At 49.4% G+C, this 137,788-nt stretch overlaps 18 protein-coding genes across 20 annotated transcripts in view; 8 read left to right on the top strand and 10 right to left on the bottom strand.

The window, feature by feature from the left end:
- Positions 1–2,731, bottom strand: part of dnajc3b (DnaJ (Hsp40) homolog, subfamily C, member 3b) — an 8,210-nt gene extending 5,479 nt beyond the window's left edge. Inside the window, exons 1-5 of the mRNA XM_079758407.1 lie at positions 2,287–2,731; positions 1,713–1,823; positions 979–1,103; positions 796–870; positions 380–523 (exon numbers count right to left, since the gene is read on the bottom strand). Of these exons, the coding sequence (XP_079614533.1) occupies positions 380–523; positions 796–870; positions 979–1,103; positions 1,713–1,823; positions 2,287–2,371 (540 nt within the window). The 5' untranslated portion in view covers positions 2,372–2,731. The remainder of the gene's footprint in view (positions 1–379; positions 524–795; positions 871–978; positions 1,104–1,712; positions 1,824–2,286) is intronic.
- An 813-nt stretch (positions 2,732–3,544) lies between these two features.
- cldn15a (claudin 15a) lies at positions 3,545–6,781 on the bottom strand (the record flags this gene model as incomplete). Its single annotated transcript, XM_079758438.1, has 5 exons — positions 3,545–3,641; positions 3,842–3,949; positions 4,220–4,301; positions 4,606–4,770; positions 6,565–6,781. The coding sequence occupies 5 exons, from the start codon at positions 6,779–6,781 to the stop codon at positions 3,545–3,547; spliced, it is 669 nt and encodes a 222-aa protein (XP_079614564.1).
- A 4,667-nt stretch (positions 6,782–11,448) lies between these two features.
- On the bottom strand, positions 11,449–15,798 carry fis1 (fission, mitochondrial 1). The gene is made up of 5 exons (XM_079758439.1): positions 15,739–15,798; positions 15,138–15,270; positions 13,540–13,616; positions 13,020–13,125; positions 11,449–12,418 (listed from the first exon to the last, which is right to left on the bottom strand). The coding sequence occupies exons 1-5, from the start codon at positions 15,781–15,783 to the stop codon at positions 12,318–12,320; spliced, it is 462 nt and encodes a 153-aa protein (XP_079614565.1). The 5' UTR covers positions 15,784–15,798; the 3' UTR covers positions 11,449–12,317.
- A 610-nt stretch (positions 15,799–16,408) lies between these two features.
- On the bottom strand, positions 16,409–17,703 carry LOC307090990 (cytidine deaminase; the record flags this gene model as incomplete). Its single annotated transcript, XM_079757810.1, has 5 exons — positions 17,661–17,703; positions 17,276–17,398; positions 17,075–17,186; positions 16,804–16,861; positions 16,409–16,522 (listed from the first exon to the last, which is right to left on the bottom strand). The coding sequence occupies exons 1-5, from the start codon at positions 17,677–17,679 to the stop codon at positions 16,409–16,411; spliced, it is 426 nt and encodes a 141-aa protein (XP_079613936.1). The 5' UTR covers positions 17,680–17,703.
- A 2,151-nt stretch (positions 17,704–19,854) lies between these two features.
- On the top strand, positions 19,855–24,205 carry tm4sf5 (transmembrane 4 L six family member 5; the record flags this gene model as incomplete). The annotated part of the gene is made up of 5 exons (XM_079757689.1): positions 19,855–20,028; positions 21,312–21,392; positions 21,748–21,890; positions 23,088–23,274; positions 24,188–24,205. 5 exons carry the CDS (start codon positions 19,855–19,857, stop codon positions 24,203–24,205), a joined length of 603 nt encoding a protein of 200 aa, XP_079613815.1.
- Positions 24,206–32,121: 7,916 nt separating this feature from the next.
- Positions 32,122–38,609, top strand: LOC307091227 (uncharacterized protein C17orf114-like). The gene is made up of 3 exons (XM_079758155.1): positions 32,122–32,361; positions 36,548–36,653; positions 37,440–38,609. Exons 2-3 carry the CDS (start codon positions 36,569–36,571, stop codon positions 37,607–37,609), a joined length of 255 nt encoding a protein of 84 aa, XP_079614281.1. The 5' UTR covers positions 32,122–32,361; positions 36,548–36,568; the 3' UTR covers positions 37,610–38,609.
- Positions 38,610–38,745: 136 nt separating this feature from the next.
- Positions 38,746–45,183, bottom strand: mettl3 (methyltransferase like 3). Its single transcript, XM_079758154.1, has 11 exons — positions 44,997–45,183; positions 44,225–44,415; positions 43,066–43,536; positions 42,509–42,684; positions 41,529–41,742; positions 40,876–41,063; positions 40,517–40,555; positions 40,210–40,318; positions 39,874–39,939; positions 39,263–39,375; positions 38,746–39,046 (listed from the first exon to the last, which is right to left on the bottom strand). Exons 1-11 carry the CDS (start codon positions 45,103–45,105, stop codon positions 38,932–38,934), a joined length of 1,791 nt encoding a protein of 596 aa, XP_079614280.1. The 5' UTR covers positions 45,106–45,183; the 3' UTR covers positions 38,746–38,931.
- A 280-nt stretch (positions 45,184–45,463) lies between these two features.
- ttc5 (tetratricopeptide repeat domain 5) lies at positions 45,464–51,196 on the top strand. Its single transcript, XM_079757558.1, has 9 exons — positions 45,464–45,723; positions 46,090–46,222; positions 46,748–46,959; positions 47,322–47,472; positions 47,598–47,689; positions 48,543–48,746; positions 49,364–49,578; positions 49,912–50,056; positions 50,741–51,196. Exons 1-9 carry the CDS (start codon positions 45,679–45,681, stop codon positions 50,858–50,860), a joined length of 1,317 nt encoding a protein of 438 aa, XP_079613684.1. The 5' UTR covers positions 45,464–45,678; the 3' UTR covers positions 50,861–51,196.
- A 721-nt stretch (positions 51,197–51,917) lies between these two features.
- ccnb1ip1 (cyclin B1 interacting protein 1) lies at positions 51,918–54,969 on the bottom strand (the record flags this gene model as incomplete). The annotated part of the gene is made up of 4 exons (XM_079757596.1): positions 51,918–52,099; positions 53,251–53,419; positions 54,005–54,151; positions 54,667–54,969. 4 exons carry the CDS (start codon positions 54,967–54,969, stop codon positions 51,918–51,920), a joined length of 801 nt encoding a protein of 266 aa, XP_079613722.1.
- Positions 54,970–57,058: 2,089 nt separating this feature from the next.
- On the top strand, positions 57,059–61,777 carry LOC307090889 (sal-like protein 2; the record flags this gene model as incomplete). The annotated part of the gene is made up of 2 exons (XM_079757688.1): positions 57,059–57,153; positions 59,007–61,777. Exons 1-2 carry the CDS (start codon positions 57,078–57,080, stop codon positions 61,775–61,777), a joined length of 2,847 nt encoding a protein of 948 aa, XP_079613814.1. The 5' UTR covers positions 57,059–57,077.
- Positions 61,778–65,941: 4,164 nt separating this feature from the next.
- slc7a7 (solute carrier family 7 member 7) lies at positions 65,942–76,254 on the top strand. Its single transcript, XM_079758044.1, has 10 exons — positions 65,942–66,158; positions 68,038–68,711; positions 71,770–71,895; positions 72,326–72,470; positions 73,396–73,519; positions 74,292–74,395; positions 74,652–74,748; positions 74,873–75,022; positions 75,458–75,641; positions 76,116–76,254. Exons 2-10 carry the CDS (start codon positions 68,213–68,215, stop codon positions 76,187–76,189), a joined length of 1,503 nt encoding a protein of 500 aa, XP_079614170.1. The 5' UTR covers positions 65,942–66,158; positions 68,038–68,212; the 3' UTR covers positions 76,190–76,254.
- A 690-nt stretch (positions 76,255–76,944) lies between these two features.
- Positions 76,945–83,415, bottom strand: oxa1l (OXA1L mitochondrial inner membrane protein). The gene is made up of 11 exons (XM_079758043.1): positions 82,901–83,415; positions 82,254–82,388; positions 82,009–82,137; positions 81,587–81,887; positions 80,835–80,978; positions 80,509–80,594; positions 79,974–80,138; positions 78,969–79,073; positions 78,239–78,401; positions 77,795–77,875; positions 76,945–77,195 (listed from the first exon to the last, which is right to left on the bottom strand). The coding sequence occupies exons 1-11, from the start codon at positions 83,024–83,026 to the stop codon at positions 77,074–77,076; spliced, it is 1,557 nt and encodes a 518-aa protein (XP_079614169.1). The 5' UTR covers positions 83,027–83,415; the 3' UTR covers positions 76,945–77,073.
- Positions 83,416–83,552: 137 nt separating this feature from the next.
- On the bottom strand, positions 83,553–89,031 carry LOC307091142 (uncharacterized protein). 2 transcript variants are annotated; one of them, XM_079758042.1, is made up of 12 exons: positions 88,918–89,031; positions 88,645–88,687; positions 88,407–88,509; positions 87,807–87,919; positions 87,653–87,723; positions 87,027–87,149; positions 86,774–86,869; positions 86,548–86,679; positions 85,575–85,715; positions 85,443–85,465; positions 85,283–85,323; positions 83,553–85,175 (listed from the first exon to the last, which is right to left on the bottom strand). In XM_079758042.1, exons 2-12 carry the CDS (start codon positions 88,676–88,678, stop codon positions 83,773–83,775), a joined length of 2,280 nt encoding a protein of 759 aa, XP_079614168.1. In that variant the 5' UTR covers positions 88,679–88,687; positions 88,918–89,031; the 3' UTR covers positions 83,553–83,772. The 2 variants fall into 2 exon arrangements, with proteins under 2 accessions (XP_079614168.1, XP_079614167.1); XM_079758041.1 differs by lacking the exons at positions 88,645–88,687; positions 88,918–89,031 and having other exon boundaries at positions 88,407–88,638.
- Positions 89,032–89,605: 574 nt separating this feature from the next.
- LOC307091504 (uncharacterized protein) lies at positions 89,606–90,235 on the bottom strand. Its single transcript, XM_079758503.1, has 2 exons — positions 90,035–90,235; positions 89,606–89,903 (listed from the first exon to the last, which is right to left on the bottom strand). The coding sequence occupies exons 1-2, from the start codon at positions 90,177–90,179 to the stop codon at positions 89,764–89,766; spliced, it is 285 nt and encodes a 94-aa protein (XP_079614629.1). The 5' UTR covers positions 90,180–90,235; the 3' UTR covers positions 89,606–89,763.
- A 630-nt stretch (positions 90,236–90,865) lies between these two features.
- On the top strand, positions 90,866–92,528 carry LOC307091400 (uncharacterized protein). Its single transcript, XM_079758366.1, has 4 exons — positions 90,866–91,045; positions 91,192–91,292; positions 91,729–91,899; positions 91,991–92,528. Exons 1-4 carry the CDS (start codon positions 90,955–90,957, stop codon positions 92,444–92,446), a joined length of 819 nt encoding a protein of 272 aa, XP_079614492.1. The 5' UTR covers positions 90,866–90,954; the 3' UTR covers positions 92,447–92,528.
- Positions 92,529–108,317: 15,789 nt separating this feature from the next.
- On the top strand, positions 108,318–114,348 carry serpine1 (serpin peptidase inhibitor, clade E (nexin, plasminogen activator inhibitor type 1), member 1). The gene is made up of 9 exons (XM_079757569.1): positions 108,318–109,336; positions 110,243–110,490; positions 111,108–111,332; positions 111,702–111,896; positions 112,627–112,825; positions 113,358–113,458; positions 113,607–113,693; positions 113,806–113,889; positions 114,064–114,348. The coding sequence occupies exons 2-9, from the start codon at positions 110,244–110,246 to the stop codon at positions 114,108–114,110; spliced, it is 1,185 nt and encodes a 394-aa protein (XP_079613695.1). The 5' UTR covers positions 108,318–109,336; position 110,243; the 3' UTR covers positions 114,111–114,348.
- A 742-nt stretch (positions 114,349–115,090) lies between these two features.
- On the top strand, positions 115,091–125,526 carry ap1s1 (adaptor related protein complex 1 subunit sigma 1). 2 transcript variants are annotated; one of them, XM_079758046.1, is made up of 5 exons: positions 115,091–115,298; positions 118,962–119,140; positions 123,395–123,503; positions 124,457–124,594; positions 125,256–125,526. In XM_079758046.1, the coding sequence occupies exons 1-5, from the start codon at positions 115,296–115,298 to the stop codon at positions 125,301–125,303; spliced, it is 477 nt and encodes a 158-aa protein (XP_079614172.1). In that variant the 5' UTR covers positions 115,091–115,295; the 3' UTR covers positions 125,304–125,526. The 2 variants fall into 2 exon arrangements, with proteins under 2 accessions (XP_079614172.1, XP_079614173.1); XM_079758047.1 differs by lacking the exon at positions 115,091–115,298 and adding an exon at positions 115,595–116,000.
- Positions 125,527–134,556: 9,030 nt separating this feature from the next.
- On the bottom strand, positions 134,557–136,821 carry vgf (VGF nerve growth factor inducible; the record flags this gene model as incomplete). The annotated part of the gene is made up of 1 exon (XM_079757687.1): positions 134,557–136,821. The coding sequence occupies one exon, from the start codon at positions 136,819–136,821 to the stop codon at positions 134,557–134,559; it is 2,265 nt and encodes a 754-aa protein (XP_079613813.1).
- Positions 136,822–137,788: the final 967 nt, after the last annotated feature.

Below are 137,788 nucleotides of genomic sequence, written 5' to 3'. Positions count from 1 at the left end.
AGGTAGGGGTTAGACAGTACAGAGACAGGTCATAAAGGAGCAGGTAGGGGTTAGACAGTACAGAGACAGGTCATTAAGGAGCAGGTAGGGGTTAGACAGTACAGAGACAGGTCATTAAGGAGCAGGTAGGGGTTAGACAGTACAGAGACAGGTCATTAAGGAGCAGGTAGGGGTTAGACAGTACAGAGACAGGTCATTAAGGAGCAGGTAGGGGTTAGACAGTACAGAGACAGGTCATTAAGGAGCAGGTAGGGGTTAGACAGTACAGAGACAGGTCATTAAGGAGCAGGTCGAGAGGTCAGGGGTCATCTTGCTCTAGGATGCCTACAGCTCAGCCTGCGGGCGTCGGGGATCGAACCCGCGACCTCTCAGGGGTTACCTCGATGACGCGCTCCAGCACGCTGATGCTGCTGCCGTAGTCCCCGCCGTGGTGGGCGGCGTGCGCCTCCTCCTGCAGCTCCTCCAGCTCGTTGGTCCGCATCAGCTGCTCCCGCGCCTCCTGCTGGTCCGGGGAGCGCTCCAGCTGAGGAGGAGGGGGGGGGAGGAGCAGGAGGAGGAGGAGGAGGTGAGAGAGAAAGAAGTTATTAAGATAGACATACAAACCCACTTTTAGTTCCTGTATGCATCTTTGCTATGAGGAACAGAAAGCTGTTCTAGTTCATCTGCGTGGGCCAGAGGAACGGTTCTAGATCGATAGACGACTGTTCTGCTTATGTACGCATCCAAGTCAGGCGAGAACAACGCTAAAGCCAACTAGGGAAGAACCAGGGTACTTCAGGGTATCAGGGTACTCACCACGGCCTCAAAGTCCTCCCGCGCCTCCAGGCAGCTGCCCTGCTTCAGCAGGATGTTCCCTCTCTGCAGCCGGGCCTGGAGACCAGACAGAAAAGAGAGAGACAGGTTGGGAAGGGCATGGATATGGGAGACACATGGAAAAGTATCAACCGGGAAGGCCAACCCGGACTAGCAGGGACTTACAGCCAGGAAGTCTGGTTTGAGCAGGATGGCCTTGGTGAGGTCGGGCAGGGCGGACTTGGACTTGCCCATGGCCAGGAACACGGCGGCCCGCTTGTAGTAGGTCAGGTAGTTCTTGGGGTCGCCCTCTGGAAGAGGTCAGAACAACACCCTCAGCCCACAGCATCCTGAACAACCAACGAAGAAGAGAACCCACGAGGGCCGTACTCCTCTCTGGGCCGCGTAGCGCGTTGGGCGGAGGCGGCAGGTTGTTAGAAGATAACGTCACATGACCAAACAGAGGCGCAGCCATGTGTACATGACACACACAGGAAGTATGTTTCATAAGGAACCGTAATCAGTGTGCACCAGCGTCACCCATAGAATGCATTGGTGAACGTCAGGTCGTTTGTGTTTTTTATATGTCTGTAATCCCGACCCGAGCACGGGGGGTCTAGAGTCACAAACATAGAAGTTGGCTAGACGTAATAAAGCCATCGCTCATGTGTCCTGTTTGCGTATGCGTCTCTGTTTGCGTATTTGTGCAGGCTTGCTGACGTGTCCAAGTGTCTCTGTGTGCCTCTCCCCATGTGTGTGTGCGTCTGTGTGTGTCTCTGTATGCCTTTCTCCTTGTGTGTGTGTGTCTCTGTGTGCCTCTGTGTGTGTGTGTGTGTGTGTGTGTGTGCCTCTCTCCATGTGTGTGTCTGTGTCTCTCTCTGTCAGTGTGTCAGTGTGTGTGTGCGTGTGTGTAACCTTACCCACAGCCGAGTGGTAGTGAGACAAAGCTTCCGCCAGCTGACCGGCTGCCAGCAGCTTCCGACCCATTTCCAAGTGCTGCTCGATGTCCACAGCCGTGGCTCCCAGGACGCCTGTAACACAACACCAGAGAGCTGCTTCACATACCGGGGCGGCCGGGGCCAGGCGGCGAGCTGCTGTCTGTGTTACAGCGTCACCACTTTAGTCGTGGTTTAAATAGAAAACATCCTAAGACTAAGTGTGCAGTGGCAGATTTGCAATCACTGCCAAACAAAAACACTTTTATTTTCAAATTTACAGATCCATCTCAGCAGGGGACAGGAGGGTTGAGATGGCCCCACTACCCCTCCTCTACAGACCACCTATACTGCAGCAGCTGAAGTTTTGAGGAGGAGACACTGGGACAGTTCTCCAGAGAGGGTTTAACACCTGTGTGCTTCAACTGAGAAGCAGAAGCCGGTCATTGTGAACCCTGATCCCATGCCATCAGATGCAGAACCCAGGACAGGTCTTACCGTCCGGCTGGATGTCTAGGAGGACACCGAACAGGGACAGAGACACCAGGACAGGTCTTACCGTCCAGCTGGATGTCCAGGAGCACACCGAACAGGGACAGAGACACCAGGACCCCGCTCAGGCTGCTCCGCCGACCCGCTTCCATGTCCGCCTCTCAACTCTTGTGTCTTATGGAGGATAATGATATTATTAATATTCCTTTGCAGATGCCAATGCGTGTCATTGGACCCCGGATGGTCCTCTTGTACTTCTCATCGTTTCCCCTGCAAAAGGAGCGACACAACACAGTGTATTTACGGTCCGGCGCTCAAAGCCCTCCGTGTGGAAAACCCAGAGCGCAGAAAAAGCGCTAACTAGTTCCCTCCAACACCAGTCTAATCGAAACTAAATCGGGTTCTTATTGTCGTTTTAATCCGGTTGCACTGAAGACTTTAGAGACTTCAGATGCGACGTTCAACAGCTGACGGCTGCGTTTTAACACCGGACTGAACTTGTTGTCGGGCCGGCCGGGTGGACGCCCCCTCTCTGCCCCAATCCCCGCTGGTTGGTCCACGCAGCGCACCGCGGTCCTGGCTGGAGACGTGGGCCGCTCTGATTGGACCAAGGTTTAGTCCCGCCTCAGCAGGACGCCTGTCAGAAAACACCATTTTTGTAAAGGGGCGCGTCCTTCCCTCCGACGGGTCACGCCCCTTTCCAATTATGGTGATATCTGATTTCTGTCAGGCGTCTGGATTATTCTGCGTTATATGTATTCAATAATAATAATAATAATAGTTATTATCATGGTTCAATTATGTGACCAGAAATGAAAAGCAAAATAAATGTCTGTACAACATGTTGTATGTATTTTTTTTTATTGCATTGCCGTTGTAAAAAATATACAGAAAATAAAATGCACTACAATTGATCTTTTATAAAACTGTACAAAACATTTTTTTTTCAGAAACTATTTTCTTTGTATGTATATTTACATGCCAACATATCACTAAAGAATTAATTTGAAAAGATTGTCGAAATATTCCAGTTGTCAAAACGAAAGTGTTTGGTATTGCTCTCATGGTGGGAAACACATTCATATATAAACACATTAAAAGCCTACAATAGACAATAGAAAAATGTATACCTAATTCAATTATTTTGGTACATTTTGTGACGAAGTCATTATTTACAAGTGTCAATATTTTCGCGTTACAAAACAGATAGCTCAAATTAAAAATAATTCAAATTCCTACAGTGATCGCCCCAAAACCCGAACAACACCGACACACAGCGATCTGTTCAACATCTAGCAGTAGACGGTAGAAGGTGACGTCCCACGTCAGACGTACGCGTTACGTCCGTACGTGCTGGCGGCCACGCTCCGAGTCGGTGCGACGCCGGAGTACATGGTGCCTCTGGGCTGGTAGGGCAGCGGGCTGGGCGGGGGGTGATAGGGGGGTGATGGAGGAATAGGGTAGGATTTTTTATTTTGTTTTTACAAATACATTACAATATATATATTATACATTATTATTACAAATAGATTAAAATAGCAAGTAATAGAAGCAAGTAAAATCAGGAAAAAAAACAACCCAATAAAAAAATAATCCACACAGAGGAAAGCCTCGTTACTCACAATTTCTCCTCGGTGCCCATCTTGCAGGAGCAGGTTAGACACGAGCCGCCGGCAATGGCGAGGACAGCCGAGCACCAGCCGATGTAGAGTCCCTCTCCGATCTCAAACCTGGAACCACCAGCAGGGGGCAGTCACGAACCACCCTCATCTCTATCAACCGGCCCTCATCTCTATCAACCGGCCCTCATCTCTATCAACCGGCCCTCATCTCTATCACAGAGGTGTAACAGCTGATGCCAGGACAGTTGCAGCACATGAAGCTATAATGAAGTCACCTACCCACGCCCCTCTTACACACTTATTGTATGTTGGACGTCCTTAAAAATAGTACTTAGCATTATGTAGCATCCACTCAGTGCCCTGTGTGTATTCACTTACTTAGTCCCCGGGTAGATGGGATTGAAGAAGTCCTGGGTGATGTTGAAGGCGTACCACGACACGGAGATCATGGTGCACAGACCTGGGGAGGAAGAGGGAGAGAGGGAGAGAGAGAGAGAGAGAGAGAGAGAGAGAGAGAGAGAGAGAGAGAGAGAGAGAGAGAGAGAGAGAAAGAGAGAGAGAGAGGGAGAGAGACAAACAATTGAACATTCAATATCCAGTCGGATGGCCAGAGATGCACCACTCTCATCATCTCATCATCCCTATCTTATCCCCCTAACCCCCTCACCCCCTCACCCTCTCATCCCCTCACAACCCTCACCCCTTCTCACCCCCTCCCCCCCTCACCCCCTCCCCCCCTCCTCACCCCTCCTCACCCCCCTCACCTTGGAGGAGGAACATGACCCCGGCCGTCCCAGCGATGCGGCCCTTCAGGACGTAGTTCTCTCCGGCCGCCTTGGAGCACTGGATCCCCACCAGCGCCGCCACGATGCCGAAGGCCCCCAGCACGATGGAGGCTACCATCAGGGCCCGCGACGCCTGGATGTAGCCTGGAGAGCACCGCACAGAGCGCACAACATTACACAATACACACAGCACCGCACAGAGCGCACAACGTTACACAACATTACTCAATACACACAGCACCGCACAGAGCGCACAACGTTACACAACATTACTCAATATACACAGCACCGCACAGAGCGCACAACGTCACACAACATTACTCAATGCACACAGCACCGCACAGAGCGCACAACGTTACACAACATTACACAATACACACAGCACCACACAGAGCGCACAACGTTACACAACGTTACACAATACACACAGCACCACACAGAGCGTACAACGTTACACAACATTACACAATACACACAGCACCACACAGCACACAATGTCACACAACAGCGCATAATACATGACGTCACACAGCACCACACAGCGCATACAACGTCACACAACAACACACAACGTCACACAACATTGCACAATACACACAGCACCACACACCGTCACACAACTCATCACTTAGATGGCCTGCACACAACACCACGCAACATCACACAACACACAACCCCACACAACATCACACAACACACAACCCCACACAACACATAACCCCACACAACGCACCACTGAGAAGGCCTGCACACAACACCGCACAGCACCACATCACTGAGAGGGACTGTTCGAGGACACACACGCATACACACACAAGTACATGCACACGCACAAACATACACGCACAACACATACACGTACACAAAGGCACACACACGTACACAGGCACACCAGCACACACACACACACACGTACACTTGCAGGCGTACACACGCATACACGGACACACACATGCAAACCATTAGACACACAAACATTCCCCTCGATGTGCACTCACTCATTATGCAAAAACATGTATAATATATTTAGATATTATTTTAGAGAAGGTAAGTTGCTTTTGAAGTCCACACCTTCTGAGGGAAAACACTCAGTAATAGTCATAATTAGCAGTAGTGATTTCCAAGTAAAAAGTTATGTTAGTTAACATTTACCCAGTATGTGAAAGAAAAAGAAACCGGAAAAGAAACTATCATCCCTATTGTTAAACATTAATGTAGAATTCAACCAGCGTGGGTGTTTAGATCGACAATGGGTATGGATGGAGATGATGTATGGAGAAATACATCACCACTCTGGAGAGACACATCCCAAACCGCTCTAGTTAAATAGTAACCACTAAAGGTGTTCAGTTTCAGGAAATTCAGTGTACAAAGTGTACTAGAGACTAAAGAGCACTAATGTAGTTGTAGATACAAGGAGAGGCTGGCTAGTGGTGGATTCAGTGGTTCATGTTCCCATGATATTAATCCAGTGTTGACTCCACAATATCTGATTGGAGAATTCGAAAGCAATGTACATCTGAAGAGAAAAATTGTGACGTCATATTTTTTTTGTCCTGCAGTTCTGGTGCTCAAACATTTGATGACATTATCATAAACTTTTGAATGCTATGGTGGCTGTAAAACTAATCATTGGGAATCCTCTTATTAATACTGGAGAAGACACTATAACTACTACTTCTATACTACTATATAGTAGTATATTTATAGAAGTATACTACTATATAGTAGTATAGTACAATTACTATTTAATTCCATCACTATTCCCTCATCGCGCGGACACTTGAACCCAGACTGAATCATTTTGTAAAACACACATGTTCCACCTCATAGGTTAATCAGCGCTTCACCACCGAGCTCTGCGTCCGTCTGTCCTACCGTCGGTCCGTCAGTCCTACCGTCGGTCCGTCAGTCCTACCGTCGGTCCATCAGTCCTACCGTTGAGCGCCAGCAGCGAGGGAAACTCCCGGCAGTCGTGCACGCCGGTGGAGTCGGTGGCGCAGGACATCCACAGGTTCTCGTAGATGGTGGAGGTGGTAATGACGTTGCCGTTGACCGTGGAGGTCTTCCAGTAGCGGTTGGGCAGCGCAATGCCCACCATGACCCATCCCAGGAAGCCCAGCAGCAGGGCCACGACCTCCACGATGGGGTCCATGGCGATCAGGAGCCGGTCGACCCTGGTTTCACCAGGCGTGAAGGCTGTCTTATCTGAAGACCTTCAGCCAAAGATCTCAGAACACGTCGGAGGAGATGGTTCAGCTCCTGGTGATTTGGATGGAATGTTCCTCTTTCTAAAACCAGCTCTCCCAGTACGGTGGAGACTAGGGAATGTAGGATATGGTCGGTAGAAGTCAACGCAAGCCCGGGTATGTAATTGGTTCTATGATTTACACCCCCTGCTGTCCCTCTCTATGTCTCTTTATGTCTCTCTATGTGACACTCCTTCTCTCCTCTCTCTATGTGTGTGTCTTTCCCACACTCTCTCCTCCCACGAGCGCTAGTCTCTCTATCCTCTTGGACACCCCCAGAAACTTCCCAGGTGTTTATCGGCTGAGGGTCCAATGGTCACGGCTCTGGTGTTTACTCCGTTAACATTCTCTTCTGAGTTGAATCGTGTGCCTGGCGTCAAACCTGCATCCCTAAAGTTGGAATCAGCATGACCCTATCTAATCCCTGAATAGGCTCAGGAATAGAACGTCAAAACTTCCATGAGTATTGTTAAACTTATTTCTGGACATAAAACTGTTTCATAAAGCGGTGATACCAGATAGTGTTTCACCATTCAGCAGCTATTCTCCACAATCAGGTTCCATCCAAAGTGTGAGCGACTGTATAACTCTGCTGGCCGTAGTCCTGAACTATAACAGTCCCTGGGAAACTTTGGAGGGACGCCATCTGTTCCGTCAGCGTTACCGTCTCCATGGTGACCATCTCAAGGCCGCTCTCTCTCTCTCTCTCTCTCTCATGATCACCATGCCTTATAAAGCCAGCTCAAACTGTCTGCCAGAGGAAGTGATCATGCCAACACATGTCTTGTATCTTAAATATTTCTTAGTGTGTCATGTGCCTCATACCACCTCGAAAATTGATTCTCTGTGATTGTTTATTTTTTTCCACTATTATTTAAAATTAACTTTACTCCTTGTCTTGTGTTGTTTCCCCGTTAAGCAATTTATATCTGGTTGATTTACTGTATATTGGGTGGATTTACATAAGGTTGATTTGTCTGGTTTATTGATAGTTCAAACCCACGCATGTCATAACGACTCCTCTCTCTCTTGAACCCCTATCTTCAGAGACAGATTAGATAATATATCCAAACATGGGGCTTAGAAAACACGCATATTGGGGTCAGGAGATTCAACATAATCAGTTGTGTGTAAAAGGTTAAGCTGAGCAGCCCCGATACGGGCCAGCATGCCTCACGTCCTCGTTAATGACTAGCAGTCACTCCGTTCATCCTCCCCTCCTCTTTCCTATCTTAAGGGATTTTAACAAGCAAATGAAAAAGTATTGTCTTTTCTATTGGCATTCTGCTAGACTCTTTCTCGCTAAAACCTAGGAAATTATGACCTAGGCAGTTTTTTATTTTTTTATTTCCCAACCAGCCTCTGGACGTACTATAACTTTCTCTTTACTATCCAAGTCTATAGCTTTATCGCCTGCTTTCCAAAAACACTGTAACTTTAATGGTATTCCCACAAGGCAGCACGATCATTAAATGGTCCTTGTTTTTTAAATAGACTATAAAGGTTTTTTTTGCTGATGAAAGATTTGTAGACACACTCAAAGTTAGATAAACACAAACATAACAAACTAGAAAATGCTGAAAATGTATTAAACAAACGAAACGCCGCCCTCAGACCAGCCTCTATCTGAGAATACGTGACTTAAAAAGGGAAATGAGAGGTTTTTAACATTCTCGGTGTTTGTTTTAGTCAAGAGTGTACGTTAGCCAATGGAAACCTTTATATAATACGTTTGCTCTCTGGTCATTCTTCCGCAGTCGTTCCAGAACTCATGGGATCCTGTACTTCAAATGGATCTGATATATCACATTCACATAAATGTGTTTTTCACGAGATAGCAATGGAGAAGATTGTTTTATTTGAGAAGGCCCCCTCCCCCCAGAATGATGTTCCACTTTAAGTTTGTTCTTTGCGTTTGCATAAATTAAGGGTCTTGTTCATCTGTAGGGAAACACAACTGGAGACTAGTGCTTACAAACAGCCTGCTGACAGATTCAACTGTTCTGCATTTCTACGTCCAGGCCTGAACTTCTCCAACAACTGGGCCAGAAGAATATTCAGTCACAAAGTCATCACCTTGACGGCCAGAAGTCTCCGGTCAGAAGATCAGCCTAAAGCTCACAGAGTAAAAGCCTTGATTAGATCGAATGCATATTAACAGCACAGAATATAAAACAGATATCACACATCTCAATGTGGGAACTGAACTGACAGCTGTTGAAAGGTTGTAGGTTCAAATCCCAGTGACCGCAGCAAACCTGTAGGCATCATTGAGATACCTACACCTGACATGTTAAAATAAGAACTACCACATACATGACATGCACTCTTCCAATCGCAATAATGATTCAAAGTTAATGTTTGACTTCAAAAAGGCAATCCGAGTGGCTTTAAATGTACCATCCGGGTAAATATTTGAACCATTCTTCAATGATTACCATGCATAAGATGACCATGTCAAGACGCCCCTTCACACCAGCTCTTCCTTCTCCACTATCCCCTATCAGCTGTAATCTCTGCTCGTTTTAATCTTGCGTCTGCAGGGTAAAGGGGACATGGTTGTCGGTTTGACTCCCAGCAGAAACAGGTCAACTTTATTGACCCCTGTAGTGACTGTGCAGAGGCACAGTCTACCCACAGGGGTCAATAAAGTAGGTCCTCATCAGGAACTATTCCCGTTGGACCATCCTAGACCGATAGGTGAAGTGGGCTGGAACACAGAGTAGGGCCCGGGAATCCACTCCAGTTATTAGTGCCCTTGCCCATGGGCAGGGCAGAAGGGTGAGCTTGGTATAGGCGAATAATAATCCAAACTACAGATCGAGATATCGTTTGAACCATTTTGGCATTGTCACAGACCAATTCAGGATTGGCCTTTGAGTTTTCATTCTGCACACCAGAACGTTCCAGGATGTGTTTTGGTTTGATTTTCCACAAGGGTCAAGAGATAGGATGTACCCATCACTCCCTGCCCACAAGGGTCAAGAGATAAGATGTACCCATCACTCCCTGCCCACAAGGGTCAAGAGATAAGATGTACCCATCACTCCCTGCCCACAAGGGTCAAGAGATAAGATGTACCCATCACTCCCTGCCCACAAGGGTCAAGATATAAGATGTACCCATCACTTCCTGCCATGTCACTTCGTGATCCGACAACTCCAACCCAAAGCGGTCAGGATGACTTGTAGGAGGCGGCTGTGATGTGAATACATAACCGGGAAACACTATTCTGAACACTGCCGGGTGTCAGAGTCACCCCGGTGATGAGGCAGGGCGGAGATAACTGAAACGATAAGCTTGAAATGATGGCTAATGTTCCTGATAGACGACAGATAGACGTCTATCTTCAGGTATAATAAAGGCCTTCAGTCTCGTTGATAATGCTGCTCCATATCAACAAGACAGAACGGATGTCTCTTATTACAAACTAACAACACAAACACTGAATTGAGAATATTTATTCTACATATATTCGGAATCTCTGCTTTGAGAAATTTATTTGAAAGAAATACGGAGACCGAGAGATTTTTAAACAGAGACTCGAGTTGTTCACAATAATGGTTGATTAATAAGTCTAGTACATTTAGTTCTGATTGAAGTTGATAACAGCGATCACGCCACTCCTGACCCCAACATGGTAACAAATACTGAAACACACATTGACCTCTTATTACCACCTAATAAATTTTATAACACTGAAACCGATCAGATAACGTACAGAGTGTGACCAACCACATTGTTCCAAACCAACCCGTGTTGCTCTGGTTATTTTCCTGTAAATATTAACTTCCATGTTGAAGTGGCTGCCTTGGGATTTGTCGGTGTTCCCAGCCGTCCGTCACTCGCCCACACAGGGTCTCATCGCCTCGTCTCTGGGGATTTCCGGCCGTGTCAGTCTGGGGTTAATGTGTAACACACGTAGATAACCCCGCCAGACCGCCTCCACAGCCTTCCTGTTGTGATGCACAAAACTTTATACCTTTCGAGGTGAAGTTGTACGGCTCTTTTATCGCCCCGGCAACTGGGCACGTTTTTAGCTGACAGGACCTATCGGGCAGAATCGACGATAGTCGTGATGAGATCTGGCGAAATGTGTGAAAATATTTCGTCACGGCGATGACCGAAGCAGGAAGCGGGAATGGAGTCAGAGACAAACCACTGATGATTAAAAGGCAATATGTGAATTATAAACTGGACTTGGACCAGTGGCCAGTGAGTTCGTACTGGGACGGTGTGGGGAAAGGGAACCTCTGCACCCGTCACCCACGGTTACCAGGTGGAACATCATGTGTTTTGATTCCCGGTTCGCCCACGCGGGTCAGAACCAACGCTGCCGTTAGTTAACCGTTAAAAGTCTGAACGACGCTACCGGAAAAGGCCCACAGCCTCACCGGGCCGGTGACAGGCGGGCATCGAACCGCGTTCCCTTCTACCTTCACGCTCAGTAGTATGGATCTCTATCCTGCAAAAATAAACAAAAAAAGTTGAAACGTTCAACAGTTTCCTCACTTTATCGGTTCGTAGAGTCGCTTCGAACTCCGACAGCAGAAGAGGCCACAGCCCAAGACCCTTTTTGTTTTAATGAATGACTTTATTAACTGAACAGTTGTGCTCCATTTAAATAGATGATAAACAAATCGGTAACTATCAACATATCTTATGGTTAGACATTTAATTACAAAGAACATAACATAAAATATAAGTTGGATGTGTGTGTCTCGTACTTGACCTTGCCCACCGGACAGACAGACAGACAGAGACAGACAGACCTGTCTTATACACAACATACATATCTGCCCTGACACACACGGCCCTCCAAGAAAACTATTAATTACTTTTGGCATATTGATCGAACTTTAGCGTGTTGACCCTCCTCCCTGAGCAAAGTCGTTACCCTCTTAACATAGTTTCTATAGTTACCATGTTCCCCATCAATGCCCTCTTAATATAGTTACCATGTTCCCCGCACAGTTAAGAAGACTAAGACACCAAAACAAATGAATTGCACCTGCGAGGTGTTCTACCAACATCCTGTTTACATCTTAAAGGTTGTTCTCTTCTGATCAGTAAACCAGATTCCACCCCCTGAAATTATTTACACTGTCAATCAGATGATGAGCAGCTGCATATCGAGGCTTTTGAAACATACAAAAGTGGGTCATGAATATGGGACGGCCATATTTAAATGTCTTCATGCGGCTATTACAAATGCACTCCATATTTCACATCAACGTGATTCAAATCGTAGTATATTAGGACTCCTCCCCCGATTTAGTAAACACCAATCACAACGCAGATTGAGTTAAACAAAGAAACTCTTTCAGCTATTCCCCAACAGATGGAAGCCATGAATGTTTAATTATGGTAATAACAGAGAGGAACCTTCTGGGTGCTTCTCTATGGAAAAAGGAAAACAAAAACAGAGACCCATCTTATCTTCTACGATTTGGCTCCTTTTGCGACGGCCAATCCGATGAGCCCTGCCAACCCGGCCACGCCCAGACCGATCCCGCTGCAGATCGCGATGCCAACCAGTCCATCTGGGGATGAAAAAGAGAACAGACGCCAATCGTTAGAATTCATGAGTCAATCCACGTCCAATAGCAGCCCAGTCTCTGCATGCAAATGCTAGTCTAGCAGTCAGGCTCTCATTTACGTAGCTGGAACCATTTAGCACTTATCTGGCCATGAGCTGGATAACAGCCTAACCACACAACAATGCTAAAAAGCATGCCCCTTTAGCCCTGCATGCTATGCCTCAAACTTTTGACGGCCCCTAGAGTTTGAAGGTCCATAGATTTTTACGGCCCCTAGAGTTTGCCTGTCCCTAGAGTTTGACGGCACCTAGAGATTGACGTCACTAGAGTTTGATGGTCCGTAGAGTTTCCCAGTCACTCTACAATCCTCTACATCCATGTGAAACATAGGGGAGGCACAAACTATCAGAAGCTGTAGATGTTTTATCTAATACCTGTACTATTCTTTTCCAATGTTATTTCTGCATTGCACGTCGTCTTGACATACAGCCCTTAGTTTATGTTGCGTTTAATCTACGTTGTATTGTATGTACTGCTGCCTGTCTGGGCCAGATCTCCTGAAGGATAAACGTTTCTTCAGCCTAGATGTTGAGCGTGGACGGACCCTTCTTCAGGGCCTTCTCGATGAGCTTCTGCAGCTCCAGAGCCTGGGTGTTCCCTGGCTCGTTCCTCAGCAGCGTGCGGATGTACTTCAGGGCCTTCTCATAGTCCTACAGCCGGGGGACGGTGGGGAAAGAGGGACAAAATCAAAACACAACTTTATTAAAGATATATGATTCAAATGAACAGCGGAAATGACGCCGACTCCAAGCAGAGAGGAGCCGAGTGAGTCCACATTAATGTTCCTCCTCCTAGTCTCCGACTCCATCACCCCAGCCCACCTCTTTAATACATAACCCCAAATATCCATTAATGGCGTGTAATCCATCCCTACACTACAGGGTTCAGTGGACACAATCACCACGTTTACACCGAGAAATTATCACATCTTAACCGTGTCTGTCGTTAATAGTCAACGGTCAATTGTTTACGAAACATATTGGCTAAGAGAATACGAGGGAATCATAAAGCCGGCCTAACTCGGCCAGGTATAAAGTCTAGTGCTGCATTAACAGCCCTCACACCTTGAGCCGGTAGTTGGCCACCGCCAGGTAGAAAAGGAAGTCGCGGGAGTCGTCCTTGCTCGCTTTCAGCACCAGCTCTGGAAATAAAAAGGTTGTAAAAGTAAAACACTGTACAGTAGACATGTGAGAGAAGGCGGTTGATTGGGCTTCAAGGTTTGGCCACGTCACTGTAACCATGGATACAAGATAGGCTGACCAGAGAGTCAAGGTTTATTGTGGCATGATGACTGCTCTGTCCATTTCTACATTAAGACCGATCATAAAAAGGCAATCCATACAATACTGTAATGTCAATACAATCAATACAATACAACCATTCACTGGTCAGACCTACTCTGGATGGTTTAAAACTTAAAGGAGAAATCCGGTGTAAAATGGATCTTGGATATGTTTGGTATGACAACGAGTTGGAATGTTCGTTTGGAGGCAAAAAAGCGCATATAGACTCATTCTTAAGTTGGCTCTTTTTAGCCGATTCTACCAAAACGCTATAAACTTGGAAAGATAGGGGCATGTCTCATGGTAAAAACTAAATCCATCTTGTCTTTAAGACTCAATAGGTGGATTGGCGAACACAGAGCTTGTGACATCCGTCAGCAACACGCAAGCTCTGTGTTCTCCAATCTACCCATCGAGTCTTGAAGACAAGATGGTGTCGACGGGTGAACTACTGATGGTATTGTATGCATAAAATGTCCTTTTTAACAAACAATCTGTACACTTACAAAGTTATAAAAGCTTAGTTTTGACCCTTATTATACTACCAAAGAAGTGTCTGGCTATTTCTAGCCTTGTAAGTGGTTTGAAATAGCGATTTCGTTTTTACCATGAGACAACGCCAATCGTTCCAAGTTTATAGCGTTTTGGTAGAATCTGTAAAACAACAAACTTAAGAATGCGTCTATATGCGCTTTTTTGCTCCCAAACGAACATTCCAACTCGTTATCATACCAAACATATCCCAGATCCATTTTACACAGGATTTCTCCTTTAAACACATCATAGTAAACGGTTGGGCATGTGCTGCCCAATATTTTACTGACGTTACAGTACAACATTAACCATGATAGTAATTATTTAAATGTAAATATAGCTATTTTTAGTCATTTCAGAAATCGTATATATATTTATGTATATACATTATATATTGAAAGCAAAACTAAAGAAGTCCCAGTCTTTCTTTCAGAAATCTGGTCTCCTTATAAAAAGATAAACATAACAGAAACACTATAATTGACATCTACACGTTTAATACGAAGATAACTTTATATTATAATTTATATTGTATGTTAATGATAGTAATATATAGATTACACATATTATTCTGGCACTTAATGTACACACTTATTGTATGTTGTACGTTCTGGCACTTAAAAATAGTTCTTAGCATCGTATCCTAGCTATCTTTGTTGTATACGGGGAAAGGGTTAACCTAGTGATAGATAATGCTTGGCACTTGGTTCTATGAACATCCTTACTGTACCGACAGAGATATATTGTTGTTTCTCTTTCTTCTGACCAATGTACTTATTGTAAGTCGCTCTGGATAGAAGCGTCTGCTTAACGTGAACGTATTCTCCACCACCACCACCACCCACCATCCAGGAGCACCACCCCCTTCTTGATGTCTCCGGTGTATTTGCTCCTGATCAGACACCAGGCGTACTCGAACTTGGTGTCTTTGGACACGGAGCCCTTCTGCTCCTCTGCTTTATACTTCTTCTCAAACTTCTGGAACCACAATACACAAACAATGGCTTTTACTTTGGTAGTTAAACACAAACAAAGGCTTTTACTTAGGTGGTTGAACACGATGCACGCATTTACCCTTTAGAAGTAATCGATATAATTAGTAGTTAGTCAACAATGATGACTCGCACAAGAGTAGGACTTAAACGAGTTTAACTGTATGTGAAAACCAACTGGAACTAGTGAGAAGAGGAGAGATGTATAGATTACTTGTTATGTTTTAAGGTCACTTATATTAGTGTTGAGTTATTAATTATTAAAGTGCGCAGATGAAGGGAATAGTTACGTCATCGTGACTGGTTTCGGGACAACCACGGAGCCTTTAGAAACCTCCTAATCCCGGGCGATATCCGCCTTAATCCCGACCATATGTCTTCATAACTGGATCATATAACTATTTAATTTGATAAAAGGCTCGAATGTAAAGATGGAACGCGGTTAAAGACTTACTATAAGGTCTTCCGGAGCCACAACATCACTCACGACAGCCTCCATGTTTCCGGAAACTGATTCACACCACGCCCACTTAAACCACGTGTCACTTGTTTTGACGTTTTACGGTTCTATTTATTTATTTTTATATTTTTTAGAGAATATATTATGTTATATTGTATATTTTAATTAAAATAGGCGCACTGCTAAATTTAATTAAAATGTACAACATATTTTTTATTTTCGGTGGTCAAATCATATTTTATTAAACAGTGCACAAACAGTTAAAGAGGCCATTCATCATCAAGATAACAATTGATGCTTTAAAAATTCTACTTGTAACGAAAAATAAAACAAAAACAGACAAACATTTTTAATGAATTATTTCTTCAACAGACACACAACTATAATAACATAACATAATAACATAACACAACCTTTGCTTTTGATTGATTATGCAACAAATGATCATTGACACCCTATCGTTAACTATTCAAGAGAGCACAGACAGACAGACAGACGGACGGACAGACAGACAGACAGACGGACGGACGGACGGACGGACGGACAGACAGACAGACAGACAGACAGACAGACAGACAGACAGACAGACAGACAGACAGACAGACAGACAGACAGACAGACAGACAGACGGACGGACAGACAGACAGACAGACAGACAGACGGGTCAGTCCTTCCCCAGGTGGCGGGGGGAGAAGGGGAGGGGCAGCAGCTCTGCCAGGCTGGTCTCTCTGTACGACCCGTCGGGCTTGGTGAGGTAGACCACCAACTGGCCCCCGAACTAGACCGGGGGGGGGGAAACAGAGATGGGGGGGGGTGGAAGGTGATGGATATAAAACATCTGCTCTATTATAGATAATGTATGTTAATGTGGCGGATGCATTTAATTTTGACTGCGTCTATTGATGTATTTTGTCGTATTTATTTGCATACTTAACAAAAATATCATAATCTCTTTTAAATTGTCATTGCGTCTTCTACTAAAGTGTCTGATATAGAGTTTATTTACGTTCCTGTTAGGATTAGTGAAGCCCTCCCCCCCCCCTCTGTGTCCCCCCTCACCTCCATGAGAACCTGGCGACACGCCCCGCACGGACCCACGAAGTGGTCCTTAATGTCGCTGTAAAGGGGGAGGGAGGGGGGGAGAGGGGAGGAGGAGAGAGGGAGGGAGGGGAGGGGAGGGAGAGGGAGAGAGGGGGATAAGGGGACGAAGAGGGGAGGGCGGGATGGAGGACAGAGGGAGGGAGGAGGGGAGGAAGAGAAAGGAGAAAGACAATGAATAATCATCCTCAAACTCAACGGTTTTAAACTCAGGTGACGCCCAGCACCTCACCATGTGACAGCGATGGCCGTGAACGACCGGTGTCCCTCCACCACCGCCCTCTGAATGGCGGTCCGCTCAGCACACACCGTCAGCCCGTAGGAGGCGTTCTCCACGTTACAACCTGGAAAAACACACCCAACACACGCTTGGTTTCGCTATTTAGTTTGGGATTACATTGAGTTACAGGCATGTCTTGGGGCCCCACGTTACCTGTGATTATGGCGCCATCTGCTGTCAGGATGGCGGCACCGACGGGGAACTGGCTGTACGGACAGTAAGCCATTTTCCGCGCCTCCAAACACTTTGCAACGAGTTCCTTCACTCTGATCAGATCTAAAGTCGGAGGACGCAGAATGCGCATGAGTGCAAAACAATAAACACCTGGTTTTCTAGTACACGTAAAGGCTACACGTTTCACAAATGGGGAACATGATGGAAAGTTGAGGGTGTTCGGTTAGTTTTAATGTATGCACAGTGCCCGGATTAAAACAACACCGCATAGTAGATGGATTAGGAGACAGGCCCCGTCCTGCCCAGACCGAGTGAGACAGACGGACATAAACATAAACCAGAACGACAATCAAAGTAACAATACCTATGGCCTGAGCTGCCATGCCCGTGGTCTTCCTGTGGTAGGATAGCCGTGCTGCGGGGTAGTATGGGGGTTAAAGTGAGGTTAATCATTCCGTGAGATGTCCCACATTCTGCCTCCGGACGAGGCGCTGCCAGGCACGTTGCGTTGTTGGTTCAACGCCCAGCGGCTTGGAGGCGGTGGTGGAGGCTCGGTTTGGGATTGGGACCGGCCACCTTGATCGAATCAGTTTGTATCATTGAAATCAATCAAATAAAGAAAGTTTAATTGAACTTGAATCGGATTGAAAACACACATTCGTACAAGTAGAGTTGCCTTATAATCCAAACTATATTTGTTTGATAGGTCACAATATAAAAAGGACATTGAAAAACATCAACATAAAATCATGTAAATTCTAGCAAGATGTCGGTTAGGCCCATTGGGAGAGGAGGGTGGTCAACCAGGGAATTGGTTAAGAAAAAAACGTTTATTTTTGGTGGATGTTGAAAAGCAGGAATGTGGGACGGGGAGCAGCCATCGGCGCACATCCTGAGAGGGAGAACTCCTGCATGGCCTCTCGGGGCACCAGCCCAGTTCATTATCTGAACACCTGACAATAAACACTCTTCAACCCCACCGCCACCACTCTGCGTCCTCATCTGGAGGATTCAGGAGACGTCACCTCGGTGGACGGAAACATCGTTCAACGCTACACCTCTCTCTCTCCGAGTTTGTGTGGTGATGGTTGGGTTAACCTGTTGCATATTGATTACCTCAACGCACCCCAGGTGTACAGCATCACCCAGCCTCACCCAGCCTCACCCAGCCCCAGAGTCAGTCAGCCTCGGCCAGGTGAGGCTGCTTCAACCAGCCATCATCCACACACTCTCACAAAGATTTATATATATATATATATATATATATATATATATATATATATATATATATATATATATATATATATATATATCTTATAACATAATATTATTTAAAATACATTAACCTTCACTAAAAAAGTTTATTAATAGCAGTCCATTATTAACTAACTATCATTACATCACTCCTTATATTCTTAACTATTAAATACTGATATTTATATGTATATATATATATATATATATATATATATATATATATATATATATATATATATATATATATAGGCCTATAGCTATATCTATATATCTAAATCTATTTATATAGATATATCTATATGTATAGTTCTATAAAGGCAAGGTTCCCATCTCTCTTCATTAAGGCCGTGCCCCATCTGTCCGATAAGAGGAAGGACTTCTCGGTCAAAGCCAAAGGTTAATCCCAGTCTAGGGCCTAGCCCTTAAATCTGTTAGTATTAGGTGATAAATCAACCTATTGATCGATGGTCGCGGCCAGGAACCAAAGAGCGATCTGCAGAGCCCCGCCCCTTCTCCGCTCAGTCCAGACCGGAGAGGTTCATAAATATAACGTTTCAAATACCAAACATGTGTAATTGTTTGGTATTATATTTTAGCGCCATATTGTCGCCATATTTCCAAGACGTTAATAAAAGTGGCGGCGATGACGGAGGTGATGATTGGACAACACGGCTCTTCATCGTGTTGGCCTTTGGTCCCCCCCCGTCCCCCCACCCCAAACACACACACCCAGGCAGGCTGCTCCCCGTGTTTGACTTTCGATGCGTGGGTGTGTGTGTGTGTGTGTGTGTGTGTGTGTGTGTGTGTGTGTGTGTGTGTGAGCATTTGTGACTTAGTGTTTGCGTTGGGGACAGTGGCGCGCTCGGAACTCAATCTGCTACACCCCTCCCCACCCTCACCCTACCCACACCCGACACTCAGACACACTCGCGGTGCTACGGCCGCGTCTCCTCGTCTCCTCGTCTCCTCGTCTCCTCGTCTCCTCGTCTCCTCGGCTCCTCCTTCTTGTTTTGGTTCTCCTCTACTTCCGGATTTCTCTCTCTGCTGTCGGAGGAGAAGTGGTGAGCGGTCGGCATTCAGGGGGCCTCCGGCGGAGACACACAGACTGACACACAGACACTCTCGCAGACACACAGACCCACACTCAGACACAGACCCACACACACAGACACGCAGACACACACTCAGACCCACAGGCAGACACAGACCCAAAGACACACAGACACAGACGCAGACACACAGACACGCACACAGACACACAGACACACAGACACACAGACACAGGCGCGCCGGCTGAGGAGATGTGCTGTACGGGGAAGTGTGCGCGGTTGGTGGGGCTCATCTTGCTGCCCACCGCGCTGATCTGCATGGTGGCCAACCTGCTGCTGTTCTTCCCGAACGCCAAGCCGCGGGAAAACAACGAGATCTCCCTGCAGGTCTGGCTCATGGGGGGGCTGATCGGAGGGGGGCTCTTCGTAAGTACACTTCACCCCCACCATCACCAATACCACCATCACCATCATCACCCCCACACTCACCACCACCATAACTACCATCACCAACACCACCACCACCATCACTACCATCACCACCACCAGCACTACCACTACCATCACCAACACCACCGCCACCATCACTACCACTACTTCACTACCGCGGCCATGTTTACGTGTTTCTTTAATTGGTGTAAATATGGGTGTTAGGGGTCACAGTATGTTATCGTGTGTGCGTGAGTGTGGTGGTGGGGGGGAATACCTTCTGTTTATGTACCAAAGTGGATAATAGAGTATACAGATCATATGTAAAAGAGAGTGAAACATCAGACTTGTTTGTGTGAAGTTAGTACACAAAGTTATACGTACGTAAGTTAGAAGTACAGCTTGGATTTATCTTTTCATCTTTAAATGTACCTTTTGTTGCCATATAGACAAAACAGGTAATATGGTTGTTGATATTTTGCACTTTGTGTACTTGATACCATCGATTCCCTCAAACCATGTGGCGAAGGCGATCTCAGAGGGGTATAAGTTGGAACGCAATATGACTGTATTGCTGCTATCCTGCTGCTTAGCATCAGGACCGTGTTTGAAGAAAGGCTGTTGAGATATCATATAGTAGCAGCTACTATATGATATCTCAACAGACGTTCAAAAATCTCTCTTGCTATTCCCGCCCCTATCGCTCGCTCCATCTTTCTCTCGTGATCTGTCCGCAAACACACACAGTTTAAAGGTTGATTAGGGGCCTGTAAAATAACATATTTGCAAGACCCAAATATGAGTTATTTATGGAGCCAGAGTGCGTCTATATGTCCTGCAGTGTAGAGCAGCAGGCCGGTGAACAGAGAGATAGTTCTTCTTTATGACGGCCCTACCTTCTCTCTGAGTATCATAACCTGCCTAATGATTAACACCCAGAGATAAGACCACATGCAGGCCCACACACACACACACACACACACACAAACACACAGGCACACTCTCTTACACAAACACACACACACAGATACACACTCTATTACACACACTAACAGACACACATACACACACAGTTACAGTCTCTTACACACACACACACACACACACGTACACTTTTATACACACATACAAACACACAAAACATACATACAAAGTTTGTTTTGTTCCTCTCTCCATCTGAGGTTTCAGAACTAAGTTCCCGTACAGGGAGATGGGCTATTCTGTTTATTAGATTGATATGAATATTATTAATTCATTCATATTCGTGTTCATCTCCTCAGATACTGTGCCCCACTTGTTCTGCTATCAGGGCTGGGGGCAAGGGTTGCTGTGGAAACGGTTGCTGCGGTAACCGCTGCCGGGTAAGTAAGCCTACAGTTATTAAACCATTGAATCAGTATCGCCCAGGTAACCGTGTGGTGACGTCAGCATGCATCACCTGTCCTTATCACCCAGACGGAACATTCCAATCAATTAATTGATTGTTCCAGCAGCGCAATAAACTGTAACAGATATCAAATACAGGGAAGGGTTTTTAGTATCACAAACATGGAATTTTCTCAGTGGAATTTTCCATAACAAGAACAGCAAGTTGATGTTGTGTAGGGAGGAGGGAGGGAGGAGAGGTTGGCCTTCAGTTGCTGGAATCAGTTAAATCGTCCGATACGTTCAAACACAATCTCATGAACGTTGCTTGTTTCCTCCCCCGTGTGGCAGATGCTGAACTCCGTGTTCTCGTCTTGCTTCGGACTGCTTGGCGCCCTCTACTGCACCAGCGTGGCCAGTGCAGGCCTGGCCGTCGGGCCAAAGTGTCAGGTGGCTGGCGGCAAGTGGGAATACCCGTTCGATACCCCTGAAACGTGAGTCAGCGGAGCAAACTGCTCGGCAACGAACCAAATAATAAATTCAGTTTACATTCTGATGTGAAGAAGAAGACACATTCTGAACTCTTCGTCCTGTGTGGGTGAGCACAATGCTTTTCCACTAATGCACCGACTACCCCAGCCGAGAATTGAACCAGCAACCAACACCCTACCTGTGTGTGACGATGATTAGCCAATCATAAGCCCTTTCAGAAGTTAATTAGCCCAAGTGACCTCTGATGTAGGAGTGTCCCAAGAAGCCTGTAGGTGTCAGTGTGTGTGTGCGTGTGAGTGTGCGTGTGTGTATGTGTGTGTGTGAGGGTTCACGTTCACCTGTAGGTGTCAGTGTGTGTGTGTGTTTACACCTGTAGGTGTCAGTGTGTGTGTGTGTTTACACCTGTAGGGGTCAGTGTGTGTGTCTGTGTGTGTTTACGCCTGTAGGCGTCAGTGTGTGTGTGTGTGTTTACACCTGTAGGTGTTAGTGTGTGTGTGTGTGTCTACACCTGTGGGCGTCAGTGTGTGTGTCTGTGTGTGTGTTTACGCCTGTAGGGGTCAGTGTGTGTGTGTGTTTACACCTGTAGGGGTCAGTGTGTGTGTGTGTTTACACCTGTAGGCGTCATTGTGTGTGTCTGTGTGTGTGTTTACGCCTGTAGGCGTCAGTGTGTGTGTGTGTGTGTTTACACCTGTAGGTGTCAGTGTGTGTGTGTGTTTACGCCTGTAGGCGTCAGTGTGTGTGTCTGTGTGTGTGTTTACACCTGTAGGTGTCTGTGTGTGTGTGTGTTTACACCTGTAGGTGTCAGTGTGTGTGTGTTTACACCTGTAGGTGTCAGTGTGTGTGTGTGTGTTTACACCTGTAGGGGTCAGTGTGTGTGTGTTTACGCCTGTAGGCGGCAGTGTGTGTGTGCTCCTGTACCTACTCTGTTAACTCGTGTACTGGTGTATCTGTGTGCGTTTCTCTGAGGGCGCACTCACACTGGGCCATCTGTACCGTGCCCAAGTCAATATCTGAACCCTTTCCTCACTCTCTATGTCCCGTCATGCCCTGCTCTCTCTCTCTCTCTCTCTCTCTCTCTCTCTCTCTCTCTCTCTCTCTCTCTCTCTCTCTCTCTCTCTCTCTCTCTCTCTCTCTCTCTCTCTCTCTCTCTCTCTCTCTCTCTCTCCATCCCTCTCTCCCTCTCCCCCTCCCTCCCCCAGGTCCGGGTACCTGGGTAACCAGACGCTGTGGACCATGTGTACGTTCCCTCCGAATGCGGTGGAGTGGCACGTGGGCCTGTTCTTCATCATTCTGGCCATGGGCACGCTGCAGACCGTGCTCCTGGGCATCCAGGTGGTCAACGGCTGCATCGGCTGCATCTGCGGGGACTGCCGCAAGAGGCCGGAGGTAGGGGGCGCGCGCCGCAGTTAGCTGGCATGCTAACGGTGAAAAGACCATGTAATGAGGTGCGCTGTAAGCTGGCCTTCCTCGATAGCGACATGCTAGGGCTAACCAGCAAGCTATACCATGCTGTGTTCTACGGTTAGCTGGTGAGCCATACCAAGAGGTCTTACCGCCAGACAAGGCTGTACGCCGTTAGCGAGTGCGTCTGTTCAGTGTTTGGACATCTCGACGAATCTGCTCCGTGGTCGATCATAGATTTGGTGACGGAAGCGTTTTGTCTCATATTGATGACATCACAGCGTGGACAGCCAATGGATCGATAGCTGGTCGTTGTGGCTGTGTTGTTGGCTTCAACTGAGCCAAACTATGAGTTATTCCACGCATGTGAATAAGTTGCTTGGCGGGTACGGCGATTAGATATTAACGGCTGACACGGCTGAATGTTTCTCCAGCGAAATTACTTATCCGAAACAATCCAGGTTAAAGATTAAGGAGAGATTTGGGCGATTGCTTTAATATCCGATTGGCCTACATTCTTTTTGACCTTTTTGTTTTTTTCCCCGGTGTAACTCGTGCGTTGCACAACGACAAACACTGCAGACTCCAACCTGAGGCAACACACACACACACACACACACACACACATCCCTCGACCTCCTCAGTCACGTTGAGGAAGGGGTCTCGCGGTCTGTGGACAACACACACACACACACACACACACACACACACACACACACACACACACACACACACACACACACACACACACACACACACACACACACCCCTTGACCTCCTCAGTCGTGGTGAGGAGGGGGTCTAGCGGTTGTAGCACACCAGGCAGGGCGTAGATGTTCATTATCGAGATTGTTTCCAGATCACCCACGGGCGCTGCCTCTGTGTGCTCTGTTGTCAGGAGGACGGGGGCCTGTGAGAGGGTGAGGAGGATCACCCACTCTGATCCGGATGGTTCTGTGACATCATTACGACCACACAGATGCTGATGATGAATATAATATATAATAGATTAATGTATAATATCATAATTTAAGACATTTTCTTCAAATAACCAGGCTTCCTTCCTAACGGGTCGATTGATCCGAATGCCACTCCCTCTGTCATGTCCCATTTTATATGATGTGAACTGAACTGCAGATGAATATGGGTGATAATTCAAATAAAACTTTTTATGGTTTCGATTTAGATCTGATTATCTAGTATTTTGCATGAAGTGACTTCACTGAAAAATGTACTCATGGTATTTAGAATCTTAATAAATAACCACAGCTTTTTTCACAATAAAAGTTTATAATATCAATCATGATGGCGGCATCACTCAAAGGTGACTTTGTCTACTGCTTCTCCCAAGCTAACCCAATATAACATGAATCCTCCATCCTCCCACGCTGTTATAATTAATATGCTTCCTAATTATACAGTTGAACAACTTCAGCTGCCCTCGGCAGAATCACAGGGGCTCTTCCTGTCAATGAACGAACACATTTAATGAGCTGTCCGCTCTACTGTTCCTGTGGACCGGACCAAACAGCGTCAACCGCACTCTGCCGCCCCCTCTGGCCAATCGACGTACTGCAGCCGTACAACGCGACTTGCCAAGTGAATGCCTGTAACCACGGTTAATCCTCTAATCTTTTGTTGTCATTGAACTGTTTCTTGGTAGTAGTTACCTAACTTGCTTTCACTGACAGCCCTTGCTATTACGCACAGAGAGCGTCAGACAGAGCGCACTAGGCTGCTTAACCAGGGTCAGGTTACACCTGGTGGTCAGAGCACATTGTTAGACAGATATACCACAGGGTACATCTCCACGGTCCACCGCGTTAACGGCCTCGGCTCTGAAGATCATTAACACTGTCGAGTCGCCCGTTTTAAAGTGAGACGAGGCCGTTTCCGCTGACCTGTGACCCTGCGGCAGCAAGGGCCACAGACCACAACGCCCCCGTTTACGTGATCCCCCTTTACATCTTTAATAAGAATAGCAGCTCTAACCAGGCTGGAGAACGGCTCCATCAGAGAGCAGGAACAGGAAGGAAATGGGTCTACAGTAGCATACATTAGCACCGAGGTAGCTTTACATTCATTGTACTGATTTACCTAATCAGGTCATCCGCTTTACATTGAGTATAGATTAGCTTCACATTAGCTTTAAATTAGCATTAATTAGCTTTGCACTAGCTCTGCTTTAGCTCTCAATAATTATTGTGTTTGCGTTGATTTGCGCTACGGGCGACGGTACAGCGAGCAGCACTCCCCCTGGGCCAGCCCACCGATTGGCTGGGCTGAAGGAGCAGGCTTGCGCAACACTGGAGTAGAAAGTGAAGAAATGGACCAAAGAAATAGAGGAGGAGAGACTGGAAAGAGAAGGAAATCATAGAGGAGGAGGAGGAAGAAGAGGGGGAGGAGGAGGAAGAGGAGGGGATGAGGAGGAGGAAGACGAGGAGGAGGAGGAGGAGGAGAGGCCGCTTGTCATGTAAATCCTGAGCGAGACTCAAAGGAATGAAGACTAATCCTGAATGCTGAAACCACACACGTACGCACTCAATCACAGTGTGTTCTCGTCTGAATGGGATTTGTGGGTTTGTGTGTGTATGAGGGTTGTGTGTGTATGTTTGTTGTGTGTGTGTGCATGTGTGTGTGTGTGCGGTAGACAAGTGGAGCGTGTGTAAACAGGTGATCAGTGTAAGTAGTGGAGGTGCTCCTGAGCGTTCCTGACCGCTGGAGTCAGGAGGCCAGGGCGGCTCTGCCCTCCAGGCCTGATGACATCACCAGGAGGCCTGATGACATCACTGGGAGAGGAGGGACCGCTCCACACATATCTCAATGAAGGGTTTGCATGTGTGTGTGAGTGTGGGTGTCACCAGACGTGAGTGTCTGAGAGTGTGTATGTCTATGTGGGTGCATGTCTGCCAGCACGTACTTGAGTTTGTGTGTCTGGGTCTGTGTGTGCACGTGTGTGTGCATGTGTGAATGCGAGTGTCTGGGTGATTGTCGATATGGGCGTCCGTATGTGTGCATGCTAATGTGTGTGGTGCGTGCTTGCATCCGTTGTATGCGTGTGGGTGTGTGTGTGTGTGTGTGCGTGCATGCGTGTTTGTACGTGTGTGTGTGTGTGTGTGTGTGCCAATGTGTGTGGTGTGTGTGTACGTGCATGCATGTGTGTGTGTGTGGCATGTGTACACGTGCATGCATGTGTGTGTGTGTATGTGTGTGTGCGTGAACGCCTGGCTGAATAGGCGAGGGCAGACAGACGGTCATTAGTCAATGCGGCCAAATCTTGTTTTTCTACCCTGTGCACACATTTTGACCCCCACCCCGACACCCCCCTGCCCCCCCCACCCTCTCTCCTCACCCTGTCTCGAAAACAACCCCTCAGGCCCCGCCCCCTGGCCTGGCTTCTGACTGGACTGAGCAAACAAACAGAGCTTTATGAGACCACAGCCGGCAGAACCAGCCCTGACGTCACCACGGGAACAGGAACCGAGACGCAGTCATCCGGAAAACAACCGTCTCTCTCTCGTCATCTGAGAGGACCGGAGAGAGCCTGAGATCTGGAGGACGTCCCTTCCTCCGGATTTTAAACCCACGGTCCGAGCTGATACTGGGCAGCGTTTAAAACATATAATTACTTCCACATGGGGTCTGTGTTTCTAATAGGCTGAACTACGTCAGAGAGCCCAGTAATACCACATCAGCCCCACCTCCAGGTAGGGACCCTGGCAGGACACAGAGATCTCACCGTGACAGCCTCCTGGGACAACCTTCTTCTGGTTAGATGAATGACTGTCAAGCTAATGTCATGAACCATCCCTAGGAAACCAATATGAAGGAGAAACAGAGAGGGGGGAAAACAGATGTGATCATTTATAAATAAATTCATTCTTAATAAAAAAATAATGAAAATTATAAACAATGATATGAATTGAACAGCCACTGTAATCGTATTGTAATCTAATGAATACAAAAAGCTTCAAAGGAAACAGCAGGATAATCAGACTGGGGTCAGAGCAGAGATCAATGAAAGAGCCAAAGTCAAAATAATCCTTCAAACCTGTCAATGAAATATACAAGTTTAGAAGCGGACACACTTTTTACGTTTAGATAGAAGCACAAACTGGTCCAGCTACAACCTACATACATGAGTAAGCTCTCCCCTGTTGACATAGTATACAGTACATACTAGTACAGCTACTACCTGTACCCATGAGTAGCCCCCCAGTGTTTACAAAGTATACAGTACATACTAGTACAGCTACTACCTGTACCCATGAGTAGCCCCCCAGTGTTTACATAGTATACAGTACATACTAGTACAGCTACTGCCTGTGTACTGTACATGAACAGGTCCCCCAACGCCTATCACCATGGCTATGGGACTGTAATCCCCTCGGAGCCGACTGAGTGTAAACGCCGACCAGGCGTGATTCTGCGTGAGCGGGCCGTTAGTGACAGACATCACATCATAGTAAATGACAAGGTGAGCCTCGTCTGCTGAGAGCCGCCGGCTTTGTGCTGAGCAGCTGATTCACAGTGCGGTGTGGGGTACGGCCAAGGATAGTCCCGGTCCTCACGCACAACAACAACAGACACACAAAGGAACAGGTGTGCTGTTGTCGGGTTAAATGTGTCTTAATAAACCCTCTCATAGAAACCCAAATGAAAATGAAGAAACAGGGACATTATAACCTGCCATTGAATCATTAAAAGAAATATACATATTTTGTATCCTGATACGTTTGGAACTCACTAGATGAATACCTGATTAGAATGAACAGAACTGCACCTTAAACCTCATCTTTCCTATTCTTCTCTCCTCTTCAATGTTTGTCTTGCTGAGACTCACAGCACTCCTAACAGGACTGTACGTCCCAGAACATAAGAGACGGGAAGGAGGGAGGAGGAACCAGAGAGGGAAGAGGAGAGGAGAGGGGAAGGAGGAAGAGGTGGAGGAAGAGGAGGAGGATGAGGAGGAGGAGGAAGGGGAGGAAGAGGAGGAGGAAAAAGGGTGGGCAGAGGTAGAAGAGGAAGGGGGGTGGAGCAGGAGGAAGGCTCCTTGTCCACAGTCCACTGAGGAGAGGGGGGAGAACCAGCCAGGTTCGCCCCAGCTGAGGAGGAGTAACTCAGGCCAGCATCAACAGGAAGACTGGCTGTACTGGGAACACACTGGGAGGAATGGGAAGTGAGAGAGGGGGGGGGGGGGGAGACAGAGGGAGGGACAGAGAGAGGGGATCGGGAGGGAGAGAGAGAGAGAGAGAGAGAGAGAGAGAGAGAGAGAGAGAGAGAAGGCAGGAGTGACAGAGGCAGTGAAGTGTTACCGTCATTACGCACACTGAGAGAAATAGAAGAATACTGAGGAACTGGCTCAATCTGGTCTGTGCTGACTGAACCTGTTAAAGTGACTGAAGTGAAGTTGATGATGTTTGCGACGTGGTGATGGTGTTCTTGATGGTGGAGGTGATGGCTGTGTTGACGGTGGCGTGGTGGTGACGGTAGTGGTGGTGTACCTGATAGTGCAGAGAGGTTGCAGCTCTAGATACCAGCAGTAGGTCACACAGCAGAAGGGTCTCATGGCCTCCAGAGCCCAGTGAGCCCCCCTGACCCGCAGTCCTCCCCTACAAGGACATAGGGGAGACCTGACGGCCGGTGGAAACACAGCTGCCAGCGACAAGGTGACACAGAGAGGGTGCCAGGATACCACCGCCTGGCTGGCCTGACAAAGAATGAAGCATCTCTACGAGGGCCTGCATCCCAATGAATGAATCATGTTTATGACGCCTGCATCCCAATGAATGAATCATGTTTATAAAGCCTGCATCCCAATGAATGAAGCATGTTTCAGGTGCTTTCATTCTAAATAAAGCTGACAATTGACTCCATGGAAAACATAAAACAGGACGTGTGTTAGGCACCCTGTTAATGTTGTGCTTCTCTGAGTTAGAGAGATCGAGTACACAAAGTTCAAAGTGTAACACATTAAGATGTTCCTTGTAACATATTCACCAGTTGTGTAACTGGAAAGGTCCCAGGCTGAAGTGTGCGTGTGCAACGTTCCGTGTGTGTGTGTGGTAGCAGTCTCAGCAGTCCTAGCATTGGTTTGTGTGCGCTCACCGAAGTCACTGAACCTCTGCACTGACTAAATCACGGCCCACTCAGACATGAGACGTGAGTGTCAGGTTGTGACAGATGTTCACCTTCGGTGTCCTTCACCAGAATTACAACTATGTGTGCTTGTTGGTGTATGTACGCATGTGTGTGTGCGTGTGCGTGTGTTTGCGTGTGTGTTATGTTTGGCTATCAATCAAAATTTTAAGAATGTGGATATGCTTGTTACATGAGAGCTGACACGGCGGTTGGAGGCTCTCTCTCTCTCTCTGTCTCTCTCTCTCTCTCTCTCTCTCTCTCTCTCTCTCTCTATCACAGTAGTGAACCAAGCCTTCTGCTCATTTTATGACGGTCTCAGCAGGTGAATTCACAGACTCTTTAATATTGACTTAGCGGCTCGTTAACGCGGCGACAAGGCTAACCCTACTCAATAACAAGATGTAATCAGACTAATGACATCTTTATCTTAATAGACATTTGAGCTAAGTTGAAGCTGTGTTGAAGTTGTGTTGAAGCTGTGTTGAAGTTGTGTTGAAGCTGTGTTGAAGCTGTGTTGAAGCTGTGTTGAAGCTGTGTTGAAGTTGTGTTTTAGCTGTGTTGAAGCTGTGTTGAAGTTGTGTTGAAGCTGTGTTGAAGCTGTGTTGAAGTTGTGTTGAAGTTGTGTTGAAGTTAAGTTGTGCGCTTCAACACAACCGACTTAAGGCGGTTTACTTTAGCACTTGAAATCAGAGTCTGATTAAGACTTTCTGTGATGTTGGATGGAGAAGTGTTTCACAACAGACCCCCCCCCCCCCCCGCTGAATACTGCAGCAGATCAACAGGGAGACGTGCTGGGCTGCACCTCCGGCACCAGCACACACACACACACACACGCACACACACACACACAGGCTATACATAGACAAACACATACAAATACACAAAGGCCACAAAACCACATACCCAGGTCACACACACACACACACACACACACACACACACACATACACACACACAGACACAGGCTACACACACACACACACACACACACACACACACACACACAAAGGCTATACATAGACAAACACACAAATACACACACAGGCTAGACACACATACACACACACACACAGCACACATGTTCTTTCTAATTCCATATTGAAATTATGAATTATTTGTATAATTTACAAACAAAGACACACATCATTGATGAAAGGTTGACTATTTAGAGTATTAACAAAGGACCCTCTAAATCCATGATAAGGAAATAAATAGCTTACATTTATACAGTAGCATTTACCGTTAGCCCTGACCCCTTAATAAAGTTTATCCGCAATCTTTAATGAATAGTTTATACAAGCACACACACATCCACACGCGCACACTTCCACACCACACACACACACACACACACACAAACACACACACACTCAGACGCCATGGGCATGTGTGAAGCATTCAGGGTAACATGTGATATTCCCACCTCATCACTAGCAGGTCTCGTCTTGATCAAGTGCGTTGCCCGGGGAACCGACAGCCGCCAGCCCTACTGTGGTCAGGTGATTGATATTGATATATTGATATATTTATGTATTTATATTATATTAGAGTATATCAGCAGCAGGTGTTTCTGTGTTCTGCTCTAGGTTGCGTTGTAGCTATGTTGGGGTTAACGACGCGCTGAACAATCTGAAGGCCACTCTTGCTGTGTTATGGAAGATTCCAGATTAGAAGGCGGTCATCACTACAAAATGAGCATTGGTTTTAATGTAGCGGTTTGTGCGTTATCATCGCTCTGTTATGTGTGTGTTGCATCTCCTCTTCTACACATGTCCAGTATTGAACCAGGAACAAACTGCATCTTTATCCATCACTGGTATATTACTGGAATATAACTGGACTATAACGGGTATATTACTGGTAGACAACTGGACTATAACGGGTATATTACTGGTATATATCTGGATTTAGTCCAGTTATATTCCAGTAATATACCCGGTATAGTCCAGTGGACTATAACGATTATTACTGGAATATAACAGGAATACAACGGGTATATCACTGGTACATAACTGGTATATAACGGGTATATCACTGGTATATAACAGATATATTACTGGTATATAACTGGTATGTAGTAGGCTCGGAGGAGAGAGGGTCCCTTGCATTGGCGACACGTACAAAAAACCGAAAGGATCCAGCCCGATCCTCCCCCCCCACGGCGCCCTGTTGATCCAGATGTGCTCTGAGCACCTCCAGGACGGAGGCGCCAGCGGCTTCAGGTCTGAACCACTGGAGTTACGCAGGGAGGGGTGACTCAGGTCAGCTCAGGAAAACAGAGGCTGTCTTCTCCCTTAACCAAATAAAGTATGTTTTAGGAGTTCTATTAAGCGATGGATCCATAGAGGAATACATAAAATATATATATATATCATGTCAGACAAACTAATGCTAGCCTCTGAGCATGAAATCATTAACTGTTGAGATGAAGCTCTACATAAACTATAAAGTTCATAAGACTACAAAGACTACAAATAGTTTGGCCAGTTTGTCTCTCGTAGATACAGAAAAATGAATCCTGTTGATTGGGGGAAATGTCGATGATTTGAGAGGATTTGAGTGATAGAGATGAGAGAGAGAGAGAGAGAGAGAGAGAGAGAGAGAGAGAAAAGTCAGTGCGGAAGGAGGGGTGAGAAAGCAGGCGTGTCTGCGCCAATGCTCCTGGGATCAGCTATTTAAAGTACAGTCGCTCCACTCAGAGAAAACATTTCCACTTTGCGTCGCGGGACCAGAGGCGACGGAACCGACACACGTTAAAACCTGAGAATAAAAACCTGACGGAGCTACACGTTTACGCGTCAGAAAGCGACGCGCGTTGACCGCCCGCGTGGACACAGACGCGCAGTCGCGCGGACGGAAGATTCAGACGCTTCACGTCTCTGATCATATTCCATACATCTCAACCGCGACACATCTTGCAGGCTGCACCAGGTATGTAACGTCATCAGAGAGACCCGCAATCAAATGATATGCGTCGGGTCAACACATCCCCCAGGGGTTTATGTGGGATTTGTTCTGATTAAGAGAACTTCCTGGAATGGGTTGGACCGTTATTTTAAATAGAGTGGATGTTATCGTGCGTCTGATTTGTGGATCAACAACAGCCTGCCTGTGGAGGCTCGTGTTTAACATCGGGCCACGGGGTTGTTTACGTGGAGGGGTGGAGGGAGGGAGGGGGTGGAGGGGGGTATGCGTGTGCGCGCATGTGTGTTGGAAGGTGGGTGTGTGTGTGGTGGAGGAAGGGGTGGGTTGGTGAGGTGGAGGGTGTGGTGGAGGGTGGATGTGCGTGTGCACATGTGCGCGTGCGTGTGTGTTGGAAGGTGGGTGGGTGTGGTGAAGGGAGGGTGGGTGTGTGTGTGTCGGTAGCAGAGTTTCCGCAGCTCCTCGAGGAACTCGCGGGCGCGGCTGATCTTGGATTAAGTCTCATCTTCGTTTCGTTTGATTAAGCAGTAGCCTATTATGTATATCATGTTCAACTTAATGTCATTAATTAAACGCAACGAAATGGCTCTCAGAAACCGTAGGCTATGTGTGTGAGTGCGTGCGTGCGTGTGCATGTCAGAGGGAGCATCTATAAAGATGAGTCCAGATTAGTCTGTCGTCTCGCACAATGACTACATTATCCAAGTGTCCCTCCCATAAGTCTCTAAAGCATGTTGAGAATGCAGGAAAAACATGTTGAAAAACGTTGTTTTTCTTGACATTCTGAAGTGTTCAATCATTTAAATTTTTAATTTAAATACAATTTGTAATTTAAATTGTATTTAAATCACTGGGTGAAAGAAATGTAGAGATATGTATTAGGTCGATTGAACAGATGGAAACCTGTCAATTGCTGTCATTGCCATGTTTGACAACTGGATGAGACATGCCGGCAGTGTGTAGGTCATCATCTCTATTACCACACACACTGTGCCGACGTGCTGTCACACACGCACACACACACACACGAAGCGCAGAAGCAATGCGCAAGAGAGCAAGACAGAGGGACACACAACCCAGCTCAGAAGCCTTGAGAGAGAGAGAGACTCACACTTCCTGCACTACTGCACTTTAAAATCCCCCCCGTTAGAGGGTCTCACACCCCCTCAGTCCCTGATTGTTGATGTACGACGCTGATTCGTTCAGTGGGCTCTGGATGTGACTCATTGTCTCATTCTCTCTCTTTCTGTCACTCTCTCTGTCTGTCTCACTCTTGGTCAGCACGCAGTGTTCCACTCTTGTGTTTTTGTGCATTCTTCGTGATACATTTGTGTGCATGTATGCGTGTGTGTTTGTTGTTTTTTGCCAGAGCCACTCTGCCAATGAAGACTGAGTTCAAAAATTCCCCACCTCTGACCAACCAGGGTGTGTGTGTGTGTGTGTGTGTGTGTGTGTGTGTGTGTGTGTGTGTGTGTGTGTGTGTGTGTGTCGGTCAATGACCAGATTACGGTTATCACAACCTCTTAACCCACAGGAAGGCCTCTGGTCTATTCCAGGGCATCATTCACACTTTCCTCCCATTAACAACTCACTGAAGGCTGGTTGGTTTAACCCATTCTGTCCCTGGTGGACCAGTCTGGGCCTGTTTCGAGGCGCACTGTGGGATTCTGGGTAAGAAGAAAGTGTTTTGCTATATCGAGTTGGAATAGGAGGCAGCGATAGCGAAGATGCATTTGACTATAAAGTGATTTTGGCCTGTTTTCTAAAACATTTGTATATATTTGGATATTGTCATTTTCTTACAGCTGTTGAAAAAAAGGCTGTTACTTCAGATATGATAACTTTAAGGACACCTGGAAATACCTAAAAATAACCTAGTTTTTCAACTGATTCAGCTCAAACCAAGTGACCCAATAAGATAAGTTGATTACACCAACAGTGGTGTTCTCGTCATTTGTAACGAAAGGTAAATTCACCGCTGTGGATAATAGGTCTATAGGGTAATCTTATCAGACAGACAACAATGCCAGAGTGATTAATAACCGTTTGAGTGACGGCTGAGTTTCCCAACTGCCACACTCCTAAATACGAGGGAACAGATTAGATCAGAGGAATCAGGACCAATCAGATCATCAAACACGTCCACCGCTTACTTTCAAAAACACAAGGTGAGGCTCTCTAACCAGAGAGTTAAGCAAGTGTGTGTGTGTGTGTGTTAATACATAAGATTGTGTGTTTGTGTGTGTGTGTGTTAATGTGTGTCTGTGCGTTAATACAGAAGTGTGTGCGTGTGTGTTTGTGTGTGTCTGTGCGTTAATTTAGAAGTGTGTCTGTGAATGTGAGTATGGGTTTATATGTGTCCGTTCATGTGTGTGTTTGTGTGCGTGTGTATGCTTGATGGTACCGGTTTCTGTAGCGCCTGAAGCTACTGAAGAACCAGTAGCTTGCAGAGAGCAGGAGGAGATGTTGAATAAGACCAGAGGAAGGCAGGAGTGTTGGAACAGAGCCGACTCTCAGCACCACCGCAGCCAAACGCCCCGAGCTTTGTATCAACAGTAATCTTTTGTAAGAGTTGCGTGTGTTTTGCATCAGGTGTGTGCAAGTGTGTACATTTGGGGTGTGTGTGCATTTTGGTATATTGGTGGGTGTTTGTGTGTATATGTATGTTTTGAGTACATCAGATTGTGCTTGTATGTGTGTATATTTAGTTTTCTGTACATGTGTGACTACATGTGTGTATGCATTGATGTGTGCGTGTATGTGTATTGTGTGTGTGTGTGTGTGTGTCTGTAGTCATTCACATTTTACATTTTGCAGACGCATTTATCCAAAGCAACTTACAATAAGTAAATTTGTCAGAAGAAAGAGAAACAATATATCACTCTTGGTACAGTAAGGATGTTCATAGAACCAAGTGCAAAGCACTAACATTCACAAGGTTAACCCATTCCCCGTAGACAACAAAAATAGTTCGGATAAGTATAGGTTAAATGTGTGTTTTTTCATGTGAGTGTGTTTATGTGTGCTTGTTTATGTGTGTGCGTGTGTTTATGTTTGTGTCTGTTCATGTGACTGTACGTGTTTATGTGTGCATGTGTGTATGTGCGTGTTTATGTTTGTGTGTCTGTTCATGTGACTGTGTGTGTTTGTGTGCGTGAGTGTTATTGTGAGTGTGTCTGTGTTTATTCATGTGTGTGTTTGATCGTGTGTGTGTGTGTGTGTGTTTATGTGTGTGTGGTTATTTGTGTGTGTCTTTGTCCATGCGTGTGTGCGTGTGAGGTGTGTGAGGTGTGCTCTGTTATCCCCCCCCCGACCACATGCCCGATTGACGTGTTCCAGGATTAGCCGCCTCAGCGCCCGGCGATGATTGGCTCCAGGGTTTCCCTTTCAGCCGTCCCACCCAGGGAGGGGCAGTAGATTAGAGTCTGGTCGGAATTCAATCAGGAGCGTGTCTGAGGAGGAGCTGTCAGGGGGATCACGGAGAAGAGGACAGAGGGATAAGACAGCTGGTCCGTCCGTCTGTCCACAGACCGACAGAACATCATGGAGAAGAGGACAGAGGGATAAGACAGCTGGTCCGTCCGTCTGTCCAGACTGACAGAACATCACGGAGAAGAGGACAGAGGGATAAGACAGCTGGTCCGTTCGTCTGTCCACAGACCGACAGAACATCACGGAGAAGAGGACAGAGGGATAAGACAGCTGGTCCGTCCGTCTGTCCAGACTGACAGAACATCACGGCGAAGAGGACAGAGGGATAAGACACAGGCTGGACCGCAGACAACTGGTCCGTCCGTCTGTCCACAGACTGACAGAACATCACGGCGAAGAGGACAGAGGGATAAGACACAGGTTGGACCGCAGACAGCTGGTCCGTCCGTCTGTCTGCACAGACAAACATCAGCAGGGGAGGGTGTTGATTATTGGGTCTGCAGCCGGAAGGTTCTAGGTTCAAAGCCGATGTCCACAGCGTCACCGGTGGGCTTCCTTCAGCAAGATGCCCTGACCCCGGAGAGAGTTGTTACAAAGGCCTTCATGAGGGCCAACTCCGAGGCCCGCTGTTATTTACTCACTTAGAGTGAAAAACCCAAAACAACCAAAATACTCTGTGGTAAAATAAAGCAAATCTTATCGGTGGAATTTATTTGTCAAGAGAAACCCTATTAATAGGTTTCCTCTCTCCGTCTGATTTAAGCGGTCTCTTGGATCATCGGCCATGGGCGTCAAAGTGCTGCAGTGCTTCCCGTTCTACCGCCGCTGTAAAGAGCGCTGCAAGGGCCGCAAGTGCCCCCCAGAGGCAGGTGAGGGTAACTACACCCACAGAAACAATCATCTCATCACAGTCCACGGTCCGACTCGGGGAAAGGGGAGACACGCAGTTTCCATTTGGACATCAGACCTCACCACATCATTTAATTGTGTTAATAGTAAAGATATCAAAGTATTAAAGTACTAACTAATAAATGGGCCAGACGCACAAATATGTCACAACAGGGGTCAAGGGACGTCCACAAAATATAAAATATCAATGCTATGTCTAGGAAAGAATAGTAAAATACTTTTCTGATGAATATTCAGAGTAACATTTACCTTTACATTCAGGACATTTAACAGACTTTTATCCAAAGCGACTTACAATAAGTCATTTTTCAGAAGAAAGAGTAACAATATATCTGTCGGTACAGTAAGGATGTTCATAGAACCAAGGGCCAAGCACTAACTATCACTAGGTTAACCCATTCCCTGTATACAACACAGACAGCTGGGATAAGATGCTAAACCATGCAAAGTTATATTTTTAAGTGCCAGGACGTACAACATACAATAAGTGTGTGCATTAAGTACCATGACAGACACAATAAGTGTATCATAGGTGTGTGCAGGGAGAGGTGAACTCTGAACTGAGTAAGGTTATGCATCTCACTTGTTCATTGTTAAAAGTGAAATGAGAATGTTTTACATTTTAAACTTTTTTCCTCCCCCCCCCCTCTCCTCTCTCACTCCTCCTCCCCCTCCTCTCCTCTCCCCTCCTCCTTCTCTCCTCTCCCCTCCTCCTCCCCCTCCTCTCCTCTCCCCCCCTCCCCCAGCACCCGATGAGGACATGAAGCCCCGCCTCTGCTCCACCACGTCCTGTGGCAGCGAGGGCTCCGCCCCCGGCTCCGCCCACGGCCCCCAGGTCTACTTCTCCACCAAGGCCCGCCTCTCCTTCCGCCACCAGCTGGACAGCAACGTCAACGCCGTCGACGCCACCTACTGACCGCCGCCGGGAACTGCAGCTTCAGGATTCGTTTTGACTCTGGGAGGCGACCACGGTGGAGACGGACAGAACCATCGTCCAATCACACGGGCTGACGGTGTCGTGCGTTTGGAGGCTTTAACTCTGTTTGGGGGGAGGCCCGCCCCCCAAAGTATGAACTCTATCATGGATAGAAGCGTCTTAACTCTGCTCTCTGGCCGTTGGACGTCGCACTGCGCTGGTTCTCGAGCGATTTAACACCAGAGAGTACTGAACATCATGATAGGTTGTCCTGGCGAGAGAGAGAGCGAGAGAGAGAGAGTGATAGAGTGAGAGAGAGAGGTCTTCTCTGGCTCATTTGATGCTGAGAGGAGGCGGAGGGATCTACCCTTCAGATGGGACTGGAGGAGCGCTGCGTCGCGGAGCCCAGACGAAGCGGATCTTTGTTTACAGAGTTCTCGCCCACCAAGTGCTTTACTTCTTACTTCTTCTGATTGTTTTACATCCAAGTGCTTGACTTTTTCCCCCTCTTTTCTTTGTTGTTATGCAAAACCAACGTATTATAAAGAAAGCGTTCACCAGATGACCAGAGCAGCAACACTAACAAAATGAGCTCGTAATGTTAACACCCCCCGATAAAGCAGAGACCTCATGGTAGGACCACCTCAGGTAACGCTCGTTACACTAACGAGGGCTCTGCTCGTTACACTAACGAGGGCTCTGCTCGTTACACTAACGAGGGCTCTGCTCATTACACTAACGATGGCTCTGCTCCTGGGAGCAGGGCAGCAGCACTAGCCCTCCTGTTCGCTGGTACCCAATACGATGAGGCCTGTGTGGGTCTGCTGGTCATCACAAGACCAGACCTGAGGGGGGGGGTAACGTTTACTAGGAGGCTGAAGACACTCCATGGCCATGTTACGTAATTATAGTTTCAGCTATCTTTATCATTTTGTGCCGATGGCTTCGGCACAAATCTGTAACTAACAACGTATTTTGATGAGTTTCTTCACTAACTAACATAATTCCATATAAAGAAACTATTCTAACAACCTGTGTTGTGTTTTCCCCACCACTGTGCATGTTACAACATCTAGAAGTAAACGATGTACAGAAATATGATTAATTAATATTCCTCAAAACAAACCAATCCCAAGCATCTTTCCACTTCCATTTATTTAAAAAATAGGATGTCATTGTATAAAAACAACAAAAAGAATCAAGAGACAAAATGAAAAAATACAAAAAAAAAAGGACGCGTGCTTGTGTTATGGTCCGATGGTTGCCATGGGCAACCGAGTGCACACTACCTCCGGTTGATTGACAGGCGCAGGGGCGGGACATCACAGCATGTTCTTGGGCTTGGAGATAACGCCGTCGGGGTAGCGCTTCTTGAAGCGGGCGACCACGTCGGGGTCCAGCAGGTGGATACCGTCCAGCTGGTTGCCGAGGGTAACCCTAGGAGACGGAGAAAAGGATGGGGGGGAGACGGAAAGAAAGAAAGAAAGAAAAAAAAGAACATTGAGGATTAAAAATGATGAACTCATCAGAAGTAACAGATTGAAACAGAATAAACAAAGTGCACTAGGTAACAGAAGCCGTTAGTTCTGAATCTACAGCCTGATTAAAGGGGTTTAGGTCCTAATCGTCCTATAGTTCCAGGGTTCCCCGTACCAGTTGGGCTGCACGTTGTGGGGCCGGCCGAACAGCTCGATCTTGCGGGTCCCCGGGGACAGCCTCTCGATCATCCCGTAGATCTCATCTGGCTTGTGGCTGGTGGAGCGTACCTGGCAGGGGGAGGGTGGAGCACAGAGCAGAGAGCAGAGAGCACAGAGCAAAGATCACAGACCGGAGAGCAGAGAGCAGAGAGCAGAGAGGACAGGGCAAAGATCACAGACCGGAGAGCAGAGAGCAGAGAGCAGAGAGCAGAGAGCAGAAAGCAGAGAGCAGAAAGCAGAGAGGACAGAGCAAAGATCACAGACCGGAGAGCAGAGAGCAGAGAGCAGAGATCAGAGAGGACAGAGCAAAGATCACAGACCGGAGAGCAGAGAGCAGAGAGCAGAGAGCAGAGAGCAGAGAGGACAGGGCAAAGATCACAGACCGGAGAGCAGAGAGCAGAGAGCAGAGAGCAGAGAGCAGAGAACAGAGACCAGAGACCAGAGACCAGAGATCAGAGATCAGAGAGGACAGAGCAAAGATCACAGACCGGAGATCAGAGAGCACAGATCAGAGATCAGCCCACAGATCAGAGCTAAATGGATGAACAGTCAAGAAGTGAGGAGTACCTCGGCCACGATGACATCACAGTCCAGCCCTCGGTTGAAGCCCTGGGGGCTCCCCTTCACGCCCACCTGGAACACACACACACACACACACTAAAGTTTATCTTTGTATTTCTCTCTTGACTCCAGTGCTGGCCAGAGTGTGTGTGAAGGTGTATGTGAGACGTGTGAGTGAGTGAGTGAGTGAGTGAGTGAGTGAGTGAGTGAGTGAGTGAGTGAGTGAGTGAGTGAGTGAGTGAGTGAGTGAGTGAGTGAGTGAGTGAGTGAGTCTGTGTGAGGGTGTGTCTGTTTGTGTGTATGTGTGTCTGTGTGAGTGAGTGAGTGTGTATGTGAGCGTACCAGACAGTGCTCCTTGCCGTGGTTCAGCCAATGGCCGGTCCTCCCTGTTCTGATGATCCTCTGCAGCTGATTGGTCTTCACCCAGATGATCTCATCCACGCGGTCGTAGCTGAGGAGACAAACAAACAAAGACAGGAATAAACACACAGAGTAAACACAGCCACGCAGTGGAGTAAACAACTGAACGCCCAACATCAACATTATTTAGCTGGAAGTCTTCTAAGCTCATCTTAGTAACATAGTCCTGACACAGGGACAGAGAGACATAGACAGAGACAGAGACAGAGACAGACAGACAGAGACTTACCCCCAGAGGCTGAGACACTCCCGGCCTAGCTCCATCGCCCTGTCAATCAAGAAAACAAAAGCTCTTTAAAACCAACAGAAGCACACTCTCCCTAAACAGCCCCTCATAAACCACCTATCAAACATATAGTGTTACAAACCTAACTATTTCACTCATTCGTGCCTGTGACACTATGCCTAGTAATCTGACAAATAAAGCTAGAAGACCAAAAAATATAGATAAGAAAAAAGTAAATCTCCAAACATGGAACAACAAGATAAAACTCCAAAGATGGAACAACAAGATAAAACTACAAAGATGGAACAACAAGATAAAACTCCAAAGATGGAGCCTCCACAAGGGACTCCAAACATGGCTACCTGCCGGTGACCCAGAGGAAGAGGAAGCCGTCGTCCTGCAGCAGGGGGATGTGCAGCTTCCTCATCTCGTCGTCGGTCAGCGTGCCGTAGGGCAGCTCCATGTGGATGTCCCAGGGGGGGTCCGCCATCACCACCGCAAACTTACCCAGGATGGACACGTCCAGGTAGCGGATGTCACAGCAGATCCACTGTGGAGCGGGAGGGAGACACACCTGACTGAGTGAGGGGTACGAGGTCTGGGTGAGGGGTACGAGGTCTGGGTGGGGGGTACGAGGTCTGGGTGGGGGGTACGAGGTCTGGGTGGGGGGTACGAGGTCTGGGTGAGGGGTCTGGGTGTATGAGGTCACAGTCTCCGTTTCTAAATGTGATTTATCTCATTCACCCAGACACATTTCCTACACACTCTGCTCAGGCTGAACAAGATCCAATATTAAATGGTGAATGGACTGCCTTTATACAGAGCTTTTAACCGGTGGCCACTTAAAGGGCTTTACAATATCGCCAATATAGTCAGGGTGGGGCGTCTCGCTCAGGGACACCTCGACACTCCGCTAAGAGGAGCCGGGGATCGAACCAGCGACCTTCCGGTCACCAGCCGACCCGCTCTCGTTATTCAACCCTTCAGTTGTTGACATCCACAGCGCCGCGGTCACCTGCGAGGGGAACAGCTTGCCCACGTTGCTGTCGGCGTCGTCGGGGTGCAGGCCCAGCTCGGCGGCCCCACCCTGGGGGCCCAGCAGGCCGCCCTCCGCCTCGGGGGGGCTGTCGATCTCGTAGTGGACGTACTTGCAGGTGTCCATGTGGAAGCAGGTGTTGAGGAAGGAGCAGTCGCCCAGACTCTCGTCAGTGTGCTTGTTGATGATGCGCCTGATGGGAGGAGACAAGGAGAGGAGAGGAGAGAGAAGAGGGAAGGAAAGGAGAGGGAAGGAGAGGAGAAGGGGAGAGGAGAGGAGAGGATGGGGAGAGGGAAGGAGAGGAGAGGGAAGGAGAGGAGAGGAGATGAGGAGAGGAGAGGAGAGAGGAGAGGGAAGGAGAGGAGAGGGAAGGAGAGGAGAAGGGGAGAGGAGAGGGAAGGAGAGGAGAGGAGGAGAGAGGAGAGGAGGGGGAGAGGAGAGGAGGAGAAGGGGAGAGGAGGAGAGAGGAGGAGAGGAGAGAGGAGGAGAGGAGAGGGGAGGGGAGGGGAGGAGGAGAGAGGAGGAGGAGAAGGGGAGAGGGGAGGAGAAAGAGGAGAGGAGAGGAGAGGAGGAGAAGGGGAGAGGAGAGGAGAGAATAGGAGGAGAGGAAAGGAAGAGGGGGGGAATAGAGGGGAAGAGGTGAGGAGAAGAGAAGAGGAGAGGAGAGGAGGAGAGATGAGGAGCGGAGAGGATCGACCGCCACCGTTGAATTCACCGTAGAATGTCCTTCCTGAGTCTGGAATACTGTCAGGATAGTCTAGAGGCTGAGGGGTTCCCCTCCCAGCCACCAGGAGGCACCGTGTTCTGTGAGATGAGCAAGAAACTCCTCCCTGCTCCTTAATGAACACTGAATTCAACCCAATCAAGCGCTGCATAGTGAGCTCCATCGACGGACGGACAGACGAGGGACAGACAGACTGAGAGGGGGGGGGGGGGGGGGGGGTGGGGGGGACACTGACCGGAAGTGCAGCTTGGTGCAGGGCTGGGGGGCGTAGCCGGAGCGCATGCACTCCTCCTTGGTCCCGAAGTCGCAGAACTCCTGGACCTGGGCGCGGCCGCGGGACCGGAACTTCTCCACGATGGACTGCTCCTTGGCCGTGCTGGTGTTCAGCAGCTCCAGGATCTCCCTGCTTACCTACACACACACACACACACACACACACACACACACACACACACACACACACACACACACACACACACACACACACACACACACAGACTTTAAAATGCTTTCCATGTTTCCTTCACCCCACGTTGTTTTGGCTGTTGTTCCACAGATGAGCATAAAACTAACTAACGAGTGCAAAAAAAGAAGACCCTAAATAGCAGAAGTTAAAGTGTTGAATGGATCCTTGATGTTTCAGTCAGCATCTTTCTAATGCAAACGTTAGAAATGAAAGGTTAAGCTGAATTTAAATGAAGCCATTATCGACAGTAGGGGTGAAAACGTATTGACCGTATAGACAGAGCTTTAGTGACCATCATCATCATCATCATCACCCCCCCCCCCCACCTTCTTGCTCTGCTGCTCCTTGGTGGACTGCTGGTTCAGCAGGCTCTCGATCTCCATGTCCAGGTGGGACGACGCCCCCTTCCCCGCCCGGCTCTTCTTGTCCGCCCCGCCCCCCGAGGACCCGCCCGCCATCTGCAGCGAGGAGGGGGCGGGGGCCAGGGAGATGGAGGAGGTGGGCGGCGGCGAGGGCGGAGCCGGGAGCGCCGGCGAGGAGCCGGGGGGGCGCTTGTGGTGCGCCGGGTCCTCGGCCTTCCTCTTCACGCCGCCGGCGCGCTGGGCGGCGCCAGCCGGGCCCGTCATGGCCCAGAGCTTGGTGTGGTCCACCGAGATGACCAGCGTGGAGGAGGAGGAGGAGGAGGAGGAGGAGGAGGAGGAGGAGGCCAGGGGGGGCTGCCGCACCTCGATCAGCTCCTGGGCGGAGAACTTGAGGAGCAGGCTCTGGATGCAGCTGTGGGAGACCGGGGCGTCGGCCTGTCCACGTGTGAAACAAACGCACCATGAGGAAGGACTGGGACACAACACCAGAACACAACACACCATGGGGAAGGACTGGGACACAACACACCATGGGGAAGGACTGGGACACAACACCAGAACACAACACACCATGGGGAAGGACTGGGACACAACACCAGAACACAACACACCATGGGGAAGGACTGGGACACAACACCAGAACACAACACACCATGGGGAAGGACTGGGACACAACACCATGAGGAAGGACTGGGACACAACACCATGAGGAGGGACTGGGACACAACACCATGAGGAGGGACTGGGACACAACACCATGAGGAGGGACTGGGACACAACACCATGAGGAGGGACTGGGACACAACACCATGAGGAGGGACTGGGACACAACACCATGAGGAGGGACTGGGACACAACACCATGAGGAGGGACTGGGACACAACACCATGAGGAGGGACTGGGACACAACACCATGAGGAGGGACTGGGACACAACACCATGAGGAGGGACTGGGACACAACACCATGAGGAGGGACTGGGACACAACACCATGAGGAGGGACTGGGACACAACACCATGAGGAGGGACTGGGACACAACACCATGAGGAGGGACTGGGACACTACACCAGAACATCGAAGCCGATCCCAGATCTCAACATGCGGTTTAGATCACACTCTTACACTACTGAGGTCGGCGGTGATGGACAGGGACTCCGTGGGCAGGGACAGGCTGAGGTCCGACAGGTATCCCAGGAGCCTCTTCTCCAGCTCGGGGTCCGGCGGCCGCTGCCCCCCCCCCCCCGGGGGGCAGGGCGCGGCGGGCGCGGGACTGTCGCTGCGGGCCGCCGCGCCCTCAGCGCTCGCTCCGGCCTCTGACACACATGTCACATGAATTACACGTTACATTTAACCCTGGGACATAATGAGAGTGAGAAAGTGATTTATTAATAAAAGCGCTGTTATTGATCAGTAAACAGCAGTTTACATATCCAGTATGAACTTCTCCCTTCTGATTCAGTATTCTGTCTGTTCTAGCGTCTTGCGGTGACTGCGACTGGATGCCTGGACTCTCATGGTTAAGGAGCACCCATCCAGCACCCATCACCGATTTAAAATGATTTGCCTGTATGTATGAATGCAATTACATCTTTAACTAATTTACAAGGGTTTGGTAGCGCTTATTCCATATGGGTTACATATGTATGCCAATAACGGCCCCCACTGCACTCCAGATCATCCCTGGAAGGGAGCGCTGAGGGACCCCCCTCTCTGCGTTCCTCCTCAAGATCTCCTCAAGGTGTGTGTGTGTTTTTCTTGCCCTCTTGGAGGTTAGGCTAGGGTGGGTCAGGGGGGTGTCATAAACACACGACCTGTTAAGCCATTTGAGACTGTAGCTGTGATTAAGGGCTATACTAACAACCTTAATCGAATTGAATTATCCGGTTGTCCTTACCGCCTCCTGCGCCGAGCTGCCCCGGGTCCTTCCGCCGCCTCTGCACCCTCTCCCGCAGGGAGTCCAGCTGCTTCTTGTGCGCCTGGATGTTGCTCCATGTGTCCGACATACCAACCGGGCATTAAGGTCGACTTTAATAACAGTACTAGCCTGTAGGTTTGCAAGCCGCAACCCGCCCGAGGAAGAATGGATGTGCGGTGCGACCGTCAAACAAGGCCTACCAGAAACTAGAACTAAGGTTCCTACATTATCCTTTTTTCCCCCGTCCCCCTTGAACACACCTGGATGCATTATATTGTTATTTATATTATATTATATTATATACCACGTAAATCCTTCACACTGGGTTTTTCATGATAAGAAGGAACATTATGAAGCCAGATGGAGTGGTTTGTAAAGCGGAACATAATAACGAGCGGAACTATTTAGCGGAGGTACACATATGCAGACTTCCGCTTAAGCCCATCGATCGGACGACAGATCACCATCCAGCCGTCAGACATCCAACTCTCACTCCTCCGGTGTTTACAGAGCTGTTGGAGGGCGATGGGTTCATATGAACCTCTGTAGGACGTCACGCTGTGCGGGAGATGAACGCATGACCCGCGGCGTAGTGCTTTAGTCTCCTTTTGTTCCTGCAGGTGAACTGGTCCAGTCCTCCTCCTCTCCCAGGAGCAGAAACATGGCGGAACCCACCCCAGAGCAGGAGGAGCTGGTCTCGCTGAAGGTGATACTCCCCTCTTTCCCCGATATAAGATGTGTGGTTCATGTGCAGACTGGTCTGTTTTATGTTGGATGATGCAACGTCGGATTTGTTGTGTGATGCTGCATCGTTACTATAACAACCGCATCACACCGGTCCGTCCTTCAGACGTGTTGTCATTGTTTTACTCACTTGAGGCCTGACCCCAAATTGTCGTTTATTTGTTTGTGTCACCTAGACCGGTTTGTATCCCCGTGTCCATCAGTGTCATCTCAACGTCTTCCCTCTCATTGAGACCCCACCCATCCTCTCCGAGCCCACCCCTTCGTTCACCTTTCTTAAGCTGGTGTCCTCTCTTTCTCTGAACAACGCATTACTTCTCCCCCACAGGAGCTTGTGGACGAGGTTTATAAATTCCGAGATTGTTATTTCGAGACTCACAGTGAGAGCGAGGCCGGGAAGAAGCAGGGCGAGGTGGCTCAGAGGATGAGACAGGCCCTCCAGACTCTAGAGGAGAAGGAAGGTAATGCAGCATCCGCAGCACCATCAAACACAACATTAACCACTTGGATCATAGATGGCTGAGTTTCAGACCAGATAATAAGGGCGGCATGTGGCTCAGGAGGTAGAGCGGGTTGGCTGGTAACCGTAAGGTTGCTAGTTCGATCCCTGGCTCCTCCTAGCAGAGTGTCGAGGTGTCTCGGAGCAAGACACCTCACCCTAACTGCTCCTTATGAGCTGGCTGTCACCTTGCATGGTTGACCCCGCCGGTGTGTAAATCTGTGAATGAATGGATGAATGTGGGGAAATATTGTAAAGCACTCTGAGTGGCCACTGGTTAGAAAAGCGCTGCAGTCGGTTTACCATTTATAACGCCGATATTTTCATGTAGGTGATATCTCGTGTCACCTGTCCCAGACCAAGTTTGATTCCGACTTTCCTTGTTCTTCTTTGCTGTCCCGGCCATAAATACACAAAATAAAGGGCCACAAATGTAATATAAATGTATATTAACAACCCACCGGGTTCGTGTGGATCTCTCCCCCAGAGCGCTTCAAGCACAAGGCGGAATTCCTGCTGCAGAAGGGGCGGTGTCTGAACGTTGCCCCGGAGTTCAGCGGCCCCGCCGAGGAGAGCCTGTCCCGGGCCGTGAAGCTGGAGCCGGGCCTGGTGGAGGGCTGGAACACGCTGGGGGAGCAGTACTGGAAGAAGGCCGACCTGGCGGCCGCCAGGAACTGCTTCACCGGGGCGCTGCAGCAGGTGGGGGTCACATGACGCTCACACAGGTCATGTGACGCTCACACAGGTCATATTACGCTCACACAAGTCACGTGACGCTCACACAGGCCACGTGACACTCACACAGGAAGAAAAACGATGCGACTTAAAAAATATTTTTTTCCAAAATGAAGGGACATATATATCACATCCCCCCCCAGTTAGGACAAGGTCTCTCTCTCGCTCTCTCCCCCCCAGAGTATGAACAAGGTGTCTCCGTCTCTCTGCCCCTTTCTCTCCCTCTCTCTCTCTCTCTCTCTCCCCCCGTAGAGTAAGAACAAGGTGTCTCTCCCCCCCCTGTAGAGTAAGAACAAGGTGTCTCTCTCTCCCCCCCCCCCCCGTAGAGTAAGAACAAGGTGTCTCTGAGGAACCTGTCCATGGTGCTGAGGCAGCTGCCCCCGTCGGCCGGCGAGGAGCAGGGCAAGCGGGTGATGGAGAGCGTGGATATGGCGCGGCAGGCCGTGCAGATGGACGTCACCGACGGGACCTCCTGGTGTGAGTAGCCCTGGCCAGGCCGGCTGATTCACTCACCGAGACTCTGCATAGCCTCCCCCTCGCAGAACCCATACACATCTTCCAGTGAGCTTCAGTGACGCTTCATTCCTGGTTTCCTTTAACAGACATCCTGGGGAACGCCTATGTGTCGCTGTTCTTCACCTGTGGACAGAACCCACAGATGTCCCAGCAAGCACTGAGTGCCTACGCACAGTCTGTAAGTACCAAGCACTGAGTGACTGCTCACAGTCTGTAAGTACCAAGCACTGAGTGACTGCTCACAGTCTGTAAGTACCAAGCACTGAGTAACTACACAGTCTATAAGTACCAAGCACTGAGTAACTACACAGTCTGTAAGTACCAAGCACTGAGTAACTACACAGTCTATAAGTACCAAGCACTGAGTAACTACACAGTCTATAAGTACCAAGCACTGAGTAACTACACAGCCTGTAAGTACCAAGCACTGAGTAACTACACAGCCTGTAAGTACCAAGCACTGAGTGACAGTCTATAAGTACTCACAGGCTGCGGCGTACAGGGAATGGGTTAAAGGTCCCATGACATGCCACCAGGTGTGGTGTGATTAGCCGCCACAAGCCGTTTTGGAAATCTGCCCCTTATGACATCACAGGTGGGCGTGTCCACCTAGATGTGTGCTGGATAGATCAGTCCACCAGCCTGCCCAGTGGACTGTAGCAGACGTTGCTCATCAATCCGCCACACATCTAGGTAGACACGCCCACCTGTGATGTCATAAGGGGCAGATTTCCAAAACGGCTTGTAGCGGCTAATCAACCCACACCTGGTGGCATGTCATGGGACCTTTAACCTAGTGGTAGTTCGTGCTTGGCCCTTGGTTCTGCGAACATCCTCACTGTACCGACAGCGATATATTGTTGTTTCTCTTTCTTCTGACAAATGTACTTATGGTAAGACGCTTTTCGATAAAAGCTTCCGTTAAATGCCCGAAATGTAAACGTAAAAGGTCCCTGAGTCAGCGGCCATGTGACGAACACAATCCGACCCATGACCTCCTGACCTTTGACCTCCTGACCCCTGGGTCGCAGGAGAAGGTGGACCGCATGGCCTCCTCCTACCCCGAGCTGCACTTCAACCGCGCCACGCTCTTCCAGTACGAGGAGATGTTCGGCTCGGCGCTGGGGGGATACGGCCGGGCCGCGGCGCTGGACCCCGGCTGGGCGGAGCCTCCGGAGCGGGAACGCCAGCTTCTGGAGTACCTGGGGAAGGTCACGGAGCTCATGGAGAACAAGGTGAGGCTGACCCCCCACACACACACACACACACACACACACACACACACACACACACACACACACACACACACACACACACACGGTCACCAGGTGAGCACAAATGTTCTCTCGAATGCCCGAGACAAATTTCTCATCAGGGAGACCATAAAGGCTTATATAATCTCATCTTATCTTCATGGCAGTGTCGTTAGTGCGGCCATTAGTGAAAAAACATCTAGTCGGTTAGAGCGTAAACGCCAACCTCCCGGTTGGCGTTTACGCTCTAACCGACTAGATGTTTTATTGTTGTAGCAGTCAAAGGCCAAGGAACACCTGATCACTCTGGGGGTGTAAAGGTTTGAACGGTGCTCCTAAAGAATTGCATTTCTCTGCCATCAACATTTGCTATATTATCAGCCAACTACTTTTTGTGTTTGTATATTTTCTACTTCATATAACTAATAATTAATTCATTATTATTTCGATTATCTTGAGCTGAGCAATGGTAACAGAAAAATAATCGTATAACGTGATCTGTATCAGCGCAACGTCGCTAGGGCTTGCACCGCCACCCGCGGCCGCTAGGGGGCAGCAGAGCGCCGTGCTTGAATGCGTCCCCGCTCTTACCTCCGCAGGGGAAGGTGAAGGCGCGGCGGCTGCGGACCATGCTGGCCAGCCTCAGCACCTCCTCCCTGGGGCCCTGCTCCTCCCCTCAGTTCCGGTCGCCCGCGGGCCGCGTGGGGAGCCTGGAGCCCCGCACGCTGGCCTCCCTCGTACACGGCCCCAACGCGGGGGCGGCCGCGCTGGGGAAGGTGGTCTTCAGCCTGGCGCCGGACGACCGCATGGCCTTGTGGGTAGTGGGACTCGGGTACCGCGGTGCCGGAGTGTCTTCTGTTGGTCGCTCCCTCTGGTCTCTCTCCCCATCTCTTTCTCACTCTGGTCTCTCTCTGGTCTCTCTCCCCGGTCGCTCCCTCTGGTCTCTCTCCCCGGTCGCTCCCTCTGGTCTCTCTCCCCGGTCGCTCCCTCTGGTCTCTCTCCCCATCTCTTTCTCACTCTGGTCTCTCTCTGGTCTCTCTCCCCGGTCGCTCCCTCAGGTCTCTCTCCCCGGTCGCTCCCTCTGGTCTCTCTCCCCATCTCTTTCTCACACTGGTCTCTCTCTGGTCTCTCCCTCTCTGGCCTCCAGTACGTTCGGCATGGTGGACGGCGAGGAGACGTGCATCGTGGTGATGGTCTACAACACGGCCGACAGCTGGGGCGTCCTGATCGGAGACACCGTGGTCGTCCCAGAGCCGCAGGTCAAACGGCAGAGCGTCACCCACAAGGGCCAGGTAGGGTCACCGTGGTTACAGGACCAACAAACCACAACATGGGCTTCTGTGCTGGCACTATGGAGGGCTGTTCCCCCGCCCTGCCGATGAGGTGTTGGGGAGACACCTGTCCTCCGCTGATCGGGGCAGACCCGCAGGGACGTTTACAGGTCATTCGGCAGGACGACCGTCAAAGGGATTTAAAAGGCGGAGCCCGGCCTGTGAACCATATCAACCAATAAGAACTTCCGCATGCACTCGCATGTGTTCAGGCTAGATTCAAATGTTTTGGGGTCCTACAATGAAACCGCGGCGAGAGCACCCTCTCTGGTGAAACACGGTCACTGCCGTTGCTTCTTGCCCAACACACCTCATCCTCTGATGGGCCGTGATCCTGCACTGTAGCTGTCAGCTCTGCTAGTGTATGGGCTTACTAGTCGCCCTATTGAGTCACAGCTGACAATTTAGCCATCAACCGAGTGTGTTTCTCTGGATCATATTACGGAGTTCGCACGGTGATGCACCTATGTTCAACCCTACCATGAAACCTCTGGGTTGAAGTCCATCGATTAATAATAATTCATATATTTTATTCTTCCAAATAGTTGATGGGTTAGAAACCAACCGCATTTAGAAAGTGCCATATCAATAAAAACCTCAACAGACAGGATCTGTGTCCCCTGCTGACTGTGAACCCCCCCGCAGTCCTTTGACTTCAGGAGCGTGCGAGTGGACACGCCCCTGCTGCTCATCGTCAACGGCAAGCGGCAGAACGCCCAGAGCCAGATCGCAGCCCGGGTCAGCTACAAGCCGCAGAGCGAGTGAACGCCGCCGCCGCCGCGAGGAGCAGAACGCCGCGAGGAGCGGAGCGGCGCGCGGGCGACGGGAACCGAGGAGTCGGGATTTGGTTTTTGGGAGTTTGAACGACATACTGTGATCTGAACCCCTGAGATATGTAGCATGGAGTTCCAGTTTTGATATTTTCTTCCTTGTTTTGTAAATAGGAGTTGTGACCCGTTACCTGTTATTGAGGAACACTTTTGTATATATTTATTCATACCCTTGCCTTTTTACATTGTTGATGTCAGGAAGTGGAGTTATGTTAAAATTATGTGTGTGTTAAACCTTTTGAGTTGTAAAATAAACTTGGTTTAAGATGGACGGCCTGATTACTGGACCCACTTTGGTTGGACACTATGTTTTATTGAATTGACTTGTAGAAGTTTAGTGTGAAAACCCAAATTTGCTAAATTACTTAACGCAACTAGAGAACTATACTCTATATAACTATAACCATTAGCTTAACTAAACACGTGGGTTCCACATCAAGGTGAATGAACACCTTTTGAGTTGCATAACCTATTAGAAGTGTAAAGCAAAAACATTAGATAACAAAATAAAGTGCACTTATCTCAAACACAAACATACATAGCGTCCACTAAACCTCCAGCCGACGACTGAACGACCAGAACCACCTGCCTAGGGGGTCAGTGGTCCTGGGGCTCAGTGGTCCTGGGGGCTCAGTGGTCCTGGGGGGTCAGTGGTCCTGGGGGGCTCTGGTCCTGGGGGCTCAGTGGTCCTGGGGGCTCAGTGGTCCTGGGGGCTCAGTGGTCCTGGGGGCTCAGTGGCCCTGGGGGGTCAGTGGTCCTGGGGGCTCAGTGGTCCTGGGGGCTCTGGTCCTGGGGGCTCAGTGGTCCTGGGGGTCAGTGGTCCTGGGGGGCTCTGGTCCTGGGGGCTCAGTGGTCCTGGGGGTCAGTGGTCCTGGGGGGCTCTGGTCCTGGGGGCTCAGTGGTCCTGGGGGCTCAGTGGTCCTGGGGCTCAGTGGTCCAGGACTCAGTGGCTTTGGGGGTCAGTGGTCCTGGGGGGCTCTGGTCCTGGGGGCTCAGTGGTTCTGGGGGAAGGGGCGGCCTCTCTCCATGGCCGGCGTCCTGAGCTGGAAGAAGGCGCTGGGTCGGTCCAGCTCCAGGCCGGTGAACAGGCTGCCCTCCCCCTCGGGGCCCATGCCCCGGAACGGGGGGCTGGGCCTGGGGGAACACGGCTGTCTGAAGCCCCCGGCCAGGCCCGCTGGGGGGCACAGGGGAGGCCGTCAGGTTCCCCTCATGGAAAAAGTCATTTTTTGGTCTTATTTCTCTTTTGGCTTTTAATTTAATATATCATTTTCATTTCATTAAGGGCCTTTAACAGACGACTTTACCCAAAGCGACTTACAAAAAGTATATGAGTCAGAAGAAAGAGAAACAACAATATACGGCTGTCGGTACAGTAAGGATGTTCATAGGACCGAATGCCAGCACTAATCATCACTAGGTTAACCCATTACCCGTACACAACAGCTAGGGTAAGATGCTACACAATGCAAAGTACTATTCTTAAGTGCAAGGACCGACAACATATAATAGGTGTTGCTGTTGTGAACTACATCCCAGGGTGGACGTAGTTCACAAGAAGTCCCCCTCACACTTGGCCTCACAAGTGGTGGTTCTGTGTCAGGGAGTATTCTAATTCCAAAATCCCCCGACGCCAAGTTATTTAAATCATTTTGAATATGGCGCCATGCGGTCGTAAAAGAGAAGACCCAACAGAGTCTGTGGGGAGGCTGTCTGAGTCTCTGAGCCCTCAGAAGTTCATAGCCGTAGCATAGCAGTATTTATTATCAATTTGAAATAGGAATTAACCTGTTTGTTTATTTGTAACAAAGCCAAACATCACGTGTGGAATTTTTAAGCATACGGTATATGTATCATTATTAGTTAACATTAGATCAAATCAAGGTCACACCCGTGATATCAGATATTCTTATGTACCAGGATAATAAGACTGGGATCGCCCCAACACTGGGATCCCCCCCAACACTGGGATCATCCTAACACTGGGATCACCCCAACACTGGGATCATCCCAACACTGGGATCATCCTAACACTGGGATCGCCCCAACACTGGGATCATCCTAACACTGGGATCATCCTAACACTGGGATCACCCCAACACTGGGATCATCCTAACACTGGGATCATCCTAACACTGGGATCACCCCAACACTGGGATCATCCTAACACTGGGATCACCCCAACACTGGGACCCCCTTCACACTGGGACCCCCTTCACACTGGGACCCCCTTCACACTGGGACCCCCTTCACACTGGGACCCCCTTCACACTGGGACCCCCCTCACACTGGGACCCCCCTAGTGGATCATAGTCTGGCTCCCCTCACCTGGGTGGAGCAGGTGTTGGGGGTGTCTCGCCGGCTCCTCTCTCTCCGCCACCACCATGTTGCGGAGGCGCAGCGAGTCGTACAGGCCCTGCAGCTTCTGGTACTGCCGGTTCCTCTCCATCAGACGCTCCGCCACCTCGCTGTACTTCCTCTTGTACTCCTCCATCACCTGGGGGGGGAGGGTGGAGCAGATCGCCAATACACCGATATGAGCGCCTGGGCGAGGGGTGGCGTTGGCTGACCGAGGGAACTTTGGATCAACTGCGCTGAAACATGAGGTATTATGGTTGCCAATGGTTACCTTCAGTAATGGTTCGGTGCGGTTAAGGTCATGGTAGGAATCTGGGCAGCTACTCCAGGCTACCAGACCACTACAAGACGCTGGGGAATAAGTACTGCGCTGAAGTAGACCACCTCTAATTAAAGTCATAGAAATGACGAATGTCCAACGGATGGGAACGGGTCGGGCACCGAGTTTAAAGGCCCCCCAACAGGCATGGACTGTAAAGTCGGCTAATATTAGACATTAAACGTTTAAGAGGAACTGGAAAATTCTCTGGCTTTAAAGAATTACATTACAACGATCAGAGGTGGGCTTCTGTAACGAAACGGGAGGTGTCACTCTGTGGTGCAACCCCCCACCCACAATATGGTCCCAACGTTTAAGAGCCGGGTGTTTCACAGCACACATGTGAACCTCATCATCCAGCCCTTGGCTTCAGTAGAGCCTGCTCAGCTGGAGCTCTGGTGGTACCTTCTTCAGGGACGATATCTCCCCCCGCATGGCCCCCAGGTCCAGCTCCCGGCTTTGGTTCTGCTGGTTCAGCATCTTCTCCAGCTGCTTGACCTGCACCTCGGCCCGGGACAGGGTATACTCCTGGTACATGCGCTCCTGGTGGATCTGAGAGCAGGTACAACGGAGAATCAATCCTCTGTGCTGAAGTGTAATCATCCGTAAAGTACCGCTGTTGTCCAGGGAAAAAGGCGCATCAAACCATCGCAGAATCAGTTTCCTCTCCAGTCAACGTACGAGTAATAGGATGAGTTTTCTAAAGACTAAACAGCGTACCTTGTGAGGTTAATACTGCCATTGGACACACAGTGCGTTGTGTGTGTTTGTGTGTGTGTGTGTTTGTGTACTGGTTAATGTGAGGCTTCAATTGATTTGAGGGACGATCAGGGACAATAGAGGCCCTTAATAAATGCTCGGTCCCACTCGGTTAGGGTTTGGAGTCCGCTGGCCCACTCAGTAGCACCACCATGCAGTCATTAACCCCACGCTTCAATCAAAGCAACATGTGCACACAGAGACAGGTGGACTACAGGTACGGGACAGGACGGCTGGGGGGCTCCATCACCACGCACACAAACAGGGCACGACCAGGGGGTAAACAACAACAAACAAACCGCCCGGACCTGGTAGCTCCAGAAGGCCAGCGCCCGGTTGCTGATGTCCAGGACAACCTCAGGCCGCAGCCCGGCCAGCACGATGGCCTTGTACTCCTCCGAGGGGGACAGCTCTGTGCGGACGATGTCCAGCTTCCCGGACAAGGTGGAGGAGCAGGCGGGACAGACGGCCGGAGAGCGGCTGAACTCGCCGGAGCCGTGCTGGTCGCAGAAGGCGTGCGAGCAGGCGGTGACCCAGGCGAAGCCGCACAGCTTGGCCCGACACTTGGGGAAGTTGCAGAGGAGGGTGTCGTCGCAGAGAGACAAGGCCATGGTCCGTGTGACGCAGTGAAGGCCTTCAAAGATCAGCTTCCTACCCTAGAGCCTGGACATGGACGGGGGATATACATCGTTAGTTTGGGGGCCAAAGCTAAGCATTAGGCCCATCAACCTAAAACATAGTTTATTAAGTCCATTAGAAAAAATTATTCAGCAATTTTTCATCTTCTGATATTCTAATATATTAAAGACTATATAACTGAAAACACTGGAGGTAATATAGTTATTAGAATAAACTAACATAAATCACTGTCATGGTAATCAATGGAAAGGATTGACTTCAATTGTTATTTGCTTTGGAGACATATGGTTTAGTTTATTGGCCACATATTAAAGACATGTGGGCATAAAATATGTAATAATCAATAATATAGATCATTATTCGCCGTTTCTGTGAATACTATACTACACGACCTGTCCACCTCTGATGTAAATAATGTAGTTTATCGCCTCCCTCACCGTGTAAATCAAATTTATTAACGAACATACGAGCTAGCGGCTAATCAGCATAACTAGCTTAACGCCAACCGATATCCTCCTACGTTCTGATTGGTCCTCAGCTCATTGGCGTCCGTTCCAATCAGAACCGTCCAAGTATTAAACCCAATGGCGGAAACTGATATTAAGAAATATATGGGGGCATATAATACAAGAATAATATTTAATTATTATTATTATTAAATTATTATTTGATAATAAATGATAAATCTTTACATTTCAACGTCAACAGTTTTTATTTTAACGGAGTTCGTTCTACACGGATTGTTTTTTACACGGTTAAATGGACGGCAGTCCATTCACAGTTCAAAACGAGGAGTCCTCCTGCTTTCCTCCACGCAAGCTTTGAGTGGCCCGGCTCTATAAAGTGAGACACCTACTTAAATATGTTCTCCCCCCTCTCTCCCTCTCTCTCCCTTTTATCCGAGCCCCCACGTGGTCCGGCCGGGGGTGAAAGAGGGGCATTGTGTGAGCGTTTCTGGGGGTTCATAGTGAGCGGGGGAGATGCTCAGTCAACCACGTCCAGCACGCCTATTGTCGCGGATTCCTATCTATTCTCTGCCTTTTAAAGAGAGCCCCAGTGTAAGGTGGTGCTGGTCGTGGTGCGTGGGGTAGGGGGGGTCTGTAGGCCAAGTCATAATGGGCGACATGAAATACATGGTGTGCGTTGGGGATGAGTGTCGGGTCCTCGCCTGGTGTAATTACCCCAGGAGAGAATTAAAGGGGGAAATACATCCACTATTAGTCCTCGCTTCCAAAGCGTTTGGCCCAAAGTGAATTGTTTTGGATTAATATAGTCCATCATGTTTGCTTTTAATACGATTGGAGCTTAGATGGTGGAGCAAATAAATTCCCCCTTTCATTTCAACTGATTAATAAGTCATTAATCCACTTTATGTCGAACAGAATACTAATGTTTTGGTTGGGTTGGTTTTTGTATAGGACCTAATGTCCTGCAGCTCGTTTATTTAGGAAGCCAACAGGTTTGACATCCCTTTGTCATATTTTATTTAAACTTTATGGCCGCTGGGCAAATGTCTAAGGTAGGAATAGGCAGAGAGAGAGAGAGAGAGAAGCAGCGAAGCTGTGTGTTACAGGCCATTGAAATGCAAATATCAATGAAGAACAAGGAGTGGTGTGTGTGTGTGTGTGTGTGTGTGTGTGTGTGTGTGTGTGTGTGTGTGTGTGTGTGTGTGTGTGTCAGCATCCAGTGTGTGTGTCCATATGCGCCCGCGCGCGCGTGTGTGTGTGTCCACATGCGCGTGTGTGTGTGTGTGATGGTGTGTTGAATGTGTGTTCATGTAAAGGAAGCAGGAGGAGAGGAGGGGCGCAAATTGGACAAGTTTGGGGGGAGAGAAGAGACTTTCAGAAAACAGCCACACACACACTCACACTCTGATCCCTGGCGGACCCGCACGGATATCCCAACACGAGAGACGTCAAGGTTTTTCCCCGATTCCCGGTACATGGGATGGTTTAGCTGCACACGCTCACAGTGGGACCGACTGTCGCGTCCCCGCGTGCAGAGCGCCGCGTCCCCGCGTGCAGAGCGCCCCCCCGCTGCTGCCGCCGCCGCCGCCGCCGCCTCCGTCTCCTCGTGAATCATGTCCCGCCGGAAGCAGAAGCGACCCCAGCAGCTTGTGAACGCGGACCCAGGGGGCACGAGGCTGCTCTCTCACGGTGAGGCTGCGATCCATTCCCATTTGTTGTGTTTTTTTTTGCTCCGACTCCACGGGACCGGTTTGGGTTCCCCAGCGTTGGGCACTTTGAAAAGTTTTCCCTGGACCCTCAGCGGCTGAATGAGTGAGTGGTTTGGGTCCGAGTGTTGACTCACCTCTTGGTGGGACCGGTGAGGCTGAGAGTTGTTGTTTATAGGAGTAAGAACTGCGCTGTGAATGTAGTATTCAAATGAAGCTGTATTTGCATTATTGGTTTCCTGCTCAGTCCCACGCACCAGATCCACCTGGGATGTGAATGTAGCGCTTACCTTTTGTTGATAGTCTCCGGCAATAAAAACGGGGCCCCGCTAAGTGGCTTTGGTGGGTGGTTAGTCGGGGGCCCCCACAAATGTCCCTGCGAATAAAGTAAAGGATTAACCCGCAGACATCAGTGGACATTTTCCTGCTTCTTGGAAAGGAACAAGCTAATCAGTGCAGACTGTTGGAGGTCTTGGATTGGGTGAGAGCGGTCCCTTATTTGTTAACAATAAAGTGTGCGTGGTGGGCTCGGGGGGAAGGGAACGGCGGTGTTTCTGCTAAAGATTAAGCCTCTGCCCTTCTATGCTGCCCCTCTCTTGGCTCACTCTTCACGATTCTCTCTCCCTTATGTCCCTTCTCTCCCCCATTTTCCTGCCTCTCAATGCCCTCGCCCCCTGCTCTCCACCCCCAGTCCCTTTGACTGTATGCTTTCACACAGCTGGGGGTTCATATGGGTTAAAAAGAGTAAAAAAGATCTGCGTGTGTGTGCGTGTGTGTGTGTGCGCATTTGCGTGTGTGGAGGGGGTTGTATGCACTTATTTGCTGGTTAGCGTTGCACTGGGAAAGTTTGCTCAAGTACTCCGTCAGAGGTTGTTCTGCAGGTAAGAGTTGCACACAAAGGAAAGAGTTAGAGAAAGGGGAATGGTTGGGGGCTGGGTGGGGGGGGGGTAATGCATACATCTCATTGCCCCGCAGGTGCACCGCGCTCAAGAAAAGAGTTTAAAAGTGAATCAGAGTACAGTCATTCATTCCATCACTATATCTCTCCAGGAGGGAATGGGTGAGTTAGACCTCATTGTTAGCTACCTACCCTCCCCCCACTCTCTCTCTCTCTCTCTCTCTCTCTCTCTCTCTCTCTCTCTCTCTCTCTCTCTCTCTCTCTCTCCATGCTCAAGATTCTGAAAGAATTTGACCCCTGAGCTGCAGAGGTCAGATCAGTTGACCAATCAGAGTGTCCGGACAGTGCCCAGAATCCTTAGCATGGGCTGACCCTCGACCTCCGTGCTGATGTCACGGGGGTAGGGTGAATGGGAAGATGAAAGACATAACTGCTGCATAGGGGGGGGGGTTTAAGAGGGGTTATGGGTTGTCGTGGTGATGTCCATTGTCCTCTAAAATGGGTTGTCATAGCAGCCAGCAGTTCTGCGTGTTTGCGTGTGTGTGTGTGTGTGCCTAAGACGTTTGGCTAGTTTCTAGTTTTCCGCAGATTGAGACGAGACATCAGAATCCCCCAGAAGGGTTTCTTTGTTTGTTTATTTGCTGGTTTCACGGCGGCTTCCTGCGACCGTCTCGTTTGAAGGAGCAACAGGACACCTCGGAATGCACACAAAATCTAAGATAAACAATCGGTCGGAAAGGTGAAATCAACAGCCAGAGTAGGACTGAGAGTAGGACTGAGCAGCTACTAATAGTCTCTTTGAGTCAGGCTACGACTAGATAAAAACAGATAGTTTAAAGGCTTTAACTAAAACGGGGCAGTGTTGTTCCGAGGCCGTTTTAAGCGGTGAAATGATTTTAATTGTTCTTTTCTCCCCCCCCCCCCCCGGTGATCCTCAGACGACCACCTAGGGGTGAAGTCTCCCTCCACGTCGCTGGGCTCTGAGTTCACCTCCTCCGGCTCCTCCTCGTCCTCGCCCACCTCGCTGCAGGACTGCCAGCCCCCCCTGGCTCCTCGCCCGTCCCCCGGGGGGCTCCACGCGCCCTCCCTCCCCAGCGAGAACTCGCCCCCGCCCCACTGGCCCAGCCACATTGTCCCCTACACCACCTCCCTCCCCAACACCCACTCCTCCCTCTCGCCCGACTTCCCTCACCCGTCGCTCTCCTCCCAGACGCGCTCCCCGCCCCCGCTGCTGGCGCAGACCACCCTCCCCCGCTCGCTGCACCAGGGCCACGCCCACGGCGCCATGACCTCCCCGACGATGGGCAGCTCGGCCACCACCACCACCACCTCCTCCTCCTCCTCCTCCTCCTCGCACTGCGTGCCCCAGCAGGGGGGCCACAGCCCCCCCGGGGGGCACATGGGGGTGTCCCCCACCCTGGCCGTGCTGCTGGAGGAGCTGCGGGTGCTGCAGCAGCGGCAGATCCACCAGATGCAGATGACGGAGGAGATCTGCCGCCACGTGCTGCGCCTGGGCAGCGCCGTCTTCTCCCAGGACCACTCCCAGCAGGGGGGCGGCACCGACGGCCACCACAAGGCCTCGGGGGCCGAGACCCCGTCCCCCACCAACCCCGGGCCCGGCCTGGCCGCGGGGTCGGCCTCCAGCCTGCTGACGGGGCTGCCCTCCCTCTTCCCCCAGGGGCTCGACTCCTCCAAGCTGAGCCTGTCCCAGTCCCTGGGCGGCAGAGCCCCCTCCTCCCCCTCCATCACCTCCAGCATCAGCTCCTCCGTCTCCTCGCTCCACCCGCTGTCGCTGGGCCTCCCGCCGCGCTACCTCCACGAGAAGTCGGCCAACACCTCCTCGCCGTTCGGGCACGCCAACGGGCTGGGCTTCCCCGCGGGGCCCCCGCCGCTGCCCACCAACGGCCCCCAGGACCCCCTGGGGCCCGGCTCCTCGCTGGGCGCGGCGGGGGGGCTGGGCCGGGCGCAGCACGCCTGCCGCTTCTGCGGGAAGGTGCTGAGCAGCGACTCGTCGCTGCAGATCCACCTGCGCTCGCACACGGGCGAGCGCCCGTACCAGTGCCCCGTCTGCTTCAGCCGCTTCACCACGCGCGGGAACCTCAAGGCCCACTTCCTGCGGCACCGGGAGCAGAACCCCGAGCTGTCGCTGTCCCTGCTGCCCCCGGCGCTGGCGGACATGCCCGGCCCGGCGGCGCCTAGCTCCTCCGCCTCCTCCTCCCAGAGACGCAGGAAGCGTCGCGCCGAGGAGGAGGAGCCCTTCAACGGCGTGAAGGGCATGCCGGAGAGCATGGCGCTGGGCTTCCTGTCGCCCCACCCCTCGCCCTCCTCCCTGCCGCTGCCGCCGTCGGTGGACATGGCGCTGCTGTCCACCGCCCACTCGCTGCTGCAGCTCAACCGCGCCTCCGCGGCGGCGGCGGCGGCGGCCGCCAGCGCGTCCGGCGCGGCGCTGACCGCCACCACCTCCTCCTCCTCCTCCTCCTCCTCCTCCTCCTCCTCGCCGATGAACGGCTCGGCCAAGGGCGCCAAGCTGCAGCGCTTCGACGAGAACACGCCGCCGGGCTCGGCGCTGCACGCCGCCTCGCCCTACTCCCAGCTCGCCTCCCACCTCCCCAAGATCCTGTTCCCCGGCGGGGGGCCCCCCCACCACCTGGCCCTGCTGCGGCCCCCCGCCCACATGGCCTCCCCCCACCAGCTGCCCTTCCCCTTCCCGCCGTTCCCCAAGCCGTCCACCTCCTCCCCCTCCCCCACCTCCTCCTCCCCCACCTCGGACACCTCCAAGCTGCAGCGGCTGGTGCAGAAGCTGGAGAAGCAGCCGCGGGGGGGCGTGTCCTCGGCCCCTCCGCCCGCCGCCTCCACCTCCTCCGTGATCTTCAGCCAGGCGGCGCTCCGCGGCGACGCCTTCGGCCACGACCTGGGCTCCCCCTCCAACGCCTACCGCAGGGAGATGCTGGCGGCGCTGGGCCTCAGCCCCAACACGGGCGCCCTGGCGGGGGCCCGCGGGCTCCCGGGGGCCGCCGCCGCCGCCACCTTCGCGGCCCCCCTGTTGCCCGCGGCGCTGGCGGCCAACCAGTGCGGCGTGTGTCTCCGCGTGCTGAGCTGCCCGCGGGCGCTGCGGCTGCACCAGGCCACCCACCTGGGCGAGCGGCCCCACCCCTGCAAGCTGTGCGGCCGCTCCTTCTCCACCAAGGGCAGCCTGCGGGCCCACCTGGCCACGCACCGCGCCCGGCCCCCCAACGCCCGCGCACAGAACTCCTGCCCGCTCTGCCCCCGCAAGTTCACCAACGCCCTGGTGCTGCAGCACCACATCCGGCTGCACCTGGGGGGGCAGATCCCCCCGGAGGAGGACGCGGCCCCCGAGGACACGCCCCCCCCCGAGGCCGCCCAGCTCCTCCCCCTGGCGCTCACCGTGAGCAGCGCCCCCAGGACGGCCGCCGCCAACGGCGCCGTCTCGGTGAAGACGGAGGAGACGGGGGCCGGCCCCCCGCCCCCGGCCCGGGCCCCCGAGGACCCCCTGCTCCCGGGCGGCGGCCCTTTGAACGGCGCCGTATCCTCGGAGGAGACCGGCCCCCCCAGCCCTCTGGAGGCCCCCACTGGGCCCCTCGCCAACGGAGCCCCCGGTGCCCCGGGGGGGGGGGGCTGGGGAACAGGAGGGCCCGCTCTCGCTCTGCGTCGCCAAGCCGACCGCAACCCCGCCCGCCAGCGCCGATGACCCGCCGCCCGGCACGGGCCCCGAGCCAGACCCCCCGGCGGCCAGCGCCTCGCCCCCCACCAGCCCTAAGCCGGCCCCCCCGTCGGAAGAGGCCTCAGAGGAGGGGGGGCCAGACCCCGCACCTCGGAGCACGGGGGAGGAGCCCGGGGACGCGGCAGCCGATCCGCCGCGGGAGGAGGAGCCTATGGCGAAGGAGGAGGAGTCCAGCGCCCCCGAGGTGAAGCCTGCAGAAGAGCCAGAGGCCACGCCCCCGGCCCCGCCCCCGGCCACGCCCGCCCGGCCGGACAAACCCTACAGCTGCTCCCAGTGCGGGAAGGCGTACGCCAGCCGCAGCGGCCTCAAGGTGAGGAGACGGACGGACGGACGGACAGACAGGTTTACCTTCAGGGCGTTTAGCAACAGCTTTAATCCAGAGCGATTTACGAGTAATAAGTATATGAGTCAGAAGAAAGAGAAATAACAATATAAGGCTGTCGGTACTGTAAGGATGTTCATAGGACCAGGTGCCAGCACTAACACTCACTAGGTTCACCCGTTACCTGCACACAACACAGACAGCTAGGATAAGATGCTAAACGATGCTAGGTAATGTTTTTATTTGCCAGGACGTACAACATGCAATATGTGCGTACAAGGGGTGTTCCGGGGTTGGGGGGGGAAGCTATGCAGAGTCTAGGTCAACTCTGACCAAGTGAGGCTTGAGTCTTTTGCAGAAGCTGACTGTTGTTCCACTCATCCTTTCTGTGTAGTTTGTGGTGGTTCACTTTTCCTAACCACATCTTGTCTCTTGTTTGTTTTAAAGGGCCACATGAAGACTCACCCTGCATCGACCACCACCACGCCCTCCAAGGCTCCGACCAATGACAGCGAGGCCGCGGAGGAAAACAGCTCGGCCAATAAGGTTGAGCAGGAGGACGGGCCGGGATTGGCCAAAAGCTCTGAGAAGGATACTCCCCCAATCAGTGTGGCGACCAATGAGGAAGAGGAGACACTTATGGATACTACTGTGTAGAGATGATGAGATTATCGCTGGTGGCCTGTTGTCTGAAGGGCCGTGACAAGGGAATGTAACTCGTTTGGTTTTCCTCTATGACATTATTTTTTCTAGAGCTTAATTCTTCTTGTATATTTTGTTTTGCGGTAGTCCTATAGATCCACTCTGTCAGTGTGTGACGCGCTACTTTGGTGCTGAATCAATTTGGCAACGTTATTTTTGTACTTGGCGAGGCCTTACGTCACATGGTTCAGTATTCGGGAGCACACGACTTCTGCGTCTGTGCTTTTCTATTTCTTGAACAAATATTATCCAGCACCGATGCGTACACCAAACGGCTGCTGTAGAAAGAGATTGTTACAGCCAGAGGCGCCACAGACCTTGGTTTTCTCGCGTCCGGAACCGGTTCTTGTTCCTCCTGTATGAGGAAATGGCCGCCAGGTGTCTGGAGAAATGCTCATCCTTCTGCCTGATCGACTGTGCTAAAAACTGTTATTTTTTAACACAAGTATTTTCTTTTGAAAACAATTTTATTTCACTGCTGTAATGTTTCTCAACCTGCAGTAATAAAGAAGACCACTACAATAGTGAGCACTACTGGTGATGTTTGTCTGTAGTGCCTTTCTGAGGAGGAACCCAGTCCACCTTTAACCCAAACAAACCAAATGAGACCGGTCCGGGTCTTCTCTGGACCTCCTGAACCCTCTGTGATGACATGATGCTCAACATGTCTGTGTGTTTGGTGACACTGGCTCTCCTCCACTAGAAACACAACATGGGGATTATTGTGATTTCCATGACGATGATATCCATGTCACTGATGAATGTGGAATGTAGAAAAAGGCTGTACTCATAAATGATTGTACTTTGTTTTTTATTTGATGATTGTGATCGTGATGGTGGCCGGTTTGAAACGTTGGCTCCCCTGTGGGTCTCGGGCGGCGGAGGGCCATGTGATGTGTTAGTGGTTCACCTTTAGTGCCAGGTGAACCTCTCTACTTTTCTTCCACTTTTCTCTCGACGCACTTGAGTGCGTTGTTGTTTTGTGCCTCTTTAGCACAGACCGCCACACTCACCACCAAAACTCCCCCCACCCCACCCTCACACTCCTTATTGTATAGCTCTCTCTGGTTTGGTTTTGTGGTCGCGATCTATCAACATGTTCCTCGATGTGAAGTCTCCATGAAAAAATGAATAAAATGGTTTTGAGGAAGAGCTGGTGGTGGCCTTGATTCTGTCCTTGGTTCAAAGTGGGTTTGCCTCCGGTCCTCAGCCCGTTAGTCTGTCCCCAGCGGAGGTGTTCTGCTCGCTGAGCGCTGGTGTTCCGCGGGTTCTACTCTGTTGGGTGAGTTTCTGTTGGTCCTGAGGCTCGGAATGGGCGTCCTTTGTCTGCGAGGCCGGGCGAGCTGTCTGAATATTCGGCCTTTCTTGCATTGGGTACTCCTTTCATATGTTCTGTGTGTGTGTGTGTGTGTGTGTGTGTGTGTGCGCGCTTGAAAGGGGATAATCGGGGCCTGTATGAGTGTGTGACTGAGGGTGCAGCTGTAACAGGGCACCCCTCCTCTCTCTCGCTCTCTCTCTCTGTCATTCGCTCTTTCATTCCCTTTTATTTTCTCTTTCATTTCTCCCTCTCTGTGGCCAGCCTCACACCCGCCACCTCTGTAACGGCCCGACACACAGGAAGCCATAATCCCCACACAATGAGGCCCCCCACCCCACCGACCCCCATGTCCCCCTCTCCCCCAGTCGACCAGGGGGGAGAGAGGGGGACACAGCCACCAGGACCAAACCTGCACCAGCTGTCCCCAAAATGGCCGTCTGTAATCCCTCTGGGGTCTACCAATACTGTGGCTCCAGAAACCATGACAACCGGTATCCAAAGAGAGGAATTCTCTGGGGCAGAGAGGGGGGGGGGGGGCAGACAAAGGAAGAGAAGGCAGCAATGTGTGAGAAGTTTGTCCACATGCGTTCACAAGCGACAAGGGATGTGTCTCAATCAACAACAGAAAAAAGTTGAATAATTGGTGTCAATAATTCCCAGGGGGAGAGAAGCTGCCAAAATGGGTGTGTTGGTGGGGGGGGGGGGGGGGGAGAGAGAGAGCAGGTTACAGGTGTGCAGACTGAGGGGGCTCTGCCTCCTTTGATCAGAGAACTAATGACTGGTCTGGAGACATTAATCAAGCGGGATGGACAGAACAAAGAGTTGAGGAGGAGGACGACTCGCGCTGACGGCTCCGGTTCACACTCTGATGCCGGCAGACGACCCGGTCACGTGCCTGCTTTGCATGTCGTTTTGCAAACAAACAAATCTGATTAATTAATGTCCCCGGAATCACACACTGCTGTGTTGCTTTTATGCGTTGTTTCTTAAACTTTTGTAGGAAATAAATCCCTTCCAAAAATGGTATTAAAGTTTCAGAATCAAAATCTGATTAACTTTCATTATATCTTATTGTACAAGTACACAAGCGTAAAATGCTTAGGCTTGGTTTCTCAACAGCCACATAGCAGCAACAATAAATGATGTTTCCAATAATGATACATAAATATATAACTATTTTCATATAAAAATATGAAAAAATAAGTAGCAGCATAGATCACAATAATAAATAATAATAGTTTAAGTCGTTGACTTCTCTGGCTACATTAAAGAAAAATTCTAAGGAGACAATCGGTCTCTTTAGATACGCCTTTTTACAAACAGCCTTATTACGGTATCCCCTTGCCTTGGCTGAGCCTGAAACGAGACACCAGCAGGACGATATCTGTCTTCTCCACCAGAGAGCGCCATCGGCCTGTCCTCCATCACTGACCTATTCTCTTTATCATTAACTATAACAAATAAATGGATGTTTACAGTCTGGAATCGGTTCGATCAAAACGAGAGCAACATCCTATGTTCATCCCTCCCTCATTGTTTATCTCCAATAACAAAAGGGCCCGAGACCCCTGTGAACCGAGTCCTGATGAATGGGCCCCATTGATCACATCCCCTCCGTGATTGTATCCCGAAGCTCCCAACGCGTGAGCAGCAGCAGCAGTACAGGACGAGCAGTAGTGGCATAGTGCTTATAAAGCAATTAAAGCCCAACCCGCCCTCCGAGCAGCTCCTCCCCTCCTCCCGTGCACTTGGTCTCAGCGGGGAAGCGGGACTCGAACCGTCAGCTGATCACTGCCCAGCACCCTGAGCCAGGTCCGTAACGCGGTGGAGACGCACACGTGACGCCCAGTGGACGAGGAGGCACCCCGGGGTGCAGAGCACAAGGCGTCGAGTCATTAGGACCGAGAAGGAGCGAAGCTGCCGACGAATCGTCTTGAATGAGAAGGCCCCGCGACAGACCGGCTAAACCGTCCCGGAACCCAGCGCATCAAGTCTAGACACAGAAGGTAAGACGTATATATAATGTATAATATATTATTCTGTGAGTTGAGGTAGTCCCCCCCTGTTTGATGGTGGATGGTTGTGTGTAGTCCAGATGAAGTGTGTCCCCTCTCTGTCTAACTGCATGGTGTGTCCCCCACGTGCAGCATATGACCCGGTGACTTATGAAACGTCACCAAAAGTCATATTCTGCCGGCATGTGATCATTGTGATTCCCTCTGCTCAGATCATCTGCTCGTTCAGTTGTTGCGTGTGTGTGTGTTCTTGAAACACACAGTGGTGTTTCTTTACCGGTGGATGAAAATGTCCAGGCTGTTGTTTGATAAACTACAGCGAGACCTTCTCTGAAGTCTGTTAATAGTTTGGGATTGATTCATTCTCAGAGAGGGAGAGATAAAGATAAAGTGAGAGCTGTAGCGATGCAAAGAAGGCAAGATAAAGAGAGTGATACGTTTAAATAATCATTCATAGAGAGAGAGAGAGAGAGAGAGAGAGAGGGATTATTTATAATATGGCAGTAATTTACAATACCTTCATGAACCGCTTAAAACACGTAGCGAACCAAAAGCTGCATCAGTGGAGTCACAAACCAATGTAATAGTGAGGCGATGAAACGTTAATTAACATCGCAGCGTCACTTTATTCTCAGGCTTCTGAACCTAAAGTTTTACAAATGCTCTGCGACACACTGAGAAGGGTTCTAGTGAAGCAGCGGTTCTCCATCCGTGCTTTATAAGAACCCCTGGTCTCCGTACCGGGGCTCCCGCTCCGTGCAGAGGGGTATGTGGAGGTACCCTTGAGGGGCCGCCGGTAGCGGGAGAGTTATCTGCGGTACGGTGGACCTTGCTCTCTGACAGACCTGCTTATTGTCCATCTAGTGTCTCTTCTGTTGCAGCTGCTCCCATGGTCGCTTTTCTAACCAAAGCCCTGTGTGTGTGTGTGTGTGTGTGTGTGTGTGTGTGTGTGTGCGTGTGTGTGTGTGTGTGTGTGTGTGTGTGTGTGTGTGTGCATCTCTCTGACTCTATTTACTGAAAACATTCCTCTCTATCTTGGATCAATTTAACTGTCAATGCTTGTTTTCCCTGTTTCACCGTCCAACGCGTTGCTTTGTGAATTATAACTGTTGACTGTGTCAGTAGCCATCATTACTATACGTTATTATTATACCTTACTATATTACTATATTACTATACTACTATACTGTTACTATAGACTGTGTCATAGCCATCATTACTATACGTTATTGCTTTACGTTACTGTATTGCTATATTACTATACTACTATACTATACTTTACTATACTATTTCGTCACTGGCTGATGAAGGCCTGAGGTCCACTTAGTGTCATTGGTCGTTAGCTCCGGTACCCTGGGCGGGGCTAGGGCGGGGCTAGGGGCGGGGCTAGCGTCGGCATGTGACCCATGAGCAACAAGCTGTCGCCTGTAACCTCATGTACCTCGTGTAATGTGTGTAGCAGTGTGTGTAGCAGTGTGTAGCAGTGATTGTGGTAGTGTGTCAGAGGAGTTTGTGACTCACATAAAAACAAGTGTTTGAATAACGCATAAACGGACGTCTCGCAGTGCCCGCCCGCCCGGGGTTGGGAAGCGGCCCCCTATTCCCCCCCCCGCCCCCGGCCAGCCCCCCCTCGGTGAGTCAACAGCCCCGCGCTCTAACGGCTATTTACCGTCCCGCCTAATGGCTCTCAAACGACTTCACCGAGCGACGGTAATACGGAAATACTGACAGAAACGTAGAACACAGAACATCTCAGATTGCTCACGAGTTCCCCGGTTCCGTTACGTAGGCTTGCTCTGACCGCTGGGTCTCCACGGTAACCGTTTGGCTCACGAAACCGTTTCCCCTTCCTCTGTTGTGTCGTCCGCAGATGGTACCGGGAGCTCCGTAGCAGAACCGAGAACGTGGGAACCTTCAGTCCGCCCGTCCGTCCGTCCGTCCCGCTCCAGAGACCTCCCCTTCTCTCCCCTTCCAGCGGATCCTTCCTCCCCCAGACTAAACCCCCTCCCTCCCTCCCTCCCCGTCTCACCACCCCCGCCCCCACCATGTCACCCCACGCCGCGGCCCGCGCCCAGGACTCCGCCCCCGCCGCCAAGGGCTCCGAGTCCGGCTCCGTCTCCGGCGGCGGCGACTCCATGAAGCTGAAGAAGGAGATCTCCCTGCTGAACGGCGTCTGCCTCATCGTGGGCAACATGATCGGCTCGGGGATCTTCGTGTCGCCGAAGGGCGTGCTGATCCACAGCGCGTCCTACGGGCTGTCGCTGCTCATCTGGACCATTGGCGGGATCTTCTCGGTGTTCGGCGCGCTGTGCTACGCCGAGCTGGGCACCACCATCACCAAGTCGGGCGCGTCCTACGCCTACATCCTGGAGGCCTTCGGGGGCTTCCTGGCCTTCATCCGGCTGTGGACGTCGCTGCTCATCATCGAGCCCACCAGCCAGGCCGTCATCGCCATCACCTTCTCCAACTACATGGTGCAGCCCGTCTTCCCCACCTGCATCGCGCCCTACCTGGCCAACCGCATGCTGGCTGCCGCCTGCATATGTAAGTGTGTGTGTGTGTGTGTGTGTGTGTGTGTGTGGGATAACTGTGTGGGTGGTTTGGGGTCCTGTGTGATGTATGCATATTGATGTGATATTCGGCGACCGTGAGAGAGAGTGTGTGTCTGGGTTCGACCCCCGATCTGAGAGGCCTGACCCTCAATTAGGAAATAATAATACTGATTACAATGTTTGTGGTTGGGAAATTCTGTAAATTGATACACAGTATATGTACGTGTCTGACAGGGAAGGAGAGCCCCAGAGAGCTATAGCAGAGGTTTGAGTGATGAATGAGTGAGTGAATGAGTGAGGGCTGTAGACGGAAGGGTAGATAGCGGCAGACATGTGAGAGCCACAGAGAGCTGTAGCCGGCTATGACTGATGGAGTAATGGGTGAGTGAATGAGTGAGAGCTGTAGATGAGGTGGTAGATAGCGGCAGACATGTGAGGGGTGAGGCAACGCTCCGAGTCAGCAGGTCCGCTTCTCAGACGCTACGAGAAGGAGGAACCCGCTCGACTCATTTCCCCTCCAACAGACGAGGGTGTGAGGAGCGTCCCTCCACCCCCTGCTCCAGGGGGGTTCCCTCCCGCTAGAGAGGGGTCTGGTCGAGGGTCCGTAGGGCCGTCTGTCCGCGGCCCCAATCCCCGGCTGGTGAAGGGGCTATCGAAAGAGGCCGCCGGCCAGTCGTCATGGAGACGACAGGAACCAGCCCCTCAAAAGAAAGTACATCTCCTTTAATCACGGCCCACGCTGTGATGAACTTGAGTCGCCACGGCAACCGCTGGAGATTCAGCAAGATAACTCAACTTGACATGAAGTGAAAAGCAAGAGGGCCGACCGAAGCTACGGCCATAACAGCTGACGCCGTTTTGAGTACCAGTCAGGAAGCAATAAACAACACTCATTAACCTGCGGTGCGCATGTGGACACGTGCACACCCACGCAGATTATAGAGATATACGCATTCACATTCAACACACACACACACAACACACACACACACACACAGATAAGCCTGGCCTTGTTGCATAGACTGATTGAGCCGATAGCCGGGAGTTAAAGTCCGCGCCGCAGGGAAGACTCTGACCTTTAGAGCTCCAAGACGACTGGCCACTCAGCAAAACTCCAGGTCCTTCAGGAAACACACACCCAGACCCAGAACCATCACACGCACACACACACACACACACACACTCACACAGACACAGACAGACACATACACACAGACACACGCACACACGCACAGTTCCTTTTCCCAGCCTCTGTTTTACTCACCTCATCCCTCCCCCCATCCCAACATAACAGACACCACGGGGGGGGGGGGGTTGGATCCATCTCCATCTTCCCGTAAGGAACTTCTGTGGTGACCTTAACAACACTCCCACTCACCTCACTGGACAATACGCTCGGAATGCAAATATCCCCCCCTGCCCGTCGCCATGGCTACCTTTACGGTTTGGTTCACACACCTAGCGTTCCCCGCGGAGGCCCAGAATAAATACAAAGGAGGACGAGACGTGGTGTCTCCGGCCAGGCGCTGCTAACACTGTTAGCCTCGATGCTAACAGCCCCTGTACAGTAGCTCCAGTGTCGGGTGGCCTAACTTCATATCATAACATTGTCCTGAATAACATAACTTGGAATCTGTTGTTTTCTGAATAACATTCCGTAAGTCCGTCCCAGCCCTGACTAGCGACCCCCCCATACCGACGGCGGCCATCCTCCCATGGGGGCCGGTGGGCTTCTGTTGAACCCCAACACCGCCAGCTCACCTCCGCACCTGGAGCGCGTTCTGTCGCTAGGTCCTCCCGGAGCCCCACTCCCCGGAGTCTCTCTCACCCCACCTCTCGTCTGGCCTTTCACTGCCAGCAGGCTGTGTCTGTAGTCCCCCCCCCCCCCCTCCCAGGGGCCCACAGGGGGCCCCTGAGCTGTTTTGGTTTCTCCCCTGCCTTCCTGTAGAGGGTAAACCTGTTATGATCATCACCTCCCAGACCCCCCCGCGGCTCCACTGTGATGGGGGAAGGACGGTTTATCTTGTTTGACGTTGTTTTGACTAAGGCTTCATGTTTAAAAGAACCCGTTTGAATACTTCAGCGTACGTTTCGTTTATAGCTCTGGTGCTGAAGGACTCCAGGGGGCCCTGTCACTCAGGCCGTGGTTCCCCCCCCCCCCTTATAACCACAGGGGTCCGACCGCGCTGAGTCAGACACTGTTCAAACCTTGAGACGAGAACAGATAAAGAAATTCAAGAGCGCGATGAGGCGGGAGAGAGAGAGAGAGAGAGAGAGAGAGAGAGAGAGAGAGAGAGAGAGAGAGAGAGAGGGAGAGAGAGATAGGGAATTGTTGACGCAGCGTTTCAGGGGACTGGGAGGTTCTGCACGGAGACGCCCAGTACACTTGTTACTCCAGGACCCTCCCTAGGCTGCGTTTGAGTTGGTTCCCACACAGTGCATCTGATGTGAATGTAGTACACACTAATGTGTACACACTAACACTTATAGATCTCGATTAAGAGGTAACCACTACCTCTGGTTCACCGTATTGAGAGTCTGCTTGCTCAGGGACAAACAACAATGTACTCCTTGAGACGGCTCTACGTACCTGTGTGAGAGAATGTGTGTGTGTGTGTGTGCATATGTGTGTGTGTATGTGTGTCCAAGTATGTATGTGCTGCACTCAGCTGTTTCCTGCTCTGAAAAACAAGAGTCTGGACTGCTTGGGTCAGCAGCATCGCTTCCTCAAACCCTTCAGACTGGCAAAATATGTGTGCGTGTGGATGCGTGCGCGTGTGTGTGTGTGTGTGTGTGTGTGTACGGGTGTGTCTCTGTTTGTGTGTGCGCTTGTGTGTCTGTGCGCGTGTGCGTGCGTGTGTCTGTGTGTGTGTGCGCTTGTGTGTCTGTGTGTGTGTGTGTGTGTCTGTGTGTCTATGTCTGTGCACAACCAAACCGAACCGAAATCCAAACAATAACCACTAAATGCACAATGAGAACGGATCAGCCAATGCCTGCGCGGCTGTGAGGGTGGCTGGAGGCTCACGTGTGGTTCGTGTCCCGCTGCGCAGGTCTGCTGACGTTCGTGAACTGTGCGTACGTCAAGTGGGGCACCAGAGTGCAGGACTTTTTCACCTACGCCAAGGTCATCGCGCTCATCGCCGTCATCATCACCGGCCTGGTGAAGATCGGAAAAGGTAGGGGTCATCTGCCTCCCCCCACCCCCGTCTCTCTCTCCCCCCCCCCCCCTTCCCCCCGGAGTAGGATGCCTCTCTTGCTCCTGCGTTCTGTACCCGTCTCCTCCCCCCCTCCCCGCCTTCCCCTTTGAGGCCTTCATCAGACGGATGATGAAAGGACCAATCAAGGGACAGGGCTCTGCTGTTTTGATAACCTCTCCAGTCCCCCAGTCCGCTGGTTAGCAGGAATACAAACTCTAGTTCACATGGTGAAGGAATGGTTATGGCTCCAGAATACTCCTTAGTTAACAACAGGTGCTTTAAAAAAAGACTTAAGAAGCAGAGATGTGCAGCGGTCTGTGGTCGCCTTGTGAATGTCCCCTAAACGCTCGCTCCCCTGTGTGTGTGTGTGTGTGTGTGTGTGTGTGTGTGTGTGTGTGTGTCTCCTCAGGTCACACCCAGAACTTCGAGGGCATGTTCCAGGGCTCCTCCACGGACCCCGGGGCCCTCGCCCTGGCCCTCTACTCCGCCCTCTTCTCCTACTCCGGCTGGGACACGCTCAACTTCGTAACGGAGGAGATCAAGAACCCAGAGAGGTAAAGGAATAGAGTCACCATTAAAGGGGAGGACATTCATAGGGTCACGATTAAAGGGGAGGACATTCATAGGGTCACGATTAAAGGGGAGGACATTCATAGGGTCACGATTAAAGGGGAGGACATTCATAGGGTCACGATTGAAGGGGAGGACATTCATAGGGTCACGATTAAAGGGGAGGACATTCATATATATGATTAAAGGACAGGCTGTATGTGATATAGTAATGATTTAAAGGGGAGGCTACAGATGTGAAATGGTAATGATTAAACGGGGAGGCTACATATGTGATATAGTAATGATTAAAGGGGGAGGCTGGATATGTGATATAGTAATGATTAAAGGGGGAGGCTGACTATGTCATAAAGTAGTTCATAAATGGCAGGGGAAACTCTCTTTGGCAGACACACCCAAGCTGTATTCATGTTAATTAAAATACAGGTTGTGGATTGGAAAATAGTGAGTCAGAATCCACTCTATTTATATATTAAATTCAGTGTGTCTGAGAGATGGAGAAGCTGAGAGCTCCAGTGATGTGTGTGTGTGCATGCATGGACCATGCACGTGTTGGTGTGTGTGTGTGAACGTGCATGTGGTGCGTGCATGTGTGTGTGTGTGTGTGTGTGTGTGTGTGTGTGTGTGTGTTTGAGGGAATGCTCGGTTTCGCCCCTGCTTTGATTCACGCCGTCCATCAGACGATCATATGAAGCAAAACGAGGCACGTGATTGGACCACATGCCTCTCTGGGAGTTCTCAGGCAGATTAGGTGACTGACTCCACAACACCTACCCCCATCCCCGACCCCCACCCCCCATAGGTCAGCTCTCAACCTCTGTTGCTCCTGCACTTCTCTGAAGTATTATTCTCCCTCTTCCCTCCCTCGGTGCTCTGTCTCCCCCTGCTGGTGATTGTGGTGAACTACAGGAACCTGCCGCTGGCCATCGCCATCTCCATGCCCATTGTCACGGTGATCTACATCCTGACCAACGTGGCCTACTACGCCGTCCTGCCCATCAACGCAATCCTGGACAGCGACGCCGTGGCCGTGGTGAGTGCTCCGGTCTCTCTCTCTCCTGCACACACTCGCTTTGTGGCAGATTTAACCTCACGTAGTAAGCAGTTACCTCCTCTAGGGGGCGTGTTGTTTGAGTCTGGAGTTATGAACCCTTTTAAGTCCAGTCGGGTATCTTGGGGGTTAAAATTGTTTGAATAAATGTATCAAAGAAAATATTATTTTAAAGAATTCCAAACCCACCAGGGACTGGTTTTGAATAGGATTAATGATCAAAGTAATGTTGTTATTAACCTCTTCACCTCGAGAGGACCCCTATCCGCCCCCCCCCCCCTAAAGGCATTAAACACATCATGGTGCTGTGACCTAGCCCCTTCGAACGATTCAAACTCAGCTATTACCATCGATAGCTCAATGAAACACAATTCTGCTGAAGTAGAATCCCAAAACCATCAAGAACAAACTCCACCTTTTCTAGCTACAACAATAATCTATGCCTTACCTTTGTTGTTTCTGTCTTCAGAGTTAGGTCGGATCGCATGTTTGATTTAATGTTTAATATAAACCGATTATCCGGTGTCTCTGGGCAACATTTTGAAACCTCACCGGTGGTCAACATCCATGTGTAGGGAGGGAGGGTTTCACAGGACGGGTCAATCGCCTGCAGAACACGCAGCCTTGGTCCCCATCTGGCGGCCGTGTGGTGCACTTGCACGGTGGTCTTAACATGGCGTCTCTGACCTCGACCATAACTGGCGTCCGACAGCCTGGCGTGTATTAAGCCCCGCCCCTCTCTCCTCCCCGCCAGACGTTTGCCGACCAGGTGTTTGGCGTGATGAACTGGACCATCCCGGTGGCCGTGGCGCTGTCCTGCTTCGGCGGCCTCAATGCCTCCATCCTGGCCTCGTCCCGGTGAGTAACCATGACAACCCCTCCTCCGGGCCCAGGGTCAGAGGGTCCGTGTGTGTGTGTGTGTGTGTGTGTGTGTGATGGTGTGTGATGAGAAGATGGAATGCTTCTACACAAACAACTTTATTCGATGATAAAAAAAATGACATACCCGCCCAAAAACAGAAAGTTAATTTCCTGTCTCGTGTTTGTCTTTGAGGGCAGATTATTGGTCGCGTGTCTAACGTGTGTGTGTGTGTGTGTGTGTGTGTGTGTGCAGCCTGTTCTTCGTGGGCTCGAGGGAGGGCCACCTGCCCGACTACCTGTGCATGATCCACGTGCACCGCTTCACCCCCGTTCCCGCGCTGCTCTTCAATGTGAGTAGCCCCCAGCGTCTGCTAGCCGCACCGTGCTAACGATGCTAACAACGTAGCTCGCGCGTCACGCTCCACCTCGTATCAAGATGTCAACCTCCCCCTGCCTGGTGTGTGTCCCTCCCAGGGGGTGATGGCGTTGATCTACCTGTGTGTGGAGGACATCTTCCGGCTCATCAACTACTACAGCTTCAGCTACTGGTTCTTCGTGGGCCTGTCCATCCTGGGACAGCTGTACCTGCGCTGGAAGCAACCGGACCGCCATAGGCCCCTCAAGGTACCGCTCTCACCGTCACTCAGCTCCAAACGTTTAACCTTTAGTATCATTTCCGTAGTGCGTGTGTGTGGGAAAACCCACCTTTTTAAGATTGCTTTCAGCACATAACCTCCTTCCCTTCCTCCTTTTTACTAATATACGTTCTTATTAAATGATTTTATTTTGTGTTCGGTCTGTAAAGGGTCTTTGAGTACGTATTTTGTACTTGAGTACAAAATACACTCTATAAATCAAATGTATTATTATTATTATTTTGTTTTAAATCGGTGTGGACATTATGTCTTCAGAATGGTCAAAGTTCTGGCCTCTGCTGTCCTGACACCGGTGCTCCATCTCGGTCTAACGCTGACCTCTGACCTCATCGTTTTGATGCTGACCTCTCCCTCCTCATCGTTGTAACGCCGACCCCTGACCTCTCCCCCCGTCCCCCCACAGCTCAGCCTGTTCTTCCCGATCGTCTTCTGCATCCTGACGGTGTTCCTGGTGGTGGTGCCGCTCTACAGCGACACCGTCAACTCCCTGATCGGCATCGGCATTGCCCTATCAGGCATCCCCGTTTACTTCCTGTGCATCTACACTCCGGCCACCAAGAGGCCCCTGTGGCTGAGGAGACTGATCGGTGAGACTCTCTCTAGACGATAACCTTCCACTGTAGCTTCCCCCCTTTCAATGGTCCTGCTTGTAACCTTAGAACAAATGTAATGAGGCGTGGATTGAGCTAGGGGCCAATAGACAGAATTCTCAGGTGCTCATCACGTTGAACATCAGTTTTAAGCGCAAAAGTTGGTGGCACTTCCTCGCAACTTCCATTTTAAACCTTTAAGATACAAATGACTCTTACACAATTAATGTATGTTGTACGTCCTTTCACTTAATTTAGTACTTAGCATCGTGTAGCATCTTATCCCAGCTATCTTTGTTATGTACGGTTATGAATGGGTTAACCTAGTGCTTGTTAGTGCTTGGCACTGTGGTTCACTAGGTTATATGACCATCCTTACTAAACCAACAGATACATGTATATGTAAATGTAAAGAACTGAAGGTGAACCCGGGCTCCGATGTTAACACCCCCTCCTCCCTCCTCCCTCCAGCCCGGTCGGGCCTGCTCATCCAGAAGGTGTGTTTCTCCGTGCTCACCGAGATGGACACCGACCACGAGGAGTGAAGCCCCGCCCCACCCCCCCCCCGCTCCGCTCAGACTGTTTGGAAACGCACAAGGGGCCCGGCTGGGACTCGGAGCTGGGCCACGATTTGGCCGGAAGCCCTGCCAATCAGGACGGAACCGGCTTTCTTGTCCTCTCCGATGGTTGATCGTCACCGTGGCGACAACGACTAAACAACCATCCCCTGCCACGACGAAGCCTTGGCTTTCAGTTATCGGACTTAAGGGAACTATTTAAGAATCAACACCCCTTTTTATATCTATACATACATATATATATATATATATATTATATAGTAGAATTCTTTTTTTTCTTTAAGATGTCTGAAGAACTACATAGATTTTATGTTCCCAATCAAACAGACCTGAATGCAATACATTATTTTGATTATGGTTGGATGCTTGAAGTGAAAAGCCTTTGAAACCAAAAGCACTGTGGACCAAAAAAACTGTAGTACGATGTATAATATAGAGGGAGGTGTAAAAACTGTCATTACTCCAGGGAGCTAAAGCGATGTTCTGTAAAGTTTCACAGCTAGAAGATGTTGTTTTAAGGGCTATCTCTGCCAAATTTGAACTAAAATTGAATTGACTAATATATTAACAATCTAATGAACAGTCAAAGGTTTTAGAATCATGTTGCTCTGATCACCATAAACAAGTTCAACTTTAAAAGCGTTTATTTATAATAAAATTACCACTGAACATAATCTGAGTCATTTCCATTTCCAAACTGGTTGCAGCTTCACAAATTCACAACACAGTCCAGTAAATATTGTACGACTTTACTCTGGATAATAACACACAGACAACTCTTCACTCCTCTCCCATTATTGCGTCCATATTTACACACGATTCGCTGGGCGACAGCCGCCAATCATTCCCATCTAGCCAATGGTCTCCTTCCATGGGCGGGCCTTGTCCCTGCCTGTCTGGGACACAGGCTTGTTATTGGCTGGCGCTGCTTCCTGCTGGAGAGGATTATGGGTAAAAGTCTGCCTCAATGGACCTGGGGAAGGAAGAGGAGAAAGGTGTGAAGAAGACCTGTAGAGATGATGGCTGCATTCCAATAGTCTTGTCTGTGGTACGTCCTGGCACAAAAAATAGTACTTAGCATTGTGTCACCTCTTATCCTACCTATCTGTGTTGTCTACGGGGAATGGGTTAACCTAGTGATTGTAAGTGCTTGGCCCTTGGTTCTATGAACATCCTTACTGTACTGACAGAGATATAATGTTGTTTCCCTTTCTTCCGACAAATGTACTTATTGTTAGTCACTTTGGGTAGAAGCGTCTGATAAACGCCCTGAATGTAAACGTAAATGTAAAGTGACTCTTCATGACTCAACAGAGACTCTTCATGACTTCGACCGGCTCCGACCGGCTCAAATCGACTTAGACCGGCTCCAATCGGCTTAGATCGGCTCCACGCGGCTCAGACCGGCTCCATGCGGCTCAGACCGGCTCCAGGCGGCTCCTGGCCCAACCAGCGCGGCCGAGCTCTAGTTAAATCCATCGCAAATGCTCCGACTTGCCACGGCTACAACCATAGCTTAACTTAACCTTATCCTAGTCTAGCAGGTCATGGGGGTTAAAGGTTGCGGCTGACCTTTGGCGGCCAGCTCCAGGTGATTCTTGATCCTCCTCTCTCTCTCCTCTAGCTGCTGGCCCAGCTGGGCGTTCTTCCAGCCTGGAGAAAAGACGAGTATATTTAGTCTTTCGCTGAAAAACAAAAAAATACCTATTCAACAGACATATGCAATGCTAAGTTCCACCTAGCGTCGAGAGCCAAGATGGCCGCGGCAGGGTGATAACCCCAATAGGGCTTCTATGAAACACTGTTACCCAGCAGCGGCCATCTTGGCTCTCAACGCTAGCCAAGATGGCCGCTTCTGGGTGATACGGCCAATAGGGCTCACTTACCCAGCAGCGGCCTTACTGACTCACCCAGCCGCGGCCATCTTGGCTCTCAACGCTAGCTGGGAGCTAGCGTTGAGAGCCAAGATGGCCGCGGCTGGGTGAGTAAGCGCCGTGTCTCGGCAGCGGGCCTCACCCTTCTTCAGGCTCTCCACGAAGCCGTCGTTGGCGGGCAGAGCGGAGGCGGGGTGGACGATCTTCTGGGGGATGGAGAGCTTCTCCCGCACCCAGGGGTGGCGGAGCAGAGCCACCTGGCACAGCGAGAAGCTGTTGGAGGTCAGCCAGTAGGTGAACACCGCCTGGGGGGGGGGGAACCAGGTTAAAGAGATGGCTGTAGAGGAGGTGCACACGCAAAGCGAAGCAAAGCGCACGCACACACACACACACACGATACCGATAATAATGGCGATAAAGCGATTCTGCAATAATCAATATATTGTGAGACGATTACTATAACGATACATCATGATATATGTCTAACGATGAATCCAACATGACTGTGAAAAGGTTAAGTTCTGGAATTCAGTCTTTATTCACGGTCCAAACTGAGTTTCTCAGTTACTCTGGTTAGTAAACTGAGTTCACCTTTCCTTCATTCGTGTGTTGAGCGCCACCTCAAGGCGCATGGATATCTGTTTAGAGAGCCTGATTTTATCAATTAAAATATTGATATTTGGGGCACTATTTCCTATCTAACACTTTATGAATGAAGCATAAAGATTCAACAAAAAATAATAATATTTTCTTTAAGTAAATATAGAAAAAGATATAGATATTTGGCGCCACTGTAACGATTCTCGCATCGCAGGAAGAAGGGCGCCGATGTTTGGCCGTATGGATCTTTAGTCCCGCCCCCCGTTACTGACCGTAGGGAAGTTGATGGTGAGGGGCAGGATGACGAAGGGCATGATCCGGAACACCGTCTTCATGGCCTTCATGTTGGGGTTATCGATGCCCGACTCGGCGCCCAGCTGAGAACACACACAGGCTGGGGGTCAGCGGTCGCTGGCCGCATTGCAGTCCAGACCAGGTAGTGGAAGATCTAGTTAAGATCTGGTGGAAGATCTAGTGTAAGATCTAGTGGAAGATCTAGTTAAGATCTAGTGGAAGATCTAGTGGAAGATCTAGTTAAGATCTAGTGGAAGATCTAGTTAAGATCTGGTGGAAGATCTGGTGGAAGATCTAGTTAAGATCTGGTGGAAGATCTGGTGGAAGATCTAGTTAAGATCTGGTGGAAGATCTGGTGGAAGATCTAGTTAAGATCTAGTGGAAGATCTGGTGGAAGATCTAGTTAAGATCTAGTGGAAGATCTAGTTAAGATCTGATGGAAGATCTAGTGGACTCTTGTATAAGATATCTAGTATAAGATCTAGTATAAGATCTAGTATAAGATCTAGCGTAAGATCTAGTGTCAGATCTAGTGTAAGATATCTAGTGGAAGATCTAGTGTAAGATCCACTAACGAGTGGCAAGAGACAGATAAAGTGATTCTTCACGGCTAAACAGACATAAAGTTCAAAACACGTTTATAGACTAAACACACACACACAGTTCACCTAGTCTCTGCATAGCCTCCCCCCTCCCTCCTCTTACACACTTATTGTATGTTGTACTTAGAAATAGTACTTAGCATTGTGTAGCATCTTATCCTAGCTATCTTTGTTGCATACGGGGAATGGGTTAACATAGTGACTGTTTCTCTTTCTTCTGACTAATGTACTTAGTGTAAGTCACTCTGGATAAAAGCGTTTTCTAAACGCCCTGAATGTAAATGGAAATATAGAGTTCCATTCAGCTCAACATTATCTCTCGCCAGCCGACTGGGTCCCTAGTGAGGCCCCGCCCCCCAGTGAGGCCCCGCCCCCTTGCACCTCCAGGATGAAGAACATGGTGCCGGTGACGGCGATGGGCAGCAGGTAGAAGGGGTCGGCCATGGTGAGGTCGGGGAACCACAGGGCGCCGCCCGTCTGCAGGCTGGGCACCGGCAGGTAGGCCATCTTCCTCAGCGCGATGAAGAAGGAGATGAAGACGGGGGCCTGGGAGAGGGGGGGGAAACGCACCGAGGTGAAGGCGGGCCTTGGACAGGATGTGAGCGATCATAACGGGCAAATGGCTGAGCGGGCATTCACAGGGAAGAATCCAAATGGAAATACACCAAAACCATTTGATACATAAGGGTTCAACTTGGGCGGTCAGAATGGTTGAATTGTAATTGGTGTACTGTTAAAGGGTTCTTTTTTTTAAAGGGGTGATATTCTGCCACTTGGTGGCAGAATATCACCCCTTTAAAAAAGAATAAACACTAATCTCACAGCCATCCCATTAAGTCTTTTAGTCCACAGGCAGGGCCATGTGTGGGGGCCTGTCTGTGTGGGGGCCGGTGACACCGGCGGAGGGTGAACCCACCTGGACCAGCGGCACCAGGAAGCCCCTCAGAGGGTTCACATCGTGCTTCTTCTGGAACAGGGTCAGGTCCGTGTAGGCCTTGGAGACTGGACACACACACACACTTTTCAATTATTATTTTTACTAAATAAGTTATTCTCCCAGCGGCCATCTTGGTTCCTCACACTAGCTGGGTGGGGGGGAACCGAATGACCTTGCGGCCATCTTGGTTCCACAGACTACTTGGGTGGGGGGGAACCGAATGACCTTGCGGCCATCTTGGCAGCCCACAGTGCGACACCGATACCTTCTTAAGGACAAGGGAAAGGAGAAGGAGAAACACTCACACTCAAACTTGTTGCCGCTCTGCTTGGCCTCCGTCATGCGGCTGGTCAGCTTGGTCATCTCCGGCATCACGTTGTTCAGCTTGGCCGCCTCGCGCTGCCCCTTCACGATGACAGGGAACACGGCCAGACGGGCCAGCACCGTGCCTGGGGGAGGAGGGGGGAAGGAGGGGGAGGAAGGAGCTATGATTATTTTTTTACCATCTACTGTATATCGAAATTCCCCTCGAGGGACAACATGTTCTGAGCAGACCTGAAGGGTGAAGATCTCTCTGGGCAATGTTAACGTGTACGCCACGACCAAAGGACATCCATTCATCACTTAAACTAGTCATGGTATGGTGGAATATGAAACCCATTTCCATGCGTCACCAAATTATGATGTGATAGCTGAGCTGATCAAAAGGACGTTGTGTTGGTGGCTGACTCTGGAAAGCCTCCGTCTATCCTTAGGGAGAGGAAGGGTAAACAGGCTGCATTTATACAGCGCTTCTCTAACCAGTGGCCACTCAGAGCGCTTTACAATACCACCTCACATTCACCCATTCAACCACGCATTCACACACCGACGGCGGAGTCAGCCCCGCAGGGCGACAGCCGGCGCATCAGGAGCAGTCAGGGTGAGGGCGTCTCGCTCAGGGACACCTCGACACTCAGCTAGGAGGAGCCGGGGATCGAACCAGCAACCCTCTGGTTACCAGCCGACCCGCTCAGCCTCCTGAGCCGAACGCCACAGAGGAGGGCTCCGCGCTCACCTGCGACGATGGCGCCCCACCAGGGCATGCCCAGGTCCACGTGCATGAACTCCAGCAGGCTCTGGATGAAGCCCACCGGGGTGTGTCCGGCCAGGCCCAGCTCCACCAGGGTGGGCTCGGCCAGCTGGAGGACCTCCGCTGCCGTGGGCAGGGTCCCCCCAAGCAGCTGCTCGCCCAGCGGCGGGGGGAGCAGGGGGGTCGGGTCGGCCAGCGCTCCGATTGGAGAGGCGTCCAGAGTGGGCGTGGCCTCCAGAGAGGGCGGGGCCGCGGGGATGGCCGTGGTTACCGGTGAGACCGAGATCTGGAACGGTGCCGTGAAGAAGAGGCAAAATGGACGTTTCTAGGCCAGCAGTGCGATTTATATGCATCATTATAATTATCGTTATCATTTTAACTAATGAAATGAGTCATGTGTTCTGGACCTGTTGGGGGAGGGACTCTGTGAGGACCGGCGTGGGGTCGGACAGCACCGGCGCGGTCGCCAGCTCTGCTGTCGTGTACGGAGCTTCCTTCGCGGGAATGTCGTCCATGGAATACGTTTCACGGGGAAACTGAGGATGGGAGACGGACAAGGGAGCAGCGGTGAGTCCATCTGGGCTAGCGGTTTAATAGCGGTCGCCTGACAACAACAACAACAACAGCACCGTGTGTGCAGAGTCCCGCTCACCTGTGTGCTGTTGTGCCTCACCGCCACAGCATTGACCAATAGAAACCTTCCGTTGGTACGTCTGCCGAAGAGGACCCTGGCAGTGGGACTCGCGCACGCCACTGCCGAGTGGAGACAACATCGCTGTCCGAACGCCTGTTAACCCACGGGGATACATGGGACAGTTTGGACCGACGGGAACAGGGTTAACCGAAGGAACAGGGTAAACTGGTGGGAACAGGGTTAACCGAAGGAACGGGGTAAACTGGTGGGAACAGGGTTAACCGAAGGAACGGGGTAAACTGGTGGGAACAGGGTTAACCGAAGGAACGGGGTAAACTGGTGGGAACAGGGTTAACTGATGGGAACAGGGTTAATTGATTCTAAACGTTACGACTCATTGAGTGCAGAGAAGTTAACTAAGTCAAGAACGACACAACTTGAGAGATCGGTGCAGAAACGTTGCACCGCAGGCCGGTAGGGAACCGTCTCTGTAATTTAACAATTGCGGGTCACTCTGAAGGCGGACCTGAGAGGGGACTGCTGCCTGTCAAAGTCACACCGGGCGTGCAGCGGCTAGCGGGTTAGCACACGCACACATACACACACACACACACACACACACACACGGACGTTCCTACGACCACGCACCGCATGGAGCCACTGACCTGGTTCAGGGGGTCTGACGGTGGACCCCCGCTCCCCGGGCGTAGTGTACCCTGAGTGTGTCTGAGGAGGCGTCGCGCGAAGCGGCCCGGAGTCACCCCGCTGCTACCGAGGGCCGCCATCTTCATGTGACGTCATACTCGAGCTACGGAAAGCAACAAGGACGCAGCAGCGAGCGTTGCCAGATTGGGTCAGATTTCCCGCCCAATCTTGCAACACTGCAAGGACGCGGGTCAGAATTTCGGCCGCAGACGCTAAACACATATTTTCCATCCATTCAGTTGGCCTTGGTCGTTGGTCAAATCGAGGCATTTATCTTTGCCCTTTTTTTTCTGAAATATACAACGCGTTTATATTTATCACCGCTGTAAAGAGACATATTAAGTAAATGTCTAGTTTGCATATTTCGAGGTAAATATTTTAATGTTGTAAATGATTATAATTATTAAGATTGCATATTAGCATGGACCCAACTACGAGTTGCAAGTGGAGAAATCTCCCGACTTTATTGCGGCATTTCGGGACGGTCCCACTCGGGATTCTGAGAGCACACCAAACGTGCTTATTAGGCCTATGCATATTTTGGGCCATGTCTAACAAACAGCACACCCAAACTATGAAAGCAGAACAAATAACCAGATTGATTCAAAAAAGTACTGATCAAATATAGTCAAGGTTTTAATTGTAATCATCATGCCGGTCAACATGTTGAAAATGGATAGTGTCCCAAAAATACACAGCTGATGCCCTTTCATTACAGCTTAACTTCATTACCCAAGGCGCAATTCAGCTTTGATTCCTGCAACCCGGCACAAGGTTTAAATACATGTTCAATAAAAAACCTGAATGTTTAAAAGCCTAGTTAAACTGGCTTTTATTCTGTATCCGAGGTCTGCTTATTCCAACACATTCCAAGACACGAGCGCTTTTGTCTCTTTTTAATTGATTGCTTCTCTTTGACATTGTCAACTCTATTTCCCAGTCCCCATCTACGCTTTCTGTGTCTCTGCCCAGTTCCAGAGCACAAATAGGGTCTAGTTGGTTCTTTTCTATGTTTCTTCTGTATTACATTGCCCTTCCTCGCCCCCCTTTCAGAAACTTCCAAAAGTCCCGTACTTTCCCTCTGGCCCCTCCCCCTCTCGTTATAGCTGCCCTCTGGATCGCTGACTATTTGGCCGGTGCCGCTGGCTTCCGGTTTGACAGCGTGATCATCTGGTTCATGAGACTCCTTCTCATTGGTCGGAACCTCTACACCTGTTGTCATGCTCTCGCCACCCTTCCCATCTAAACCCTCAACTTCCATTGGTTGATGGTCCCCTGCCACAACCTCATCACCTGCCCCGACATCACCGCACTCCATGGCATCATCCTCCTCCCTGACATCCCCCCACTCCATGTCGCCAACCCCCTCTATGACCTCATCAACTCTGATGCCATCACCACCCGCCATGACATCAACCCCCTCCCTGACACCACCTCCCGTGACATCAACCCTCCCCGCCCACACCGGCCGTTTAACCATTGGCTCAGAGGAGGAGGGTGGTGTGTGGTTGGCATCGCTATCACTATCGTGGTCAGTGTTGCCATCGTCAGTGTTGCCATTTTCAGTCTTCTGTAATACATCGCCCTCCTTCTCCCCCTCCCCAGGGTCTTCCAAAAGATCCGTACTTTCCCTCCAGCCCCTCCCCCTCTCGATAACAACGACCTCCGGACCGCTGACTATTGGGGCGGTGCTGCTGGCTTCCTGTTGGACAGGGTGATCACCTGGTTCGTGAGACTCCTTCTCATTGGTCGGAACCTCTACATCTGTTTCAATGCGCTCGCCACTCTTCCCGTCTACCCTCTCACTCTCCGTTGGTTGAGGGTCCCCCCCCACGATCTCATCACCTCCTGTGACCTCACCACACTCAGGGACATCAACCCCCTCCAAGCCGCTTGCTTCCTGTGGGACAGGGTGATCAGCTGGTTTGCGACACTCCATCTCAGTGACCTCACCATACTTAGTGACATCGACCCCCCCCCTGACATCATCTGCTCTGGTGACATCAGCACACTCAGTGAGAACCACCCCTTTTGTGACCTCATCACCTCTCGTGACATCACCCTTCCCCGCCCGCACCGGCTGTTCAACCAATGACCCCGAGGAGGAGGGTGGAGTGCAGAAGCGGTCATCACGATCGTAGTCAGCGTCGCCGTCCTCAGCTTTGTTCTGATTGGTCTCCGACTCGGCCGGGTCCACAGACGACCCGTGGTGGTCCTCCTGGGGTGAATCACTCACTGCAGAAGAAGAAGGAGAAGAAGAAGAAGAAGAAGATGGCAAGATATACTTTTGTCCAAAGTATATTTCATGGGAGATTCGTCGTGGACCTGGTTTCTAAACTTACTTTGTGTCTTTCTGTAAAAAAGGAGATAGCCGCTCTGACTCCTGTGAGGAAGGGGTTCAGGAAAAAAAATCATCGTCCACAGGAACGAAGCAACACAAACTATTTGGGACTATTTTGAGTTGCAGCAATTTAAAAGTATTTAAAAAAAGTTGAGACATACTTTATTGGATTAAAGTTGTTTTTCTGTGGAAAGTAAAAGGATTAGAGTTCAAACACCAACACACTACGAGTACTGAGTAAGATATGAATATTAGACGATAGCCAGTGTCTGCCAAAGAGACGCCAGACTTACCGGTGTAACCGTGGAGTCGTTGAACTTGTACCAGCTGCCTCTGTCGTCTGGAGACTGGATGGTGGCTGTGTAGTGGCCACCACGCAGGTTTCCCACATGGTCCACAGTGGCATAGAGCTCATAGCTCTGAATGAGGGAACCCTGAACAGTGAAAAAGAGACGACAATGAGGAAGGCATAACCAGGAGAATTGACAGGCCTCTGCACCTGTTTGAAGCGACACTGGCTTCACTCTGCGCCCCGCACTGCGTACTGCGTACTGCTACTACCCATCATGGCCACAGGGTGGCACCATAGCCTGCCCTTCAGCCACCATCAGAGGGGCATGAGTTGACTTTATATGCACTAGTTTTCATGGTTCCTATAGGGTTCATTCGTCTGTGTTTGGGAATATGTGTGCATATGTGTGTGTGTGTGTGTGTGTGTGTGTGTGTGTGTGTGTGTGTGTGCTTGTGTGTATGCGAGTGTGTGTGTGTGTGTGTGTCACCCCCTTCCTCAAATCCCTTCACTGGCTCCCTATCACTTTCAGAATTGAATACAAGGTCTCCCTCCTCACCCACCAGTGCATCCAGGGACATGCCCCCCCACCCTCCTCTCCCCCACACCACCTCACGCACCCTTCGCTCTGCATCAGCACCCACCCTCAGACCACCCAAGACCAAGCTACGCACCGCGGGCGATCAGGCTTCCTCCGCCGCTGCCCCCAGACTATGGAACGCCTCCCCGACCGCCTGAAGGCCCCACAGACTACAGCTGTTTTTAAACCAAACCTTAGTCTTTTTTAAATTTTTTATTTTTTTTTACCTTTTGCTAATTTCTTTCACTGTATTGTACTGTATTACTATTATGTATTATATATTTTTACAACCCTTTTTTTCTTTTAAACACTGTAGCACTTTGAGATTTTCGAATGCTCTACAAATAAAATGCATTATTATTTAATTATTATTATTGTGTGTGTGTATGCGTTGTACCTTTGGAATTTCAATGTTCAAAGGAACATCCACAGGGCAGTCGTTTTTCACGTAGTCCATTTCGTAGTAGCTGAACTCAAATCTCTTGAGCAGCAGCACAAGAACCTTTGGATAGAGTTCTACTTCACATTCCTAACGGCAACACAGAATAAAGAAAGGAGAGGAGCCGAGTCACAGCCTCTCTGTTAAGATGGTGGTACATTCAGTCAGTAGTGTTGTCACTTACAGTAGTGGAGTCTGCTTTGACCTCGCACTCATCACAGTACACTTTGTTGTCTCCGGTTAACTTTGACTGGCTGAAAAATCGATTCAACCCGTCTTCCTGTGAAAGGAGACGAGATGGAAGATGAAGACGAAATGTTATCTCAAATCACAACCATAGAATACAATAGTATAATCATGAACATAACTCTGCTGTGGGTAGTCTCCTTTTTTTACTCTAATTCTCAAGGCTATAATAAAGGCTGCAGGTTGCTTACCACGCTATAAACTCCATTGTGGGCATTGTTAATCGGGAGATTCAGAGTCCAAAAGGAATTGTGTTCATCAGTGCTTTGGCCACACGAACATGACATGCGTTGAATTAACCTTCCATGGAAAACCTGTACACTCACACACACACACACACAGACACACACACACACACACACACACACACACACACACACACACACAGACACACACACACACACACACACACACACACACACACACACACACACATGCACAACCAGACACACACACATGATATAAATTGCCCAATGGACACAATAGTAAAGAGCAGGGTGCGATTTGTGAAAAAACCAGAGGGGGGGATAATTTTGAGAAACATTTTAAAATGTTTCAAAATGAAGACGGACCCTGTGTATTTTGGTTGTTAATTATTACGATGTAATGGTGAAAATACTTTGGGTGGGGGGGGGGTAATTTTTATCCCCACCGAGGATAAAAATAATTCAGCAGAGGGTAGGACGTGTAAACCAGAGGGGGTGATAATCCCCACCATCCCCACCGGCAAATTGCACCCTGGTAAAGAGACTTGGTGTGTGTTCAGTCCTGGTGAATCCAAAATGCAGGAGATGTTTATTCTGAAGGTGCACTTCACCTGTGAGACCTCACGACTGGCCAGACTTAGCATCTTCTCAAAATACTCGGCCGCATCTTGCTGCTTCCATACTGAAGGATGAAGAGACAAGGGTTTTAGAATTAAAGGTCATCGGATACACACTTCCTATTTTTCTTCAGGTTTCTTCATGTACCATTTTCTATCCCAAGTCTGCGGATGATGTCTTCCGCAGTGGGAGAACCGGTCTTCAGCTGAAGGAAGAGATCTTTGAGCTCAGCATCAATGTAGGAGGTATGGGAACTTTCACTGTGGCAAAAACATTTTTTTGGATTTGGTGATGAGATGACAAAGGCTTAAAGTCATAGTCGAAGTCAGCTTTATTGTCAATTTCTTCACATACCAGACATACATAGAAATCGAAAAGACGTTTCTCACTATCCCACAGTCAAAGAGATAAAGTGAACAGGCACAAGAGATAAAGGCAAGACATTTCCTAACACTAAAGTAAACAATAAAGTGCACAACAGATAGACATTTACTAATCATAAAAATATACAATAAAATAAAGTCTATTATGTATATGTAAGAAAGTATAGCAAAAGCTTTCTTTAGTATTAATACTGCAAAATACAGTTAGTAATAGTAGCAAAAGATAAATTGTATGATATATTGTAATAGTGCAAATTGTATATGTTGTAATAGTGCAAAAAGACAGTTAATGATAGATGGGGTAGTCTTATAGGGACAGAGGTGGAGCCCGGGTGAAGGGGTTTGGAGGACTAACACAACAAACCTTTGGACAGCGTCTCTGAATTCTTTGGTCATGAAGAGCACGTGAAGCACGCTGTTCAGATAGCAGGTGGAGCCCTGGTTTCTCAAGCCTCTGTACTTGGGCTCTGCATCGCGAGGAGGGGATACACACAGAAACACAACAGATACCACCATAACCAGGCCTATACATGCCAATTAAAACATCCAACAAGATATAGGACTATGGAGTAATGTCCCGTCATACAAAAATACAACTGTACCTGCTCGATTCCGTACACTATTATAATAACTCATGGCGTGTCCCTTTGAAGGAATATAAATTGAAATTGTTATTAGGAATTGTGAAATTATTAAATGCATAACTAATTGGTTCGTTGGGGAATTTAAGAGAAAAATAAAATATTTGACGCTCATAAGAATTTGACCAGCCCTATGAGCGCGCGTATTTATCCATTCCAAAATGCAAATCGAAATGGTTGTCGATCGGTAATCGACTATTGGAATAGGCCTAATCATCAGGTCGTCATGCCTACCTTAAGCTTGGCTCTGTCCAGTGTTGTGTTGCCTGCTCCTCAACACAAAATGGAGTTGAACTATTCTTGAGCCATTCTTTCACTTTCGATTTCGAAGCCAAGCCAGGAAAACAACATTCATGTGTTTAGGCATGCAACAGGCATTTGGCTCAGGAGGTAGAGCGGGTTGGCTGTTAAAGGGAAGGTTTCTAGTTCGATGCCCGTCTCCTCCTAGCTGGGAGTCAAGGTGTCCCTGAGCAAGAAGCCTGACCCTGACTGCAGCCCGACTGCTCCAGACGAGCTGGCTGTCGTCTTGCATGGTTGATTCCGCCGTCGGTGTGGGAACGAATGTTAGGCAATATTGTTAAGCGCTTTGAGTAGTTACTGGTTAGAAAAGCACTGAATAAATGCAGCCCATCTACATGGTTAGGTATATTCAGAGGATAAAATACGCACTGCAACAATAACGCTTAAATAATAATGAAGCAGAAAAGTTGTAGGCCTGGTTTTATTTGAGAAATTTGTTGTCTTGAACTTCAGATAGAACTTAATACTTGTGATATTTCCTCCCAGTATTCATGATTTCACAACATTCTTATTTCCCCTATGGTTAATTATTTTAAGACAGGCCTACGTAAGGGAATGAGTCCTTCCCTTAGATGCGCGATTAAATTGATTTGATGCATGATTAAACAAATCAAACGAAATATTGTCCAGGCATTCGGTTTAATACATCATTAAGTTATCCAACAACTAGGCTACATAGTTGACGATGACAATCATTCACATCAACGTATGATGAACTATACAATATCAAAGTGCTCGCTGGTCAGGGGGGGTTGGGGTGTCAGGGCGTCACTGTTGTCGCTAGAGCCGGACTCCGCCCGGGACCTTGATCACCATCTGGATCGCGGACTTGTGCTGAACTCCATAAGAGACCAGGGTGCTCTCGTCGTCATCCAGCCCATCGGTTGTGAAGATCAGGCGGATGTTGTCCACGCTGTTCCCTGAATACCGAGACGATATTTGACATTAATGCACCGTTAAATGGCCAGATCCACACAGGCTATACCCTGCAGCTGTTGGTCTGGTGATTAGTTGGTTCGAATTAAATAATGGTATTTCAAAGGCCATGTACCTGCCCTCCCTGGAAGACGCTCGCCTAACTTCTTCTTAAGCTGCAGCACTGTCATCGCCTTCATCTGTTCTTCAGTGTTACACAGGTCGATGGTCATGTTCTCTCCGTTCAACCCGATCACTATGACTTGGTAAATCTTCCCCATGGTGTCGCATGAGGCAGAATGACACGACTTTACGTGAGCGAGGTAATTAAAAGGAGACTCAAACTTTCACTTTCCTTCTGGTCTGCGGAGTGAAGTCAGTGTTATATTGGCGGTTGTGCGCTCAGCTCCGACGACTCACCAGAGAGGAGCAGCGTCGGTTTCCGATGTGAAACGAACTTGTGCACGTTTACGTCAATGAATACAAGTCCAGCAAGATGTAGGACATTTTTTAAATGGCTTTTATTGTTATCCTTCAATCAAAATAATTACAAACAATAATATGTATACACGACGGACCAAAAAGCCTTAAGAAGAACTTAAGCACATGGAGGGGTTTGGCTTCAGAAAGACCTTTCTGCCTGACCCTCAGCAAGTTGTGTTTCATAAACCTAACCTAGTTGTGTTGCCTAAACCTAACCAGTATTTGTGTTACCTAAACCTAACCAATAGGCCTAGTTGTGTTACCTAAACCTAACCAATTGTTGTGTTACCTAAACCTAACCAGTAGTTGTGTTGCTTATAGTTTATAACAATCTCAACAATCTCATAGCGGACTCATCACCTTCAGGCAGAACGTGCGTTCCCTTGTGCACAACGCGCGTTCCCGCGCCACTAGGGGATGACTCAATGAATCCCCGACAGCCTGCCGCGCAATCACGTGTTTTCTCAGAAAGATAGAAAGAGAAACGAAAGCCCGACTTCTTTCAGTTGCCATCCACACGCAGCAGTTTAACTCATCTCAGTAAACGAGCAATAACAGTCGGTAGAAAGTAAAATGAGCAGGCAGCATTCAGAGGAGAAGAGCTATGATCCGGGAGACACCACTCTTAAATTTGTCAACAGACCAGATGACTTAGACCCGCTTCGTAAGTGACCATCAAATTAACCAAATTAACCAAGCGTGTTGTTTTTAATTCAAGGCATCCACAACCCGTAATGCTTTTATTTTGAAGCCTCGATCAGGCTCATCGATTGATTGCATTGACTAGTGCGTGTGTCTCCCTCCACTCAGCACCTGAGGACGGAGACGAGCAGCTCAGAGCGGAGATGTCTTGCGGTCACGCCGTCACGCCAGAGTCTCTGACTGGGTGGTGTCGCAGTTTGCTGGACCAGGTAGCCATATTATTCACGTTGATTCCACAGCTTTGTTGAATACTCGATTCAGATTGTTACGAGCCTTCAGCGGTCTGCATAACAGACCACCAATATGATTAACTGACCGTTGCAGATGCTATTTACAAAAGAGACTGGCCTTTCATTTTGAGCAAAAGCAATAAACCCGTACATTGGTGTTGGGGTCTTGCATCGGCCTGTTGGGGTATATTTGGTGACAATGACTGGCTGTACATTATTCCTTAATTATTTAACAGTGACTTGACCGGACCAGTTTCACTATTGTGTAGACGATCTGTAATTGGTAGATAGGCGTGGCCCCTGGGTCCCCCTATTAAACCGTAGCTACAAGAAACCAACTTTATTGAAATTAATATGGCCAGAACAGGAGCAAGACCAAAAAAGTAACGTTTTGTCGTGTGTTCTTGCTCCGCAGGGCCAGTACACATTTAAGTGCCCTGCACTCACGGTGGCCATGGAGCTGTGTGATGCCGAGTGGCCCTATACAGAGGTCCGCCGGCTGGCGGCTCTGACACAAGAAGAGATGCTGGACTTTGAAATGAAATTGGGCCGTCTAGCTGCTACACGGTTTTGTGACTTTAAAGCAGTAAGTGGCCTTATTATGCGTCCAGAGAAAGGAAAAACTAGACAAAATGTCAGCTATTTCATGGCCACCCTTTTGTCTTCATCCCAAACAGTGCCCTGGCTGCAAAACCTACGTGGAAAGAGAGGCTTTAGACAATCTCTGTTTCCACTGCACTATCTGTAAAGAAAGCAACAAGCCCACCAAGCAGTTCTGCTGGCAGTGTCTGAAGCCCTGGAAGGGGAGGGCGCCCCGCAGCGACCGCTGTGACAACGACGACTGCTCAGACAAGGATCTGGAGCTGCTGAAAGGGTGTAACACCATCACGCTGTCCCAGGTGGCGGGGGTGGGGCCCTGCCCTTCCATTCGGGCCTGCCCCACCTGTGGCTTAAAGGTGGAGCACGACAAGACCGGCTGCAAGAACATCCTGTGCCCACGCTGCAAGGTGGAGTTCTGCTTTGTGTGTCTGAAGCTCACCAGGAAGTGCCTGAAGACCAGCTCCTATTTCATACCCTGCAGCAGCGGAATCGCACCGAGGCAGACCACCATGCCAATATGGAACAGAAAATAACACTGTTTGATTTATCATTCATGTTGTCGACACTATGCCTTATAAGATTGTTATGACAATAAAACATCTTTTTGGAATGGTATGGCGGCACACCACTGCTCATTATTATGTAAAATAATTAAAGTTATCATATTATACCAGCAGGTGTGAGCGACAAAACGGATTGTAATGGCTAATCACACTCGCACCTGGTGGTATAATATTTCCCCTTTAAGATACAACATTCCACTCTAGAAATGGCCTATTTAGAAGCCATAGTTTGAAGATAGCGAGCAAAGTAGAAGAGAATCAGTCCTATAAAGAAAGAGCCGTTCCACAACATTCCAGTGTACCTGAGTCACTCATGTTGTCAATAAGAAGCGAAACTCATTCTGCGTGCCACCATCTTTTCGGCCAGCAATCTCTGTTGACATGAACCTCCACTAGTAGGTCCAACCTCCACTATTGGTACTATAAGAGGCATGATCATCTACAGAATAATGCCAGAGGCAAGGCTAAAGACCAAAAGGCATGTCTTGCATAGTTTGTTTGAATGGAGGACGCTGGATTGTTACGTAGCTGTTTAGTTTCACTTTCGGTATGTACTTGAATGAGGCGGGCACACAACAGTTTATACACGTAGGGATTAAATTATATTCTTTCACTTCCGACTGAAGAAGAGACTGTTGCATTCACTTAGTGAAATACAATAAAAGATTGAAAGCACTAGTTTGTTGCTGGACTAATAGTGTAATTCTGCCATTCAGCAAACGTAACTTACTTTAAAACGTGTACACCAAAATTGTTCATCGGGGATTCAGTGACCCCTAGAGGATCCGCGATTGTATTTCAGGGGATCCGCAAATGTTTTTTCTACCATTATAGGTTTTGTTTTTGGCCATTGTTTCTACCACGCCACTTTTGGCGCCAAACGGTGCCGCTCGCCCTGCTCCTTTGGACCGACGGGAAAAGGCAGGGCCGGCACTCAGTAGTAGCCCTGAGCGCTGGTGTCACCAACAGGCTGCTCTTCATATAAGACACCGTCTCCGGTCGCAGATTCCTTTGTGACACAGGTGCCCAGTGGAGCATCATTCCGTTAGGGAGATCGGGGGTGGCGAAGGGAGAGCACGGTCCGCAGTTGGTGGGTGCGGACGGCACGCCTATCCGTTCCTACGGCACTAGGGCGGTGGACGTGTGCTTCGGAGGACAACGCTTTGCCTGACAACAATTTTGACGTCGCAGCTGTCACATTTCCCCTCCTTGGCACAGATTTTCTGTGCGTCCATAACCTGTTGGTGGACGTGGGGAACAGGCGCCTGGTCAACTCACAGACTTTCGCTTCCTTCGCCTGCACGCAGGGAGAGGCGGTTTACAGTGGCTTGTCCAACACGCTCACCGAAAGTGACCAGTACCTTCGGCTGCTCGCCGAATTCCCTGACCTTACTAAGCCCACCTTCTCCGAGCCCACGGTGAAGCACGGAGTGGAGCACCACATCGAGACCAATGGGCCTCCCCTCCACGCCAGAGTCAGGCGTCTCAACCCAGAGAAGCTGTCCGTCGCCAGGGCGGAGTTCGCGCACAAGGAGCAGGTGGGCATCGTTCTATGCTCTTCGTCTACTTGGATGACATGCTCATCGCGAGCACCACAGAAGAGGAGCACCTGTCCCACCTCCGCACCCTCTTCACACGGCTCAGCCAACATGGGCTGATTGTCAATCCGGCAAAGTGTGAGTTCGGACGGGACACCCTTGACTTTCTCGGGCATCAGGTCTCCGCGGAGGGTGTGATCCCCCTCCCCTCGAAGGTTGAAGCTGTTGCTGCCTTCCCACGCCCCTGCACAGTCAGCGAGCTCAAGGGGTTCATCGGGATCGTGACTTTCTACTATCACTTCCTCCACCACATAGCTCACATCCTGCAACCGCTGTACGAGGCCCAGAAGGGCAAGGCTCTGAAGCAACCGGTCGACTGGCCGGCGGAATGTGGCAAGGCCTTACAGGACACCAAGGCGGCCCTGGCCCGCGTGGCCATGTTGGCCCACCTCTCACCCTCTGCGCCCACGGCTCTCACCACGGACGCATCAGACTTTGCCGTGGGGGAGGTGTACGAGCAGTGGGTTAGGGATGCCTGGCAGCCACTCGCAATCCTCAGCCGCCAGCTGTCTCCCAGAGAGCGCAAGTACAGCACCTTTGACAGAGATCTCCTTGTGCTGTGGCTCGCGGTCAGACACTTCCGTTTTTTACTGGAAGGCCTTGAGTTTACGGCCTACGTGGACCACAAGCCGCTCACACACGCCATGTCCAAGACAGCGGAGCCGTGGTCCGACCGCCAGCAGCGCCAACTCTCCGACATCTCCGCGTTCACCACAGACAACCAGCACGTGGCTGGGAAGTCCAAAGTGGTCTCGGATTGTCTCTCCAGGGTGGTGGTCGGTGCGGTCCAGCTGAACAACCTCATGGCTGTGGATCAGGCCGCCGACCCCTCTGTCTAAGCTCTAAAGTCGTCGAACACAGGGCTGCGCTTGGAGGAGGTGCTCTTCAGTGATACAGGGGCCAAGCTCCTGTGCGACATTTCCACGGGTCAGCCAAGGCCGGTAGTCCCCGCCAACTGGAGACGCCCCGTCTTCGTGGCGGTACACGGCTTTTCTTACCCAGGTAGGACACCGTCCTCACGGCTGGTGTCAGAGAAGTTAATCTGGCATGGGCTCAAGAGGGATGTGAGAGCCTGGGTCGACACTTGCACTGCCTGTCAACGCGCCAAGGTGCATCGCCATGTCAAGGCCCCCCTGGAACAGTTCTCGGTGCCCGAGCGGAGGTTCGACCATGTCAACGTGGGCCTGGTGGGACCCCTGCCCCCCTCGCACGGCTTCACCTACCTCTTTACCATGGTGGACAGGACGACGCGCAGGCCGGAGGCAGTCCTGCTCTCCTCAACGACAGCCCCCGACCTGGCCCGGGCGTTCATCGCGGTGTGGGTCTCCCGCTACGGAACTCCTGCTGACCTCTCCTCTGGCCGTGGCCCGCAGTTTACTTCAGAGCTGTGGGCGGCAGTGGCGGAGAATCTGGGGGTCAAGCTCCACCACACTACCGCCTACCACCCGCAGGCTAACCGACTTGTTGAGCGCTTTCATCGCTCCATGAAGGCCGCCCTTTGAGCCAGCCTCACGGACAGCAACTGGCTCGACAAACTGCTGGGGCTCAGGACAGCGCCCAAGGAGGACCTCCGGTCATCATCGGCCGAGCTGGTCATCCCCAAGTCGACGGAGCCCTGGTCCGCCTCCGCTCTGCCCCTCCCTGCTGGACGGCGCCAGGGCCTTCGCCCCGGTCCCGACCACGCGGCATGGCGTCCCTGCTTCGCGGGTGCCCCCGGAGCTGCTGTCAGCGGGTTACGTTTTCATCCGCCACGACAGGGGCATGATTTAGCGACAGGTCAGTTGGGGAAATTCCAAAGGTGTGGGACTTGACGTGCATAGGAATGCATTATAACCATTAACACCCTCAGGTGCTATATTGACAATGATACAACATGAGACGTATTGATAGAGTTCGATGGTAATTGACCAACTAAATACCTTTCTACGACTCAAGGAAGTGTGCCAGTTGATTCGCTACAGTTGAATTTTATCACCCGGATGTAGGTTACCAACCGGTTACCTAGCATGAATGTGTAAGTTATTAAAAGCATTGTTGCACATACTTGATGCCAGCTGCTAGCCATCTGCATTCTATTCTCCAAGCCATGTGCTTGCCAGGCTACCAACAATGCCTATGCTAGGCTACTAGCAATGTTTAGTAGCTAGGCTGCTACCTGTGTACGTGCTAGGCTGCTAGCCATGTCCATGCCATGCTGCTAGCCATGTCCATGCTATGCTGCTGGCCATGTCTATGCTGGGCTGCTAGCACTGTCCATGCTTATCCTAGCCATGTGCGTGCTAGGCTGCTAGCCATGTCTATGCTAGGCTGCTATTGCGATTCACCTCCAATTCATATCCACAGAGCGGCACGATGAGGCCCAGCCCCTTGGTCCCTAACGTCCATACTTCCTGCTGCCGTGGTGAAAGAAGGCCCCTCCCACTTAAGCCCCCTTCAAATCATCAGGGCAAAAGAGTCCTCAGGGCCAAATCACAGAGCTGGCATAGCAGGTAAGCACAGGTGTGGACCACAACATTAACATTGGGTGAGCAGGTGTCTCCATTATGTGTGTCAAAGCACCAGCAATGGTCAATGTGTGTCATGCTCGCTAGTGTGGTACACTCATACAGACCCCTTATTAGTGTTGTATGAGCGACACCTGTGTTTCAACAGCACAACAAAATATGTTGTCTGACCAAAGGCATGACTGACTGTCCGCCTCTGTGATCCCCAATGCCTTGGTGAAGCCATCTGTGTCAGCCTTACGCTTCTCAAAAACCAAAAGCAGTCTATCCAAGTGAGGGTCAAAGTAGACTGAATGTGTCAATGATTTCCTTAAAAATAAAAACAATTTACATCCAGTAAATTAATCAATATCACACAAGGGAGTGCGGCATCCAGATGCACACTGGATCCCCCTTACAGTTGGTACAGTCCTCTGATCTATCCATCACTCAACGGGGCGGACATCCCACGGGAGATGTCACTTGAGGGTCAATTTTGACAAGGTTGTAATGGAATTCCATATAACACCTGGTGTTAGAATAGGGGTCCTTTAAAATTGCTTGTGAAGATATATCTGATTTACCACTACATTTCGACCCTGGTCTGGAGCCATTTATCTAATTGTGTCTAATTGTCATTCATGTTCGTCACTGATTATCACTAACATTCAACGACACAATCAACAGAAAACATTTGCATACAACATTTTCACAGCCTCTGAGAACTGATGAGTCACAAATCAAACATCCACCAGCACGATGTTCAAAAAGCAGAGTGAGGCGGAGTTGTGTATTCCACTACAATGTAGATAGTTTGCAGTGGTGAAGATAGTCTGCAAAGTAGATCAACAACATTGTTTGATCACTTACGAGAAGCCATAGTTTGATGATGGCGTGCAAAGTAGATCAACAATATTGTTTGATCACTTACGAGAAGCCATAGTTTAATGTTGTGCAATGAGCCATTACACATTCATTCCAGTGTACCTGAGCCACTCACGTTGTCCAGAAGAACAAAAACCTCATTCTGTGTGCCACCATGTTTAAGGCCAGCCATCTCTTTTGACATTAACCTCCACTAGTAGGTGAGAGTAGCCTCCATCACATTATCAAAAATTCATTTTTTATAATTATTGATACTATAAGAGGCATGATAATCTAGAGAATAATGCAACAGGCAAGGCTAAAGACCAAAATACATGTCTTGCATTGTTTGTTTGAATGGAGGCTGCATTGTAAACATAGCTGTTTAGTTTCACTTTTGGTATGTGACTTGAATGAGACGGGCACACAACAGTTTATACACGTAGGGATTAAATGATATTCTTTCACTTCTGACTGAAGACAAGTCTGTTGTGTTCACTTAGTGAAATACAATAAAAGATTCAAAGCACTATGCTAATCTAACACAAATATAAAATGTTCAGATTATCTTGGAATTGCGTGGTTCCATTCTCACCCAACCTTTTAAAATATGATTTTTAACCACGGAAGTAAATTCAACCTAAGACACTTCAACCTCTCCAGACTTCTTCACTTGGTCAATTTTTAACGGTTAACCTTCGTTCAAACTTGTTACAAATCAACACACTCGTATCTTAAACTGTATCTAAACTAGATACAGTTGAATATTTTAGATAGCATTTAATTCTTTATCAGAATCACAGTTTAAGTATAATTCCATACCCGCTTAGAATATTACCATTTGGTCTCAATGACGTTGAGGCTGAGCGCCCCGTCCCCCCGTGACTTCCACTGATCCCCCCCCGGATGTAGCCTGTCACTGAAGGGACTGCCTAACAGTTCCTAACGAAATCCTAACAACTCCTAACAAAGTCCTAACAAGTCCTAACAGTTCCTAACAAATTCCTAACAAGTCCTAACAGTTCCTTACAAAGTCCTAACAGTTCCTAACAAAGTCCTAACAGTTCCTAACAAAGTCCTAACAAGTCCTAACAGTTCCTAACAAATTCCTAACAAGTCCTAACAGTTCCTAACAAGTCCTAACAGTTCCTAACAAAGTCCTAACAAGATCTTAACAGGCACGGATGCTCCTACCTAGTGGGGCAACAGAGCCAATCAGATCCTGAGAAATCTCTGGGTTGACAGACATTACCCGGATTGGTTAGTGACGGGTGCCATTCAACACCTTCTGGTTGCCGTGCAATGCTCGCTGCTGATTGGACGACTACAGTGTTGTGAACTTACTCTGCAACTATTGACTCAATTGTCGGGTACAGGTATAGCGATTTATAGCGTATCCCAGGACATTCCCAGTCTGACTTTTCAATACAATAATCTGGTGTCAAACATGGCCACCAACGTCTTAATTCTCCGTCTTCCGTTTCCAGTTTATGCATTGATTTTCATGATAAATGCAAAGTTCGTTTGGATGGATACAAATAAATTCAATACCTAATGAAATTAATATGATTGGTCATGGTTGTAATATTATAATAATAATCAATGTAGATTGTCTTTTTCTTTTTCAAGTATTTAACCTTTATGTCACACCTATTGTGTTTGTAGCTGCGATGGCCGAGTGGTTAAGGCGTTGGACTTGAAATCCAATGGGATCTTCCCGCGCAGGTTCGAACCCTGCTCGCAGCGTGGAATCACATTTTTCCTGAATGGTGACGTCTTGACAATAACGAATTTTATTACATTGCTTCAAGTGATCAGGGTGTTAACACGTGTAGCGTGTAAACACGTGTATGCGACTTACAATTCAGTCCAATTAAGTAATGTAATACTACGCGATAGGCGATAGGTTGATCAAATTCTTTTTACATTTACTTTTACGTTTGTGTTCTTCATTTGGGCATTTTGGAGTAGGCCTATATCTTGACTCACATACAGCCTATTAATAAAGCACGTATCCAAACTTTCACTCTGGGTCGCTCACGAGCCACAAAAGGCAACGCTGGGATTCGAACCCAGGATCTCCTGTTTACTAGACAGGCGCTTTAACCATCTAAGCCACGTCGCCGGTGACACCATTCGAATCTGTTTCTTTTATCAATTCGGTACAGGGATATAATTGAACAAGAAAATGGATTTTGTATTGGTATTTATTACGATATCACTGGGGGAAATAGTATGGCTAAAAAATAGGGCTGAGGCTGTGGCTCACATTGCCGCACGATCTGCTAAACGACACTGGACTGCACCTTCATCACGTCGCCACACGGTGGAGCTGTGGGACCAGTAATAACACAGGATTAACAGTGTTGCCAGATTGGGCTAGATTTCCCGCCCAATCTGTGAGGGCCCATACTTCAATAGTACATTTTATGAATAAAAGCTTTACGTTTCTTTACTATTTTCACATTGTTCGCTTTTTTGGTTGAATTAATTGCATTTAGCTAAATTGTTGACTTTTTTTGGCCGAAGATATCGCTGAAAAAGATCGGTTGTCCTCTTCTCTCGCTTCTTTATTCGTCTTACTCTCCATTATTCGGGTCATTCGGTACATCGATGTAAATCGTACGCCTACTGAAACCGCCTACTTTCTGCGCAATGCAAGACAGTGAACGCGCAGCACGGTTGGCGGTAGGATTGTCTCCCGTTCTGGCCCTCGAGTTGGTGGTGGAGGAGGAGATGGCCTCGGTTCGAGTCTGCCGGGGCAAACCGGAAAAAGCTTTCAAATTACTTTCACAGCTTGAAGGGAATACACTATCAGTTACACACACACACACTGACTCATTTAACCATTTCTTCATCTGACTTTCATTTTCCATGATTTATTCCTTCCTACTGATCTTAAAACCACAACTTCCCCTTCTCCATGGGCATCACATCAGTCACCTCGAATGACAGCCTGGAGAAACATTTTCTAACGTTTTGTCATTGGAATTTATTATTACTGAGGCCAGTCAGAGCTTATCTGGCGCTGCCCTGGCCGACGATATGAGGGGGACTGATGTCCATGTAGTTCCTCTACCTATCCCCACCCACATCTAGCCAAAAAAAAGACATTTATCCTGTTTATTTTCATTGGCAAATCAATGATGAACGGGGGTTGACTCTGTTTAATATCTTAATATCACTTTTAACGCGTTTGGTTTGGTTTTGAAGTTGTCCGTCAAAGTTGGAATCAGTTTAAGTTAACGCAGGTTTTAACCGACCCATGTACTCAGCATCTTCAAAGACTAGTGATACGTAGTGCATGTCGGGAAAGAATGTGTGTACGTGTGTGTGTGTGTGTGTGTGTGTGTGTGTGTGTGTGTGTGTGTGTGTGTGTGTGTGTGTGTGTGTTGCGCCGTGCATACATGTGTGTGATGCCGGGAAGACCGCATTGCAAAGAATGCTGCGCATGTATTGCGCAAGCCGCCTGCACGCTCCTTTGACTCCGAATAAGGCAACCAGGCTGAGTGGAGCCAGCCATAGCGTCCTGCAGTATCAGGCCTTTCTGATGTCGCTGTGCTCGACATCGGTCCCAAGCTGCTGAGTCACCACCACAGCCTCACCCTGAGCGGGGAAGTTCGACATGAACCCAATTCGATTGGAAAAACGACAAAAACATAGATTGAGTGAACCTTTTAAAAAACGCTTTTTTTTTTCTTTTTTTTTTTTGTTCTTTCAGTTGTGTGTATGTGTGTGTGTGTGTGTGTGTGTGTGTGTGTGTGTGTATGTGCGTGAGTGTTTGTGCGCCTGTGTGTTAATACATTAGTGTTTGTCTGTGTGTGTGTTTTCCCGTGTGTATTAGACTGTGTGTGTGTGTGTGTGTGTTTGTAAACAAATGGCAGGAGAGTAGTATAACAGGAGGAGGAGGAGGTGGAGGTAGAGATGGAGGAGGAGAGGGAGGAGGAGGAGGAGGAGGAGGAGGAGGAGGAGAGCATGTGGGAGTTGAGAGTGACAGTTATCATTTGTTTCCGACCACAAGCCAACTAACTGTTCTTGACCAGTCAGAACAGTTACGACCTAATGGTCATGACTGGGATTGGACCACATATGGTGCTTTGCGCTATTTCAGGTCAAACTCGTGGAAGAGCTGATTGGCCGATGAGTCGGGGTGTTGAGAAGGGAGAGACACAGAGGGGTGTTGGATGAAAGGTAGAGGAGTCTGGGGGTCACCAGCGCCTTATCTAAAAAATGCCTCCAAACTATGAGAGATGTTACTTAGAGGTTGAATATGGATCGGAAAAAAAACTGATTTATATTCAAGAAGTACATTCTATACATATTATAACAATGTTTATTTTCATCAAAAGTAAAGAGAGATGTTGCAATTCATTTGCAACATCTCCCCCCCCCATCATCCAAACACCTAGCCTGGCTTTTGCCAGACCAAGCTAATCGTAGATCACAAGAGGCGTGATCAACGGACCTAGTTCAACTGACTCTGTAGGCGATTGGCTGCTTGCCGTCGCTTCCCTGTCGTCATTGTTTTAAACCAGCCAATAGCGCGCCAGGGGGAAAAGCCAGCTTGGTGATTGGCTCCCGCAAAAACGTATCGGAAGCAGAAAGAAATGTTTTGCTCTTCTCCAGACCCTTGTGCAGGGCGGACTCAATTCGCCGGAAGAATGGGCGGGGCTACCCAGGCTACCAAACACCACCTCTAATTGCAAACAGAGCGATGGCGGGAAAACCTTCGGAGGGCAGACCCCCCCTCCCCCCGTGGGATCCCGTTGGGGAAGATGACGACAGTGGAGGCAGGGTGGGAACAAGGGGTCTCTGTCTCCCGGTAGACGCAGTATTTTTCCGTAGGAGGACGGCGTCAGCGGCAGACCCAGCCCGGTCATAGTAGTGGTGGTGTGAGATGGTGGTCACATGCTCTCGGTTTACAGCCAGATGTGCCAGGGTGGAGTCGGCCCCGGTGCCATGCATCAGACAGACAGACAGACAGACTGATGCAGAGTCAACTTTCAAAAAGTGTGTAAACAGACTCTGTGGTGAGTTTATTAGAAGGGTGACAGTTTGGCCGTCTCTCTCTCTCTCTCTCTCTCTCTCTCTCTCTCTCTCTCTCTCTCTCTCTCTCTCTCTCTCTCTCTCTGTTCTTCCACAGTGATTCGGGCCCAATGTTAATCCTACCTCCTATGATTTCAAACTTGTGTAACTTTTTTTTTGACCCAATGTTATGTTGTGTCTGACATTGGAATGAAAAGTGCGCACCATCAAATCTCTTCAGATTGAATTGTGTGCAGGGAATTGGCAGGGTAAATAGTGGTTGTGTGTGCATATGTGTCACTTATGCAGATAAAGGCATACTGGGAAAGACTAGAGAGACCTAGAGAGAGAGAGAGAGAGAGAGAGAGAGAGAGAGAGAGACATGCACTATCTTGTCAGCAGCCATGTTTTTTAACATTTAGTTTCCTCCTGTTTTTTTCCATGAAAAGTTTACATGATATCCTAATGACCGATTATTGCATTTAAAAAGAACATGATTGATATGATATATTTTAGAACACACACACACACACACACACACACACACACACAGTGACTCAGGCAGTGAGTCACGCACACACAGGTATGATTGAGGTGAAAGAATCAGAGCGATCCAGATGCAGAGATAATGAAGACAATTCAGACTAACAACAAGACTGAAGCTACTCACACGAAGGCTTGGGCCGTAAACCGACCAGCTAGCCCCGCCCCCTGCCTCAGGCGCAAGCCTCACAATTTACCTTTTCAATCCCAGACGAGGGACTCGTGTGTCACGGCAGGAAGTATGCGACAGTTACAAAGAGATTAAAGCACTACAAATAAATACCTAAAAAACAATTGCATTCACTGATCCCTCCTTGAGGGGGACATCCACGACGAGATAAAACCAGTCATGGCTCATCGGCCCCGGACCGGCAGGAAGTGACGACGCACACGTTTCCCCCTCCGCTCCTCTGATAAGGAGTCTCTCCTCTCATCAACAACAGCAGACGCCTGCAGACTCTCCGCACCGTAGCCTACAGACAGAGCGCAGAACCGGCCGTTTGGTCGCATGTCAACGCGGCCATATTGGAGAGGTCAAGGCCTGCCGTATCAAACACAGGTCCGGGGAGGTGGAACCTGGCCTACCCAATATGGCGGTGCCGCCGACGTATATCAGCACTGCGTCGAGGAGACAATGCGCCGTCTATTCCTATGTCCTTATTCCTGTGTCCTCATTCCTATGTCCTTGATCCTGTGTCCTTATTTCTGCACACCTGAACTGTAGGGATCGTCAGGCAGTTGGGCCACACCTGGGCACAAATAGGCACCCAAAGGTGTGTTTTTGTTGTTGGTCGGCCATGTTCTCTTCCTTTTTAACCCAGGTTTGTGGTTAAAATGAAGTGAATGTTTGATCCACTTTCTGTGAGGTTCTGCTCGGTGGAGGTTCAGTCTGAGCACTGGGAGTGCTGGTGCCTTCTCACCTGTGTATCGGTGAGCTGTTCTGAGTCACGTCCTGACTAACACACACCGATTAAACCATTATTTTGTCTGCCTGCTGACTCTCGGATGGAGGCTGGGTTGCTCCCAGGAGGTTTTCATCAGGTTTTATCTGATGTGTATGGTTTTGTAGTGTCATGGCAACAACGAGCGCAGGCAGGCCATCGCCACACGCTGTGGGCAGGACCTCTGAGACAGAGAGTCTCAAGGTGTGAGGGTCCAGTGCAGGTATCAGCGTGCAGGATGGTCAGAGAGAGAGTGTGTGTGTGTGTGTGTGTGTGTGTGTGTGTGTGTGTGTGTGTGTGTGTGTGTGTGTGTGCGCGCCCAGGGTGCGATTTGCCGGTGGGGATGGTGGGGATTATCCCCCCCTCTGGTTTACACGTCCTACCCTCTGCTGAATTATTTTTATCCTCGGTGGGGATAAAAATTATCCCCCCCACCCAAAGTATTTTCACCATTACATCGTAATAATTAACAACCAAAATACACAGGGTCCGTCTTCATTTTGAAACATTTTAAAATGTTTCTCAAAATTATCCCCCCCTCTGGTTTTTTCACAAATCGCACCCTGCGCGCGCCAGTCTGAGCGCACAGTGACTCAAGTGTGTGTGCGTGTGTGTGTGTGTGTGTGTGTGTGCACGCTCGTTCATGCAAACAAGTGCGTGTTCGGAAGTCTGAACGCGCAAACAGTGACTCAGTGTGTTTGTGTACGTCTGGCTGTTCTCGCGCGTACGTGTAACTGTGCTTATGCCTCTGCATGTGCATGTGTCTGGCCTGTGTGCGTGCATGCGAACGAGTGCGTGTGCGCTAGTCTGAGCGCCAGGGCTGGCGGAGTTCCCGTCCTCACCCAGTTACTCACTCTTCGACCGCAACGCTGCCGCTCAAGCGCCGCTTCCGGCTCGCCACGCGGCCACGCGCCCGGCCGCGTCCCGGCATTAGCCAACCAAAGACCAAAGAGGTAAGGTCATCACCAGTGTCGTGCGGCCCCGGTCGTCTAGACTAGACTGGGAAAGCATGGCGACGATGTTTGACAGGAAGATGATATTGTGTTAACACCAGTTGAAACACAAACACCCCCTTTATGGGTAAATCCCGAATCAAGCAGCGAGGGACTGATTACGCACACACATTAACTAGTAACTAACTAGTTCAGATCTACATACAGAAGAATATTTCTATATTAAGTAAATATATAAACATACATATCTATATATCTATACATATATATCTATATCTATCTATTTATCTATCTATATATATATATATATATATATATATAGATGTATAGATATTTACTATAAAAATATATTTTTATGACTAAATTGTTACATTCATGATGTGTAGGCCTACGTGACTGAATTCTTTGTTGTCGAAGCACCAGAACTTCCGAGAAACTGCAGGAATACATGTCAATCACAGGTATTTTCACACCGGCCACATTATCCTGAAAGTGATTTTAAATCAACAGGGCCAGTGTGGATCATTTCCTCGGATGGAAATGATCCCATTACTGCACTCTGATAAGACATTCTTATTTCTCAACAATATTTACCAATTGTCTGTAAAAACACATTCTTTGAATACTTCCTCAAAGTCGTCCTGGTGACCTATACTTTAGAATTGTGAGTTCTAAAGTAAACTGATAAATCCTACACTGTTATTGTTACACAAATGATTGTTACATGATTAGATAGCCGAGGGCGTCTTCTTAAGATGCCTAATGAAACTTGTGTCTTAACGATTCCGTGGATATCTGTCTCCAACTCACTTCCTGTTTTCAATGACGCCATTCCTGTTGTCATGTGTGGTTCTTTATGGGAAGGGGGCTGACACAATCAGTAGAAATGAAACCAAATGGAAACTGTAGTTTCCATACACTAACCCTACCCTTGTATTATCTGTAGGGGTGAAACCTTTGTTCTGTGTGTTGTCCCCTCTCATGAGACACGTTTCTCTGGACATCAGAAGTTAGATGAGGAGTGGTGGTTTTTCACTAAGCATGCATCCCTTTTGATCTGAACCAAAACTGATTCTAGTTTATAATGATAATAATAAGGTGACTAAACTAACAATAAATGAATTAAGTGTGTCAATGGAATAAAGGTTTACTTGGATGGTGTTGGATCCTATCCGCAGCGTGTGTGTATGTGTGTGTGTGTGTATATATATCTATCTATATATAGATAGATGGATAGATATCCATCTATCTATGTATCGATCTATCGATCTATCTATAACAACTAGAAATGTATGTAACTATAAATAGTTTCTGCAGCATTGCGGTAAGCTGTCGGCCAGGACTACCCTTTAAGGGGTATTCTGTTGGTCAAAGAGTCACGAGCCATGGAAACTCCCCTCCAGCTCTCTGCTAGAACAATGCGGTGAGCCGACTCAGCACTTTCTTCTCTTTTCTATGGTTCTTGGGCAGCAAGTGTCATTTGTCATGTTGTGTGTGTGTGTGAGGACGACTGGGTGAGGCCGCCGCACCTGGCCCAGTCAGTCTGGACTCTGGGGCTGGTTGAGGCAGCCTCACCTGGCCCAGTCAGTCTGGACTCTGGGGCTGGTTGAGGCAGCCTCACCTGGCCCAGTCAGTCTGGACTCTGGGGCTGGTTGAGGCCGCCACACCTGTTGCACATTGAGTAATCAGTGTGCACAGGTTAGACCAGCCGTCTCCACACACACTCAGGTTGTCCCCTGCATGGCAGCGGAGCATTCGAAAGAAACAGTGTCATGTTTTTTTACTGCAACTTCTACAATAAACTGGATGTCTGGAACCACCGACTGTGCTGGTCTGGGGGAGCCCAAGAAGTGAGGGGGCGGCTGTAGTCTGGCCCTCGTCACAGTGTGTCCTGGTAATGAGACGCTCTCTGCGGTGCGTCCCGTGGAGCGAGTCGTCTGAGCCAGTGGGCTGAAGCATGCAGGGGCAGCTGGAAGACGAGGAAATAAGAGCGACAGATAAAGATCGGCCGAGTGCGTCTTTGGCCCACAAACAACGGGAGAATATCTCATGACGCGTTGCCCTGGCAACAACCTGTTGTCAATAACCCGGAGGAAACCCCCGTGCTCCGCATGCAGTGTGAGTAGATGGGGCTGCCTCTGGGTCAGGACCTTTGTCGAGGATGGAAGGAAACATTGGCTCATCTGCCGGGATAGGAGATGTTTACTATAAGGCAGGACGTATTCATAGCCAACTTGTTTTACTTACACACACACACAAGTAAGTAATTTATAGGGCTGAGTGGTACATTCACACTTATATACATGACAGGAACACACACACAATAACTGGAAAACGCACGTATACAATTACTGCGGTGGAAAACATGAAACTATCAATTAAAATCATATTTAAACTGTAGAATGTTGGTGTATTTTAGTGTCTCTCTGTGTTCACATTTATAGTCTAGAAACAGGCCAGTTCTTCTCACACTGATACAAGGTGTTATTTCCAACATTCCACCATTTGTTATGTCTCAGCAAGGATGGAACCAACCTGGTCGTCTGGGACATAACCAGGGCCACATACCTTATCAAGGCTGAGAGTGCTTCTGTTTTCACGTTATTCACGTTTCTTTGATATACGTAAATACTCGCCCCAACACGTTCGGTGAGAAGAGGGATCGACAGCCAAGGAACACGTCTCGAAACTGCTCCTCAAACGCGTACACTATAGATTGTTCAACCTGATTCTGTATCTCGCTGTATTACATCTTGGAATAAACCATCTATTCAACCCTCTTATCCAACCCGTCAAGTTGCTTTGATTACCACTTCAAGAATTACTACTACGACGACAATACACAACGCAGTCTAGTAACAGTTTAGAAATAAGCTGTAATCTAACAAAACCCAAGAGAGCAGCTCTAAATACTTGAAAACATCAAGATATAGAGATGAACGGACATTTCTTTTAGGGATACATATTGATAGCATAATATCTCTCTATTCTTCAGGGAGGCCGTGTCATTTCCCTTCTCTGTGTTAGTCCTGTTCTCACTCGGTTCTGTGGGTTTCCTTTCCTTTTAGGGTCGGGGGGGGGGGGTTGTTGAATTCCATGCTGGCGTGGGCCCATGAACCCCGTCGGAGGCAGTAATGCAACACGAATAACTGGGACCTGACAAATCATGACCTCATCCCAAACCCACAAAAATCCAGAACTCGTTAATTTTGTCCTAAAAAATAAGAGTTGGTGGTTTTTCTTTATGTTTCGTTGTTTTGTGTTTTGTTTGTTTGTCAGGACTTCAAACGGGAACAATAAGAGCTCAGACTGGGGCCGTGGTGTCATCGGTCTGAGGAGCTATTTTAAGAGCCTGGGAGTTAAGGAGGAGGAATAAGTCAGTCTCCTTTCCTGAATCCAGATGTTCCTCTTGTGAGTCGTGCGACAAGGAATGCTGGAAGCGGAGAACCGAAAACTTGTAATGTCCATCTGACACACACACAAACACACATGCATCCACGCACGTACGCACACACGCACGCACACACCTCTGAATAGGGGGAGCGGGAAGAATTGAAGGAAATAACTTCAAATCTTTTTTTTCTAAAGGTTGGGAGATAATAGTAGTAGTAGTTGTATGTGTGGTGGATGTAGTTAAACAATAATTACTGGCTGATTAATATGTGGCTGTTCGGTGGCTCAACCAGCCACTGCTCTCACCATGTAGGCAGGACACATTGAAGCGACGTGGGTTCGATTCCCGCAAAGGCTACATGCTGAAATGCATAGTTATAATAATCAAGAATCCAATGCATTAAGGTCACACACTGTGCACACACTTGTGAATCATTTAGGCCAGCTCTTCCTTTTTTCAATCACCAGGGTGAAATTACCTTTGACAAAGAGGTTACAACCTCCTGTGTGTGTGTGTGTGTGTGTCCACTTTCGTGGTAACTGAGAGGTTGTGTTCTTGTTCGCACATTGAGCATGGATGACTTGCCTCATTGCATTTACTGTGTGTGTGTGTGTGTGTAGAGAGAGAGTATAGGAGAAAGAAAAACATGGGCGAGATTGACTTTCCTCATGTGCTCTGCTCTCTCTCTCTCTCTCGCTCTCCCTGTCTCTCTCTCCAGAGATAGTGAATCAGGGTTTGAACATATGGAGAGTGACTTTCCTCAAGGCATGAAAGCATGCTTGCCCAGACCAGACACTGTCAGATGACCTCATCCTCAGTAATAACTTTCGTGTGTGTGTGTGTGTATGACTGTCATTTTGAGGAACTGGGAGGGGCCTCAGAGCTGGGCTATAAAACCAAGGAAAACAAACTGGATCAGAGTCAGAAGCTCTGAGGAACACAGCAGCAAACGGCCTCCCCAACAACCGCGGGATTCTCTCCTACAACCCAACCCACTCTTGGCCGCTGTTACATTTGCAACTCCAAGATTCAAGGAGCATTAAATTACACGATTACCAGGTGAGCATTTGGAAGCATGTTCCTAAGATAATTGAGTGTATTTATTCCAACTTTATTTCACATGTCTTATTCTCTGTATGCAGATGTTTTTCATGTTGCTAATTAAACAGACTCTTTGCCTGCATCACGGTGGGAAATAGGGTGAACACAGGTGTGTCTCATGATGTGAATTATGGGCACTGCCTACAGACCGATAATTAACTTGATAAACTACACCTGTGCCACCCCGACTACACCGATGGAGGCCTTGACCGTTTGTTAAGAGTATTGTACAGCATCTATCACTCGTAAATGTAAGCATGGCAAAATTATACAAAGCCATTTTTCTATAATAATTTATATTGAATATCACTAGTCCTTGATATGCATCATTTTTTTTTCTTTTCTTTTTGTTGTGTTACATAATCTCTTATCTAGAAGACTTTATTAAGGGTGTTTCGAAAGCCAAGATTAGGAAATGGAAAAACCACCCAATGTTGACTGTGCTTATTGTGGCTCAACACGACGCACTCCGGCCCAGTTATTCAGAGCCGGTGGGCCGACGGTGTGGACCGACTGTGTGTTCATCGTGTGGGTGGTAGATGAGAGGGAGGCTGGTTACACAACAGACCAGTGTGGCCCAACGCCCTCCCAGTAGACTTCTCAGCTACCTGTTACTAACGGTTTTCCAGAGGAAGCCCTGGGCTGACTCATGAGTGACTCACAGGCTGGCTTTCCATCGGTAGTTTCTATATCCAGTTATTAAATGTGAATTTGTGGTTAAAAAGCACATTTTATTCAGAAATAAAACCAGTCTGATTTGACTACACAAACCATTCATTGTTCCAGCAGATTGCTTTAAAGAGAAGTGTTGGTGCTCTGTGTGAATCCTAAACTGAGGCCTGTCGCTTCTCCTCCGCCACCCAGAATGCTTTGCGTGCGCGCCTTCCTCCTGGTGTCCCTGAGCGTGGCCGCGCTGTGCAGCCTGCAGGACAGACAGACGGACTTCGGCCTGAGGGTCTTCTCCCAGATGGCGGACGGGGCTGCAGCCTCCCGGGGGGAGAACCTGGCCTTCTCCCCCTACGGGGTGGCCTCCCTCCTGGGCATGGTCCAGCTGGGAGCAGGGGGATCCACTCGCAAGGCCCTGCGCTCCGCCATGGGCTTCTCTCTGCAAGGTAAATAATAATAATAATAATAATACATTTCGTTTATAGTGAGGTGGGTAAAGCCGTCGGCTGAGACACGAGAGCAGAGACAACAGGGTTAAGACATTAGCTCGTTGGTTTTGATATCGTTTGCCTTATACCATAGTTACCTATGTCATATTTGAGCCCGTCGTGATAGCAAACCTAAGTCTACTCTCCTAACGCTGATGATTCACTGCACCTCATTGGTTATATCCTAAGCCAATCAGAGTGCTTTTTACATTCCGTAATCACTATCTGCCTGAGTCATCGATTATATTTGACTCTATTCGCTAAACACAAGATTAACCTTAGAATATGACCTGGCCAATTATTATGCTATGAGGCTAATATTCAAACACACTTATTGTATGTTGTACGCCCTTAAAAACAGCATTGCGTAGCGTCTTATCCTAGCTATCTTTGTTGTCCACGGGGAATGGGTTAACCTAGCGACTCGGTTCTATGAACATCCCTGTCTAATATACGGCAGTACCCGTGCCATAGTGCCGTTTCTCGTCCTCCTGACTGATGTACTTGCTGTGAGTCGCTCTGGGTAAAAGCGTCCGCTGAACGCCCCCGAGGCTAACGCCGTGTCATCCCTCCAGAGCGCGGGACGAGCCGGCAGCAGCGGCGGCTGCAGCAGAGCCTCTCGGCGGCGGGCGGGCTGGAGGCCAGCAGCGCCGTGATGGTGGAGCGCCGGCTGGGCCTGGAGGTGCGGTTCCGCCACGCGCTGCTGAAGGCGTTCCGCGCGGTGCCGCACCAGGTGGACTTCAGCCGCACGGAGCAGGCCACGGACGTCATCAACGCCTGGGTGTCCGACCGCACCTCCGGTACGTCACGCACGGACAGACTGACGGGGCAGCGGCGTTCCCACGCTGATGCATTATGGGGGTTATACATGATATCTCCATGCTAGCTTTGCAGCTGCATACCTAGCATGGGTATGGTGGTACTTTTGAATCTACGCTGATGCATTATTGCGGGGAACTTCATTTATGTATGCTAGCTCCATGCTAGCTAGCATGTGCATGATAGTACTTTGTGATGATTTGTTACTCATTTCTATTTCATCGACGACTTGGTGTATACGCACACCTGATAAGCAAATGCTCATTGAGGCGGCCGCAGTAACTTTTAATCTTCGTTCTCACCCTATTTTGAACGTCAGCCCTTATGCTGTTGTCCTTCCGTCCCCCCAGGTATGATCCCCCAGTTCCTGGCTCCGGGCGCCCTGACGGACGAGACGCGCCTGGTGCTGCTCAATGCACTGCACTTCCAGGGGCTGTGGAAGGTTCCCTTTGACCCCAAGCTGACCCAGGAGAGGATGTTCCACTGCGCCAACGGCAGCAGCGTCCCCGTGGCCATGATGAGGCTCATCGCCGCCTTCCGCTACGGTAGGCTCCGCCTCCGATAGCTCAGCCTCCCTTAAGCCCGCCTCCCGCTACGATAGGCCCACCTCCGTTAGGCCCGCCTCCGCTACGGTAGGCTCCGCCTCCGTTAGGCCCACCTCCCGCTACGATAGGCCCACCTCGCCTAGACTCCGCCTCCATTAGGCCCGCCTCCGCTACGATAGACCCGCCTTCGGTAGCCCTGCCTCTGAGGTGCCGAGGGCGGCTCACACTGCCTAACTTTAATACGGAGACTGGTGGATTTAGCTTAAAGTTCGTTTTCACTGCGGACTAAATCGCAATTTTCCATTACATTTTATTAGCCTAGCTCTTAATCACAGGTACAGTCTCATAGAGTTTAAAAGGCCATATGTTTATGAAGCCCCCCAGATGGGCAAGAAAAGACGCAAGAAATCTTGAAGGAACGCATAGTGGGGGATCGCTCCTTCCAGGGATGGTCAGGAGTGCAACGCGGTCCATAATCAACGATTGGCAATCTGTAGTTGTAGAGCACGAATCCCTGAAGTATGAAACTAATCAAACTAAATGTATAGTAGCTTCTGTGTTGACAAGGCCACATATTGCCTCATAACTCGGTAATGTCTTGATACATTTCCTACTAAAGTGGTATCACAACGCGTGACGTTAACTCCATGGAAACGGTGTGAGCGGTCACTGAGTTCTTGGGGTTCCCTCCCTCTGAGCTCACCCTTAACCCCCCCCCTTTGGCCCACAGGTGAGTTTGTGTCGTCGGACGGCCTGGAGTACATGGTGATGGAGGTTCCCTATGAGGGCGACGCCCTCAGCATGTTCCTGGTGCAGCCCTTCGAGGCGGACGTTCCGGCAGGTGCGCTGACGGCCGAGCTGAGCAGCCAGAGGATCCGCCAGTGGAGCGCCGAGCTTAGGAGCGTGAAGAGGAGGCTGGCCCTGCCCAGGTGAGCGGCGCTGAGACCCCCTGCTGCTCTGAGACCCCCTGCGGCTCTGAGACCCCCTGCGGCTCTGGGCCTGGAGGCCGGGGACTTTAAGATGGATGGATCCTTTATTCGTCCGCTTGGGGAAACCCAGGAATCCAGTAGCTTAGTCAACAGACAGATCAGTAGACCAACAACAAGTCAATAAAAACTCAGCAATATTGTACGTAATTAAAATTGTATATTAGAAAAGAGCCAGCTGTAGATTGGGGAGATGCACGAATCCAGGCAAAAAAAACAGCTTTTCCTTGGTTTGCGTGCAAGGTTCATGATGTGTTGGTGTTGAATGTGTGGTTCTAATCTGAGGAGTCTTAATTAAGGGCTGAGATCCTAGGCTGCTCACAAGATACAAATATGCGTCCCACAGTGATGGGACTGTTTGAACCTGCCGGCTCCACCTCCGTTCATTAAACAAGCCACTTGGACGTGGTTTCAGTCGGACCCTGCAGTGAGCTCCTGACATGATGGTGTTGATATTAACGAGTGTTTTCTGCAGGTTCTCAATCGACTCTGAGGTGAACCTGAAGGCTGTTCTGACCAACATGGGCCTGGGAGAAATGTTCAACCTGGCAACGGCTGACTTCTCTCGCATCACCAGTAAGTGAAATAATAACTCCTACTCTCGTATGAGCTGTATTGAAGGAAAGGGAACAGAAACTGTGGTCTAAAGCTATCACTCCTCACCAATGTGGGGAGGGCGACCGTTATGGGATGGATATTGAACCTGTGTTCTCTCTTCTTTCAGCTGATGAGAGGCTGTCTGTCTCTGCCGTTCTTCAGAGGGTGAAGATTGAGGTGAACGAGGAGGGAACCAAAGCGGCTGCAGCATCAGGTAAACTCACACCCGGAGGGATTATGAACATGAACGCACACAAACGCATGAACATACACGCATGAACACACACAAACACACTTTAACCTGTTTCTGTGTCCGCTCTTCATAGGAGCGATCATGTTCTCTCGTATGGGTGTGGAGGAGATCGCGCTGGACACGCCCTTCCTCTTCCTCATCCAGCACAAGGCTACAGGTGAGGAGCCAATCAGATGAGCTGTTTTCCCTAAGCTCACTCACTCACTCACTCACTCAATCACTCACTCCTCCATGCGGCATGGTGTAATGGTTCAGATTCTGGGTCTGGTAGGTTGGACCATGTCCAGGACTTGAATATCTCCTCCTGACCCAAACGGCGTTCATCTTGCAGGTGCCGTTCTGTTCATGGGCCAGGTGAACCAGCCAGCGCCGTACTAAAGGACCACCGCCACCAGCATCAGCAGCATGGCCATGAGACCGAAGCACTGATACCTACTGGTCCCATCATCACAACTTTGCTACTGACCCTGACCATAATGACCATATCGTTTATTTTTGTATTTTGCAATAAGATCAACTCCTGCTTGTATGATGTCTAGTTAGAGTGAATGATGAGGACTCTCAGCCCAACACAAACACTACGAAGAGATTTTATTTTAAATAAATGGATTGACTTTATATTTTAGGTAGTGAGCATGAATGCAACGAGGGATTTATATGAAGGAATAGACACATAATTAAACGTTTGCGCTTTAAATGAGAGTGCAGCTCAGGGTGCACTTAGATTTAAGTCTTAATCTCAAATCTGGCAACTTTCGCATCAATTACTGCTACTCTTGTGTTTATGTGCATATTTTTTTTATTTTACAGTGTCGATCGTAATGTATATTTTTATGAGTGCTTTTACTAATGCAAAGTGTCAGCTCTATTTTGAAATATTTATATATTTATTAAACTCCAAACATTTTTACGAAAGGTGTCTGCGACTCTCCGGGGTGAATGGACACACACACACCAACACACACTGACTATGCATTCGCGACATGCAAATGAGCGCAGACTTTCTGAAAACGGTTCGTTCCGCCCAGGAGGACAGCGGGTGGTTTACTGTAAGACCACCCCTAGAGTTTACCTTAGGGGTTACCATGGTTACCACATCCTTTACCGTCGCTCATGGCAACAACAGTGCCACAGCCTGTTTCGCCATCCATATGCCGCCGGAAGTCCGAAAGCATTTTTCGACCACATCATTAAAACAAACTGAAGCATCGAAGGGATTCCACTCTCATCCGAAGTGGGCCACAGTTCAAGCGACCGCGCAGGTCGCATCTCCTGCATATTCATGACACGGTGACGCCACGTTGGCAGGACCACAGTGCGCATGTGCAGAACGAGCCCTCGACAGCTGACGCCGACACTCTGCCGCTTATGCCGCCGCTGCTGCTCAGAGTCTGCGCGCCTCCGTCGGACCCCAGAGGAAGGCAATGGACTGTTAACGTGGGACCCCCGCGTCGGACCCCAGCCGTCGACCCCCCCCCCCCCCTCTCCCCCACTGACACTTTGTATCAATCGACTGAGCGCGAGGCGGGCTGAGAGGAAGAGGACCGCGGCGGCGGGGAGAGAATGGTGAGTAGGGTTCGCTACACGGGAGGGGAAGCTGCTGCACCCGGACGTTAGCCCGGGAGCTAAAGCTAAAGGTGTAGGGTTTCAGGAAGGAGGGAAGGCGCTCAAACGAGTCCACCTGTGCTGCACGTTACCTGGCTGCTGATGACGTCACTCACCGTGTGTGTGTGTTTGCGCGCATGGTAACCCGCCATTTTCCAGAATAACTTCCATTACCAGTTGGCCGTACGGGTGCATTAAGTACCGGCGTTGGAGAGACATTCATTCATTCATGCATTCTGCACACAACGTTTCCTAAAAGTAGATCAGATCCATGGATCGATTTGCGTGATCGATACGTTGACCGAATGCAGGTTGGACCGCCCGCTGTGCGTCTGAACGGAACTTAGAGGACTACTTTATGTGCAGCCTGTGGAAGGACATGAGGTTCCCAACTTAAGGGCATTGTGAAATTATACTTGACGTTATGCAACTTCTATTACAAAGCAGTGGGGAGCTATTGAAGAAGGCTGGACTCAATAGCTTCATAATTCACACGCACATTGCCTACAGATAGGCCTACATAAAATAATCCCTTGGCTATTCCCCAGGCCATGTGCTCATAAATGATTCATTAAAGTAGTCTACGTGTTAATGAACAAACACCTCGAAACTTTCCTATCTGCTGTGTGAACCTCAGAGGACCAACGCTGCTCGGACTCATTCGTAAGTAATACGTTTTGAGTGTTCAGTTGACGTGTTCTCTGATCGCTTGACGCGTCAGTCTTAAATGTATAGGCCTACTGTATAGATTAGCTTCAATCAACATGGTTCAGCGTGATGGCCTTTTATCTGTGTGTGTGTGTGTGTGTTTGTGTGTGTGTGTGTGTGTGTGTGTGTGTTTATTGTCCATTGTAGCTTTACTGCCTTGTGTTTTGATTGCAAAGATAATAAAACCCATACACGATTTCAATGTGTAATTGGAAAAACAACATTTTACCTCGCTCATTATTAATAACTTAAAATTCAATATGCTGTCCTAGAAACTGAATGCTAGATGGTTTGATTTGTGTTTGGTTATAATATTGACAGTGTAAACTGTCAATATGAAATCGTTTTTGGCAGTTGCTCAGCAGTTGGCACATGCAGTTGTACATTGTGTCGTGTCAAATAACCCTGAGATATCAGAAGCAGCTTCTCTTGTGATTATCGGGTTTTCATGATTATTTGGACTCAACATTATTTTGATTTAACAATCAGTGTCATCATGTGTTTAATCAGTGTAGTTCTGCATCTTTCCGTTACGTACACATTTTCAAAATGCCACAAAGGTGCAAAGTGTTAAATTAGATCCAGTCTTATGAAGAGGGCTGATTGTTAAAATAATAGAGGTACGTTTCCCAGCCTGATGTTACTCTCACCTGGTCCTTCTCTGCTTTCATCTCTTCCTCCCTTCTCTCTCGTCCTCTTCCTCTCTCTCTCGTCCTCTTCTTCCCTTCTCTCTCGTCCTCTTCCTCCCTTCTCTCTCGTCCTCTTCCTCTCTCTCTCGTCCTCTTCCTCCCTTCTCTTTCCTCCTCTTCCCTCGTGTCCACATGCAGCCTCAGGTTATTTCGGGACTCACTTGAGACTTCTTGAGATGCTGTGAGACAGAGTTTGCGAGCTGCCAGGATTCAGGCTGAGAATAGGAAGGAGGAAGATGCAGAGAGCTGACAGGCTGGCAGAACCTGATGCAGGCAGTTTGTCTGTCATCCGTGTTGGCGACTGAGCGCTGTGGTTAAGGGGAGCAGGGTTATTCTGCTGTGAGAGTTATCGCACACAGAATACAAACTATGTTTCATCCAATTAATTAATTAATGAGACCGGTTGTGTAGGTTTCGTGATGTGCTGATCGATGTGTATCTTCTACATTATCAGGTCCTGGATCTCCGGAAGGTTCCTTCTGTCTGTAGAACCTATTGACTCCCTTATGTAACGGAGATGGTCCGTTATGTAATATAACATCACGAGTGCCGTCGTAACTCAGTTCATAATATTTGCGTTGTGATGGGGGCTGTAAGCAGGGGCTGAAGCGCGCGTGATGACTCCATGAGTGCTCTCTTTAATTGAAAACTGTAGTCCGAGGTAATGGCTTTTAGCAAATAGACTGAGCGGACATTAGCCCGCGGCTCTCTGCCTTGTGGACCCGGATGGGAGGATAACGGCAGCGTGTTCTAAGACCAAGCGGATACAGGGTCTGCACATTGCTAAATCTGTGCTGCGTTTCTCATCAGTTGAATACAAGTGTGACGAGTGAAATGAAAAGAAGGAAGGTGAAACAACCGCCCACTGAAACCTGGTCCTCCTCCTCCTCCTCCTCCTCCTTCTCTTCCTCCTCCTCCTCCCCCTTCTGTTCCTTCTCTTCCTCCTCCTCCTCCTCCTCCTCCTCCTCCTCCTCCTCCTCTCAAGGGCAGAGCCTGTCGAAGGCAGCTCTCCCGTGAGATTTGAGGAGACAGACACAGCCAGGACACACTGCCCCCCTCCTGGCCAACCCCCACGTCTGGCCATCCTGCCAATTCTGTGGGTACCAGAAAGTTCTCCTCTCCCACTGGGTCCCAGTCGGTCCCAGTGGGCGGACCAGTGGCGTGATGGTGGTGCCAGACAGCAGGTCTTTATTCAGGAGCTGATTCTGGGGCGTGGGTCGGTCACATGTTCCTGGTTCTGTGAGGGTTTGGATTGTTGGCCTCATCACCGGGTTGTGATGTACAGGTGCACCTATCGATGTTTCGACCGGGTTTGTAATGTTACAGGAAGGCTTTGGATACAGTATATGAAAAGGGATGTACTACTGGTTGACAGTTATATTATCCTGCGTTTGAAGACGTCTAACATGGATAATTGAGTAGAAAAGAATGGGATGAACAATCTATTTATAACTCCCTTCATTCAAGGCATTTTAAAATATTCATACTCCACAAAATCTCAAAACAAAAGTTCCTTTTACGTTTGTATTACACTGACGTTATCCAGGTGTTCTCCTGGTCCAGATGTTAACAGGGGTTCTCTCCCCAGATGTTAACAGGTGTTCTCTCCCCAGATGTTAACAGGTGTTCTCTCCCCAGATGTTAACAGGTGTTCTCCTGGTCCAGTTGTTAACAGGGGTTCTCTCCCCAGATGTTAACAGGTGTTCTCCTGGTCCAGATGTTAACAGGTGCTCTGTCCCCAGATGTTAACAGGGGTTCTCTCCCCAGATGTTAACAGGTGTTCTCCTGGTCCAGATGTTAACAGGGGTTCTCTCCCCAGATGTTAACAGGGGTTCTCTCCCCAGATGTTAACAGGTGTTCTCCTGGTCCAGATGTTAACAGGGGTTCTCTCCACAGATGTTAACAGGGGTTCTCTCCCCAGATGTTAACAGGGGTTCTCTCCCCAGATGTTAACAGGGGTTCTCTCCACAGATGTTAACAGGGGTTCTCTCCCCAGATGTTAACAGGGGTTCTCTCCCCAGATGTTAACAGGGGTTCTCTCCCCAGATGTTAACAGGGGTTCTCCTGGTCCAGATGTTAACAGGTGCTCTGTCCCCAGATGTTAACAGGGGTTCTCTCCCCAGATGTTAACAGGTGTTCTCCTGGTCCAGATGTTAACAGGGGTTCTCTCCCCAGATGTTAACAGGGGTTCTCCTGGTCCAGATGTTAACAGGTGCTCTGTCCCCAGATGCGGTTCATGCTGCTGTTCAGCCGGCAGGGCAAGCTGCGCCTGCAGAAGTGGTACACGGCCACGGCGGAGCGGGACAAGAAGAAGATGGTGCGGGAACTGATGCAGGTGGTGCTCGCACGCAAGCCCAAGATGTGCAGCTTCCTGGAGTGGAGGGACCTGAAGATCGTCTACAAGAGGTGGGTCTCTCTCTGAAGAGGGTCTATAGGGGGTGGGTCTCTCTCTGAAGAGGGTCTGTAGGGGGTGGGTCTCTCTCTAAAGAGGGTCTATAGGGGGTGGGTCTCTCTCTGAAGAGGGTCTGTAGGGGGTGGGTCTCTCTCTGAAGAGGGTCTATAGGAGGTGGGTCTCTCTCTGAAGAGGGTCTATAGGGGGTGGGTCTCTCTCTGAAGAGGGTCTGTAGGGGGTGGGTCTCTCTCTGAAGAGTCTCTATAGGAGGTGGGTCTCTCTCTGAAGAGGGTCTATAGGGGGTGGGTCTCTCTCTGAAGAGGGTCTGTAGGGGGTGGGTCTCTCTCTGAAGAGTCTCTATAGGAGGTGGGTCTCTCTCTGAAGAGGGTATGTAGGGGATGGATCTCTCTGAAGAGGGTCTATATGGGGTGGGTCTCTCTCTAAAGAGGGTCTGTAGGGGGTGGGTCTCTCTCTGAAGAGGGTCTGTAGGGGGTGGGTCTCTCTCTGAAGAGGGTCTGTAGGGGGTGGGTCTCTCTCTGAAGAGGGTCTTTAGGGGGTGGGTCTCTCTGAAGAGGGTCTATAGGGGGTGGTTCTCTCTCTGAAGAGGGTCTGTAGGGGGTGGGTCTCTCTCTGAAGAGGGTCTGTAGGGGGTGGGTCTCTCTCTGAAGAGGGTCTACAAGAGGTGGGTCTCTCTCTGAAGAGGGTCTATAGGGGGTGGGTCTCTCTCTGAAGAGGGTCTGTAGGGGGTGGGTCTCTCTCTGAAGAGGGTCTATAGGGGGTGGGTCTCTCTCTGAAGAGGGTCTACAAGAGGTGGGTCTCTCTCTGAAGAGGGTCTATAGGGGGTGGGTCTCTCTCTAAAGAGGGTCTATAGGGGGTGGGTCTCTCTCTGAAGAGGGTCTGTAGGGGGTGGGTCTCTCTCTGAAGAGGGTCTATAGGGGGTGGGTCTCTCTGAAGAGGGTCTATAGGGGGTGGGTCTCTCTCTAAAGAGGGTCTATAGGGGGTGGGTCTCTCTCCAAAGAGGGTCTATAGGGGGTGGGTCTCTCTCTAAAGAGGGTCTGTAGGGGGTGGGTCTCTCTCTGAAGAGGGTCTGTAGGGGGTGGGTCTCTCTAAAGATGGTTTATAGGGCGTAGGTCTCTCTCTAAAGATGGTCTCTCTGTCTCTCTTAAGATCGTCTATACAAGGAGGGTCTCTCTCGGCCTTGGCTTGCCTTCAACTCGCAGGTTTTTCTACAATAAAAAAGGCAGGAAACCAGTCGTGACTCCGACCCCGTGAAACCTTGTCTGGCCCGGTCTCTGAGCCTCTGCTCCAATGTTGGACCGCTGGATCAGAGATTAATAAAGAAACCAGAGGTAGTCCAATCAGAATGTGTGGATCTACAGTTGGAGGTTACGAGGCTGCTTGGGCCCTACAAACGCCAACACCCAACTCCAGAACTTGAGTCGTAGAAGTAGGTCAACAATACGTTAAGTTTGACACCCACCAACCCGTCCGGCGTGTTAGTGGTGTTTTTAGGGGATTATTACGAGCGCCTACATTACTGTTTAGTTGTATTAATGATGATGTTCACACCTCTACATTTGTATTAAAGTCTCTATTGCTGTTTACTGAAAGGTTAACTGGACTATCCTTTAGTTTTATAGCGAGAATGTTGGAGAGACGTTGGCGTTATGATTTGGTTTTGGAATTAGGTGTGTTTTTAGAGGACGGTGTCTGTCCTATAAATACTATAAAGGTTAGTGGGACAGGCCCCACATGGAGCAGAGCGTGTGAGAACATACCCCATCAGGTAGCAGCATTCTGCGCTCGCCTTTCTAAGTGTGGACGTCCTTCAAGGGGAATATCTCCCACAAGGTCATCCTTAAATCTAGACATTGACGGCACATTTCCATTAACCGTGTGAACAGAATCTGGACAGATTATACAAACAAATGACTGAGTTGTTTAATGAAGAAATGACTGAATATGGTCATGTCTTTAACAGTAGGAGGTCAGGGCGACTGGCCGTCATGTGCTGTCATCTGGCCCAGTGACATAAGGGGTCAGCGCTGTCTTCCTGCTGTTTGCTGTTGCTATCGAAATGTTTTATGGGAGGAATGAATCGTGACTCATTTAGCAAAGCTGACCTTTAGTTCAGCACGTTTGATTCAATGTCAAAGGATGACATAGTTTATGCGTTATTAATATTAATTCACAAAGACGCACTTGAGGAGATGGTATTCATCTAGAATCTAATTTTAGATTAACATTGTTAAGTAAAGTGTTGCGTTAATCTGTGTGTCATGATTTCCCGTTTCCTAACCCAATGCCATATGTTTCTTTCTGCTGTTAACAGAAAAACAAACACTGGCAAAAACAGTGTTTAACTGTCATTTGTTTGCCTTTGCAAGCTAGTTTATCAAGTTTTACTAAAGCAAACTGTCAAACTGCAGCCTCATACATGGTTGATGAGGACCGCCTCATAACGAGGTGGGCTGACGAAACAATTACTGATAATAAAACGGCGGAGAGAATTCTACAATGTAATGTCTATGATGATCAATATCTCTGATATTGAGATTGATCATAGACATCACCCAGCCGTCTCCAGCGGTTGTAGGTCATGTACTGAGTATTTCTCGGCCGTGTTGGACACTGGGGCGTGTTTACACAATGCAGCGTATCGCCATTGCGTGACTACTGTAGGAACCGAGGCGGGGACAGAGTGATGACGGGGTTACCGTGACAACCCGCTGGCATGTAACCGATACGGCGAGTCTCAAGTGGAGTTTAGCGTTCACAGGCTAACACGGTGGTGGTTCTTCAGCTCTGTGGAGTTTAGAGTTCACAGGCTGACACGGTGGTGGTTCTTCAGCTCTGTGGAGTTTAGAGTTCACAGGCTGACACGGTGGTGGTTCTTCAGCTCTGTGGAGTTTAGAGTTCACAGGCTGACACGGTGGTGGTTCTTCAGCTCTGTGGAGTTTAGAGTTCACAGGCTGACACGGTGGTGGTTCTTCAGCTCTGTGGAGTTTAGAGTTCACAGGCTGACACGGTGGTGGTTTGGTTTTGTGTGCTGGAAGAATATCTGAGGTCCTTTTCAAACCGGGACGGCCATACCTGGCAGTTTAGATCTCTGCAAAGACTTTGATCAGACTCATTTTATATTTGAATGATTACTCCTTATGACGATCAATCCTCAAAATCCTCAACGCATGCTATAGAAGTTATTTTAAGATTGGTTTGAAAGAAAATGTGTCAGCCTCACACGAGATCTGATCACAGTAATCTTTGAAGTCTGCTCGTCAGTATTTACCAAAGAATTATACTTGCTGCAAGCACCAAACACTGAGTTTGACATCCAAAAGTGAGCAAAGTAATTTAATCTTGAATTTGGCTACATCTTGACAGCTTCTGCATCAGTGTCAGCGGATGTGGTTGCAGACGTTATTTTTAGCAGAGTAACAGCGTCTTTACAGTGTCTTATCACTCCTGCCTTTCTGGCTACCAGGGCTGTGAACATCACATTGTTGTCGTATGCAGCCTCTCTGCGTTCTCGTGAATTGCACAGATAATGGAAAGTCACAGATGGCGTTTAGCGACAAAGACCGTTCAGAACAAAGAATCTCAACGGACAATTATGTCCCCTAGAATGTGAGAAACAGGACACTTTTCTAACTTCACTGCATAAACCCATCAGTGTGTGCATAAGTGTGGACGTGGCCCAGAACACATCAAGGATCGGTAAGCAAGCATCTGTTGGCGTAAACCAACTTTTGAGCCAGCTTCTTGTAGCACACAACAGTCTGATCAATCAGTGGGTGGGAACACACACACACACACACACACCGTACACACACACACACACACACACACACACACACACACACACACACACACACACACACACACACACACACAGTGTGCTTTCATCCACAGCTCATTACTTTCTGCAGAATGCAGAGGCTGGAAAACAAGTAAACAGAAATGTTTTTGGGCTAACAAATGCTCAGCCTACAGGGGCTTATAACACTACTTTATACTTCCAATACCCAATAAACAAAATCTTAATGTGTTACATTGTATTCATGTTGTAGACATGTGGCAATTATTGCTTGATTGAGCCAATATCTTTTGGTCCTAATTCACCTGCCTCGTTTCCATCCCTCCTCTAACGAAGAAGGAACTTCTCTTCAATTAAAACAATTATTGGTTAATTGGGTCCTGCGGTGTACCTGCCTCTGTTCCTCCACTAACGAGGCGTTCCTCCTCTTCCTCCTCCTCCTCCTCCTCAGGTACGCCAGCCTGTACTTCTGCTGTGCGGTGGAGGAGCAGGACAACGAGCTCATCACCCTGGAGGTCATCCACCGCTTCGTGGAGCTGCTGGACAAGTACTTTGGCAGCGTGAGTGTCTGTCTGTCTTTCTGTCTCTGTCCCTCTGTCTCTGTCTGTTTCTCTCTCTGTCTGTTTCTTTATCTCTCTCACTCTCTGTCTTTGTCTCTCTCTCTCTCTCTGACTCTTTCTGTCTCTGTCTCTCTCTGGCTCTCTCTGTCTCTCTCTCTCTGTCGCTCTCCTTCTCTCATCTATATATATTTCTATGTATCCTGTCCATCATCAGCCTCCCTCTGTGGCCAGTCTCTGGGTCACCCTCTTCCACGAGACCCTCAAACTGAAAGTAATGTTTCAAGGACATCATAAGGGACGTTTATAACGAGTGTATAAATCACTGGAATGACATGTACAGTCCAGAGGTGTTTCCTAGGGGACTGCTAAGAGGAGCTGGCTGCAGTGAAGGAACACTCACATCACCTGAACAGTGTTCAACCACTCTCCTCAGAGTGTGCCGGTTCATTTCCAGACCCTTCAAACACAAACGATGAGTCAGGAGTGAAACACTGGAAGTTCGCTGGGTTTAAGGGCGGCGCAAAAACACTTGACTCGGTTCTGAACACCTTCCATTGTCCCACCTCTTTTGTATAAGTGAGACTATGAATCACCAGACACACACCTGTGTTGTGTACATTTCCATTTCCATTCAGGGCATTTTGGACGCTTTTATCCAAAGAGACTTACAATAAGTACATTTGTCAGAAGACAGAACAATATATCGCTGACAGTACAGTAAGGATGTTCATAGAAGTGCCACGCACTAACAATCGCTAGGTTAACCCATTCCCCATATACAACAGAGATAGCTAGGATAAGATGCTACACAATGCTAAGTACGATTGTTGATTGCCAGGACGTACAATATGGGCTATGCAGAGTCCAGGTGAACTCTGTGTACCCCTTGTATGTTCCACCTGCGATTCGTGCGACAGGCTGACCTTTCTGTCCGGTGTCTCTGTTCTCTGAAGGTGTGTGAGCTGGACATCATCTTTAACTTCGAGAAGGCCTACTTCATCCTGGACGAGTTCCTGATGGGCGGAGAGATCCAGGACACGTCGAAAAAGAGCGTCCTCAAGGCCATCGAACAGGCGGACCTTCTGCAAGAGGTGAGGCCGTGCGCTTTCTCTCTCTCTCGCTCGCTCGCTCTCGCTCTCTTCATTTTCTCTCTGTTTACTCTCTTTGTTTTCTCTCTCCAGTATCTCTGTATACTTTCTAACTCTCTGTTCCTTTCAGTTTTTTCTCTTTTTCATTCTGTCTTTTTATTTTCCTTACATGCTGTCTGTCTCTTTCTTTCTCTTTTCCCCCCTTCTTTCTATTTCTATATTCCTATTTTTCACCTTCTTTATTCCTCCGATCTCTCTGTCTGTCTGTGTGTCTCTCTCTCTCTCTCTCTGTCTGTCTCTCTCTGTCTCTGTCTCTCTCTGTCTCTGTCTCTCTCTGTCTCTCTGTCTCTGTCTCTGTCTCTCTCTGTCTCTGTCTCTGCCTGTCTCTGTCTCTCTCTGTCTCTGTCTCTCTCTGTCTCTGTCTGTCTCTCTCTGTCTCTGTCTCTCTCTGTCTCTGTCTCTCTCTGTCTCTGTCTCTCTCTGTCGCTGTCTCTCTCTGTCTCTGTCTCTCTCTGTCTCTCTGTCTCTGTCTCTGTCTCTCTCTGTCTCTGTCTCTGTCTCTCTCTGTCTCTCTCTGTCTCTGTCTCTCTCTGTCTCTGTCTCTCTCTGTCTCTGTCTCTCTCTCTGTCTCTCTCTCACCCTGTCCCTCTGTCGCCCCCTGCAGGAGGACGAGTCCCCCCGCAGTGTGCTGGAGGAGATGGGCCTGGCCTAGTGCCTCTCTCCCTCCACCCTCCGGGGCAACAGCGGCTGGAGGTTCTCTGAATGGGAGTGGGGGGGTAGGCAATGTGCGTTTATGGCTCGGGAAACTTCCACACAACATGCTCTGCTTTTGACTATAGACGAGAAACACACACACACACACACACACACACACACACACACACACACACACACACACACACACACACACACACACACACACACACACACACACACACACAGGTATAATGCTCTCGACTGGGGGTATGAGTGAGGGCACCTCGTACCACTTGAGACGTGTTTCTACTATTTCTACTGACTGCTCTGTTCCAAGTCTACTTAGTGTTCAGCCAGAGGTTGCTCAGCCGGTTACATGTTTTAATCTTGACCTCATTAAGATAATCAACAGGTGGTAATGCCATAAGGACCACATTACAGAGGGACTCAAAGGGAATAATTTATTCAGAGGTTTTATGAGGGATTGTAAAGGGCTTTCTTCTTTTGGCTAACTGACAGTTGGCCACTAACTAGTCGAGGGCGAATTTTTAACCAGTAACTGTTCTTTCCTTGTTGTAATAGCCTCGATTCAAAAGGTTAAAGTACATCCCAGGCGTTATTCAGTCGACTAAAGGCCAGTTCTCAAACGGTTCCTGGATCTGGTTTTAAAGATGAGTTAAAGAAGACGGCTCCCAGTCTCCTACAGCCACACCCGGCTAGCGTAGTTTTAAACTTTTAGGACGTCAACAAACTCACGACCGTAGTGACGGTACTGACTGTATTATAGTCCCTTCCACCGCCATCTATGTTTAATACCAGTACTACCAGTCCACGGCGAGCCTGCGACGGGCTGGACTCTGGAACCTTCTGTTCCAGAGCTTCAGTCGGGCCGGTCGACTACTTGAAATCATCTTTCCTTCAATCTTTTTCAAAACTTAAGTCTAGTTTCCCTGGTCTCAATCCGATGGGATGTAAAGCCAAACGTATCGGTTAACCGCGAGGAACACGGTGTATACGTTATTTTATACCAACGATATAAATACAGAGGAACTGTCATTCATAGCCGTGATTGACAGGTCTGTCTTTGACCCCCTGTGAACGGTGACATCACCCCATTAGCCATCTCCCAACGGGGCGACTAAATCCGTTGTGTAATTGGTTTTCTATCTGGTTGTGATTGTATGCAAACGGTGACAAAACCTTTGCATTAACTTTTGAAGACCCAATGTACTCATCAGCATCCTTAAGTAAATACGTGGATTACAATAATCACACTGCTACGTGGGTTATTTTGAATACACTCAAGTCTATTTATTGTGCCTGTGTATACGAATTGCATATAACGACATGTTTGGTAGAGACACTCTTAGATTAATTGCAGATTGTTCTGGTTATCGCTCTTGAAGGAGATCAATAATCGACTGTTTCCACGCGAGAGCGGCAGTAGACATTCACAGCCCGGGCAGTCGACCCAGGATGTACCTCGACCCCTCCCCCTTCCCGGACACACCTTTTCAGGTTGAGAGTTGAAGATCCCATCTCTCCCCAGCGTGTCGGAGCAGGTACGACTGGCTCACCACAAAGAGACTTGAGCTCGGTCAGATCAGCGGGCTGTGAACCTTTCCCCTTTTTGGTCGTGTTCAGCGCACTTTGCGCTACTCGTAGGATTGCGACACATTTCCTGATTTTAGAAAAATTTAATTTTGTTTGAACATATATCCTTGAATGAATTCCCTCAATTGTACTCTCAATAATGTTTTAATCGTGTTTTAAAAGTTTCAATAATGTACAATGGAGTGTAGGGGCAATAATGACAATGATATATTGCTATAGCTGTACTTATTCAATATATACATTACAGAGAAAACGATCATCACGTCTCTTGCTTTGCACCCATGTTTTATTTTGGTTTGTGTTCCTTTAGTCTCAGTTAGGAGTGTGTTTTCATGATGCACTGTGTGCTTTTTGTGCAGTTTTTTTCCGCAGTTTTCGATCCTGTCTATAGAAGGTGTATTGTGTTGAGGTGAAATTAAAACATTGGTGCAACGCAGGCGTGGAGGAGGTGTGCAGGGAGGCAGCCGTGGCAGAAACACTCTTTCCTCGGTGGCTTGCCTGCTGAAACGGCCTCTCTCTTGCCACCATGGGAAAAGGAGTTGTAGTGCAAGATACAAAGGTAGTGTCTGACTGCTCGCCCCCCCCCTCTCCCTGCTGCGCTCTGAATGTCAAGCGGCCGTTTCCAAGAATTTAATAAGGGCTCAGTGTGAACGCGTGACCTTGAAATGTAGTGGCTACACGCCGGTGGACTTTCCACCAAATGACACCTGCAGCGCATTTTGAAATGAGTCCGTTTTGAACGGATGAATCTTCACGTTGGGCAGCCAATCATCTGTGTCCTTAAGTCGCTACACCCTGGTGATAAACCAGTCTCGTATTGTCAGGAGGTGACAGACTAACCATACTGATCCCGCCTTGCCTTGTCCAAACGGTCAGACGATGTGAAACACATGTGAGGCTGTGAAAAAAATCTTAGTGCTCGATGCTTAACGTATTTCACCTGACTGGACGGTCCCACACCTCAAGCGGCCAGTAGGGAGAGCTATACTCTGGCTGTCTTCTACCTACTGGGACAATCATTCAACGGACCGACCAAGTTTATAGCAGGAGAGGAAACATTCTCTTTGGGAGAAAAATAACATCCACCTTGATGTAACTTTTATGTAAAATGCGTTACAGTGTAAATTCTTAGGATGCAGAATTCATTACTCTTTCTCCAGTTGTCTTGTGGAGAAGTCGATACCACGGTATGCAAATGCATCAAACGCTATAGGGAAGAGGTTGGACGACATTCACACGAAGGTGTAAAATATGTGGGGTCCTTTCTATATAATCATTTACTATTGGTTTCCTTATTTGGCGCACTCTACCTGGTAATCTGCTTTCCAAAGTGTGTGTGTGTGTGTGTGTGTGTGTGTGTGTGTGTGTGTGTTAAAACAACAAGTGTCTTTATGTAATCGTTAACTTTGCTTTGTCATTACCTTTTGTAATGCCATGGAAGACTAATTAAAAAGGGATAATCTTTACACTCGGATGCGGTGAATACTATTTCGCCTCCTTTGTTTATGACCTACATGTTGGTAACTGTTGCCTTTGTAGGATGCTTAATGTATTTTAAGTGTTAACCCTGAACATATTTTCAATATTTTATCTTTCTTTGGTTTATGGGTACAACTTTATTTCGATCCACTAGTTTCACTGACTGTTTTAAAAGTGTCCCTTCCTGTCTGCTGCTGGGCCGTCGATCTCTTCACCACATGGAGTGACTGGGGATTTATTCCTTCATTCAATGGTTTTCCTGACCATGTGAACAAGCACTACAGGCTATACAAGCGCACTGTTTTCTCATTCATCTCCGACCGAGAGTGGCAGGGCGAGAGAGATGGGGGAGAGAGAAAGAGGGAGAGAGTTTAGGAAAGCTGGGTTTCAAGGACGAGCCTCTTTGAGGATTACAGCGTCCATGTTGAACGCCGGTTCAGCACGTCATCAATTTATTAATTAGCCATGAGCCAATTAATCAATTGTTCCTGTTACTGCAACAGATGAGCCTATGATCTGTCGCGTCAACAGGCTCATGCTAAATTACTTGTTTTTTGGCCACCTTTTTCAGTTTGCAAGGCGACATCCATCTGCAGGTTCACTTCACACTACAGTGACTGTAGTGTGACGTGAACCTGATTGAAAAGCAAATTCATCGCTGAGTGACCATCGCTCGTTGTGTTGGGGCAACAACCCTGTGTTGTGTTCACTTCTCACTGGTCAACGTCTTAACACTCTTAAGCTCTCGAACATGACTCAACCTTTGAATGTAAATTTATACTGACATTAAATACGTTTTTAAACGAAGTGGGACGTGTCACGTGGTCTTGTTTGGGCTCGTCCACGTTGAGACATGAAGGTCAGACATTGGAGCGAACGTCCTCAAGGAATACTGCTTACATGCTGTTATCTACAATTTGCAGTCTACCACCACCCATCAGCTTTTGTCCCTGAATATACGTTTCAAACCTTAAATTAAATGGTTGAAACAATTAAACAATACTTTACTATGCACAACTACCAGTAGATGGCAGCAGACTCGCACGAACAGCCCTCGAGTTAGGTTAAGAGTCCTTTCGTTCAGTTCCCTGCGTCCTCACAGAAGAACCCATTTCATAGTCTGGTAACTCATTACTTTAGACGTAGGGCTGGTTTCCACTAATCCAGGGTCGACTTCCGAAGGAAGACATGCTCCCAAAGGTCTCTGGGTCTCCAGTGCTCCACGTGGTCTCACTGTACCTGAGCCACACCAGATGTGAAGACGCTGAGAGGATGGGATCTTCCGTCACTTCCCTGGCCCGTCTCTTCTCAGCGGGGGGCTTGGCCCATCATCCCCGGCACCCCACTGTGCGTGTCTTCTACTGGTGTACATCTCATCCATCACCAACCGCTGTCGCGCTCCCGCTCGCCTCTCCTTCGAATCCAGAGGTTTGGGCTTAATGCTTCCATAAGGGGGCGCTCTAACAGCAGCCCACGGACGTTGTAGTGTCAACGCGTATGCCCAAATAAGGGATTCGTGGTGCCGTCCATTGATCCGGCCAACAGGAAAATCCATAGCGTGTCATAAATAAGAGTCGACGACATAATAGAAATATGGGATCATTTGTCCGATGCTTAAACAAATATGGCTATGTATGAATAACTATATTGTAATTTAATGCATCTAGATACAGACATATATATATAGGTGTGTGCATACATGTACATATAATGTATGGTAATGCGGTCATGCACCCCCTGGTAATACGTGTACAGGCCCGAGGCGGTGTCCTGGTGCTGCAGTAACTGCTTCTGAGAATGAAGGAATAATCCAGAAATGATTGTAGGATCTGGTGTTTGTTTGCAATATGCTAGAGACATTATTTGATAAATGTACGTGTGTGTGCGTGCGTGTGCGGTATAAAAATGACTCGCAGCATTAACCTAAAATAGTGTAACCAGCGTAGAAACGATGTTGTGATCTCTCTCTCTCTCTCTCTCTCTCTCTCTCTCTCTCTCTCTCTATCCCCCCCCCTGGTGGGAATGTTAACATTGAATCCCCCAATGTGAAGAGAGGATTTCTTCCAGGAATGTTCGGATCCAACATGAGAGCTGGGTCCTTTCTGTCGGAGCGTGTCTGCAGTGGTGCACAGTGATGTTGGCGGATGACTCACCCAGCCACTCTGCGCCCCCCCCTAACGTGGCTCCATGAATCACAGAGTTCTCCATAAACCAGCCCTGGCCGCATCCATCACCCACTCTGTCTTCCTCCTCCCCGTCACCCTGGTGCTTCACCCACTGGCACGTTTCATCATTTCATCTCACCTTAGTTCTCTCGCCCTCCACCTCCTCCTCCATCCACCTCCTCCACCACCACCGCGTCAACAACCTCCATCATCACCTCTACCAACACCACCACCAGCACCACCACCTCGTCAACCATCTCCACCTCCTTCACCAACACCACCTCCACCTCCTCCACCACCACCACCACTTCTTTGTTTGCAGGTTGAAGTTTCCTTTAATTCCTTCATTGTCTTTCTCTCCAACTCCCACCTCCATCTCCCCCGATCTGTCCGTCTTTGACTTTGCAATGCTTTAGTTTCTGACGTCAACTTTTTGGCTCCCCAGACGTATCTTTGGCTTCGCTCTCCCCCAGGCTACAGCCCTCACCCGCCGGGCAGAGTGCCCTGGTGGCTGGGCAGGTCAGGCCGTGTTGACCAGAAGGGCCTGGCGCCCACATAGACCATCGGAAAAAGCAGCGGGTTTAACTAGCAGTCTAATTTGAGTGTGAGAGGCGGCTAGCTGTACTGAAACACGCCCGGGCGTGTTTCAGTACAGCTAGCCGCCTCTCACACTCGAATTAGACTCCTCCTGGTTCTCTCTCTCTCTCTCTCTCTCTCTCTCTCTCTCTCTCTCTCTCTCTCTCTCTCTCTCTCTCTCTCTCTCTCTCTCTCTCTCTCTCTCTCTCTCTCTCTCTCTCTCTCGGACACTGCAGCATGTGGCTCAGGCGATAGAGCGGATAGACTTGTAACCAGAAGGTTGCTAGTTCGAACGCTGGGTCCTCCTAGCACCCCTAGAGTATCAAGGTGTCCCTGAGCGAGACGTCTCACCCTGACTGCTCCTGACGCGCTGGCTGTCGCCCTGCGTGGCTGACTCCGCCGTCGGTGTGTGAATGTGTGCGTGAATGGGTGAATGTGAGGCGGTATTGTAAAGCGCTCTGAGTGGCCACTGGTTAGAGAAGCGCTGTATAAATGCAGCCCGTTTACCGTTCGTCTAAGGCGATGACTTCCAGTCCCGGGCGAGAAGGGGATTAAGCAGCCTCCGTGGCCCCCTCACCGCGTGGGGTCTGCGGTGCCATCTGGCGGCCCATGGCGTGACAGCTGGACGTGGCTCCTGGCCCCCCCCCCCCCCTCACCGAGCGGCCGTGACCTTGCAGGCTGTCTGGTCGTTAGAGGGCGCAGGCCCTCGCCGCGGCCGTTATTAACGAGCAGGGTGAGGGCGTTTGAGGCAGAGGTTCACGGTTTGGATGGGGATGTGTGAAATACCTTGAGTAGATTCTTCTAGGTTCCTCTCCTCTTATCTTAAGATACCTTAAGATAAACCCTCAGTGAAGTACCTTCATTCACCTTTAGTTTGTCTTACGGCCGAAAGGGGATGATGAACTAGATGATGTGTGGATAATCCGGTTGCCAGCCTTCGGTCTCTTTCTCTGCGGAGACAACGGCACACCTGGCAGTCAGAGTCTATGAATCATCAGTCTATTCTCAGTGAGTAACGGTTCACATTCTCACATGCAAACACCTCGTGACACAGTCACTGATGACATATTTCAGCACCGCGGACAGAGACGTCTTTGATTAATTTACCTTTTTATGTTGCATCATGTGCCACTCATAATAAACAGACACATCACCTCAGTGAAGGAGAGACTCCATTTTGTCCCCGATGTCCCTGGTCTTATGGACGTCATTGATGGGCCGGCAAACTCTCGCCTGGTGATTCATTTCACACAAATAGGGAGTGGTTTCTCGTCGTACAATAAATTGATTAGTTTATGTATTTCTTTGTGTTGAACGCAGCTTTATAAGTATATGCATGTATACATGTAGCTGCTTGTCAGGAAAGAACAGGAAACAAACGGTTTTATTAAAAAATATTGAACTTTATTGATTCTTTCTGTGTAGCAAAACTAGTCATTAACATGCGCATTTTCAGACGCATGTTTTTCAGTATTTTGTTTGTACTATAGTAACAACAAGTACAGCATTAAGACCATGGACAATAGTTGCCTTGTACAACACTCAACACATTTGTCACATCATTTCATTTTTTTCTATTTTTCTGTTTTGATATTTCTTCAGAGAACACGTTTGAGATGCAAGTATATATTAACATGCAGACATTTTGCTTTCTCTTTGCTAAGCCCTTATTATTAATACCTCCATCCTCCCCCTCACGTCTTCAATGTGAAAATGACTTCAAATAATATAATGTCCTTTCCTTTTTTCTCCTAATCCATTTATCTTTTTTTTGCTCAAACAAATAGGCACGATTATTGACTAATCATATCAGAACGTTTTCTGTGTTATCATTCTGATATATTTCTGATATTTTGCCATTACTTTCAAGTTCTTTCACCAGCATCCCTTGAATGCAGTTTGGACTGAGATTACACCACAAACTGGCACTTTTACCAATCTTAATATTTTCAAAACTCACAATTATTTTTAATCAACCTTTTTAATGGGCAAGATTGTCAATGCCTTGATTTTGTTTTGGCGGTTTGATATGTTTTCTAAAGATGGCAATACACATGTATCACTATTTACCACAATAGCTAAGGTGCAATTCATTTTCTTTCTTATTTTGTTAGTTATGATGTATCTAATGAGGAATTATTCATAATTATTCCAAATAAACCAAATCCATACTGATACCAAAGTTAAACTAACAGCTCAACAGCCTTGTACAGGTTTTTTTTTGCCAAATGTATAAATGATCAACGTATGGTAGCAGTGTTTACATTTTTAACTCCTACAGTATATCCATTTTAAAATCACAAAGCACAGTATCTCAACATTACCGTATGGTTTTAAAACTCATGTATATTCCCTCTACTTTGTAGATTCTTGTTTACAGATAACACGGTGCTTCAATAAAAGAGAGATGTATAAAACCCATGAATACAGACGAGGTAGGGCCAGCTATTACAAAAGGCATTTCTTAACCAAATGTCTTGAACACAACTCGTTCATTTGTCCACAGACTTGTATGAAATGGATACTATTTTTGTAACTGTTTGGTAGAAAAAAAATCATAAGATATTACAAAAACATGGAAAAAGACTCATAAATCGATAGCACTTAAAAGGGGAACAACCATTCAAATGTGACTTGCCTTGGTTTGCATTACCTGAGTCAAATTCAAACCCTTATCACTCCCTCCAGCTTGCTCCTACCTCCCTCATATTGACTCGTCCCCGATGGGTCTAACAGATTGTTGATTTAGTCTCTCAAAGACCTCTCCAACGGTGCCAAAATTGAATAACCGTCTCACGAAATAAATAAAACAGGTAACACCCCCTGTACGATTTAAATCGGGGTATGGCACCATAGCAACAAGGCAATAAGGTTATGCAGAAGCATGAGTCATCACTTCAGGGTTGCGGCGTTACATGATCACTGTGGTTCTCTGAAGGGCTCTCACAGCCCTCTGTGTGGAATGCATCTCGCTGCTTACAAAGAGCCGTCATGGAACAAGTGAAAATACACCACGAAAAATAGCTTCCCCCAATCGGTTGAAGCTGAAACACGTTATTCTCCGAACATTCGTCGGCTCTCTTGGTGTTCCGCACCGTTCCCGAAAGGTAGAACGAAAAGAATGTCGGCCGACATTACTGTCGCTGAGCGATCCGATTCTGTCGATGGAATCGTTGACGCGTGCGTCTGCCGTTTCCAGTCTTTTTTCAATGTACAAACGTAGTTTAAGAGAATGGCGCCTCAGGCCTCGAGTTCCGACACAAGAACCGTCCGAATCTGTACCTCAGCCTCCGCCACAACGCTCCTACCTTCAGAAACTCTCCGTTCCCCTTCCTCTCTCTGGGTACTGAGCAAACACATCCACAGGACCCGGCTCCGCCTCCTCTTTAATGTGCTTTAGCGCCTCTCTCTGACCGGCCCACCGCCGTCGCCTCTTCACTGGAACTTCCTTAGCCGTTGAGCGAGCAACTGCTGCACATCGACATCGTCATAGTTACCATCGTCCGCCTGGTTACCGAGGCGAGACTCCCTGCCGACCACGGGTGCGGGCGGGTAGTAGAAGCGACTCCGGGGAAGGGGTGCCAGGCGTCCAGCGGGCCGCGAGGGGGTGCGGGGGCTGGCGTTCCGCTGGAATGTCTGCAGGTACGTGGGGAGGAGGTAGTTCTGGTAGTAGGACCTCTGGATGGACGCGGGGGGCTTCCTCAGCCGCGGCTGGACCCAGCTGTGGTAGTGGCGTTTGGGCGGGAAGTCGTAGTCGTAGCGGGGCGGGTTCCCCCGGAGGTTGTTGAAGGCGTAGGGGTATGCGTCGGGAAGGTAGTAGCGGGGTTTGGGTTTTGGCGGAGATGGTAGGTAAACGGGGTAATACCCTCTGTAGGGGGTCTTCTGGTAAGGGCCTGGGTAGGCCGTGTAAGGGGGGTAGCTGCCCCAAAAGGTCCTTTGGGGTTTGGCGATGAATCCTTTGTTTGACGAAAGGGACGCTTGGAGTTGGGGGAAGATGTCCAAGTTGGATGGCTGGGGCTTCATAGGTTTGCGCCAAGGGTCCTGATTGGTCAACGATAACTTGCTTCCTGGGTCTTCTGAGAACCAGGTCTTCAAAGGATTGACCGCCTGGGCGGACTGCTTCGGCGACAGATAGTTGATTTGATTGATGGGCGACACCGACATCCCTTTGGCGGATGAGGAGGCGAGCGAGGAGGAGGGGCGGAGCCAGGGGGACATCTGCGACGGGAGCTCCTTCTTCTTCTTCTTCTCCACGTCGTTGATGATGTCCACAACGTCGTCGGCGGGGAGGTGCAGCTTGCTGGAGATTTCAATCAGCTTGTCGATGGTCTGGGGGTCGATGTCGTCGTCCTCGTCCGCCTCCTGGACCTCGTTGGAACGCTTGTCCTCGGCCGTGTTCAGCAGCGAGGGGTACTTCCTGCCCTGCTCCCGGTACTTCCTCTTGCCGCCGTTCTGCTTGACCATGTACTGCAGGAGCATGTCGGAGGCGATGTCGGCCAGCTTCTCCTCCTCCACCTTGGCCCTCTGCACCTCGGCCGCCTGCCGGCGCACCTCCTCCTGCTCCGCCTTGGCCTGCGCCTCCTCCTCCTCGGGGCTCAGGTCCTCCCCCTCTTCCTCCTCCCCCTCTTCGTCGCCGCCCTCGCCCTCGTCCTCCATCATGTCGTCGGTGTCGGGCGAAGGCGCCGGGCGCGGCGCTGTCTCCGCCGGAGCGCCGGAGCGCGGCTCCTCGAACTCGTCCATGAAGTTGCCGCCGCGGAACGAGGGGAAGCCCAGGCCCTTCTGCGTCTCCTCCTGCCAGCGCAGCTTCTCCCTGCTCCGGGGCGGGCCTTGGGCCTTGTGCCGTGGCAGGACGTCGTTGGAGCCCCGGCCCTCCCGCCCCCCGTCGTCCCGCTTGCTGGCGGCGCCCAGGCTGGGGAACTCCTTCATCATGGTCTCCAGGTTCTTCAGCTCCTCTGGGTTCAGCTGCTCCTCCTCCTCCTCGTTCCGCGGCCCCCCGTCGAGGTCGCCGGGTGCGGCGGGGGCGGAGCCCTGACCTTTGACCCCCGTCGGCTCCTCCCCCGCGGCGCCGGGCTGCGGCGGCGGGGGGGGCTTCACCGGGACCTCCTGGCTCACGGTGCGGCTCGTCACCTTCTCCGTGAGCCGCTCCTCTTCCTCCCGCTTCTCCTGGCGTTCCCGCTCTTCCTGGCGCTCCCGCTCCTCGCGGCCCTGCAGGGCGGCGGCCGCCATCACCAGCTCCAGCTCCGGCTGCTCCTGCTCCCGGTCCCGCTCCCGGCTCTCCGCCGCTCGGACCGCCGGCTCTTTGGGGTCGTCGGTGGTCGCATCGGCCCCCTCGTCGTCTTCCTCCTCTTCCTCTCCCCCGGCCCTCGGTCGGACCTCCTCCTCCTCCTCCTCCCACGCTCCCCTCGCTGTCTGCGGTTTGTTCAGCGCCTCCAGCAGAACCGCCGCCAGCGTCTTGGGATCCACGTCCTTGAAGAGCTCCTCCTCCTCTTCCTCCTCCTCCTCCACTTCCTCCTCTCTGCTCCCCTCCACTTCGTCGGCCCCGCCCCGCCGGGCCCCGGGTACGAGCGCGGGGGCCCTCCAGGGAACCTCGGGGGTCTGCAGGGAGCCCACGGCGGCGGGGGCACAGGGCGACGGGAGGCAGGCTCCCGTCAGGAGGAAGAGGAGGGCGAGGGCCCCTGGGGCCCCACGGTGACGGAACATGGCCGCTCGGAACGGACCACACAAGGGACGGCCGGACGTCAGGGCGGAGAACGACGGCTGAGAGAGGCAGAGGAGAGAAGAAGAGTTCTCTTAATGTTAATCATTAGATAAACAGAGTAAAAAAAAATTCTACTATTGACTTCTTCAAATCGGTTTACCACAGCACGTTTAAATCCTGCTCTCAGAGACAAGTCGATTCCCGGTGGCAAAATATTATCAGTCAATTTGTGTTGAGTTTCTTTGTGAGTAGGCTCAATCTGGCGGAGCTGTTGCTGCGCATTTTCTGCGCTATGCGCGGCAAAGGGGGGGGGGGGGGGGGGGGCGCAGCCAATGAGAGATGTGCCCTGGAGCGCACGTCATCGAAGCCCTAAATAACGATTGTAATGATCTTTACCTGTCGCTGTTTGTTGCAGGTATTTGGCAATAAAATGTTGAGTATGCGCTGATTCGGTGTGTCTACCTAGAGGTTTAGATTCAACGTATTGCTATTTTTTTTTCTTTCAATTTAACTGAAACGACTTAATTGATTTATTCTGTGAATGATTTCATCAAACACATGAAACGCAGGGGGTCCATTCATGTTTATTTGTGTATTCTTCCGTTAAAGGGAACGGCTCAGGACTGACGTCACGACCTGTTTGGTATCTGAACCCGTCATTGTGTTCATCAGCTGGTGCGTAAAAATAGATTTTGTGATGGATTCGTTTAAACGACTAACATAAATAACAAAATCATTGTTTTGGTAAACCATTTTTTAACGGAGACTGAAAATAAATAAACAAATAAGTTGTTTTGTCCAGTCTGTGACTTTGTCCCTCTTGGTTATTTCTTTAGAATCGGTTCGTTGATCCGGTTCAGGTCACGGTTGATTTTACCACCAAAGCGGATTAGTCTAATCCGCCGCTGAAGACCAAGAAGCAGATCTTACACATCTGACATCTGCCCGCTCCCCTTGAGATCAAAGCCG

The sequence above is a fragment of the Pollachius pollachius genome (assembly GCF_949987615.1).
Source record: "Pollachius pollachius genome assembly, chromosome: 20".
NCBI lineage: Eukaryota > Metazoa > Chordata > Actinopteri > Gadiformes > Gadidae > Pollachius > Pollachius pollachius.
The sequence above is the reverse complement of the archived record's forward strand: the minus strand, read 5'-3'. Positions and strand labels throughout refer to the sequence as shown.

Excerpts from the sequence above, each read along its gene's own strand:
- ttc5 (XM_079757558.1), top strand. The coding sequence starts at position 45,679 with ATGGCGGAACCCACCCCAGAGCAGGAGGAGCTGGTCTCGCTGAAG. Across the intron at positions 47,473-47,597 it reads CACCGACGGGACCTCCTGGT|ACATCCTGGGGAACGCCTAT; the intron begins GTGAGTAGCCCT and ends TTCCTTTAACAG. Across the intron at positions 47,690-48,542 it reads TGAGTGCCTACGCACAGTCT|GAGAAGGTGGACCGCATGGC; the intron begins GTAAGTACCAAG and ends CCTGGGTCGCAG.
- fis1 (XM_079758439.1), bottom strand. The coding sequence starts at position 15,783 with ATGGAGGCTGTCGTGAGTGATGTTGTGGCTCCGGAAGACCTTATA. Across the intron at positions 13,617-15,137 it reads GGGGGTGGTGCTCCTGGATG|AGCTGGTGCTGAAAGCGAGC; the intron begins GTGGGTGGTGGT and ends TTTTATTTCCAG. Across the intron at positions 13,126-13,539 it reads TGGCCAACTACCGGCTCAAG|GACTATGAGAAGGCCCTGAA; the intron begins GTGTGAGGGCTG and ends CCCCGGCTGTAG.
- LOC307091227 (XM_079758155.1), top strand. The coding sequence starts at position 36,569 with ATGGGCGTCAAAGTGCTGCAGTGCTTCCCGTTCTACCGCCGCTGTAAA. Across the intron at positions 36,654-37,439 it reads CAAGTGCCCCCCAGAGGCAG|CACCCGATGAGGACATGAAG; the intron begins GTGAGGGTAACT and ends CCCCTCCCCCAG.
- LOC307091400 (XM_079758366.1), top strand. The coding sequence starts at position 90,955 with ATGAGCAGGCAGCATTCAGAGGAGAAGAGCTATGATCCGGGAGACACC. Across the intron at positions 91,046-91,191 it reads AGATGACTTAGACCCGCTTC|CACCTGAGGACGGAGACGAG; the intron begins GTAAGTGACCAT and ends CCCTCCACTCAG. Across the intron at positions 91,293-91,728 it reads GTCGCAGTTTGCTGGACCAG|GGCCAGTACACATTTAAGTG; the intron begins GTAGCCATATTA and ends CTTGCTCCGCAG.
- slc7a7 (XM_079758044.1), top strand. The coding sequence starts at position 68,213 with ATGTCACCCCACGCCGCGGCCCGCGCCCAGGACTCCGCCCCCGCCGCC. Across the intron at positions 68,712-71,769 it reads GCTGGCTGCCGCCTGCATAT|GTCTGCTGACGTTCGTGAAC; the intron begins GTAAGTGTGTGT and ends CCCGCTGCGCAG. Across the intron at positions 71,896-72,325 it reads CCTGGTGAAGATCGGAAAAG|GTCACACCCAGAACTTCGAG; the intron begins GTAGGGGTCATC and ends GTGTCTCCTCAG.
- mettl3 (XM_079758154.1), bottom strand. The coding sequence starts at position 45,105 with ATGTCGGACACATGGAGCAACATCCAGGCGCACAAGAAGCAGCTGGAC. Across the intron at positions 42,685-43,065 it reads AGGAGCAGCAGAGCAAGAAG|GTAAGCAGGGAGATCCTGGA; the intron begins GTGGGGGGGGGG and ends GTGTGTGTGTAG. Across the intron at positions 41,064-41,528 it reads GCAAGCTGTTCCCCTCGCAG|TGGATCTGCTGTGACATCCG; the intron begins GTGACCGCGGCG and ends CCCGCTCCACAG.
- oxa1l (XM_079758043.1), bottom strand. The coding sequence starts at position 83,026 with ATGAAGATGGCGGCCCTCGGTAGCAGCGGGGTGACTCCGGGCCGCTTC. Across the intron at positions 80,595-80,834 it reads GAGCGGCAACAAGTTTGAGT|TCTCCAAGGCCTACACGGAC; the intron begins GTGAGTGTTTCT and ends GTGTGTGTCCAG. Across the intron at positions 77,196-77,794 it reads CCTGGAGCTGGCCGCCAAAG|GTCCATTGAGGCAGACTTTT; the intron begins GTCAGCCGCAAC and ends TTCCTTCCCCAG.
- ap1s1 (XM_079758046.1), top strand. Across the intron at positions 123,504-124,456 it reads TGGACAAGTACTTTGGCAGC|GTGTGTGAGCTGGACATCAT; the intron begins GTGAGTGTCTGT and ends TGTTCTCTGAAG. Across the intron at positions 124,595-125,255 it reads AGGCGGACCTTCTGCAAGAG|GAGGACGAGTCCCCCCGCAG; the intron begins GTGAGGCCGTGC and ends CGCCCCCTGCAG.
- LOC307091142 (XM_079758041.1), bottom strand. The coding sequence starts at position 88,558 with ATGGTGGTATCTGTTGTGTTTCTGTGTGTATCCCCTCCTCGCGATGCA. Across the intron at positions 87,150-87,652 it reads CCAGTCGTGAGGTCTCACAG|GTTTTCCATGGAAGGTTAAT; the intron begins GTGAAGTGCACC and ends GTGAGTGTACAG. Across the intron at positions 85,176-85,282 it reads TTTTTACAGAAAGACACAAA|TGAGTGATTCACCCCAGGAG; the intron begins GTAAGTTTAGAA and ends CTTCTTCTGCAG.
- serpine1 (XM_079757569.1), top strand. The coding sequence starts at position 110,244 with ATGCTTTGCGTGCGCGCCTTCCTCCTGGTGTCCCTGAGCGTGGCCGCG. Across the intron at positions 111,333-111,701 it reads GGTGTCCGACCGCACCTCCG|GTATGATCCCCCAGTTCCTG; the intron begins GTACGTCACGCA and ends CCGTCCCCCCAG. Across the intron at positions 112,826-113,357 it reads AGGAGGCTGGCCCTGCCCAG|GTTCTCAATCGACTCTGAGG; the intron begins GTGAGCGGCGCT and ends TGTTTTCTGCAG.
- LOC307091504 (XM_079758503.1), bottom strand. The coding sequence starts at position 90,179 with ATGGGGAAGATTTACCAAGTCATAGTGATCGGGTTGAACGGAGAGAAC. Across the intron at positions 89,904-90,034 it reads GCGTCTTCCAGGGAGGGCAG|GGAACAGCGTGGACAACATC; the intron begins GTACATGGCCTT and ends CTCGGTATTCAG.